This window comes from Cavia porcellus, unplaced genomic scaffold (genome assembly GCF_034190915.1).
Source record: "Cavia porcellus strain 051 isolate PalLab524CR breed Dunkin Hartley unplaced genomic scaffold, mCavPor4.1 scaffold_1, whole genome shotgun sequence".
Lineage (NCBI taxonomy): Eukaryota > Metazoa > Chordata > Mammalia > Rodentia > Caviidae > Cavia > Cavia porcellus.
The window spans coordinates 130,416,210-130,560,388 of NW_026947484.1; the positions used below are offsets into that span (position 1 = coordinate 130,416,210).

At 40.9% G+C, this 144,179-nt stretch overlaps 4 protein-coding genes across 7 annotated transcripts; 2 read left to right on the plus strand and 2 right to left on the minus strand.

The window, feature by feature from the left end:
* The first annotated feature begins 30,359 nt into the window (after nt 1-30,359).
* Rbm15 (RNA binding motif protein 15) lies at nt 30,360-77,357 on the plus strand. 2 transcript variants are annotated; one of them, XR_010049535.1, is made up of 3 exons: nt 30,360-30,700; nt 37,924-39,497; nt 46,574-77,357. XR_010049535.1 is itself a non-coding variant. In XM_013143069.3 (2 exons), exons 1-2 carry the CDS (start codon nt 31,274-31,276, stop codon nt 37,944-37,946), a joined length of 2,886 nt encoding a protein of 961 aa, XP_012998523.2. In that variant the 5' UTR covers nt 30,717-31,273; the 3' UTR covers nt 37,947-38,292. The 2 variants fall into 2 exon arrangements, 1 of the variants encoding a protein (XP_012998523.2); XM_013143069.3 differs by lacking the exons at nt 30,360-30,700; nt 46,574-77,357 and adding an exon at nt 30,717-34,136 and having other exon boundaries at nt 37,924-38,292.
* On the minus strand, nt 51,072-77,028 carry Slc16a4 (solute carrier family 16 member 4). 2 transcript variants are annotated; one of them, XR_010049536.1, is made up of 10 exons: nt 73,141-77,028; nt 72,203-72,321; nt 68,086-68,218; nt 67,164-67,307; nt 66,850-67,011; nt 64,831-65,340; nt 62,370-62,581; nt 61,248-61,341; nt 52,417-52,534; nt 51,279-51,448 (listed from the first exon to the last, which is right to left on the minus strand). XR_010049536.1 is itself a non-coding variant. In XM_003478994.5 (9 exons), the coding sequence occupies exons 2-9, from the start codon at nt 72,287-72,289 to the stop codon at nt 51,288-51,290; spliced, it is 1,503 nt and encodes a 500-aa protein (XP_003479042.1). In that variant the 5' UTR covers nt 72,290-72,321; nt 73,141-77,028; the 3' UTR covers nt 51,072-51,287. The 2 variants fall into 2 exon arrangements, 1 of the variants encoding a protein (XP_003479042.1); XM_003478994.5 differs by lacking the exon at nt 52,417-52,534 and having other exon boundaries at nt 51,072-51,448.
* On the minus strand, nt 77,201-81,916 carry Lamtor5 (late endosomal/lysosomal adaptor, MAPK and MTOR activator 5). Of its 2 annotated transcripts, none has more exons than XM_003478995.5 (4): nt 81,663-81,916; nt 80,463-80,524; nt 78,215-78,332; nt 77,201-77,521 (listed from the first exon to the last, which is right to left on the minus strand). In XM_003478995.5, the coding sequence occupies exons 1-4, from the start codon at nt 81,908-81,910 to the stop codon at nt 77,461-77,463; spliced, it is 489 nt and encodes a 162-aa protein (XP_003479043.1). In that variant the 5' UTR covers nt 81,911-81,916; the 3' UTR covers nt 77,201-77,460. The 2 variants fall into 2 exon arrangements, with proteins under 2 accessions (XP_003479043.1, XP_012998621.1); XM_013143167.3 differs by having other exon boundaries at nt 81,569-81,714.
* Nucleotides 81,917-113,903: 31,987 nt separating this feature from the next.
* Prok1 (prokineticin 1) lies at nt 113,904-121,920 on the plus strand. The gene is made up of 4 exons (XM_003479221.4): nt 113,904-114,763; nt 116,205-116,492; nt 118,917-119,042; nt 120,479-121,920. The coding sequence occupies exons 2-4, from the start codon at nt 116,421-116,423 to the stop codon at nt 120,596-120,598; spliced, it is 318 nt and encodes a 105-aa protein (XP_003479269.1). The 5' UTR covers nt 113,904-114,763; nt 116,205-116,420; the 3' UTR covers nt 120,599-121,920.
* Nucleotides 121,921-144,179: the final 22,259 nt, after the last annotated feature.

Here is a 144,179-nt window from a genome sequence, read left to right on the forward strand (position 1 = left end):
AGAAGGCTTATTCATGAATAAGACGGGGAGGTTGTGGGAAGTGGGTCCCAAGAGAGTAGTACAGGGATGAGGGAGAGTGTGCTGGTCCCAGTTTTGGAAGCTCTAACTCCAGATTCAGTAAGGCGCAGCAGGAGGGGAGAAAAAGCTACTTATACCAGTTTTCCTGGACACTATCCTTCGTGCTGCTCTGTAGACAAAAAAACAACAAAGAATAGAATAATAATGACACAACTTACGCTGGAATTCAGCGTAAGTATGTTTACCACCCAATAATTAGGTATAGCGTTCTTGGTCAGTGAAAGAGGCTGTGCCAGTTGCTCCTGAGTCTCTGCTTTTCTGGTGGAGGACGCTAGGAGTAGAGATCAGATGCGGGAAACAACAGCTTTCAATAGCAGACAGTTTGTGAAGAATGAAACTATACTGGGTAGATCCTGTGCTCATCTCTCTTCTGGCTTGAGGTGAGAAGTCTCCCGGGCTCCATTGCATTCCACTTCCTGGTCAGAAAGAACACAATCGGGTGCTGGGTGTGTGGGACAGATGCAGGAACAGATGAGAAAACTAAAATGACAAAACCTCGTACAGGTGCTTTGACAGAACTAAAAAGATCTGGTCAAATACTTCTGTCTGGCGTTAGGGAGACAAGGGATATAATACAGAGGTGGCATCCCTGAGTAGATGAGAGAGGTGACACAGAATAAAGGCCCAGGGCCATTATGCTTCACATGTGAAGAAGGGGAAAGGTGAACACACTGCTTGGTTAGAGAATGGGAAGAGGAAGAGGAATGGATGGTGACAGACTTCTAAGCCATGCTGAGGCATCTGGCTGCTACTTAAGAGTTGGTGAGGGTCCATTTGGAGGACAACGCAGAGAGCAGGATACCATTAGTGCTGTGTGCCCTTAGAAAGAGCCTTCCTGCACCCATTCTAAGAAGGTCTAGGAGGCCTGGTGAGGCAGGGGCTTGGGTAAAGTTTGAGCTAGGTCTTGAGGAAGGCTGCAGTTCAGGAACCAGAGGGTACAGTGTAGCTTTCAAGACTGAAAGCTGAGCCTAGACTTGGGGAAAGGCTATCCCTGGGGGACAGATACCATGAGCAGGCCAGATGTCCTCTGAACTAGGGTCCCTGGGCCTGCTGATCACACTGTATTCATGTCTTTACTGTTAAATCCCTCTTATCTCCTACAAATACTATTTGGAAATATCATGCCCTGTCTCCTGCTGAGAATTGAAAATCAGCTTTTCCCAGAGGGGAGGGTAACAAAGAAAAAAAAAAATCGAGTGACTCAAGAGAAGCCAGGAAGGAATCAACATGTTCCTGTCCCTGCAGCTTGATGTCCAGGCCAAGAGGTAGGTAAGGAGAAGTCTTGAGGGTAAATTCCAGGGACTCTTGTGTTGGCTCTGTAACAGTAGCAAGGCAGCCCCAGGCCTAGGGGCCTCTCTGTGACATAGGAATGGGTAGCCATGTCTGTTGACTTCAGTGGACTTTGAAGTAGAGCTCACTCAGCTGATCTAACTAGGTAATACAGTGTTCTAGATTCAAGATGAAACTGGGGAACGGAATATGAAGTTAGCAACCATCAAACCACTTACCATTTACACTCTGATCATGGAACAGACAAGTGGCATTAGATAGTCTAGGAATGAAGCAAATGAGTCACATTAGACTGGGCACAGAGTAGGTGAATAAGAGCAGTTACATTTCTTGTCCTTGAGATGCAATACTTTTTCTGAGCATCTTGCAGAATGCTACCATGTGATCCAGCCTTCAGTGCGTCAGACCATCCTGACACAGGAGCAACGACCAAAGCACAATGCCTTAAAACCAAGCTCAGACAACTCAGGATCTAAAACTCCTTGGAGTTCTAGAACTAGGCTAGTGAAGTTCCAGTAACCTTTCCTGTCTGTTCAGCACTGTAACCAATCTCTCTTCATGTCATGCTGATCAGCCTCAGAGATTCACAAAGATACAAAAGAATCTCAGACATAAAAACTTGCCAGTAGAACTAGACTTCCATCTACCAGGACTTACCTGAAGAACAAGGCTAGAATGGAACTGAGGGCCAAGGTATTAACAGCCAGAGGATGAGGAGACTCAGCTGAAACTTCTAACAACCCACTACCCTCCTTACACAGGGCTGACACTGCCTATGACATCCAATACACTTAGCCAATAGTCTCAGACAGTGAATTCTATTTCATTAATTAAAACTGAATGTAAGTTAAAAGTCAGTTCCTAAGGTCATACTAGCCACACATGAAATGCTCAAACCACAGATGGCTAGAGGTTTCCATATTAGACAGTGTAACAGAGAACATTACCATCATTACAGAGAGTGTTAGTGGATAGGTCTGACATTCCAGAGAAGCATCAACACTAAAATCAAGCCATACCTCTTACAGCACAAAAAGAATGGGATTTCTTAGCTCTGTTTCCCTTTTCTCCTTAGAGGCTTCCTCCCCTCTTGAGGATCCTCCTAAGATGTGTGGGGCTTCCCATTCTAACACTGGGTCAGAATTTTCCAGGAGTGACGTTCCTTGCCTGCTGGCCTCTCATTTGCCTCTTCCTCTTAAACCCTAGCTCTCCAGCTCCCTCCTACAAAGATGGATCATAGAGGAACTAGACATGGGTACTACAGTATGAAGTGTGTGTTCTGTGTTCCTGCTGTTATACTATCCTGGTGACCTGTGCTATACCTCAGTTTCCCTGAGCCTGCCTCAGATGACCCTCAAGCTGAGTGATGGGGCCTTCACTCTCTCTTTAGAGTATTCTCCAGGCCTCCACAGCACTCTTGGAGACAAGAAAGTAAGTGCCACTAAACCACTCCATTGTGGGCTGGTGTTCTAAGCCATCTTTGTCTTTCAATCTGTTTAGTCCTTGTTGTTATGTCTAAATGTTCCCCCAAAGCCTCATACAGTCATGGGGTTTTTTCAGAGGTGGTTGGATCTAGAGTGTGGGATGCTGGGATTAAGAGTGTGTGATTACTAAATCAGTCTACTGATTCATTTGGCATCTGCTCTGAGCCCAAAGGACTAGAAAAAACATAAAAAGGGCAGAAAGAAACTGCTAAGGTCATTTGGACTTGCTGCCTTCTCACCTGCATACTTGCTGCGGACTATCACTCCTCTGTGATGCCCCTCTACCATACTGCCCTGACTTGGAGCCAGCAAACTATGAGCCAAATAAATCATTCCTCCTTTAACTTTAGGTTTCAGGTATTTTGTTTCAGCAATAAGTAACTGAAAGGGTTTTGTCCCAGACAGGACTCTGTAGCCAGGAAAGCCTCAACCGGAACCAGGAAGCTCCTACCTTCCCTGCCCCTAGGAATTTACCTGTGACGCCATCTTCCCGCCCCTGAGAATTTACCTATGGAGCGAAACCTAGGACCAATGGGCTACCCGTGCATCCCTGATGCCCCCTTAGGTTCCACCCCAAACCGAGGCTACTTACATACCCGCCACACCACGTGTCCACTGGAGAGATTGCCGGCCACCAGTGGTGGGGGGTGCCGGTCATCTCTCTCCGTGTTCTCAGAATAAAGGCCACTTTTTGTTTTATATTTCTCATCTTTTGGAAATATTTTTCATCTTTTGGAAATAATCCTATCAGTAACTAAGACTGTTCTCCAGTTCCTCTTTCCAACCCCCACCACCTCCAAAAGGCCTGTGTATTTTCAGGCATGTGGCACAGATTGCTTACTGACCATCGAGTCTATTTCATCTTCTTCCAAACCTCATCACTGGATTCACTTCTCAGCCTTCCTTGCAGTTACGCTGGGTTCTTGAGAAGAGTTCTGGCGAATATTACCTGAGGTAATACACACCATTTCTAGACCTAACTGTAAAAAACTCCCAGGTATAGCCTCCGTGCTCTTTTCCTACCAGTTGTATGTCAAATTCCATGACATGATTGGAGATGGCAAAACCATGGGTCTCTGCATCCCTGAATGACTGAGTAGAGCAGCATCCTTCCCCACCAACCTGGACCTGCACTGAAGTGAGCAGGTGAGGAGACAGGATGTGTTCACACATGCACACATCTGTGTGTGCTCTCACTACATCTGGAAAGAGGTACTCCTTTGAATTCCTGTTACTATTTCTAGTTATTGAGGCAGGGCACGTCTGCCTCAATGCTCTGTGGGTAAAGGAACTTTTGTTTCTCTAGCTACTTCCTTGCTTGTGTCACCTTTCAGGTTAGTCTGCAAATTGCTCTGGACAATTTCACTTGAATTCCATGCCAAAAAGATCATTCTGGCCCTGCAGGCTGCCTAATGACTTGGGTCCTACTGCTTGACAAGCTTCTTCTTCTCTTGCTGTGGTAAAGGGAGCTGAGTGATGGTCAGAGAAGGAGCCAGGGCTCTAGATGAGACCAGACCCCTGTTTCTAAATTATCAAAAGGGTTACTGATCTTGCCCATCTCACTCCCACCTCTTCCAGGTAGAAATTCTTGTGCCAGCAAATGTTCACTCAACTTGTAGAAATTAAACTTGAAGCTCAGAAAAGACCCTTCTTGATTTTTCAAAGAGACCCCAGGTTACCACCAACAGAAGCCCTCTCTAGACTGTCTGACAAAGAGGCTTAGTCAAGTGCTTATCAAGCCATAAATGAACAGCTGCCTCCTGCCTTGAGCCTGATGCCTGGATTATTCATCCTTTTTGGCTTTCAGATCCTCTTTTTGCATCCAGACAGATACTGCTCCTTCTGCAGCCACCTTGGTTTGTAATGTCACCCTCTCAGCCACCCCCTTCCCATTCGTGGCCTTTCTCTTTTCGTGGTCGGCAGGGCTCTTCTCTGGCCCCTTTTTTTCATCCTGCACAAAATCCCCAGTGTGCTGCTCCAGGCTTCTTTTGCTTCTAGTCAGCCCTTTCCCTCTTGTCCCAGCAGTCTTATGCTCATTTTGTTGGCTCTTCTCCATGCTACTAAACTTTCCTTAAAATATCTCCTTCTCTTTTATCTATCTTTGTTTCATCATTCCCTAAGACATAAGCAAGTCTGGTCCTTAGTGTCCTTGTTTCTCCAAGTCTCCCAGGGTTACCTCTTTCTTTCCTCATCATGGCCATCTGCCTTGTCCAGTCTCCACCTACGAGTGCTAGAACATACACCACGGATGAGTGTGTAGTGTGTGCCAGAAACCGTGTAAATGCAGCTCCTGCATTTTCTCATATCATTTCCTTACAACAACCCCATCATGGTAGAGACTATCATCCCACTTTAAAATGAAAAGAGTGAACTAGAGGAGTTGAGTAACTTGCCTCAGCACCAGAGTGGGGACAGAGATTCCAACTTAGTGTCTTACGCTCTGCTAACTCTATTTAACACACACCTTAGTTCAACAGGGATTATCAGAAGCCTACTGCATGCAGAGCCTTGGGGTAATAGTTATATGGAAAGGAAACAAAGAAAAATAGAACAAAATTCCATCCATAGTCTCAAAAAAGTATCTGTCTACTATAGGAGCAGACATACTTATGTGTATAACACATGGAAAGCACAAGGGATTAAAAAAAAATCACAGTACTCTGAGAGCTTAAGAGAGGGAGTAATTATTAGCATGAGGGATACAAAACTCCCTGAAGGAGGCTGTTGCTTATTTGGACAAAAATCTGAAAATGAAATAAGAACTCATTTCAGGGTTGTCGCAGAGCATCTCAGAGGTTTAGCACTTGAGCTCTGTCACTTTGATCTTGACTGGTAACCTGACATTTCAGAGCTTTAGTTTATTTTCAAAATAGTGGATACATACTAACTGCCTCATAGGAGTGTTACTAGGACTGAGATAATACATTTCAAGTAAAGGACTGATTAAAACTAGTGTATTTTAAATGCTGTATTATCATCCACCCCATAATTTTTTTCTAGCCATGAAGTTCCTCATATGAAAAAGAAAACATCTATCAAATACTTTCTTATAGTTCAGTAGATTTGAATATGTTAACTCATTCAACTCTCAAAGCAAAGCTGTAAATTTTATTTGACCTGATTGATTGTTACTGTTTTTTTAAAAAAGTGGTAGGGGGGAGCCTAGTTCTAAAAGTTCAGAAATTTGCTCAAGGTCATATAATTATACAGAGTGGCCTTCACGAGGATTCCAGCAGATCTGCCTGCTGGTTTTTGTCTCTGCATGAATCACCAAGAAGTCCTGGAATGGAGTCACCAAGTCGAAATGGAGGCATCAAGATGAGGGGACCTTAGAGCTCATGAAGTCCCAAACTGAAGTATTTTGGGAGGGGTGAACCTATAGACTACTATAAGGACACTGGGTAATTTACCTGTCGACCTTGTAAACACTGATCATTTTTCCTGCTTCCAATGGAGTCAGACAACCAGAAAATCTAATGTTCTCTCAAAATGCCTGCACTTTTGTGAAAAATCTGTCCATTCTGTATGTAGCATATGTGTGGCAGAGTTCATCCTTGCTATGAGGCAATAGAAAGACACTAGTAGTTGGCATTTTGTTGGAATGGATACAAGATTAAATAACAATTGGACATGAATTCAAATCTCAGGAGCCTGAGTGACCCTGGGTGGCCACTGGTTTTGTTTCTACACAAGGATGACCACAATCACACCAGCTTTCCCTGACCACAGACAGAGGTCATTAGGTTCAATGAGTCAATGCATGGTAGTATGCTTCACAGAGGTAATAATAATACAACATTAGAAGGTTGTCAGAAGAAAGCCTACCGATTTCCTGGCTGACAGCAGAGAACAGCTAGCTCCGGAACACCTCCTGGGGTCCCTTGCAGCTTTCAGGAATTGAGATCTTTCTCCAACCTGCTGCCCTTCCATGTTTATATCTACACCACATCTAACCTTTATGGCCAAGCCTTCTAAGCTGGCACTGATTGACCTCTGATGACATTCCCACAGCTGTTTACCTGGGACCACACCCAGCACAGATGCTGACTCACGGCTTGTTGACTGAATCAGCGGTGGGTGCCTGTTCCAGTTCCTGTTTGCTTTCCCTTTCAGAGCCTTTTTCTACCAATACTTCTCCCAACACATGGGATCCATTTTTTCACCTGGGCCTTTTCAAATGAGAAACCTCCCTTGGCCCCCGACCATTGCTTTCTTTCTGGTCTCCAATCCTAGGTGGTTGAGATTGCAAATTTCTTTTTCTTTTTTTTTTGGTACCGAGGATCGAACTCATGACTGTACACTTGCAAAGCAAGCACTTATGTCGCTAAGCTAAATCCCTGGCCCTAAGGTTGCAAATTTCAAAGTAAGGCCATACAAACCATTCTGGGCTGTTTTTGCTTTTTCTGCCACTCATACTGGCACTCTCATCCTTCCTTGAAAAGTTTTGTCTACAATCAGATGCCTGGTCTTTCACAGTGTCCAGACCAGCAAACCAGGGGCTTCCCTAGGACTAAGTGACCTCCTCTGGGAAGTGGGCCAGAGCCCTAGAGATCTGTCTCTTCAACTGCTGTGGTAGTGTGAGGTCTGGGTTGCATCCCAAAGAGTGAAGGCTCAGCTCTGCCATGAGAGTCTCAGCAGGTGCTAGCTGCTGAGGTCAGCAGGCTCAACCCTACGTTGACCAGGAGGACACTAAGATCCAAGGGGGCTCAGAAATTAGAATAAAGTCATATGGCAATTTGGGAGCAGAGATTTAATAGGCCACAGACTTGTTTCCAGTCTTGGGTTATTTCCACCTCTGAAAAACTCTCAGTGTTTGAACTGGAAGATTCCATAGTCTGGTTTTCAACTTTCCTTTTAGGGTCCTGCTGTTTGGCTTTCCTAAGAAAAGAAGACTGTTTGGTTTATACTTGTTTTCAAGTTCATACTAAAAGGAACAGGAAAGAATAGTGCTATTAGCTAAATACTCTTCTTGTAACCATTTTATATATGAGGACATTGAGACATAATATTAATATTATATTTTATTTTATTAATATTTAAGATAATATTATTAATATTATCTTAAATATTAAATATCTTGCCTTAGCTCTCACAACTAATACATGGTAGTGTTGCTATTTCTACTCAGGCAGTCGTTGGCCACACTTGCTGCCCAATACCACATCCCTAAATGTAGTATTGCTCTACCTCAGAGCACTTGCTCTCCTTGCACCCCAGGAATCAGGCTGGGAATGTTTTGTCTGTCTGCCCTGTGAGAGTGGTTGACATAAACAATGGCCAGAGGCCGGTAGAGGATGTGGACAAAGAGCCCCAGGGAGATACCTGGATTTGCGCAGCTCACTATGGAGATCCAGGTACTTTGTCCAAACACTCTAGATAGAGATTCTAGCAGTAATGGAAGAGGATTGAAACTTTTCTTTCCGTGGTCCCACTGTCTGCTGAGCTTCAGTTTTATTTATTCTTTTTTTTAGGTACTGGGGATCAAACTCACAACCTTACATTTAGCCAGGCAGGCACTTGTGCCACGAGCTAAATCTCCAGCCCCCAGTTTTATTTATTCTTTAATCAGTAACCCTAGGAACTCAAATTAGTTCTTTAAGATTCCTTCCTCATTACAACCAACAAGCACTAAGCACTGTGCTGTGCCTCTATATAGAAGCGTCAGCGCTTGCCATCTTTTTGTTGCTGAGGAAGGGGCAGCACAGTTCCTGCTTCATAGTTTTCATGAAGAAAACACAGTGTTAGAAGAGTGCATACACTGGTCTTTGAGGGAATTTTTTATTTTAATTGACTTAAAACAATTGTGCATACTTATGGAGCACATAGTGTGATACTGATACTGTAATACATATTTGAATGTGTAATGATCCAGTCAGGGTTATTAACGTATCCATCACCTCAAATGTTTATCATTTCTTTGGGTTGGGAACATTCAAAATCCTTTTTCTAGCTATATTGAAGTATACAATAAATTATGATACATTATAGTCATCCTACTGTGGTACAGAACATTAGAATTTATTTCTACTATATAACAGAATTTTTGTGCCCATTAACCAACCCTTCCTATCCTCTTCCCCCTATGATTCCCTATGATTCCCTATGAATAACCACTATTCTATTCTCAGTTTCTATGAGATCAGCTTTTTCAGCTTCTACAAATGAGTGAGAACAGTATTTGTCTTTCTGCACCTTGATAGTTCACTTAACACAATGTCCTCCAGACGCCTCCATTATAAACTGGTCCTTGACTGTGGGTTCAAGTGGCCCTTATCACCATGAGGAGAATTGGAGCTTCAGCAGTCGTCCTTCTCCAAGTCCCCTCCCATTCCAGACTGTTCAGAGTCCCTGATTTCTCAACGCTGAAGGGCCTCAAGCGGCCACTAGTTGAAGTGGGCAGAGGCAGGCTTGCACCAAACCCCCACATCTCTCTGAAGAAGTGGGGTGCTGTAGGATCAGGAAGGAAGAAGTTTGGAGAGGTGGCCTTATTCGCTTTACCCAGACCAGCATTCTAGTAGAATGCATTCACTCTGCACAGACACATGGAACAGTGGACGTCCCCTCCTTACAAATGCTTCTGCAGATGTTGTCCCTGCACAAGCTGCCAGATCAGCAAGGTCTGGAGGAAAACAACAAGGCTGGCATACTTGACCCCTCTTCTGTTTCACCTTCAAAACAGCTTCATCAGTTTATAGAAAGAAAAATAAGTTCTGCAAATGACTGGCCCAAGGTCCTATGAAACGAAGGCGGCAAAACCAGGCTAAAAAGCAAGCATGACTCCAGACCTACCTCTTTGCCACTAAGCCATGAAATCTAGCATTCAACTCCTCCCCCACCTGCAGAATGAGGTTTTATCCCAGCCTGCAGAGAGCCCCCACTCTTCTTGGTGAGTCACAGAGTCTTTGAAGCAAGCCGCCCCACCCATCCTTGTCCCGAAGGATCTGGCCTCCCATCTTTTCTAAAAGCTGGCCAGACAGGCGAGGAGGGGGTGCCCAGTCACTTGAAATTCTTGCAGTAAATAGATTCAGCCTGTTCCCTCAGCGCTGAGCCATCCCATGTTATCAATTTCATTCTTCATTTAGCAGGCAGGGATGACTGCTGCCAACCTAAGCGGCCTAAGGCTCCGGCAACCCTTCAGGTGCCACATGGGGCCTCACAGCCCTTGGTGGAGAAGCCCAGTGTGCACACTCCCCTAGTAATGTTTGCTGCTTGGCAGGTCTAAGTGACCCAGTTTCCCCTGCGGGGAAGCTCTGCCAGCCGGCTGCTCCGGGTTTGGTATTTGCACATCTCTCCTGCCCTCTGCCGGTGGCCATGCAGGAGGCTCGCGGGTGCAGACAATCCCGTGCGGGGCTGTGGGGAGAATTGACTCTGAGGCCTGTAAATGTTTGCTGAAGTAACTGGATGAGGAATTGTGTACAGTCCTAGGCTCTGGGGCCTGAAATGGCCAGAGATACAGGGACTGTCCTCACCGAAATTGTGAATTCAAGAGAACTAAGCCTGGGCGTCCAGCCACCTGCTCCCATGCAGTTCTTCATGCAGCCTTCCTTTCCTGCCCCCTCAGCCTGCAGCGCACCTCCAGGGACTATCAGTTTCTTCTAACACATTCCCATGGATTGGTGCTTGATTGCCTTCAGTGACAGGGTATTCACTTTCCATCAGAGTAGCCTTTTCCATTTTCTGAGAGCTATATTCAAAAGTATGCTCTTCCTTTCTTCTTGACACTGAATCTGTCCCTTGACACTTAACACTCAGATAGCTCCCCCCGCCCCGCCTCCGTACTAGGGATTGAACTCAAGGCCTTCCCATTGAGCTACATCCCTGGCCCCTACCCCTTCTAAAATTTCATTTTGAGGTAGTAGCTCACTGACTTGCTTAGTTATTCAGGGTGGGCTTGAATTTGTGATGCTCCTACCTCAGTTTCCTTCAGTGCTGGGATAACAGGCATGTGTCTGGAGACCAGGCTGTTGTTTCCGTTTCCTGTAATACTAGAACTGTAGCAGGCTGAGGCAAGAGGACTGCAAGTGTGAATCTCAATTGGGCAACTCAGTGAGACCCTGTCTCAAAACTACATTTTTTTTTTTAAAGGGCTGAAGGTGTGTCTCAATGGTTGCAGCTCCCCTGGGTCCAGTCTCCGGTAAAGAAAAAAATATCTGACCTTTCAGCTCTCTGAAGACAGCAGTCACATCCCTGAGAGTTCTCTACTCCCAGATAGTCCGAGCTTTCTCCTTCCTGAGAGATTTATCTTCACAGTAAGGTCTTAGAAACCAAAATGTCTGAAAGACTCAGAGAATGAGTCTTCAGTGGTAAATTCTACAGGATCAAGGTCTGTTAGTCCAAACACCTTTCCAAAGACCACCATGTGCATATTCTTGAATAACAGTGGGAAAGTTCTTTAATCACTATTATAAAATTTATAAAGCTTTTTCACAGGGATTATCTTGGTGAGTAAAATTATTTTCATCCTAATTTTAAAGACGAGAAAAAGGAGGCCTCAGAAAGAAAAATACTTTTAATTATACAGAAGGCAAAATGAAGTTGGCATGACCCCTGACCCTCTAACTCCAAGCCTCCCATTCTTACTGTAAAGAAACTGATGCTTCTGTACCACAAGAATATTTTTAAAAATAGAAACAAAAACATTCAGAGAGAAAGTACTGAATTCTATCTATTAGCTAGGAACTGTTCTAGGGGATGACTGTGTTTTAATTTAAGTGTTCAAAACAACCTGGTAAGGTATATTGTATAGTTATTCTTTCCATTTTACTTTCTGGGGTTAGTAAATCAAAACTCTACACACCATACCGCAGCTCCTCCATGCTGCCTGAGCTATATAAATGTTTGTTGGTCTCTCTCCTTATCTCTCGTTTATCTGACCTATAACACTGTAGAGGAAACTAATGGAGTGGGAGTAGACCATCTCCCTCAAGGCAGCCTGACATAACATCAAGGACCCAAGGCTGCTATGAATCCTGATGCTGCCATTCTGTAGCTGAGTGAACATGGACAAATTATTCATTGTATCTTCCTCCTCAGTTTCATCACCGTAAATGGAAGTGGCCCTTTCATCTATTTCATTGGATTGCCATGAGTTATGAGCTGACACTTGTGAACTTAGAGAAGTGAATATTCATTGTTAAACTAGACCCCTGGTTGTTTGAGGTGAGCCACGCAAACTCTAGAGGTTGGGTTAAGGTAGAAGGCAGCTGTGGGGCATGTCAGGAAACAGCTATGGTGCCCAGACAGAGAAGGACATAGAACCGGGCTGGAGGGAATCCGATGGAAGGTTTGAATGATTTTCTGTGAGACCTGAATTTTTTGTGGAGTCACAGTTAGAATGAGAAGGATCTTCTTGAGGCATTTAATGCAACCAGGCAGCTAAGCAAGCAGACATCTCTACCACAGAGGCTTCAGAAGACCCTGATTTTCAATACCAGGGTCACATACACTCCATAAAAATGAATGACTCTCAAGATAGGGTGGGAGAAGTTCTCTTTGTTCTCTTGAGCAAACTTGACAGCGGGGATTTAGGGGCCCAGATGGAGCCTTTGCACCTGGCCTCCATTTGGCTTAATATTCTATTCTTTGGAACAAAACAAATCTGTTGCAGAACCGTCTGAGTCTTTGCTAAGAGCACGCTGATAATCGTGGCCAACCTGTATGAAGGAGTCTCATGCTCCAGACATAGTTCTGAACACTCAGGTTAACTTGTTCAATTTTCATCATTGTTTTTACATCAGTGTTAGCCCTCTTTACCCAGGAAGAAATGGATGCAACAGGATTAAAGATTAAATGGATGCAGAGAATGATCCAAGCCAGAGGCTAAGAACCAGGCCCTGTAACTCCAAGAACAGTATTCATAACCACAATGGAAACCCAGTCCCTGCCCTTATTTAAAAAATGATTGAAATAATATGCTGGAAATCTTTTTTTTTTTTTTGAGACATTAGGAGGCTGCAAAAAAACCTGGGATGCTCTGAGTTTGTGTAACTGAGCTCCTCTTTTTAGTATTTATTTATTTAGTTGTGGTACTGGGGATCGAACTCATGACCTGGCACCTGCTGGGCAGGCACTTACGCCCCTGAGCTAAATCTCCAACCTGAAAAATCTTTATTTGTCTGAAAATTTGACTAGATCTTTTAAAAGCAGGTTTCTCTCATAGCATTTTCTCAGGCTGCAATGGCACCATCTATATCATCGTTCATTACTCTAGCAGGTATCTGATGCTTGTTCCATGCTATGCATTGTATGAGGCATAGAGTGTCACAGACTCACATGCTGCCTCAGTGGAGTTTTATAACTTGAGGAGGCAGAGAAACACTGGGCAAATAGTAACACAAACACATAATCCCCACAGTGCAATCAGTGCCAGCAAGGAAAAGTCCAGAATGCTCAGAGAGTATACGATAGACCGGTGAGGAAGGTAGGAGGTGTGTGAGGAACATTTTTTCCCATAGGTTTGTAGATGAAATTTTTTCACCTGAAAAAACATCTTTCTCTAAGGTTATTTCTAAGTAGATGTAAATAACGGACATGATCTCAAATTTCACTCAGGTTCAATACTTATTTTTTACTTCCTGGAAGAAGCTCAGAGGTTTAGAAAGGGAAGCTTCACTGAGAAACTTCAGAAACTGCGTAGTCCCTGGGTTTAGGGAGTGAATGATGTTCCTTCAGCATCCAGAGTGAACTAGTATGAGGGTGTCCTCATTGATCCCAGGACCCTTCAGTGCCCAGATCTTCTTTATAGAAATGGCAGTTACTGCATATTGCAGCACACTCAAACTTTTAAGAGACATCATCGTTAGGAGCCGTAACGTTCTAAAGTTAGACTGACATTTGGAGTAAGTTTCTTAACTCTCAGAAGCCTTCATATTTCTACTCTATAAAATGGGCCAAAAATAGTATCTACTTCCAAGGTTAAGGTGAAACATAAGTGAGATAATGCTTATGAAGCACCTGAGAACCATTCTGAATATGTAGCAAATGTTCACTTGATGTTAACTACAAGAGGCTACTAACAAAAGGGTTAGGATACTGAGATGAATCTGTATTTATCTCAAGATATAATGTAGAGGACTGGGCTCGTGACTCAGTGGCAGAGAATTTGCCCAGCATTTGAGAGGTCCTGGGCTCAATTCCTAGCACTTGTGTTGTGTGTGTAATTGTTCCTAGGTATGAGCATCATCGTCTGAGTCATGTACTTTCATTTCTTTCTATAAACCATTGTTTGTTGTTTCTTTTTCTTCTATATCTTTTTTCCCTTCATTTCCTATATACTATTTACATTATCTAATTCTATAAACCTTCAGAGAGGAAGGTCACATGATATAAAATTTCTTGATATTTTTACATGAAAAGGGAAACAGAATCAATATGAAAATTGAATTCTGTTCAGCATTTCCAATTGTTATTTATAAAATTTGCCCAGAGGGAGAAATAGAACTCTAAATATAAAAACCACGTAAAATTTTCCACTTAGGGAGCCCCAAAGTGCTTTACTTCTAATGTACTGTTAAATTTGAGACACTATAGGGTCACAGAAATACAAGTGAGTACCCTGAGGCCCAGGGAAGGAGAGGTGCTCATGGTTGGTCTTCAGAGCCCAAGCCACCCACCAAAGCTGCCCTGTGGTAGCTTGTGGCAGTGTACTTGGGGATGCCTTTTTTTTTTCTCTCCAGAACAGGAATGAATTTATAAAGAGAAAGATATGCCTGTGGGGGATCCTGCCTAGGGGTGCCCCGGTGTGTGAGAAGTATATCCAGAGTCCTGACCCTCAGAGGGCAGGAGAAGACTGCCTGCCCCCGCAGTTCCCAGAGAACACACTATCATTTATCATTCCTTTCCTGCACAATGGCTGGCAGCCTGCCTCTCCAAAAATAAGTATTCACCATAATCGCGCTTGATGTTTGGGCAGTACTCTATACCCAGTAATTTGTGAAATATACACAGCACCTTATGAAACTAAGATCCCAGCTAGGCTTTGTGAGGGAGAAGAGGGTTACAGCCTCAAGTGTGGCTCAAGTGAGCAGGCACAGCTTCCAAATCTGGTTCCAGCCCTGGCCCCAGTGCAGGAAGCCCTGGGCAGGAAGTAAGAAATTTGGTTCTCTTCTCTCTTAGAAAATGAGGTAGAGCTTTCCTAAACCATACTTGTTGCTATGGTAACAGAAATAAACATTATTCTCTACATTACATATGAATGTATGTCTTCCTATGCTGACCATCAGGGAGAAGAGCTCCATTCTCTCCCTCTGCGGATATATACTCTAGCTAGTGGCAATGGGACAACATCACGTCCATTAAATCATCAGAGCAAAGAAAGGACCTGTGGCCCCAGCTCCTGGGAAGGCTGTGAGTGGTCAGGATGCCTGTTGTCAGTTGCTCATGGATTTTCTCAGCTTCAGAGCTGCAGTGTACTAGCTCATGCTCTTTCTCACAGTAGCATAGCTCAGGACTGATTAATGCAGAAACACACAGCTGTCTCAGCCCTTCCTGGGACAGCTCCGAAGCTTCTAACCCCAGTGCTCCCATGGTGTCAGCTGAGGCAACCATACTATTTCCTGTTCCCAATTCTAGTTCCTTTCCACAGGTGTTTACCTCAGAATCACTCCTTAAGAAACCCCCTATGTGCTAACCTCTATCTCAGAGTTCACCTCCCAGGGAACCTGACATTAGAAAATTAGAGAAATGGTCTTCCATTGGGGCCCACTTCATGGTGCTGTGGTTTATATATCTAGTTGTTCCCTTAAAGCCTCATGTGATCATAGATGGGACTTTTGAAATGTGATTGGATTGGCGGGATTTAGAGCTGACTTACTGTTAGCAGATGGGGTCTAGTCCAGATGACTGGGGGAGTCACCTGGGTTTATCTCTTTCCTTGTTTCCTCCCTTCACTCTCTGCTTCCTGTCTCCCATGCCATGAGCAGCTTTTCTCTGCCACGCATCCTGCCTTGTAGCCAGCCAACTATGACTAAAATGTTAGTCAAAATAAACCTCTCTTCCCTTAAGTTTCAAGTGTCAGATATTGTATTTCAGCAGCCAGAACAAGAAAGTGACTGAGACACAGAAGTAGGAGAGTGGGGTGTGGAGTTGGAAAAGACTAGTCAGATTGGGATCTGTAAAATGGGTAGGAGCAAAGAGGAGGAGGAGGAGGCGGTCAGATCAGCGAGGAGGGGAAGAGGTGGGGAGAAAGACAAAGGTAGTGGTAGCAGATGAAAAGAATCCGTAAGCAAAAATAAAGAAAAAAGTAAGATAGAGATTGTAGCAGATTATTTTGAAGAAGAGAAAAGTCAAACATAAGGTTTTTGTCTATTTTTTCAAGTTATCAGTTTAACAAAATAATAAAATTACTGAGATGGGAGAATTGTTGTGATAAATTGTTTTAGATTTGAAAGCTGGCAAAAAGATGTCCAAGCAGTACAACTGTCTAGGAGGCAATTATATCAAGATGGTAACTGTAAGGGGCTGGGAATTTAGCTCAGTGGCATAAGCACCTGCCTTGCAAGCAGGCGGTCATGAGTTCGATCCCCGGTACTGATAAAAAGAAAAAAGAAAAAAAAAGATGGTAACTATTGTTTTGGTATTTTTGTCACATATTTTCCAAAGATGGCCCAACAATATCTCTCATCCCACATGCTGTTCTATATTGTGAAATGACTACGCTTTCATCAAGCAGTGAAATCTAGTTGGATTTAGACAAGCTTGTGACTTCTTTCCACCAGAGTGCAGTAGAAATGATGTGTGACTTCTGAGACTAGTTCATATGAGACTACGCGACTTCAGCCTGGTTCTCATGGAATGAAGCCAGAAGCTGTGTAAGAAATTGCACTATCCTTGGAATAGCTACTGGAGAGGCTATATGTAGGAGGTGACAGCTGAGATCAGCTTACAACTATGTGAGTGCACCATGTTAGACATTCAGCCTAGACAAGATGACTAAAGCTTCAGTTCAGCTCTAATTTTTTTTCTGTTCATTTTCTTTTGTGCAGTGCTAGAGATCAAATCCAGGGCTTTGGGTATGCTTGACAAACACTGTATCACTGAGCTACATCTACAGTAGCCTTGGCCAACATCTAATTGCAAGAGCATAGGGAATTCAAGTGTGAATTATCTACCAGAGCCCTTTGAAACTCCTGTTCCACAGTAGTTTTAAGCAATAAACACTGAAATAACTTGTTCTATAGCAGCAATAGGGGAACAGGGTCATTAGCAGAGAAAAGAATAGAAAATCATTATTGTGACCTGCATCATCATCTCTATCCTTCAGTTTTGTTCTCATCTACCCTACTCGCTTTCATTTTACCTTATCCCATCACTATCTTGCATCTGCCTACCACTTAGCTGCCAGGCATCATTCCTTATAAATTTGTTTGGTTTTGGTGCTGGGTATTAAAAACCAGTCCTTCATGTATGGTAGGTGGATGCTTCACCACTGAACTACATTCCTAGCCCCAGGATTTGTTAGGTGGTTTTTAGATAATATGATCGAATCATTCCTTTCTTGAAAACCTTCCATAGCTGTAAATGCCAGGCATATTATGTGGTGGTTAATTTTATGTGTCAACTTGATTAAGTTATACAGTGACCAGACATTTGGTTGAACATTATTCTGAGCTGGGAAAAGAGAGGAACACTTGTAATACTAGCACTCTGAGAGGCTGAAGCAGAAGAACTGGCACATTTAAACTCAGCCTGTGCACCTTTTCAAGACCCTTTCTCATCAGTAAATAATAAAAAAAGAGGGCTCAGGCTGTAGCTCAGTGTGAAGGTCATGGGTTCAGTCCCCCATATGAGGCAGGGGTAGGGGATGACTGATGGGTGCTGTGAGGGTATTTGTGGATGACAGAAATATTTGAATCTATAGATTGACTACAGCAGATTATGGTCCTCCAATCAGTTAAAGATCCAGGAAAACAAAAAGGTTGAGTAAGAGGAAAATCCTCTTATTTACCTGCTTGTACTGAACACAAGGCTTTTCTTGCCTTTCGACTCAGCCTAAAATACCAGTGCTTCCTGGGTCATAAGCCTGCAAGTTTTCAAAGTGAAAATAACAACAATGATTTTCCTAGGTCTCAAGTTTGTAGACTACAGGTCTAGGGATCTTTCAGCCTCTGTGACAGCATGATATGATAGAGTAAATCATATACATATATATGTGACAGGGGTGGGGATACAGCTCAGCAGCAACAAGCATCTGCTTGGCAAGCACAAGGTTGTGAGTTCAATTCCCAGAACAACAACAACAACAAAAAAAACCCAAACAAACAAACAAACAAACAAAAACACACACACACACACACACACACATACATGTGACATATTGGTTGTTTTCTCTTAAAAACCCTAATGCAGGTTGGGCCCAGAAACTTGCTCTTTAAAACCAGATAACTCAGGTGATTCTCATTTTGATTCTGATGCTGATTGCCAAACCCTGACCTATAGGATTCATTCATTAACAACACTTTTTGTTAAACACAAAAAACTCACCACCACTCTCAAAAGGACAATGGCTTTGTTTCAGAACTTCTGCAGCATTTATTTATCTGCATTTCCCTAGCTTGATCTGTATTAGGAAAAAATTATATTCTCATTCTTAATACATTAATGTAGAAATTAGATCTATAAATATTTTAATATTTAATGCAGAAGTTAGATCTATAAATATTTTAAATAATGTGATTTTAAATATGCACGTATATAAAATTTGTAAGTTAAGCAGTAACAATAGGAGATAAATATCACAACCCTCTTCCATGCTCATGGAAACTCTAATATTCTCCATAGTTGCCCTACTATGTTGAATCACATTACTTTAGGCAGCAAGGTCTCCCTGAAGATCCAATTTGTCTATTCTACCTGTTTGGAAGGTCTTTTGTTCCTTTGATAAATGTTTATTGAAGATTTAGCATATGCCAGGTACTGTGCTTTCCAATATATCCTACCCCTTGCAGAGGAGTAATAACATAGAGACCACCATAGAGACTTAAGGACAAACTCCTGGACCCTTAATTCATTAAAAGTATGATTTGTGTTTCCTTCTAAGACAATTAGTGACTTTAACATGTTTTTGTTAAAACCCATGACTCTTTGCTCAGACCCATGAATGCCCAAAAATAACTGTTACGGCTTGTGTCTAAATGTCCCCAAAGCTACATGCAGTCACAGGGGGTGCTTTTCAGAGGTGGCTGGATCTAGATTGTGTGGTGCTGGGATCAAGGATGTATCGTTACTAAATCAGTCTACTGACTGGTTTGGCCTAATTCTGGCTAGGATTAAGGATGAGTGCTACACTCACCCTAGGATGCGTAGCTTGCATAAAATGTAAGGCACAGAAAGAGGGCTAATGTGCTCCTGCCTCTTCGATTGCCATAGACCATATCTCCTCTGTGATGTCCCTTTGCCATGCCACCCTGCCTTGGAGCCAGGTGACTATGGACTGAAACTTCTACAAACTGTGATCTAGAATCAACTTTTCCTCTTTGAATTTCAGGTATTGGCTGTTTTGTCTGAGCAATGAGAAAACTAAGACAAAAACTAAAAGTAGAGAAAAGCTTGACCTTCATTTTAAAACACTCTGGGTTAAATTCTTCTCACCTGTGCATAAAGGCATGTTTATCATTTAGGGAGTGTCTATCTAAAAGTTGGCCAAACAAAGTGTATTAGCCCTAAATTTACCTCATCTATCTTATCCTCCTTGAAGATGCACCAAGTGAAGAGTAACTAATTTTCAAGATTCACAGGTACATTGGATAACTAGTTTTTGTTTTATTTTGGTACCGGGGACTGAACTCACAATCTCACGCTTGCTAGGCAGGTGCTTATACCACTGAGCTAAATCCCCAGCCCCTGGATAACTAGTTTAATTAGCTCCAGTTTCAGGCCCTTCCCCCTTAGAGTGATGCCTAAAAGTCTCCAGCCATAGGGGACTGGGATTTAGCTCAGCAGCATAAGCACCTTCCTTGCAAGCGGGTGGTCGTGAGTTCAATCCCCGGTACCAATAAAAAGAAAAAAAAAAAAAAAAAAAAAACTGTGAAAGTCTCCAGCCATTGTGCTGAACTGGTAGTTACCTGGGTCCCCAGAAGCAGAGCTTCACATAACTAAACTCTTCACAAAAACAATCATTTCATGGGAAAGGAACTGCCCCCAAGACAAGGATTTCTCCATAGTTGCAAAATCAGGACTGAGATAAAAATCACCCGGCCTGTCCCAGCACCCTATTCAACTGGTTCATGGCCACTTGGTCCTCTTCAGCAGTGTGGCTCTTCCAGCCACTATTTTTTTTTTCTGACTTTTAAAAAATTTTTTATCAGTACCAGGGATCAAACTCATGACCGCCTGCTTGCAAGGCAGGTGCTTATGCCGCTAAGCTAAATCCCCAGGCCCCTCCAGCCACTATTTAAGCTGAAGTACTTTCCCTATCTTCCTTTCCAATTAAAGTTTATGCTTGTAAACTCATATTTTTGCTTTAGCTTTAATTTCCAGTTTTACTAAAACAAGGACCTACATTGGCCAGTGACAGTAACTGCTTCTTTCTCTGAGGGCCACAAGGCCTGAGCTCCTCTTCCATCATCACCTTATCACTCCATGATTTGATTAGCTGTCTCCTTCTCTGGGCTGTGCAGCTTTCCAGGTCAGGGGCTAGAGTTTATTCATCTTTGTTTCTCAGCTACTGGCACAGTGCCAGAGCCAGTAAGAACTCAATTCATGTTGATGAATGAGTTACTAAACAAACGATGATAGCCCAGTGTCTGGCACATCACAGATGACCAATAAATACTAGTTGAAATGAAATTAAATTGAAAGTACAGATCACACAAACAAAAGCAGAGAGAATTTCAAAAAGGGGTTATTGAACAAAGTAAAAAAACCAGATGTAGTGGCACACACCTGTAATTCCAGTGCTCTTTGTGGCTGACACAGGAGAATTCCAAATTCAAACCAGCCTGAGTCCCTTAGTGAGACCATCTCGAAATAAAAATAAAAAGGACTCAAGTAAAAGCCCTGGGTTAATCTAATTTCCAGTTCAGAGGCCTGTACATTCAGGTTCCCTTTGCTCACTGCTGACCAAATCACAGGAGGCAATTTATTCTGGCACAAAGGAAAAAGGATTTACAGATAGTCCTTATTTAACGACTGGCTTCTGTTCCTGGGACAATGAAGTGGTCACTAAATGAGGGGTTGTATGTAGTACAGTATGGATGTTACAATATTCAGAACAAAGAAATGGTCAAAGAAACTCCAGTTTGATGACTTTGCTTTTGTTTGCATAACTCTTATATCCAGTACTGTAATATGTAACAGAACATAGAACTACAGTCCTATATTATACAGTACAATCAGAAAAATTTACAGTACTGTATAAACAGGGTATGCTGTGCAAAAAAAGACACCGAGGCTCTATAAACAAGACGTACATAACTTTACAAAAAAAAAAAAAGATGGGCCTGAAGTCTGAGTAGCAGGTTTTAAGTCAAACAGCAGACCTTGATTCTAAGTATGGAAATCGATTGAACAGATAGGTTGTTAAACTAGGAATATTTATATTCAAAGCTTGCCTCAAATTATCATGTCACCATGTACAGGTGAGTTAAGGTTCTAACTTTTAAAGTTCCACTTTGGTGTGCCAGTTACAGTAGGGTAGGCCACGCCACACTTGGCCTTGTATGCCATGCTTGGGATTTCTGTCATTGCCTGAGGAGCAATGGAAGCCATTAGATTTGTGTTTTCAAAAGATCACTCTAACTGCTGAGCAGAGAACTGATGGAGGGAGAGCCAGGGAGTAATACATTTAGAAGTCTGCTGAAGTAATTCAGGATGGTCAGGTGGCCCATGATAATGGTAGTGTAACAAATTCTCTCTCCCGCTTTGGGCTGTTGTCCTGTCGACAATGAAGTATAAAATTCATGCACACAGCAGTGGGGAATGAATCAAGTTTAAGTTTATTAGAACAAAGAAGTGCTATCACTAGCCAAGAGAGACTCCAAAGGAGGATTCAGAGTTTATATGCACTTTGTTAGGCTGTTTTGTGGGGTTATGGAAACAAGGCAATGAAACAGTATGGCTGCCACTTTTAGCTCAGCCTATGACATTAGGGGAGCAGACTTCCCCTGCCCTCTAGCTTTCTGGGGCAGAATTCAGTGAACTTCTTTCCCATTGTGTTCCAACTTTCCCAGGGCTTATCTAGGTTTATGCAAGTCCCTATCCTGTCTATTGTTTCTCTATCTCCTGGTCTTATTAGTGGAATGCAGGCTGAGAACAATTCATCCTCATGTATCTAGACCAAGTCTCTCTCTACAAAGCAGGAGATCCCACACACAGCTGCCTTTTTAATACCTCATTGATACCCACTGACTTCACCAGAGATCTCCCTCTCTACCTGAAATATTGGGCTGGGGAAGGAGGTGGTCTGCTCTCATCTGAATTCATTCAAAGCACTGTTGTTCCAGTTACTCCTGTCCACATCTTCCACTGCGATCCAAAGAGAACCTCAGTACTTTTCAGCCTCGCACTCGCCAGTAACTATGACCTATGGAGCTGGTCTTTTACTCTGTATGACTGTTCTTGATTCCTGGATCTGGGAATTTCAATTCTATACAAGAAATTCTTCTATGTGGGGCTGGGGATTTAGCTCAGCGGCATAAGCGCCTGCCTTGCAAGCAGGCAGTCGTGAGTTGGATTCCCGGTACCAATAAAAAGGAAAAAGAGAAAAAAAAAAAAAAAAGAAAAGAAATTCTTCTATGTATAAGAAAACATCAAATAAGAGTCAACTTACTGAATCCCCAAATACACTAATTATTAAGAGCTAAGATACTACTCTTTCATCCTGTCCTTGAGCCTTTGGTGCAGTGATGGTGCATCTTTTAGTGCTTTCTACACCTCAACAGAACACTTGCCATAGGTTTGCCACACTGCTCTGGGGATTTTTAACACCATCTCACAACTCAGCTCTCACAACCCCTCATGTTCTTCCTGACTACATATAATCCTATTTTCTCACAAAAGCTTCAGTTTATAGAGAGGTTATACGTCAGGATCAAGGTTATTACAGTAAGTAAATTTAAGGCCTAGCCCTTTTACAAAATATTACTTGGAACTGATTCAGAATTCTATACTGTGCACTCTATGTTTACTGAAGTATTATAAAGAACACATATAATTCCTGATTGCCTTGTGTGTGCTGGTTTCCTTTCACTAAACTTTTACATGTGATATAACATTTAATTTTTATATTTTAATTACTAAGATTAAATATACCTGGATTTTGCCCTCATCGAAGCAAACTGAATAATTTGATTTTTTCTACATTTTTGCTGTACTATAGAATACTTAATACAGAAATACTTTAATAAATTCATTGATCAATTAAAAGAATACTTCATTTTACACCGAGTATGGTGGTGTGTGCTTATAATTCCAGCACCTGTAAGGCTAAGAAGACAGGAGTATCACCACAAATTTGAGACCAGCCCGTGCTACATAGTAAGTTCGAGGCCAGTGTGAACTACATAGTAAGATCCTGATACCAAAAAAAAAAAAAAGTCACCATTTTAAAATGTCACCAAAATATTGTTTATACTCATGTTATATAAACAAAGGCATTTGCAGAAATCCACTTTTTTTCCCTTAGATGATTTGCAGTCATTTTGATAGACTAGGTTTCCTCAAAGTGGTGTCTCCTGACTATCAAAGCACTAGAAGGTTTAAGAAGACAAATGCAAATTTGTGATACCACCTTTATGAGGTAAACACGAGAAAAATCTAAATCTACCACTTTGTTCAACTGAAACATAGTTGTGATAGACACATTCATATTTTAACAATTTAGAACCATACTAGCTTTCACACGTGATAGGGATTTCAGATGTGACAGGTAGGAATGTTTTTGGGTAATTCCTTTAGAAATGGCTTGCCAATTAAACATATTCCAAATTATTCTTGCCGCAAATTGGATGAGATAAGCCAAAAACAGTGCCAAAAGTTTATTTAAAAAGTGAGGGGTGGGAGGGTAAAGGAAAAACTAGCTTTGCAGTGTAAACTTGGGCCAAATAAAAGAAAGGACAGAAGCAAAAACAAAAAAAAGAAGTACACCATGGTCTAGAGGACACAGCAGGCTACAGTGAAGAGTACTGTGCCATTTCATCTCTTTTATGTCATTCACATCTTGTGGGAGCCCAAAAAAGCTCTACATACGGAATCCCAGGAATCATTTGCTACTGTTCTGGGATTTTGTAATGAACGTGTACTGCTTATTTCCCCAGCCAGGTTTGCCATATCCTTCCTCCTAAATTAGGAAAATTATATAGTATATACTATCTGGAGTTCTTTAAATTGGAATCTCCACCAGACACTGGGCATAGCAGGAATATTTTGCCTAATACTCAAAAGGGAGCTGCACAAAAAGCTTTTACTGCCTGTGACTTGAGAACCTTTTTCAATAACTGACCATCCTATCTCTTTTCCAAGATACCTCATATTTTTACCTCTAAACTCCCTATAATCAAATAAAATTTTCTTTTAATAAAGCTAAATTCACCAACTGATTAAAGCAACTCAATGAAATACCCAGATTAAAGTGCCATTTTTGCCTGGCATGATGGCACATGCTTGTAATCCCAGCACTCAGAAGGCTGAAGCAGAAGGATTACTATGAGTTTGAGGTCAGCCTCAATTACATAGTGAGACCTCATTTAAAAAAAAAAAAAGACAGACAGACAGGCTGGGGTCAACCCCCAGTTCTACAAAAGCAAAAGCAAAAACAAAAACAAAGAACCATCCTTAAAATGGTAATACTAACATAGTTACTATGTATTTCTCCATCACAATCTATGGAGTTGTTGTCCATATCATTTGTTATCAAATTTTCCCTGTTTACAACAAAGGAAAGAGTGGCTATTGGTTAGGTGACCAGCAGTATTACTCATAATACGTAAGAATGAGAAAAAATGCTTTATAGAGAGGGGGAAAGCCTCCAGGATACATATAATTATCCTTAAATATTTGTAAAATATATTGGATCTCTAAGCCCAGTTTCTTCATATAGAAATCAAGAGAGGGTATTATATAAGTCTGTCTGTCTCCTGAGACGGTTGTGAGGATGAAGCAAGCTAATGTGGGGAAAATTTGAGTGCCAAGCAGATAGTACCTCCTCAATAAAGGCTGAATTTGATTTCATTATTATTTCTTTACTTGCAAAGAAATTCAAAATATCTTTTTATGATTAAAAATTTTCCAGTAGTTCCACTAGGAAGTTCTACTAGGAAGGTTGAGGCAGGCGATCACTTAAATCAATGAATATGAGACCTGCCTGGGAAACAAAAAGAAATCCTATTTTCAAAAAAGAAAAGACATTTCTAGTAAAGAAGGAACAAATTGAATTTCCTTAAATGATGAAAAACAAAACATGTATAATGAACATCATCTTAAATGGAAAAACATTAGAAGCAGTCTCTCTAAAACGAGGGAAAATATAGGTGTACTCACTATCACTCTATTTAACACTGTATCAGAGATTCTAGTTATTAAGACCATAAAATCAAATAATGAGGATTAAAAAGGAAAAAATATTCTTATTATTTGTAGATTATATGGTTGCTTACACAGAAAACTCAGCATGATGGTAGAATCCCTACTATAGGGAAGGGTGCAACAGGAAAATCGTAAGTTTCAAGATCAAAAGTACCAAGCCAGTTGTAGTGGCACATACTTGTAAACCCTGAACTCCAGAGGCTGAAACAGAAGGACTACCACAAGTTCAAGTCCAGCCTGGGCTACATAATGAGTTCAAGACCAGTCTAGACTATATAGTAAGACTGTCTCATAAAACAAAAAACAAAAACAAGATATAGTAAAATGTACTAACTATAAAAGGTTGATAAAATCAATGATTTAAATTACAAGCTTCTATTTATCAAATATCAGCTTAAATTAAGTGAAAAGGTAAGCCACAAATGGAAGATATCTGCCACATATATGCCCCACAAAAGATGAGAAACAAGAGTATATGAAGACCCTATATGAATAATATACAACTCAATAAAGGAACCAAAGACACAATAGATATTTCATAGATGAAGAAATACGTATATGGCCTGTAAAAAATGAAGAGATAAGCAATTTTACTAGCAGTAAAGGAAACAAAACTGAAACCACAGGGAAACATTGTTTTTGGTTTAAAAAAAAGAAATGCCAATGATATAGATCAATAAGATCTCACTGATTGTTGGTGAGACAATAAATTACTAAACATTACTTTCAAAAACAATTTGACAGCTGGATATAGTGGCACCCACCTCTAACCCCAGGACTCTAGGAGATTGAGGCAGGAGTAAAAATGCTCAAACCCAGTAGAAGGAATTTAGAGACACAGTGAAATCCTGTTTCAAAATAAAAAATAAAAAAAAGGAGTGCGGTTGTAGCTCAGAGGTAATGACCTAGATTAGATCCCCAGTACTGTTAATAAATAAATAAGATTCTATGTTATGTGGAATGATATTCAGTAAACCCTTTAATCCAGTGATTCTATTCCTAGGTATTCACCACTCTTATTTCTCCAGCCTACCCACAAATGCTTTTTGCACCTGTGCTAGGAGATAAGAATAAGAATCTTCACAGCATTGCTGTTTATAAAAGTATAAATCCTGTAAATTGTCTATATGCCCATCAAATAAAGAGTGGATATATACATGGTGGTATATTCAATATTACAAAAAATTTTACAGCAGTGGAAATAGACTATAGCCTTGTGTACTATGCAGAAAATTGTAGTAATGTAATGAATGAAAAACACAATTCTTGGACCATAGATTGCATGTTGAAATATGTTTGTTTAAAGTATAAGCAAACCTAAAAGCATATACTTTTAAGATTCACAGGTATGTACATGTGTGCAAATATACACATTAACTCTTTAAAGTATCTGTAAAAACTCTGGGGCTGGGGATTTAGCTCAGCGGCATAAGCGCCTGCCTTGTAAGCAGGCAGTCATGAGTTCGATCCCTAGTACCGATAAAAACGAAAAAGACAAAAAAAAAAAAAAAACCCAAAAACTCTTTAAAGATTTTTTTTTTAAAGAAGCAGAGTCTTCTAAATACTAGATTCAGGATGACTATGAGCATAAGCAACAGATAGTATGAAAAGGGACCCTTAGGTAGATGTAAATTGTTGGTAATTTTCTATTTCTTTGAGTGCTACATTGTTATGTTCTTGGTAATGAGACATAGTAAAGGTTTATGGATGAACCATAAATGATTTTATGCTATGAACTAAGGACTAGGATTAATCCAACTCTAGATGTCTAGGTTCAAGGAGAAAACACATTAGTATTAGCAAATATTTCCATGGTGCCTACCATGTTTCAGGCACTGTTTCTAAGGTCTTAAGATATTTTAACCCATTTAGTCCTCTAAGTGAGGGGATTCTACTATTATTCTCATTTTATAGATTGAAAAAAACAACGCTCAGAGAGGTTAACAGTAACTCTTCTTAGGCCCACAGCAGGGCCAGGATCTAATTCAGGCTAGATGCTTCTAGAGTCTGAGCTTGTGTTTTTAATCATAAGATGTCTAAATAAGTGAAAGTTAATTATATTAGGTCTTAGTCATGAAGAAATTATAACACAATGCTTACTATAATGTTAACAGAGGAGTCACATATACAACACTAAATTGTACAATTTAAATGAGTGAAATTTGTGGTATATAAGTCATATTCACCAATAAAGGTGTTTTATAAACTACAAGTAAGTCACTCTGTAATGTAAGTTGGGTCCATTAATATTGTTAATTGTTTATTTGAGAAAGTATCTTGGTATAGTTCAGGCTAGTCTTGAACTCACTATGTAGCCCAGGCCAAGAGCCTCCTGAGTCAGCTGGGACTACAAGTCTGTGCCACCACATCCAGCTATTTTATGTATTTATTTTGCAAATTGGGCTCCTAAATGATCGTGTGCTACTTTAGGAATTTAATATATGCTTTTCAGTAAAATACACTTTTCCTGCAAGCCAAATGAAACAAACCTCACTGTCAAGAGATGGCTCACTTTATGAAGGGAGATAAAACAGAAAATTTTAATCTACTATTATGAATGGGAAAAATGTTCAATTCCCAGCTTTAGCCTTTCTGAATTTGCCAGGAAATGAAATGGTTTCCAGGTCCCAAGATACATTTCACATTGCAATCATAATTGTCTGTGTATTGAGGATACACGAACAATAAAATTTAGGAAAAATGAGGGTGAAAAAAGAGCATTTGATTGAAAACACACTGATATTTAAAAACTGCAATTTTCATCTATGAACACAACTTTGCTTTAAATATATAATTGATTTTAAATGAGATGGAAAAAGTACTTTATAGACAAAGTTACTTATGACAATTGGGCTGTGTCCTTTGGCCTGCAAGTTGTACAGCTCCAAGGGACCAATACTGATGCCAAAATGGGCCATAGCAGCTTCTCCTCAACACTATTTCTTGTTTTTTTTTCGGTGGGGCACAAAAAGGAGAGACTAAGCAATATACAGTATGATGTTCAGGGAATCTTTTGATGGTTTCTCTCTGTTTTCATAACCACTGAAAGATTCTCCTCACCTAGGTCAGCTGTCCTCACAAATCTGGCTGTTGATCACAAGGAGACAAAAGAAAACTTGCATTGTACCTCAGGGACTTCATCACCACCTTAAAAGAAAATACACCTGATCCTCTAAATAAGTGGCAAATGTATGGCACATATGCCACAACAGGCTGTTTGTCATCATTGAAAAGCTCTGAAAGGTTGGCATCATTACTCTAACCCACAGGTCACTTTTACCCCCTCCCAGGACTCTCCAGAGTGCATAAACAGACAGGTTGCTCAAGCAGTATCATGGACACAAGAAGCACAAAGTACAGAAAGGAAATGAAAACAGGCAAATCACTTATTTTAACTAGATAGATCCAACACTTTATGTCATTACTCTGTTCTAGCATTGACATACAAACACACATCACAGGCTACATTCAATTTTGCTCCTGGGTAATGACCTTTTCTGTCTACCATGTTAAATTTACCAGTTCTTTTGGCCCCAGGGAGGCTACCAGTGCCTTTAGGCAAGACTTCTGGTTGTGAGCAGTAATTCCTATGACACTTCCAGGTACTCCCAAGTGTCAGCCAGGAAGCCCAGCATACCTCAAGTCCTGCCTGTTTAGCTCCCTGAATTCTCTTTTATGTTCTCTCAAACGACTGTCATGAGGTTTGAGAAACTATACTCACAGGTCCTTATCTTTCTTTTGATCAACGAGTCATCTATACAGGTCAATTTATGCCCAAAATAGTCACTTTGCAGTCTTTATCCAAATTGGCTATAGACTGAATAAAATAATCAGATAAAGGATTAACCCTACTTATATAACTTTGAAAAAGATTAGAACCTTTCTGTAAAGCTTTTTCTTTTATTTTATAGTTTTACAATTGTGCTTTATCTCCTAAGGTCCAGATTTTTATCTTTCAATACCATTTCCCACTAACAAGAAACCAGAACTCTTTGGAAGAATGGCAGATTCCATGCCTGAGGCAAGTAATAGATCAGATAAGCCTGAAACAAAATAACAGAGCAGGGGAGAGTGGTAAATGGTATGCAGATTGAAACACCATTGACATAATCTGATAATTGTTGAAACTGGGTGTTTGGTACGTGGGTAAAGTACTGTACTTCTGTATTTAAAACTTTTTTCCCATGAAAATAGTTACGAAGGCTAAAAACCAATTGCTTTTTTCCCCTCAAAGAGTAATAGCATGAGGAGGGTAAAAGGGTTCTTTCAGTATGTACACTTACTCCAGATCCTTAGGTTCCCTCCAGAAGGCAATTCTAGTAACCTACCATTTCTATGTGGTTAAGTAAAATTTCCCTGAAAATATAAAAAGCAAATGTGTATATATATTTATATGATCTATACAATATTTAAAGACAATTGTATAATATTGAACACATTATGCTAAGACTTAAACCAAGTTTTATTTTAGTAGTCTGGGCGCGGGGTGGGGGTGGGGCACAGGGGATTGAACCCATCCGAACGAGCTCCAATCTCAGCCCTTAAAAAAACTTTTTGAGACAGGGTGTTTTTAAATCGTTGTTTCCCAGGCTGAGCTTAACTCTGCAATCCTCGTTACTCAGCTTCCCAGAGTACTAGGATTAATGCTTGGGAGAAGCATCACATAATAAAAGCGAATTTATCTGATTGCATTCGATGTAATTTTATAGAATATAAAATCCACAGACTCGCAACATAAAACAGGACGCCAGACCCGTCAGCAGTGCTTTTCAGTTCAGGTTTCACGGTTGGTCGCAGGTAGAAGCTTCGCTCACCCCGTTACTTTGGGGACTTGAGCTGGAACCAGCAGCAACCCTCCGCGCGGAGCTGCTTCCTAGCTCTGGAGGCTCGCGTCGCAGTAGCACTCCAGGTGTCCCCGTGACCTGGGGCCGTGAACCCCCGAGCTCCCGCCCCCGTCCTCCGGATCTCAAGCCAGGGGCGGTGCCTTCGGGGCGGGGGCGGGGGTGGGGCTTTTCAGGCCGCTGGCACGGCGGCTGGAGGGACTAAAATGGTGTTGGCCTCCGGCCCGAAGACAACTTCCTAAGGGAATGTAGGGCCGCGACAGCCAGAGGGACTACCCTGTCCCTCTTGCGCCGGCACCGGCAGGAAGGTGGGGGAAGCTCGGAAGTTTCAAGATCCCAAGGCCCCAGCACAACTAAGCACGCCACAGGACGGAACAGACATTTGAGAGAACGCTGAAAGCGCGGGGAGGCGGGTTCGCCTCAGTATCTATCTCGCGACACTTGAAGTGACGTCGCACAACAAGCGTGCGTTCTAGGTTTTCACCTTCGGTAAGTCTGTGCCTACCCCTTTAAGCAAGTGATGGACAGTTATTTCAGCCTATCACTTCATTGTCAACTTCCAATCAGATTTAAACTTCTTTCAGCCGCCGAAGAAGTTGGAAGAAAGGGGTCAAAAGAGGGGGAAAGCGCGCGTGCAAAGGCTGTCTGTCTCTCGCAAGTCAGTGTGAGCTAAGCTCGCAAGAAAAAAAACGCCAGAACGGATGGATGATACAACTTCCCAAATAGTGGGTTAGAGGACGGGGTCGCAAACCAATGAAAAGGATGAGGAGGTGGGATCATTGCCTCCTCCGTGCAAGAAGTACCGTTACAGGGCAGACTTTTTGTCCAATCAACACCTCCAGACTTTGGGTCAGGTGGCCATAAACTGTGAGGGGTGGAGCTACAGCCTGGCGCGAGGAACCGTTAAGATAGACAACGAATATAACCAATGAGGTGTTCTGACTCGGGCGTTGGGAACCCAATAAAAGTGGAGGGGCGTGCGCCTGCCCCGAGCGCGGGGAGATGTAAAGACAGACAAATACTTTTCCCAATGAGACTGTGGAAGAGCGAGCCAATTGACCAATGAGGTCTGCTGGGCGGGATCCTTTACCGCGGCGGAGTCCAAGATGGCGGCGTGCGGTTCCGCTGTGTGAAACGAGCGCGGGGCAGCGGGTTAGTCAGCTCCGCGGAGAGGATCTCCGACGACCCGCGACAATGAAAGGAAAAGAGCGCTCGCCAGTTAAACCCAAACGCTCCCGTGGTGGTGAGGACTCGACTTCCCGCGGGGAGCGGAGCAAGAAGTTAGGAGGCTCTGGCGGCAGCAATGGGAGCAGTAGCGGGAAGACGGACAGCGGCGGTGGGTCGCGGCGGAGCCTTCACCTGGACAAGACCAGCAGCCGAGGTGGCAGCCGCGAGTATGACACTGGTGGGGGCAGCTCCAGTAGCCGCTTGCACAGTTACAGCTCTCCAAGCACCAAAAATTCCTCGGGCGGGGGCGAGTCGCGCAGCAGCTCCCGGGGTGGAGGCGGGGAGTCACGGTCTTCGGGGGCCGCCTCCTCTGCTCCTGGCGGGGAAGGCGGGGAATACAAGACTCTGAAAATAAGCGAGTTGGGGTCCCAGCTGAGTGACGAAGCGGTGGAGGACGGATTGTTTCATGAGTTCAAACGCTTCGGTGATGTAAGTGTCAAAATCAGTCATCTCTCAGGTTCTGGCAGCGGGGATGAACGGGTAGCCTTTGTGAACTTCCGGCGGCCAGAGGACGCGCGGGCGGCCAAGCATGCCAGAGGCCGCCTGGTGCTCTATGACCGGCCCTTGAAGATAGAAGCTGTGTATGTGAGCCGGCGCCGCAGCCGCTCCCCTTTAGACAAAGATACTTACCCTCCTTCAGCCAGTGTGGTCGGGGCCTCAGTAGGTGGTCACCGGCACCCCGCTGGAGGAGGCGGTGGAGGCCAGAGATCACTTTCCCCTGGCGGTGCTGCGTTGGGATACAGAGACTACCGGTTGCAGCAGCTGGCTCTTGGCCGCCTGCCCCCTCCACCTCCGCCACCATTGCCCCGAGAGCTGGAGCGAGAACGTGATTACCCGTTCTATGAGAGAGTGCGCCCAGCATATAGTCTTGAGCCACGGGTGGGAGCTGGAGCGAGTGCTGCTCCTTTCCGAGACGTGGATGAGATTTCACCCGAGGATGATCAGCGGGCTAATCGGACGCTTTTCTTGGGCAACCTAGACATTACTGTGACAGAGAATGATCTAAGAAGGGCTTTTGATCGCTTTGGAGTCATTACAGAAGTAGACATCAAGAGGCCTTCTCGTGGACAGACCAGTACCTATGGCTTTCTCAAATTTGAGAACCTAGACATGTCTCACCGGGCCAAACTAGCTATGTCTGGCAAGATTATAATTCGGAATCCTATCAAAATCGGTTATGGTAAGGCTACACCCACCACCCGCCTTTGGGTTGGTGGCCTGGGACCCTGGGTTCCTCTTGCTGCCCTGGCACGTGAATTTGACCGATTTGGCACCATACGCACAATAGACTACCGGAAAGGTGATAGTTGGGCATATATCCAGTACGAAAGCTTGGATGCAGCTCATGCTGCCTGGACCCATATGAGAGGATTCCCTCTTGGTGGCCCAGATCGTCGTCTTAGAGTAGACTTTGCAGACACAGAGCATCGTTACCAGCAGCAGTATCTGCAGCCTCTGCCCTTGACTCATTATGAACTGGTGACAGATGCTTTTGGACATCGGGCACCTGATCCTTTGAGGGGTGCTCGGGATAGAACACCACCTCTACTTTACAGAGATCGTGACAGGGACCTTTATCCTGATTCTGACTGGGTGCCACCCCCTCCCCCAGTCCGAGAGCGTAGCACTCGGACTGCTGCTACTGCTGTGACTGCTTATGAGTCACTGGATAGCTTGGATAGAAGGCGGGATGGCTGGTCCTTGGACCGTGATAGAGGTGATCGAGATCTGCCCAGCAGCAGAGACCAGCCTAGGAAGCGGCGGTTGCCTGAGGAGAGTGGCATACGGCATTTGGATAGGTCTCCTGAGAGTGAGCGGCCACGAAAACGTCACTGTGCACCTTCTCCTGACCGTAGTCCAGAACTGAGCAGTAGCAGGGATCGTTACAATAGTGACAATGATCGATCTTCCCGTGTTCTTCTCTTGGAAAGACCCTCACCAATCAGAGACAGGCGAGGTAGCTTGGAGAAGAGCCAGGGTGACAAGAGAGACCGGAAAAACTCCGCATCAGTTGAACGGGATAGGAAGCACCGGACAGCTGCTCCCACTGAGGGAAAAAGCCCTCTGAAAAAAGAAGACCGCTCTGATGGTAGTGTACCCAGTGCCAGTACTGCTTCCTCGAAGCTGAAATCTCCTTCCCAGAAACAGGATGGGGGGTCAGCCCCTGCTGCAACAGCTTCTCCCAAACTATGTTTGGCCTGGCAGGGCATGCTTCTACTGAAGAACAGCAACTTTCCTTCCAACATGCATCTGTTGCAGGGTGATCTCCAAGTGGCTAGCAGTCTTCTCGTTGAAGGTTCAACTGGAGGCAAAGTAGCCCAGCTCAAGATCACACAGCGTCTTCGTTTGGACCAACCCAAATTGGATGAAGTAACCCGGCGCATCAAAGTGGCAGGGCCCAATGGTTATGCCATTCTTCTGGCTGTACCTGGAAGTTCTGACAGCAGATCCTCTTCATCAGCCACATCAGACACTGCCACCTCTACTCAGAGGCCACTTAGGAACCTTGTGTCCTATTTAAAGCAAAAGCAGGCAGCTGGGGTGATTAGCCTCCCTGTTGGAGGCAACAAAGACAAGGAAAACACCGGGGTCCTTCATGCCTTCCCACCTTGTGAGTTCTCCCAGCAATTCCTGGATTCCCCTGCCAAGGCACTGGCCAAATCTGAAGAAGATTACCTGGTCATGATCATTGTCCGTGGTGCGTCCTAAAATCCATGTGTAATTTGTATTTACTACTTTGACATGGTTTCTGTTTTGTGATGTGTAATGGGATACAGCATCAGATGAAATTTTAATTGTTTAGTTGTAGCTTTTTTCTTTTTATATTTTTATAAACCTCGTTAAAACAAATTAGAACAGTTTAGCAGTTAAGTGAAAGGGAAGTCTTTAAGGTTGCAGGAAGATGGATTTGCTTTAAGAGTTCCTATATTGAGTAATGTTTTCTTTCTTTTTTTTTTTTTCTTCTAATCTTGAGCTTAAAAAAGCCTCAAAGTTACAAAGCCAGAAGTTTGAAAAAATCAGAATTTGAACAAAAGAGGCTTCTAACCATATAAAGAGATGTCAATATGGATTCATTGATATGTAAATAATGCTTGAAATTTGATCAGGGATCTCAGAAATATACACAGTTAAATTGTTTAGCAGCCTAATTATTTTAATCAGGCATTTGATTATTTCTCTTAAAATACAGATTGTTCCAGGAAAGTTGGCTTTACATGCATTTTTATCATTAGCTCTTGAGTTTTGTATCCCATATGTGCACTTTTGGTTTGTAGCTGTAACTGTTCGGTAAAAATTGAGGACTGTGTTACAAGCCATTTATGTCTTATGCTTAGACTAGTATGCAAGAAAGTGAGTAGGTGCTTATAAAATCAGAATTTTTAGTCAGTTATAGGTGTGTGGTGGTGTTTTACTGACTTTCAGAGGCACAGCAGGTACAGTTCACATTTAATTGTGCATATTTTGAAACAAATATTCTGCATCAAAATGATTGTTTTTTGTATCCATTCAAATCTCTGCTTTCAGTAATAGAAAAGTTGGCTTCAGGCTTTTGTTTCAGTGGGCATTAATCAGCCATATCTGGATTGCAGAATTTTTTTAAAAAGTCTGTGTAAAATGCCTTTAATACAGTTTTTTAAAAAACTTGCTGGTATTTTTATTTTCATATTTAAACAACAGTGGTGACATTACATTATTGGAAATGTTTTGAATAGTTTTGAAATTTCATGCTTAATATTTTCACTGTCATTCAGCCATTGAGATTTGAAATGTCAGTGTAGTAAAATTCTTTTTTATTGTTTGCCCAGATACCTGTAATAATTATAATTTAGCCCACCCACAGTTTATTGTTTCGTTTTAGTTTTGAATTTTTGAGTTTTGTTGTTGTTTTTAGTTTTTTGGGTGTTTGTTTTTTGTTCTCTGTGCTGAGAATGATATAACTTTTGGTTCTTAGCAAGGGCTTATACTGTTTCACAGTAATGGATGGTTTTTGTTTTATTTTTGTTTTTGTTTTTACCTACTCTCTGCCACCACCCCTGATTCCTCAGGTCACTAGTAAGTATATTTTTCTCCGTTGATTTAAGTGGTGAGGACTTTAGGCCCTTGATATTTAGGTATGATTAGGAATTTTGGAACCTTCTGGATTATGGTCAGGTTTTTCTGTGAAAGTGACTTATTCAAAGCCTGGCAGAACTCAGTAACTGTTTTCTTTCTGTTATCAAAGTTGGTGGTTTTGAAATAGCACCAATAATAACCCAGGGAAGTGTCATATAATTTTTATTTCCATTATGACAGGTGTCTCATGCATGTTTGCATGAAAATCTCATCACTACTGTGTCATCCTTTCAGAATTTGATTTTGCATTTGGACATTTTTTAAAAATTTGTTTTTTCATTTTTAAACTGGAAAAACTAGCCATTTTGAGAGAAAGAGAATACTAGACTATGAGCACAAAGCTGCTTACTATGCCTACAGCTAAGACTTTGGGTGCCTTTTGTTTCCCAAAAGCAGTACTTCATATAGAGCAGAAACCATTTAGAAACTAATGCAGGTATGGAATCTGTATCCATTGGGTCAAAGTACAGTTGTAGCTAGATACATTTTTCCAGTTTAAATAATTTCACTAACCATTAACTTTTGAATATCTTTTGATAAGACAAATGATTTTACTCTTTTAGAGAGTGAAGTCCATGGCATCTGATTTTACTATAAACCAAAATGTGTGTGGGGTTTCCCTTTTTAATTTTTTTTTTTTTTTAACTTAAGTTGGTGTGATAGTTTATTAAAGAGCACTGTGGCTTTTACTCCATGTTTGTTTGAATCCTTATCTGATATTGCTGATTTTGTTAGACCTGGGCAATTCTGCGCTTGAATGTTTTTGAAACAGTGGCTTGATACCATTTTTAAATGTATGTATTATAAAAAATTAATGATGTTTAATTTGGTACTTAACCTACAGAGTACCATTGTCCAGATGAATCTCTTGTGTTACCTAATCTTGTTCAGGTTCAAAATATTTGTAAATTATCTACTTAAACCTTCAGAAATTGAATTGAAAGCAAAAGTCTAAAAGTGGTTCCTAATACTCAGAATTTCATAACTCAGCACTGGATGATTTTGTAGCATCCAAATGTTTTTTCTTGAATTTCTTTAGTGTAACTGATTTTTTTAGGAACTCGGTTAAAATGAAGAGAGAGAAAATTTCTTCAGTGTTTCATTAAATTATTAAGTATTACTGGTAAAAACAATGTAATTAAGACTTTAAGACCACAACATCAAAGTTTATGGAAGATTAAGCATGCAATTCCTAGCAAATAATTCTACTTAAATGTTTTGGTAATATTTTGTTAATTGTAATTGAGATTCCTGTAAAGAATTTTTTCATATGGAAACTTACATTTCGGGTTTAGGATGACTGTGAACTAGAGTAGATTTTTCCTTTAGGATTACATCTCGAAAATGTCCATCCTCTGGCTGGCATAAAAACTATTTTATGAGCAAATGTTCACTGATTATACTTTTTTTTTCTGGAAATTTAAGCCCATTTTCAGTCTTAAGATAATGAAATTGCTCACTTTGCAGTCACAGCTTGAACTGTTTAGTTTGGGCCCATATAGGAACCATTCACCAAAATCTCATAAGAGGATATCCTCTTAAGACCTTAATGACCTTTTATGAGAAAACAGTTTTTGGAGTGAATTTCTGGACTTTTCAGTCTGTATCACAGTGTCTAATTTTGAGATGGGAGTTAAGTATGAAAGCAAGAAGAGAAGTGCAACTGACGCTATTAATATTCTGGTTATAGTGATGTCCTTTACAAGGGAAAGTGATTTCAGGTACCTATGGTATGTGAAACTTAATGAAGTGTTTATGTATGCAATTTAAACAGTTGAAAAATGAGAGTCCTGAAGTGTTCTTTATACTGCTCAGCAACTGTGTAACTTTTCTTAACAGAAAATAACATCTACTGTTTTTGGTAACATAGATGAAGGTGGATTTTTAAATGACTTTGTATCTTGGCCCTTTCCTACAATAATGGAGTAGTAGCCTATTACTCCATATACATTACAGAATGAATGTAGAGAGGGTAAAAGTTTAAATTCCACCTTTTTATGTTTTCATTTTTTAAGTTATATTTAAGAGATACTGGTTGATTGTAAACTTTTTTTTTTCTGAAAATTTTTGCCATGTTTTACTCAGTTGTATGAGGATGAGGGATATTTTCAGTCCTAAAATACTCAATTGCAATCATTAAAAAGAAAAACTCACCCTGTTAGTTCACTTGTTAGCTGTCTATCCATACAGTAAATTCATTTCAAGGTTTGTGCCAGTGGGTATTATTGGTGCTTTTTTGAAGTCAAGGTGGACTATCCAGAAAGGTCTTGTTAATATTATGTTCATCTATAATGCATAGGGGAAATATATATATATATTTTTAATATTGTAAACATTTGTACTGAATAACCTTTTTTTCCCCCCCCTGCAAGCAAAACTGGTGAACAGCGGATGAAGATACGGAATTCAGAGCTCTAATGGACCTTTTTGAAGAGAAGTTGTAGCTTATGTGGAGTTTACATGGGCCTCTGATGGAAGAAAGCTAATCTGTTTAGTATTTGTGCATTTTACTAAAATGGCAGCTTAACGTTGTGTATCTGCTATTGTGATGCCAATGCCGGTGTTTTAAGTGGAAAAAAAATGACCTCTTTGCTTTGTGCTGTGTACACAAGATTTCTGGAAAAGTAAAGAAAAACCCTTTTTATGGCTCACACAGCTTAAAAGTAGCTGTCACTCAAACATGCGCTCACAGTTGAGCTGCTTTTGTTTTATTCTAAATAAATTGTTTCTTTTGAGGAAAATGTTTTTCTGCCTGGAAGTGAATTGACGGCAAACCTTGACCCCTTTGTTTGCAGCCGAGGGGGTACTTGCTGCTGCTCAGATCTTGTATGTCTTGAGCAAGAAGCAGGGAGACCATCAATTTCATGTTGACTATCACGGTGTGTCAATTCTGAAGGATCACTAGTGTTACCGTGGCCCCCTTTGTTTGCAGTGAAGGGGATCCTTTGCTTCTCGGTCCTCAACGTGATGAGGAAATGGTGCTGTTGGCTGGCACACAAGAAGCCGGGGGCAAGCACCCTAAGCCTCACCACAGTGCACGAGTCGGGGGCTTTGCTGGTTTGAAGAGCTGGAGTTGCTGAATTTAAGTTTTGATTTATTTTGTTCACCCATCACGTTTGGCCTTAGTTTCATTTTTAATTTGAAGAGAAGTTTGAAATTGCTTTATCTTGCACTTTTAACATTTGCACCAAATTGCCAAAAGAAGGAGAAATACTCCGTTTGCTTTTTAAATGTTAATGATGATGTTAATAAAGCCTTTCCTGACACATTTGAGGAGCTCTTCCGTCTCCAGGGGCTTCTTACCAGAGTTATGCAGTGATGGGTTTAGTTCTGAATGGATGAAGAGTTCCTGAGAGCTAGCGTTTGTAATTAGAACCGTTACTTGGTATCTGTACCTTATTTGACCTGTGTTTCCACATGCCTTGGATGTGCATGCACCGTGACGGTTTCATAGGTACGAACGCACACCCAGGCCCAGTCACTTCGGTTGGTAGTACAGATTGTGAGGAAAAAAAAATGGAGGCATCATTAAGGAGGAGAAAGTGTTTGCCTTTAGTTCCTGCATTATCCTGTACAGGGGCTCTTGAGCTTTGGAAGCCTGTTCCCAGTACAGGAGAACAACTCCCCTGTTGGCAGCAGACTTCGGTGCACAGTGACAACGCTGGAGTTCAAGAGGAAGCCAGCAGTGCTGCACCAGTGGCTTCAGACACCATGGTTGTTGTTTGCCAGTTTTAAACTAAACTAGTTGCAGACGAAGACCACCTTGAAATGCAGGCTTGTTGGGCTTGTTTTGAATTTTAACCTCGGATGGAAGACCCTAGTGCTGTCTGTCTCCATGTGGGAATGATGATTGCTAGGCAACAGGTGATTATCAACCAAGGATGCCACGGTTATACTCTGCAAGGTGGTGTTCCAGTGGCAAACAGCTGTATAAACTTGTAAACAGGTAAGAGGGTTTTTAGAGATCAAAAATGCATAATAATTAATAGGGTGAGGGCTTTTATTGTTTCAAATGTGTTTCTCTGGTTGGAAGTCTGGGCATTCTGTTGCCATTACTAGTTTCCTTCTGTCTGAGGTATCATATTTGCAAAATTCTAGGCCAGAACTTTTATTTTACTTTATTTTATTTTCATTCTTTATTTTTGTGTTTAAAAAAAAATCATTTAATGGGAAGCCAAAATTTTAAAATTTTAACTAAGAATTTGGGAACTAGGGCTTTGATGCCCTTTAAAATGTTTGATATTTTTCATTAATCTTAGTCTTTGCCTTTTGTTGTGATTTAATGGTGCAGGAGGGCTTACTGCTATCAACATGTTCGTTTGTAAACATTCTAAATTTGAAAGTTAAGAATATTACAGTATATAGCAATCACAAAGAAAGAGTGCCACTCTTTTCTGATTGAGAGTGATAGATATTAGCCACAATGCTTTTTTCTTACAAAGAGACCAATCATAATGTCAGTAAATTGCAACTTTAAATGAATGAAAAGGCAGTTTGAAAAAAGTCTGACTTTTGTCTGCTCTTAGCATTTTTATTCTCTAGTTAGTCCTACCAACCTTCTGAGCCTCCTCCCACATTAATCAAGTATGAGACTTTGATAGCTTATCACAATATAATTTCTGTGGTATGTAATATAGCTCAGATTTCCTTGGTTTGTATGAAATGGGGTAAAATTTTTTTAATAGGGTATTTTTCATCTCTTCCAGAAGACTTACAGAATCTGGTAACTAGTAGCTGATCTGTACAAGCTACTTTTTCCATAGGTTTGGTTGAACCCTTTGAATTGTTGAACTGGACATCTCACATAGCCAGACTTTCAGAGAGTAAAAGGGGTAAAACAGACATTAAGAATTTTAATGGTCTCAGTGTGTCCTTTTCAGGTGTATTTTTTAAAAAGTTTTGAGGTGGTTCCATCAAAGGCTTTGCTAAATGATTTTTTCTTATGTTTCTTTAAAACATTTAATCTGCAAGATTTTGAATGCATTTTCTTTCTCTTGCTAGTCCAGATAGTTTTTCCAATTAGTAAGCAGTTACTTTAAATCATCATTGAGGCTTAGCAAATCACATTGTACTTTCTATATGACTCTGTGTGTTTGGTATCTTCTTATGATCTCAGGCTTCATCTCTCAAAAATGATGCAAATGTGTTTCAAACAGGGCATTTGTTTGGCTATAGACATGCAATGGGAAAGCTACACTATGAAGGAAAAACTAGCTTAAGTGTTAGATCTAGAGTTCTGATTTTATATATTGGAAACTGCCCTTTTGAAGTATTGGTGTGGTTTTCCAGTATCTTTTATCTGATATAAATTTAGCTTTATGTAAAGGAAATAGTTCTAGGAACACTGTTGAATTGACTTGGGCTCATTTTGAAATCTTGGCTGTGGTATTAAAATTGAAAATAAGAATTACCCTGACTATAGTCAACAACCCAGATTTTATAAAGTGCCACTTTTTTTGAAGTCCTATCATTGGTTATAGTTTCTTTATCTGAGGCAGTAAGTTTAGTGCTTATGGTTTATGCAGCATTCTTTTTTTTTTCCTTTTTAGCAATATCATATCTGATTATGGCCTCTTTGCTTACCACTTTCATCTGCCTCTCCAGTTTACTCTCTTGGTGCTCTCCTGTTTAAAAGATACTTTTCACTTGATAACTTGGATCTAGTTTTAAGTTCTTAGCAGACAAACTTACGGAATAACAATTTCTTTAAACCTTAACAAAAATTACTTAACTTGCTGCAACTGAAATGAATGTAATATTCAGCTTCTAGTTGAAGTTTCTGTGGTCATTTGAATACTGGCTATATATAGGAGCTGAAGTGATGGAAGTAGGAAATAAAAGGAAAGATCAGATAGCTCTAGAGCTATTAGTAACATTGTAATTGGGGAAAGTAGGTATAAATGAATACTAAATACAGTTTAAAATAATTATAGGGAGGAAATCACAGGTCAGTATCAAATTAATTGCTAATGAATTTTTGCAAGAGATACGGGTATATTAGGTTACTTAAAGATGGGATGGTCAAGAAAGGTTTTATAAAAAAATTTGTTAGAAAAGGACATGAAATGGTGGAAGGAGGTTGGGGTTTATATGTCAGGCAGACAAACACAAGTAAGAATATAGCATCTTGTTCATTGTGGGTGTTTTGGGAAAATAAGCTGAAGACTGAAGCCTGGAAAACTAGTAAGATGATTGGGTCAGCAAAAATGGGAAATCTTGGAGGGGAAGCCAGGTTGAAGATGGGAGTGGGGACAGATGATCAGTTGAGATAGTCTGACAGCAATTATTTATTGACTGCTACTCCAGGCCAAATACTCTTGTCAAATACTGTATACACATTGTTTCATTTAAGTCTGACCATATTCTGTAATGTGACAACTATTAAGTGATAGAACCAGGGTTTTAACCAGGCTTTATCTCAACTAGAGCTCTTTTGGTCATTATACTGTTGTGCCTCATGACCTTTATTTTGGAGTCTAGGGATAGGATTAAAGCTACAAACTTGAGAAAATGGCCAGGGAATTTCAGACTACAGTGAATCAACATTTGTGAAACTCAGGAAACAAGCAGGCTATTCGCTGTTTTGAGATTTGTTAGGATCAACATGGACCAAGAGTCTCTTTTATAAGCTCCTCAATTAATTCAGCACCTTCTGTGGTCAGTGGGCCCATAGTGTGGAGTATGAGGTATGGAATAAGTATTTGAAAATGATAAAAGACTATGGCACTAAAAAAGTCTAGCTCAGAAAGCAAGAATAGTGTTCTGTCTCAGAAACTGAGAGGAAGAGCTTCCAGAAGATGAAACTCTTACAGCAAGCAGGGAAATGGAAACAAAATGCCATGAATTTATCACTTAAAATTGTCGCTTAAGTAACAGTTTTATATTCATGTAATTATTTAATGTCTCAATATCACAAAGAAAAAACACTGTTTGTGAAATGCTAAAGGGACACCAGAAGAGTTTTGTGACATGAATAAGGAATATACAAGTAGGAACTGATTGAGATATCCTTGAATTTTCAGATGTTAATCTAAAAATAAGGCGACTGTCATCTATCTTAAAATGAAAATCATTCTGGGATTGAGCATGTATATGTACCCATGAAAGGTGTTTCTATTAATGAAGCATTATCTATACTACTAAACTAGGTCACTAATAGGACTGAGACAGAAAAAGTTCTAGGTTGAGCATCCCTAATTTGAAACCCAAAGTGCTCCAAAATCTGAAATCTATCAATTATATTAACACTCAAGCTTCAGATTTAGGAATACTTCAGATTTTCCACTTAGGAATGCTGAACCAGTAAAGTCTATGCAAATATTCCAAAACCTAAAAAACTCCAGAATCTGAAATACTTCTGATCCCAAGTATTTTAGATAAGAGATACTCAACCTGCATAAGTAGAGATATCTTTGTCTTGTAAATCATTGAAAGAATTCTGATTTTTAATTACCTACGCTTTGTTATATTCTATATGTACAGTTAATTCTTCAATTATTTAGGTAGCTCTTATATACTAGGCATTATTCTGTATCTTGGAAGTATATTGAAGAAAACAGATAAACTTCTCTTTTCTTTTGTAGTTCATATTCTGATGGAAGAAGTGAGGTAGTAAGCTATAAAGTCAGAGCCTTGGGGCCTGGAACAAAAGGTTTGGTTGTATTCTAAATATTGGATACAGTGGAACCATGGGAGATTTTAAAAGGGAATGTGAGGATTTGCTCAAGATTTGACTACCTGAGACTAGGTAAATATAGCTCAGTGGTACAGCACATCATTAGCATGCAAGAGGTTTAATCCATAGCAACCCCTACCCCCTCCAGGATTTGACTACTTGTTTCAGGGAGTTAATATAAATGTACTTCAAATACTGAGGAAGATTAATTCTTAGAATACTTTATAAGGCCTCAAATATCTTTTTCAGAGATCAGTAGTGTTCTTTTATCTTTTTGTTGGGGAATTGGGTACTGGGGATTGGACTCGGCGTTGTGCATGCAAAGCACACAACTCTGCCACTGAGTTCTGATTTAGTGTTCTTTAAATGATAAGAATTTTTTTTAGGCTTACTGTTGTTGAGTACCCTGAGCTTTCAAAACAGTCTTCCTTCTAGGTACAGTGGTGGTGAACCTATGGCCCATGTGTTTGTATTTTTTTTAGACAAAAGATTTAATACATGAGTTGTGTTTTTCTAAGTGAAAATCCCAATATTCGAGTTTAATTGCAGTGTTGGCACTTTGTGATAAATAAATGGGTTTGGAGTTGCAGTTTGGGTACTCATCTCTAAGAGGTAGTATGTTGTTTTTTTTTTTTTTTTTTTAGCATGCTGCGTGATATTTTGCTTTTAATAAGTTGTCATGATGTTTTTCACTATAGTAAATAGTTTGTGATAAGACACTGGCCCTGCTTTTTATATTTTATAACTTGTAGGTTTTCTAGTGGTATCAAACTAAACTTTTCCTGCTAAAAGTTTACAGGCCTTTTTGTGAAATAGCTGTCATCCTGTGTAAACCAGATATGTGTGTATGTGATTTTTAAACATTGAATTTATTATCTGACCTTTCTCAAGTAATGAATGAATTTCCTTTTTATCCAGGAAAATGACTTAATAAAAATTATTTATTTATTTATTTGATACCAGGGATTGAACTCAGGACCTTGTGCTTGCCAGGCAGGCGCTTAAGCCACTGAGCTAAATCCTGGGCCTCAAAATTTTTATTTATAAGCATATGTTATATCTTTGTCCACTGTAGAACTTTAATTTCAGGCAATTATAATACATTTTGAGATGTTAAATATGTTTTTTTATTATGCATTTTAGGGCATATTGGGAAAATTTATTTCCATAAAATGTATTTGTTTAGTTCCTGAGTATTTTATATGCTAGCTTGTGTATATTTTTTATGTAAAGAAACACTCCAGTAAACTAAACTCCTGTATTGGAATTTTTTGCATTCTTTGGCAGAGGTCTCACCCTGGCTACACATTAGAACCACTTGAGGAACTTTAATATTAGTACCTTTCTCAGAGATTGATTTAAATTGATCTAGGAAGACTGGGACTCTACAAAGCCTCATGTATTTTTTTCTTTTAAGTGTCCCAAATGAGTGTACCGTACAGTCAGGGTTGACTGTCTAGAGACACATTTGTTTGTTGGAGATAGGATCTCACTATGTAGCCCATGCTGGCCTTGAACTCGAAGCAGTCTTCTGCCTCAGCCTTCTAAGTGCTGGAACTACAGGTGTACACCATGGTTCCTGACTTTGAAACACATCTTATATTCATTCAATCTTTTGAAGGTTGTTTGAAAATGAAACCAAAGACTTTTACAGTGTATAATTTGGGTTCAGTACAGTATGTATATTGATTAGTCTTTTAGAATTCTTGCTACCAGAAGCCTGGTTCCCAGACCAACAACATTAGAATAACCCTGGAAGCATGTTAGAACTTGAAATTTCACTTCCTCATTAACTTGCTGAGTGAGGCAGAGCCCTGGGTTACTCAAACACGGGTAAAAGATTGAGAAACACTGCTTTAGATATGTAAGCACAAGTGTTCTATGTGATAAATTGATAATTAGGATCTTTCCCATATATATAATAGTCTCAGATTTGTCCATTAGTGATTTTTAATATGACATATTTTAAAAAGATGTTTTTTTCAATGAAAAGAAGAGTTCTGAGGTAGTGAACGTTAAGTGACCAGAAAATTAGTAGTGTCTGTCACCAAGATGGGGAGGGGATACTCTTGTTGCTGCTCCTGTCATTGGCTCTTTTGTGTGTGTTGCTGAGAACTGAACCTAGGGCCTTCCCATCGAGCTGTATTTAAAGAGCTCCAGCTCTTTTTAAATTTTTTTTTTTATTTTATTTTATGAGACAGGGGCTTGTTAAGTTGCCCAGGTAGGGTTTGAACTTGTGATTCTCCTGCCTCAGCCTCCCAAAGTGGTTGAAATTAAGGCATGTGCTACCATGTCTGGCTTTGGTGGTCCTTGATTATTTTATTATGTGTACATATTTTTTCTTGTCATTCTGTTTTATTTCACATTGTGAGATAGAATGTAAGTATAGGCATATTGGAGATACTGTGTTTGCTGATAGGTGCACCCACAAGACTTAGAAATTTTGGTAGAGATAAGTTTAGAACTTTTTCCCTTTATTATGGTTCTGTGGACGGAACCCATGGCCTTATGCCTGAGGGTCAGGCACTCTACCATTGAGCTATGTCCCTGGTCCTAAAACTTTCTTCGGAGGGATGGGTAGGGGGAGGAACAAAGTATGGTTCTACTAGCCTTTATTTTTCAATTGTACTATGATACTAATTTTGTAAGTCAACTTTCCTCATGTAGCAGGATGAAGAATTTAATTTATTAAAATACACAGTGACATAAAGATATCAATATGAATGTTTAGAGAATAGTCTAAATTGTATGTGTTAATTTAGATACAGTAATATTTTTAATGTATAAATTTATGTGACAAAAGATTCTAAAATACATTTGCTGAGCAACCATGTTGATATCTAGTAAAAAAATTGCTACCTGATTATTTTCACCTCTCCAAATTTTTGAATTTGTATATGTGGTTTACAGGGCTTTTCTTTCAAGGACAACAGTCTCAGCATCTCTGGAAAATGTTTTATGGATTCATTTGTAATTCATAGATTTCTTCTCCAATGAGAGATTTTAGGAAGAGTTAATTGTAAAATTTATTTCTGCTCACAAATTGCATTTGTGAAATTTACTCTCTGTGGTGTTAAAATCTTACTGAAAATTCATTCCATAACAGGAATGATTTGAACTTTTTAAAGATTTGGTGGTTCGAATTACTTTATGTGATACATTTACTGTAGTTTAAAAGTATTTTGACTATTCAAAGATACCTTTTCTATCTTTTGAGCATTTAAGCACTAGTAATCTTTAAAGATGTGGTATTGATTCTCCCCTATTTTTTAATAGCTAAGTTAAGGGAGCATTTCTAAATAGAGTAATTGGTTAAATATCTTTTTTCCTCCTGGGTTTCTTTTTAGGAACTACTGACAATCAAAAACCTATAGCCGACTTTGGGATCTGGCTTTATTATGCAGCAACTAAAAGATGAGTTCTAATTGGCAGTCTACTGGCATTTGTTCTCCTATTTCTATAGAAACTGGGTTGGAGGTCAGAGCTGCACAAAGGGAAAGGGTAAGTTTCTTTTAATTCCATATTTCTAAACCCATATCTTATTAACAGTGGCATGGTGTTAGTTTCCACATATGGATATACATCAGTGAGCTAGAACTCAAATATGAACTGATTATCACTCGAGTGGAAACTGACATCAAGTCATTAAATATAATAGGGTTTAAATATGGATTTATTTTTCTTGTGACTCTGACTTCAAATTAACTCAATATAATTCTCACTTTCAGTTATTTTTAATTTGGGGGTCATGAAATTGATTTTTATCTAGATCTTTTCTACTGTACATTTTTGGTAAGTGAAAATTAGAATATAAAATGTATGCAGAGGACATTTTAAAAGTCTGAGTGGGTTATAAGTTCCTTTGTAGCAGTGATTCTTGTTTCCATTATGAAACAGGTACTGTACTACTGCTCAGTTTTTTAGGCTCGCCTTTTTCTTAGCCAATCAGGATGAGTTCGGCTGTTGGGGTACTTACATTTTTTGTTATCCAGCCAGACATCATTATTTGTAGAACCTAAGACACTGGCCAATTGGTGAGTCTTCCTCTTGCTATGACTTCAGAGAGCTGTACTGTAGTAGCATTTAGGCTTGAAATTATTTTGTAGTAAGCAAACTGGTTTACAGGTGGTATATGTCAGCAACTCTTACTGGCTTTGAGATGTGAGAAGACAGACATTCTAGTTCTTGCTCTTTAAAAGCCACTTTTATCTTGGTCCTGACTTAAAAGGCTAAAATTCTCTTTTCCCTCCTAAAAGAACATTAGTTGATTGACACATAGCAAACAGTGGGACATCTTGGCTTTGTGTCCTCTCCAATCTGACTTGCAAAGTAGCATAAGAAGTAAAAGTTGGAAGTTTGTCAGTGGAAAAAGTGAACTCATTTTTTAAAATTTTATTTCATAAGCCTTAGTTCATAAAATAGATTCTCATTAAAAGTATCCTGTGCCTTCCTCATTAGTTTCTATTATGCTAGCCAGAGCTTTCATGAAGTAAAAGAATCAAAATTCGTGAGGCTTTTTGTTTGTTTTTCTTTTGTGCTTTCTGCTATTAAGTATCCAAACAGGTTCTCTGCTCGTGAAGAGTAAATAACCTGTTCTGGTTTTAAAACCCAAAGTCCTGGATCTCAGGAATTTCTTTATTACTGGCCAGAACCAGGTAGTTGGTCATCCTATTAGTTATTTTCTGCATCCTTGAAAAGGTTGTTATTGATCATTTTAAATTAAAGGAGATTTCACGATGTATTAGATTCTGTTGGAAAATACTAGGGATTAGGTCCTTTTTAAGAAATTAGGGGCTGGGGATTTAGCTCAGCGGCATAAGCGCCTGCCTTGCAAACAGGCAGTCGTGAGTTCGATCCGTGGTACCGATAAAAAAACGAAAAAGACAAAAACAAAACAAAACAAAACAAAAAGTAATGACTTGTCTAATTTGTTCCAGTGATCCTGGGTAATGCCAATTTATTGCTCATTGAAATAAAATAAAAGAATTTTATACTGATTTTAGAAGCTGATTCTAAGCACTCTAGTTTTCATTTATGTATATGTTAAGATTATAGATGATAAATAGGGTGATTTTATAGTTTAGGTAAGTTTTATTTACTCAGCAGCTTATTTTTTGCTACATATCACATATATTTATGTATCTAGAACATTTGAAAAATGTTACAAATTATTTCAGTCTATGTAAGTCTAATTGTTGCTTTAAATAAATTTATAGTAAGAGCATCATAATAGAAGAAAAGCCAGGGAGCATGATGTAATCAGCATCAATAATTAGATTTAATTTTTTGTGGGTTTTTTTTTTTTTTTTTGGTGTGCTGGGGATTAGAACAAAGAGCTTAAGCTATACCCCCAACTCATTAATTAGGTTTTAGAATTGGCTTTGATAAGAGCTTTGTAACCATAGGCAAATAACTTGATATTAAGTTGTTTTTGTTCCTTATGTATAAAATAGTAATCATGATACTTGTCCAAACTTCTTCACAGAATTGACATCGTAAATGAGGTTATAGATGGGAAAGAACTTTAAAAATTTGAAAGTATTATAAAGGAGAATTTTAATGAGAATTCATTTTCACCATATATAGAAAAGTTTATGATAGTGTGGCATTTTCTCAGAGCAGCAAGAAATGATATTGTAACCAATTTTAAATATAATCAAAAAGTAACTGGCCAGGGATATACCTGAGTAGCACAGCACCTGTCTGGCAAGTGTGAAGCTGAAAGTTTGATTCTGGGTAAACACACACACACACACACACACACACACACACACACAAAAGTATCTTACAAGAAAATAGATTGACATTTATGTTCAAATTGTCATAGCTTTATTAGATAATTTTTTTTAATTTTGAAGCTTATAATTTATAAACATTCCAACTATTTATTAAAAAATTACAAGTGTTTGATCAGGTTCAATGAGTATTAGAAGACCTAAGAAAACTGATTATTTAGCAAGAACATTGTTGTACCATAGCAGATATGATCTGTGGTTTTTATAGAGGAGTTGGTAGTTAGGTACTTTGTAGTATTCTTTTTATTGCAATCTAGAAATTAAAATTATAGGCAAATTTGAGTTACAAATTTATTATAATTGCTTTAAATTAGTTTCTTAATTCATTGTTACTGCTAAGAAGCCAGTGTAATGGAGGGGAAGTTCAGAGTTACATGTTAATCTGTATTTGAATTGTGACACCATTTACTGAGTATTTTTTTGACTTTATCTACTTGTAAAATGAACATCATAGTATCTTTCTGATGTTTATTTTGAAGATTAATGTTATATCTAAGGCAAGGAGAAATTGAGGAGAGTATTAGTAAAACATTGTTTTATTTTCCTTTTTGACATAGAAAACAGAAGAAAGAAAAAGCAGTAGATGCTCTACTCTGCATGTAGGATATTTTGCTTGATACAAACATATTTTTGTTGGGGCCGAGGATTTAGCTCAGCAGCATAAGCACGTGTCTGGCAAGTGTGAGGTCATGAGTTCGATCCTTGGTACCACAAAACAAACAAACCAAAAACATATTTTTGTGTAATCCTTACAGTACATCTGTGGAGTTGTTTGGTAATAATATCCTAGAGGAGGAGGAAATTGGGAATCCAAGAAGCTGAGTAGCTTTTATAAGGTCAAATGATAATGAGTGGCAGAGCTAAGATTTATCACTAATCAGCTACTTTTGCTGTTTGTATGAGGGATAGTATTTTTGTTTTTCATTCATATTTTCTTTCAAGTAAAATATGAAAAACATATTAGACATTTACACTTAAATAAGACTACCTACTGTTTTGAGATAATAGATTTTCAACCCAGCTTAGTTTGGTTTCAAAGCATGGGAAATACAAAAATGAATAAAATGTCACCTAACAAGATTATAGACAAGGACAAGGTAAAGAACAAGGTCGACATGTGAGATCAATTAGAGTCCTCTGTAAAAGTTAGATGGGTTAAAAGTTAGATGGGTTAGATGGGATTCTAGATCCTGGGGAAGGTTTGCCAAAGGAGTGAACTTTTTGAGTCAAATTATAAATGATCAAGTGAGAGTGTCTCTGATAGAAAAAGACAGTTTAGTGGGATTGCAGCAGGTGGCAAAGCTTAGACAAAGGTATACACTGCTAGAAGGAAAGGTATGGAAACTTTGAGCTAAACTGAAGCTTTCAGTTTAGGATTTTTCTTAACAGGGAATCAGTGGATTTAAAAGGCCGAAAGCAATGGAAGGATGGAATAATATGATAATAATTTAAGAAGCATTCTGAAGGAGGCTTTAAGACAGGTTGATGTTGGAGAAACTTTTTTTCTTTCTTCATAAGGATCACCCAAATAATAAAGGGCTGTTTATTCACATTTACTTGCATATTCTAAGTAATATCACAGTTATATATAAACATCTTTTAATTTAAATATATTTCCCATTAGAACCACTTATTCAACTTATGTATGAAACTTATTGTTCTTAAGAAACTTCTAGATATTTAATATAAATATTTTTGATACTCAAATGTAGTGAAAAGGTAATCTTATTTAGATAGATCAATAGCAAAATTATTTAGGAGTGCCATTAAGATGTTAAAGGTTTTGTGGGTTTTTTAAAGAAATAATTTTTATATTTTGTTTCATAGCAATACATGTTTATCATAGAACTTTAGAAACAAGGCAATAAAAAATTAGTTTTTATCAGTAAACAAAGATGAACTTTTGGGGAGGTGTATAGCATTCCAGTCACTAAGCAAAGTTAGAGTATTCATTCAGATTCCAAAATTCAAATCAGTCAATGGCTTTATTTAATATTTCTGTAAGTTAAAAAAAATTCTTCAATTTAGTGATTGAATTACCCAGGCACAATTCAGTTTGGACTAATTTATTATAGTATACTTTGCTTTTTATTTAATATCGAAGGTAGTTGTTTTAATTAATTTGCCATTACTGTAGGATGGATATTCCTCAGAATGCTAAAACAAGGAAAAACATAAAAACTATCTGGTTTACCTTCTCATTTTATAAACAAGGAATCTTCTAATCTTCTGTTTCTGAAAACTTAATAATTTAGATGTTCTTTTGTTAAACTTTCACTTGATTGTAGTCCTCTTTCCTTCTGGAAACTTCTCTTTGCCATCTCTCAACCAGTGGTACAAAGAAAAAGGAAAGCGAAGAAAGGAGATAGCATGTTCCAGAGAAGTAGAAAGAACCAGTGTATGTCTCTGTATAATCATATAACCAACCTGGAAGAGAGGAAGGATTTCTATTAGTGAAGCAAATCTTCCCATTAGTAATTTTCAACCATTAGCTCTATCTTAAAGGAAGGGGTCTCCTGTACTTATTAATGTGTATTATGACTCATTAGAAACTTAGACTTTTTACATGCCTTTGTCTTGACAAAATTAGTTTCATCTAAAACAGTTGTAAAAATTATTGTGGACTCAGAATTCATTTCATCTTGTAATGGATGTTAGAGGAAATTAGGGACACATACTTTTTCATTTAATGATGAATCTTACTAGAAAACTACAATTCTTACAAAGAAAATAACACTGAATTTTACTACTCTTGCCTGAAGGAAAAAAATAAGAGGTCAAATTACCCTTTTTCCTTTACTAAGCAAAATTCAAGTACTTACTATGTCCCTGGCAATGTGCTTTGTTAGGATAGTATTGAGCCAAAACAGGCATGATCCTTGCCTTACGGAGCTTAGTTTAACAGGGAGGTAGGTATTAACCATATAAAGTACATATATGTGGAGTGCCTTGAAGAGAATGCTTAGAGGTCATGAGATCATATGAGAAGAGATGATTTGATGAAGTGGGTTAAATAAGTTCTTCCTGAAATCTCAGCACTTTTTTTGGCAGTACTGAAGATTGAACATAGGGTCTCTCCAATGATAAGCAAGTATTGTATCACTGAGCTACATTTCCAGCTAAGTGCTTTTTAAAGGAGGAGTTAAAGAAACCTCAAAATCTTTTGGCTAATGGTACAAGTAGAACTTAACGTGAACCCTCCATACATACATAGTAGAGATTTCGTCTAGGACCTTTGCACTGAGCTACATGGATATTATATGTTGTTAAGTATAAGGCCCTGGGTTCAACCCCCAGTACTGGGGGGGAGAAATTAGTGTTGTAGGCCAGCACATTTCTAGCTTCTGAGGATATACCTATGAACAGAAGGAATTACCTGCCTTTGTGGTACTTACTTTATGCCTTTTTATTTTCCTTTTCTTTTTCCTTAGATCATAGTGACTCATTAGATACACAACTTGTTTCCTCCTGCCATCCCTTTTTGGTGTGGCTTCTTTGTTCTCTTGCTTGGTCCTGGTGCAGACATTGAACTTTTAAAAATGTTTGTTTGTGGTTTGGGGTGTTTTGTTGTTGTTGCTGTACATGTGTATTTGTTGAGGATAGAATACAAAGCCTGACACATATGAAGCACATATTTCTACCACTGAGCTACATTCCCAGCCTCTTTCTATTGTTTCACTTAAATTGCTTTATGTTTCCTGTTCTTAATGTAATAAATGAATGGAATGCTTTATAGCCTCTTAAACTGAACTAAGTTGCTTTTTGCTTATTGATTTCTGTTTGTGCATTAAATGTTTTTTGGAAAGAAGCAAGAGAGTGGAGTGAAACCAATTAGCATAAGGGTTTTATTATGTTGATTGTGTTTGACCTGTTACTCTCTAAAAAATGGAATCAGTCTGAACTTTCCCAGCAATTTCAAGAAAGGTGAGTGAGAGAGGGTGCAATTTTGTCTAAGTCCCATGAACACAATAGATTTACTGTGAATTTTAAGGTAGGGATATGAGAAATGTCAGGAAGACAAACCTGAAAATAGCTGAAGAGAAACTTCTTATAATTCTTTCGTCACACAGACACACACACACACAGACATACACACACAATCCTATTTTTTTCAAATCTATTTTATACATAGATAAAAAGAAAGAAAAAGAAAAAAACTACAAAAATTTCAGAGCACATCAATCAGGAGGCAACAGTAATACATACATTGTGCACTGTTATCCATAAATCATTCACCTGAGCATAAGACATCTGCATTGAATTGCCTGAACAATACCAGTACAAATCTTTCTCTTTAGCCAACTCAGAGAAATCAGTAGTATAACTATCTTAACTCATTTTTTAAATACATATATGTACAAAGGTACATGTTTTTCTTTCAGGTTGTCACACTAATGAAACAATATGTTTACATGTGTGTCTTACTTATTCACTAATGAATATGTTCTCAAAGTGCATCCATTTACTTATAAGTGTCCAGTTTATCATTCTTTATGGCTGGGTAGTACTCCATTGTATAAAAAATACCACATCTTTTTTATCCATTCCTCAGTCGATGGGCATTTAGGTTGTTTCCAAGATCTAGCTATTATAAATTGTGTTGCTGTAAACATGGGTGCACAGTGCTATAATGTTTTTAATTCTTTTGGGAAAATACCTGAATAGCTGGGTTGAATGGGACCTCCAATCCTAGTTTTTTGAGGAATCTCCACACTGATTTCCACAGTAGTTGCACCAATCTGCATTCCTACTAACAGTGGAGGAGGGTTCCTTTTCCCCCACATCCCCTCAGCATTTGTTATTGGTTGATTTCTTGATACTAGCTATTCTTTCTAGGGTGAGGTGAAATCTCAAGTGTCGTTTTAATTTCTATCTCTCGAATGACCAGTCTCACACACAATCTTAAAAAGAGAATGTAGATTTTGAAACATTAAATTTAAGCTGGGCATCATGCTCCCAGCTTATCTGGGCGTCTCATGCTCCCATGCCTGTAATCCTAGCACTTGGGAGGCTGGAGTAGGAGGATTTAGAGTTCAAGGACACTTGAACTAGACTATTTAGAGAACTTGTCTCAAAACAAAAATACATGTTTAATGCATATTCTTTTAGGATGGGGAATCAGTGTATTTTATAGCTATTTTCACTTTTCATATATAATTGAAACAATTGGTTTTAAATCTTGTTTCTCCCATTCATACTTGATAATTGTATCACGGAATTTTTTTGGCTTTTTTTTTCTTTTTTTTTTTTTTTGTACCAGGGATCAAACTCATGATTTTAAATTTGCCAAGCAGGTGCTTACACAACTGAGTTAAATCTCCAGCTCTGAGGCATTAGAATTTTTAAGCTTCTAATTAAGGTCCATTTGTTATTGGGTAGGAAAATAATGTGCTATTGGGTAGTTTTACAATAACAAATATGAGATGAAATGCAGAATGCAGAATGAATGTTGTTATAGATAATCTTATGGAAGTATAGGTTGAGCATCCTTAACCCAAAATCTGAAATTTTTTGAGCACTCACATGATGACATGAGTGGAAAATTCCACACTATGAAACTTCTATTTCATGCACAAGATTATTTAAAATATTATACAAAATTATCTTCAAGCTATATAGAAGGTATGCATGAAATGTAAATAAACTTCATGTTTAGACTTAGGTCTCTCCCATCCCCAAGATATCATATATATGCAAATATTTTGAGACTACCCCAATATATACCATAGAAAACTTTTATCTCAACCATTTTGAATGAGTTACTAAAGTTGTATTAGCTGTACTAATCAAGCTTAGATTTAAATGATTTGAGCTTCACTGGTCTTTAATTATCTGCTGTATTAAGTTGGACTAGTCTTCATTGGCCCCAAAAGTAAAACATGGTGTTTATTCTGATTTGATTATATCTTTGTACTACTTTTTTGTATCAGTCTAAAAAGGCTACATATGTGTAGATTTTCAACCCTTTGCAGTTGAATGTTTCTAAGGAAATATTTTAAAAAGAAATTAGAAACTCTATCCTACAGTTTTAAATAGAATTATACACATATATGGACATTCCGACTGGATTCCTGTGTAGTTCAGGAGAAGTATCACAAATGTCAGAGAATATACCAGCCACAGTTTAGGATAATATGCACGTGAGTGTTTACTCCATGCTAAGTATTACTATATGAAGACAGCATTTTGAAGAGGTGCAGATTAAAGTAAAGGCCTCTAAGCATTTCCAGTGTCTCTAGATATTACAGCATCAGATTCGTCTGAGATGCATATTAGTCCAAATTATTTCTTCATATGTATGGTCGTCACCCTTGTTTTGGGCAAGAATGTCTAACAGCGTTTCATGTGATCATTTACAACAGGATTAAGTTGAGCTCCTTTTTTGTTTTTGATGTTTTTGAGACATATGCTTGAACTTGTGATCCTCTTCCCTCCGCCTTCCACATGCTAGCCTTACAGGCATGTGCTACCATGCCCAGCTGGGTTGAGTTTCTTTAAACAGTTTCACAAACCAGATTTCTTAAAACCAACAAAAAAGTTTATAAATTTGATAGGAAATATAAGATTATAAATTCATTTTTAAAAATGTCATTATTTAAAAATCATTCTACGTTATCTTATTGAATTAAGCCATACATATATAAAAAGGAATTTAACATCTTGTTTAATAAATATTTTTACCACCAAGTAAGAACGTGGTTATGAGCTGAACTATGAATTCTTTTTATTAGGTTTACTATTGTATGTTTACTGTCATCTTTTTAAAATTTGAAATATATTTATAAGGTCTTTAAACTCCCAAGGTCCTTGATAATTCAAGTAAATGGTTGAGAATTCTGTGACTGGCTAGTTTAAGTGAGAACTTCTAGCTGTTGGGCTCTAGCATAGTGGCAAACTTTCAGCATGTGCTAGGACAATGATCTTTTGTCCCAGAGTCACTAAAACCACTTGTTGGCTAAAAACTTTGTCCTTTTACTTTGGATGTGTTGTACAAATATTTTCTAAATATACCATGATAGGAACAATCTTGGGAAACATGGTTGAGCAAATTTAAACCTCAAGGTCTTTTAAGACAGGTACTCACTAAAGGCCCACAGTAGATATGTGTAGCAAGATTTTCTGGGAGTGCTTGAAGCATTGGTTGTGACTAAGTTTTACTGAAAGGACTATAGTCTTTATATTAGCATTTGGAAACTCCTGCATTTATGAAGCGTGTTATATTTAAGAAGGGCCAACTCTCACATCCCTTTTAAACCACAACAGGGATATATTTTGAATTATTTTTGATGCTTTTGTGGATTTCATCAATCCTAGGAATTGTGAGCCATAGTTAGTGGAATTCTGTGTGTCTTTGTTTATGGGAAGAATCACCAGATGTTAAATGGTTGAAATATTTTCTTTTGTCTCTTCACTATGTATCATACTGTTCAGAATTTATGGAGGACAAAGAACTTTCTGTGCCTTCTCACCTGTCTTCCATTCCCACCCCACTCCAAAATGTGTGTGTGTGCGTGCGCGTGCACATATGTATTAAGGTTGAGTTTTGTTTCTTCAAATAAAATTTTAGGCTATACAGAAATTCTTAATTGATAAGCTAATATGATAAAATTGTAGTGGTTATGTTTGGTAAATTGTAGAGCAAGGAACAGATTGTATTTGAAATGGAGATGGAGTAGAGATACAGACTAACATTATTTCATGAAATGATAGCTTATCTCTGTTAAAGGGACTCAGACAAGCTTAGATAGATGAAGTTTTTTTATCCATTGTTTTTTCCTAGGAAAAAATGGTGCAAAATGACCAGTTTTACTGCATGTCATGCCTGATGAGATATGAGATTGGCAAGTAACAGCATGAAAGATACATACTTAGTTAAGAGGTAGTTAACTTTATTCTGGAGTGCAGCCACTGAAATATATTCAAGTTTAGGAGTAGTTCTTCTAGAGTTTGTTGTGGGGGGAAAAATCACTTTTATGAAATAATTGTTTGATTAAAACTTGTATATATTTTAAGGTTGTTTTTGTCATCTTACAGCTCCCAGTGTCTTCAATTAAAGGTAAGGAAATGGATAAACACATTATTGTGTTATTGCTTAATGAAGTTTTCAGTTAATAAAAGAATGCTGATTCCAATAGTTATTAGTTTTGAAATTTTAGACTTTTGTCCCAGTCAGTGTGTTTGTCAGACTGACAGTGCCACAACTCAGAGAGCCCTGGATGAATTTCGAGAGAGTAACTTTTTTTTCTTTTCTGTTTCATGTAACATCTTGTAGAGTGCTTTGGTAATTACTGAATGAACTGTGGAAATAATTACTTAAGGTTTCAAAGATTTGTGATTGATTTAAATACGTGTATGACAGTGTGTATGTGTATATGTAATATATACATGTTAGTTTTGAATAGGGAAGGGAAAATACATTTAACTTTATTTTATAGGCAGATAATATGGCCGTTGGTTTTATTTTTAAGTGAAACTGAGGCTTGACATTTGAGGTAAGATGTTGGCTATCTTGGATACCTGATGAGGATTTCATAGAAGTAGCTTACATCTCATTTGTGTGTTAGAAAGTATGGTTACATTCTTGCTGGACTGGAGATTTAGCTCAGTGGCACAAGTGCATGCCTTGCAAGCACACGGTCGTGAGTTTGATCCCTGGTACCAATAAAAAAAATGATTACATGCTTGCTTTTCTATTCAAGGCACTATAATATTTTTTGGTAGATACCATTTTGTTTCTGCTGTGACCAGAGACTGAAGCTCTGACTGTAGACCATGGCATGCTGCTTTGTACAATTAGAGGATTAATGAATAATTATTGGCTGAACTATCTCAAGGCACTACAGTCTTAATAAACTTTCTACAGGTTTACTTTATTCTCCCACAGTTTTGCAAGGCTTGCATCTTAGTGTATCGACTTTTTTGTTTTGTTTTTCTTTTTGAGACAGGGTCTTAATGCAATTCAGGTTGGCCTTGAACTCATTTCGTAGTCCAGCTGGCCTCAAACTTGCAGTGATCCTCCTGCCTCAGCCTCTTGAGTGCTGTAATTATAGGCATGTGCCATCCATCACACCTGACATTAGTGTATAGTTTTGAATGTTTTCTACAGGAAAACAACAGCAGTTCAGTTTGGATGGGCAATGGCATTTTTCCTAGACACAGACCTACCAACCATGTTTTGTCAGAGATTCTGAATAGCCCTGAAACTGACCTAGTCTAAATCTGGCCATAGCACTAGCTAAAATTGAATTTGTTACTAAACACTAGAAAGGTCTAAGAGTGAGTATGGGTTGGAGTGGGCAAGGGTGATATGTAATAGAGAAGTATGCGTAGGGAGGGTGAATTCTTACTTTCATCTGTTTAATCCCTGTCAGTTTCATCAAAGATGTGATTAACAAATTTTGTTTTACTGTGTTTTTTTGTCATATTCATAATTAAGAAAAGTGTATTTTTTTTTTTTTTTTGCTTATATATTCTGTTTTTGTAGTTTTTAAAAATAAAAATAAGTACCCAGACGGCTAAGGCAGGGGGATCACAAGAGGACTGAAAAAAAAAAGAAACAAAAAAGGTTACTCCTGTTGCTACCTACCTGCAATTCTAGGACTTGGAGGCTGAGGCAGCGGGATCATAAATTCAGCCTAAATTCACTAATTTAGCAACTTAGTGACACCCTGTCTCAAACTACAAAAAAAAAAAAAAAGACTGGGGATATAGCTAAGTATGAGCACTCTGAGCTCAGTCTGTGCTGCAGTTTGGGGGAGCTGTGATTTCTATGCTTTTTTCTTGAATTCTTAAAACAATGTTATATAGAACTAATTTCTTTTTTTTTCCCCATACAGGAAGGAGAAAAATACTATTCATGTAATCAGTGTTATCATTCTTAACTAGTGTTTTGAATGAGGATTTACTGTTTATCAGATTTCTAATTTAAAATGGCTGTAATCTTTTATAGGAATTTCAACGTTTGCAAATTGGTAATAACAAATAGGTAAGTAAAATCTCATACAGTTTTGAAGAACTAAGTTGAGTTGGAAATTCAATGTTTTATCACCAGTAGGCCTTTGATTTAACAGGTAAATACAATATATAACTGCCCACATCTCTTGAGAAATGAGTTAATATGTATGTAAATCAACATTTTTAATGTTTTTTTGATAGTTGTTGCTAGAGTCAGAATTTGGAGACAAACCTAAAAAAATTTATAAATATATCATTTGCAAAGTCCTCTTTTTTTCACAGTAAAATGACTTGTAAGGGTGGACTCTAAAATTTTTCTCTTCAACAAGATGCTTAGTGACTTAACTTTATAGTGAGAGATTCCAGAATAAAGAGGGAAATGCAACTGAATTATGTATTATTTGAATCTTGTTTGAGATACTATGAGCAACACCCAGACTAGGAAATCTATAGATAAACCTTCAGAACTTTTAGAACTTGTGATTTTCAGAAAGAGTAGATATAAATATTAATCATGAACTGTTTTCTAGACTTTAGATAATGAAAGACTTAGAAACATTTTTCCTGACAGAAAATGTTTTATATTACATAGGTATGTATATGCATGAAATAAAAGTTGCATAATAAAGTGATATACTACTGTGGCTTTCTTTTTTAAATATATATACTGTTGTGTTTTCTAATCTTTGTTGTAGTCCATCCATTAAAAAAAAAATAAAAAAAGATTATGGCCCAACAAATTGGTTTTAAGATCCACATATACACCTCTAGCTATTTCTTTTCAGTTAGCCATCCTCCCAAAACTTGACTTATCGCCTGATATAATGAACTCTTTTAACATTTTTACATGTGTGCAACAGCATATATGACACTAGACATTCTGTAATTTTGTTACTTGCTTTTGAATAAGATGTTTTGTGCCTTAGTATTTGTTATGTCACTGTACTTTTGACTTAATGGGTATTCACAGTTCCAAGGCACCACTGGGACAACCAGTTAAGTTTCCGTAGCATCAACCAAAAAAAAAAAAAAAAAAAAAGATTAAGATTGAAAAAAACATATGTACATATTGCATAACTATTTGAGTTGTTTTTGGTATCTTACTGACTGAGAGATCCCAGACAACGCTTAAAGGCAATTCTGGTATGTATCTTCCCTTTACCAATCACTAAACAACAATTTTGGACTTGATTTTTAAAATGCTAGCCTGTTGTATAGGTGCAAAGAGTAAGCTGAGAGACAACATGGGGAAGGGTGTGTTCACACAGATGCCCATAAGGTAGTCAGTTGTGTATTTGTGTAATTTTCTCCCTAGAATATATTTTAACTGAATCTCAAATCCTAGTGAATATTTTTCTCCTGGTAATACATCTTTGTATCCTAAGTTTATATTCTTTTCAATATTTGTCTTTTCTAAATCTTAAAAGGTATAAATTTAACATCATGATGAAATTTACTTTTTAAAAAATGATAGTGGGGCAAGATCAGATCCCTTTTGTATCTCATGCCAGAGCTGAAAACAGCAAAAGTGAATTGTAGGCTAAAGTCCTTTTTGTGAATGATTACAAATGTTGTAATAATTTGTACATTCAAATATATTGAAAACCTTTGGTTCATAAGAAACTAACATCTAAGCCTGAAATATCTAGATGAGTAGTCAGGTTTTTAGTAGTCTTAAGACTCAATGTATAGCAAGCACAAAATAATCAGTTAGGTAAAAGACAAATCTAAAACTGTACTTCAGTCTTCAGGTTAAATAATCAGAATTCCACGAAGAGTTACTGTACATACATACATACATACATAACTTCTCCATAGAGATTCTCCCTTTAGGCCAAGTGGTCCACGCTTGGTATAGTTAGAATATGAAGGTTCCCCCTCACTCTGAAAAGAAAAGATCCTGGATAGCCCTGGACAGGCTCTGGCACATCAGAGAACAAAAGTATCAGGCTGGTGGCCTTGAAGCTCAGTAAAAGTGACTCATATTTAGATAAAATACACTAGTGGTGGTTCTTTTTTTTAAGCATCATATGGTCCTTTGAGACTGATGAAACTGGATTATCTCCCCAAATAAGTAGATATGTTTTTGGTCCTGTCAGATTCCCTAGAGAAAGTAGGAATCTTCTTAGGGTACATCTTTTGAATTAAACTATAGATTTTCCTGTATTGATGATAAAGAAGAGCACACAGGAAAGCTAGAAATACGTTACTGTTAACCCTGGGTCAGTTTTATTACTATTGAAATTTGCTCAGAGTGTGGCTCAGTTGTTACCTGCTATAGGAGGTCCAGAAAGCACAGCCATCCCAGCAAAGAAACCAGCAAGTCCCAAAAACCTGTGTACTCCACAATTCTTAGACAGATCTACCTGTAGGGATTTAAATTCAATGTTAGCCATTTTAAGACTGAAGTTCTATAAATGTCTATGACTATAAAGGAACAAATACTGTTACATCATCTCAAACTGACCACCTGACTTCAGAGAGAATTTGGATGCCCCTTTGCTCCCAGAGTTATGAAACAGCAGAGGTCAAATAGGGAACAATAACTTGGCTGCGCAAGGCAGTGTTTTCAGGTATATTAGTGGTAGAAGAACACTGGTTTTTGGTTTTAGTTTAAAAAACCTTTTTATGTGGTTTAGGAATGTTCCCCCACCCTGAATTTCACTGATTTTCTCAATTAGGAAATATTATTTTACATTCTCAATCTGAGTGGACAGTGATTCTCCTGCATCTACCTGTGGTCAATTACCTACCATGCGTTTGTAAGAACTCATATAGCATAAAGTTGATTTTGGCTTTAGGAAGCTGGTTTTGCCTAAGTGTTCGGTAGTGTCCTGGTCAGTAACAGGCTAGAAATGTCCAAGGGATTTTGTTCTAACACATTGAGTTCCTAGTTCTGCAAGCCCAAGGGAGTCCAAGAACACAGAAGTGTTTTCATAAATATTTCAATTTATTTTAGGTTAACTGAGGATAAAAATGAAGAGATTAAAAACAAACACTAATGTCCCTATTAAAGTACATAGGCCTACTGTTAATAACCTCAACAATAAAGAAGCTATACTGGTTTACTGTTTTTTTCAAAATTGGGTCTTGGAGCCAAAGAGTTCTGGAGAGAGTGAGCATAAGCTTAATGTTTTAGGGAACTGATAGGCAAAATGGAATCCTGCTGATCCCTGTTAGAATTTAATTCCTTTCTGTGCCATGTGGCTGGCTCTCTCATCCTTCTCCTTAAGGTAAGATGAATAATTGGATAGATTACAACTAGCTATAGGATTTCTGAGACCTTTGGTATATTTTTGTAAAATTTTAAAAGTAATATAAAGTAAGTATTCTCTTTTGGGGAGATGGTTACTAACAGTAAATGGTTTAACAGTATTAATGAATGTCTACTTACCAGTACAGGAAGTATCAATGCCAGGTAACCACCAGCAAAAACAGCAAAGAAGATGGTATAGGTCATAAGTAGTGAAAATGTAGTAGCTAAGGGAGCAAGCAAGTTAGTGATGCCACAGAAGATGAGGTAAGACTTGTGGTACTGATGCTTCCTGATCCAGTTTTGATCAGCAACCCATCCAGAAATAAGCTGACTGACTGTCTCAACGATACCTGAAATAATATAGAAAAAATTTCAGGAAATCCTGATTCCATTTTCCTAACCTCTTTTAAAAAGTGAGACTTCATAGACATCTTTCCCCAAGTAATATGACTTCATTCTGAGGTGAAGATATGAGAGGGGGAAAAAAATGTTTTCATTTGTGTACTAAAATAGCACTCAGCATTTACTTACTGTAGTACATTCAGTAAAGTAACCAAAAAGGCAAGGCTTCTCCAGAATTAAGTGAGAAACAATCCACTCAGAGAGAGAGAGAGTGAGAGAGTGTTTGGAAAGCTAATAACTAACACTCCACAGAGAATTCCTGATTACAGGGTCCCCTAGGCTTAGGAGGCCTTGCTGACCTTTATACTTTCAGATAGATTTCTAAAGGACTAGTAGACTCTTGGAGACATTGTTCTCAGGAAGTCAAATGCTGGAAGATTGGAGAATAATAAAAATCTTAAAAAAGAATTGGAATTCTTTTTGTTTTGCTGTTTGAGACAGGGTCTCACTATAGTTCAGGCTGACTATGAACTCACTGTGTAGTCCAAGCTGGCCTGAAACTCTTGGCAGTCCTACTGCTTCAGCCTGCAGAGTAGTGGGATCAGAGGTATGCCCCACCATGCCCAAGTGGAACTATTAACTGCTTATGACGCTGGGAATTAAGGCCTCCAAAGGTCATTATGGTTAATTTGAAAACAGGAAGTCTAGACATAGGAGATCATACTGAAACATTGGAGCTATGGTACAATGAATGAAAGTTAAGAACCACATTATTATTTTTCCTTTTTTTAGGTTTCACGATAAGAGCCTTGTTAACCCATTATCCTGTTATAACCTGACATAGCAGTTAAACATGGAGACATTTTCACCAGGAATAGCATGAGCTCCAGTTTTGTACTTCATATTCTTCCTGGAGTTCAAACATAAACTGTGTCATTAAAAGAAGAAATGGAAAAAGGATACTATCATTTTTACTTTCACAGTTATTTTCTAGGATATACAGTATATTAGGAATGTATGGATTTTTTGGCCCCATTATATAGTCTGTTCTAAATTGATTCACATAATGCATTGAAAAAATAGTACTTGGGCACGTATTTTTCCCTTAAGATACATACCATTATTTGACTGAACTAGAGGATCTTTTTGTTGTTAAAGGGAGAAAGGTTTATTTACTCACAATAGAGCATCTTCTTAATTGGAATGTTGCATTCAATTTGGTAAAGACTTGGTAAATTAACTTTTCTCCAAGAAATATTAAGGGGAAAATTACTGTTGAACTCTTGAGAATTTCTGGATAATTAGAACAAGCCCGTTTCATCTTGTTTCTTTTTCATTCTTTTGGGGGTGGGGACAGTCTCCCTGTGTAATTTGGGCTGGTCTTGAACTCACAGCAGTTCTCTTACCTCAGCCTCTGAGGCTCTTTTATTCCTGTTTTGTCATCTGAAAGAATCTTGAACTTCTTGATAAAGTATTTAAGCATTTTTATGAATATATTCAACTAAAATGGCTTTCATTTTTAATTCACATTTTGAGTTATTTTAAATACTAGCTAATATGATTAGCCTTGAGTCATACTTGTTTTACTGTTATTTCAAGGGGAAATATACTTAACTACAAATACTACTCTAAACTACATGTATTATAGTTTTCATCCTGACCCTTACAAGGATAGGTACTGTTATATGTATATCACAGATGAGGACATTGAGGCACAGTGAAAGCAAAAGACTTTCCCAAGTTCACATAGCTAGGAAAAATAGCAACCTGAATCTGGGAAGACAAGCTCCAAGTACTAATCCTTTCAACTTTTGTACTACACTGTCCAGCTGGGACTTTTTATTTTTTGAGTAGCTGCTGCCACTGAGTACCAGCTTTTTAAAATTCAGTATCAACAATACTGATGTCTACTGTGTTGAGTGCATGACAATGAGTGCTTCGTTGAGGATCCCTTCTCTAGTGGAATTGGTGTGCAAAGTATAATGGCAGATCTGTGCAGAGCCCTGGTGCTCCATCTAGTGTCCCAAAATGTTGCTTTCCCTAGCCTTCCCACAACTTTTTTTTCCCCTTCCCACAACTTTACCTCACTCCCCAACCCCCTTCGGTATTAAGGATCTAACAACCTCACACTTACCAAGCACAGACTCACCAGCCCTCCCTCCCTCAATTCTTGTTGCTGCTTTTCAACTTAACATTTAGTAAACTTTTATAAAATTAAATTCATTTCCTTCTAGGTAGGATGTTGTAGGTTTCTTACCAGCCACAGAAACAAGGTAGGAGGCATCCATGATGTCAATACGCAGTGTTTTGGCTCTGGCAACGAGGTGAAAAGTAGGAATGAAATACGCCAACTGACTTAGGAGAAAAGACCAGGTAAATATCCAGAAGAAAGGATTCCTTAAGAGAGAAAGGTCAAAGAGTTTTTGTTTGCAGCTCCATGAAATAGCCTTTTGCTTACAATTTTCTTCATTACTCAATAACAGTCTGTTCCTGTGAGGCCCATTGTTGAACTCTTCACTTTGATTTTGTGAAACTGTAAAAGTTTTATCAGGTTGTCCAGCTTTCTGCATAATACCATCCTTGATGAAAAACTCTTGTGTCTCATTACAGGATGATGTTTCTGTCCCACACAGTGCCTCTGGGCCACTTGCAGACAAACTGCTAACTTTAATATCAAAATTGTTCTCATTTTTGACATGGATAGGTCTTAAGAGCATACTGGAAGGCACCAAATTCAATGCAATAGCTCCAAATAGTATAAGGGCACCTAAATAGGAGAGAAATTAGGAAATTATAAAGAACCTTTCCATTCATAATACCTTGCCCTCATAGTCTTAGAAGAGACCGCGTTACATGTAGCAATAATTCTTGAAAACACTATTTTGCCTCCCATTTAAAGTAAAAACATTTAAGTCTTGTCACTGCTATATTCATGTCCTTTGAAGACAGAAAACCACAAAGCTATGCCAATAGATGAGAGAGAAGGAGAGGTGTTTATTTTTGCTGAATGAAACAAATACAATAGATATTTCTTGAGGAGTGGATAGTTTTTAAACAAGAACTTTAAATATTCCAAAGTGACGGTTTAGGTTTATATATAGTTTAATGACTCGAATTATTTAGAAACAACCTTAGAAAAAGGAACAGTTTCATACTATGACATTTAAAACTTTTTCTTTGAAGGAATATAGATGCTAGTCTTGCTGTTGAGTTGCTTAATTTCAGTACATCTTACCAAAGCTTACCAAAGCTGTTACTTGTTTATGGTGCTTATAAAAAAATGAATGTTAGGTTCCATTGTAGTTTGTTGGTCCCATTCAGCTTGAGACTACTGGATAGATTTACTTGGGAAAGAATATTTGGGAGGACCAGGGGTTTAGCTCAGTGGCACAAGCACCTGCATGGCAAACATGAAGTTGTGAGTTTGATCCTCAATACAAAAAAGAAAAAAAATGCTGTGGATAGAAATAGGCATATGACTGGGAATATAGCTCAGTGGCATATCGCCTGCCTTGCAAGGGCAAGGTCTTGAATTTGAGTCTCAATACAAACAATATGCATATGACTACACATACATATATTTACATATGTGTGGTTTTCATTAATTTGAAGATTATGTAAACTTGTTTTCAGATACAAAGATTATGGCATGAGTGACTTGTGAAAATTCATAATTGATATTAATAGAACCCTTTCTACCTAAGTTTTTTTGGTGATTTCATCTTTTTTTTGGTGGGAGAAGGGTTTTTTAAAATGCAGATAATTTTTAAAAAACATGAACAGTGAGCCAGAAATGTAATCCATGCTCTTGGCAGGATGAGGCAGGAAGATGCCTACAAGTTTGAGGCCAACCTGAGTTACATAGTTCTGAACTACATAGCGAGACCCTGTCTGAATAAAAACCAGAAAACATTAAAAGTGAATTTCTCGGTGAGAAGGAGGAGAGGCTTCTTTCTCCAGGGGTTAACACCACAGCAAGGATGTTTATATAAACACAGTGGTCTCCATCTCACTCTGATGAACTCTTGAGTTCCTAGTGTGAACTGGTAAATCCTGTATGTCCTTCAGGATTTCTCTTGTGATGTAATTTCCAAGGAAAAGGAACATATTTAGATAGCATGCTCATTTCCTAACACAATACCTTTTAAGTTTTTATTTTGCCATTGCAATATCTTTTGAAACTGATTGCTCTGAAAATCTTCATTTCTAGTCAATAAGGGAGAGCTGCATGTTAAGTCTTGAAGAGCTGGTAGTTTACAAATTTAGATGAACTCACCTGTCCAGTCATAAACATCTATCAGGAATTTTGTAAATGGGGCCAATAGAAATGTCAGTCCCATCCCAGTACGGGCAATAGCAGTTGCAAGAGCCAATCGTTTTTTGAAGTATTTGGTAGTTACCACAGCAGCTACTTGGTATAAGAACGCAGAACCCAAACCTAAAAGAAAAACAATAGTTTTGGATTATTTTTACATTAAATGGTTTGGTAACAGATGAGATACTCTGTATCTGAGATAACTAGGCCTTTTGGACCCACAGGCAGTTGAAAGTTCTGTTTCATCTTTCATACTCTATTTATAAAGTACTTACCAGGTAAAAGTCCCATAGTCACACAAAGAAAGGGAATGCTTGTGGCCCAGCTGCTGATCAGATAGCCCCCTGCAACAAGTAATGTCCCAAGAATGGAGGTAGCTTTCTCTCCAAGCATTTCACAAATAACAGCAGCCAGGGGACCTGAGGGAGAAGAAAGAAAGGCAGCTGCAAGGTAGGTGTCCTTTGGCATCCTTTAATCTCTGATGTGTGATTTAAATAAATGACTAAAGGAAAATAAGAGGACTTCACTGTGTATGTGTATCTTTCAAAAACGTGTTTTTACTGGGTTTCTTGTTATTGGACACAATATTTTGCTTTTTTAGAGAGTTAAAAACATCAAAAGGTCATAAGATGGTTTGGAGGGAAATACTGAAAATATAGAAACTAAAAAATGAGATTGTACTAGTGCTTTTGATTAGTACAAAGTCAGATTACTAATCACTACCATACCATAGTGTCAACTAAAACTAGTAGAAGGAAAATTGGTTTTGTTCTGTTTTGAATGTGATTCAATGATTAGAACTTTCAGTGGTCTGACTTCCAGGTAGATGGTCTGGCTTGTTGGACTTGTAGTAAGGCATTACCAGACAAGTAAACTATGAGCTGGGGATGGTGCACACGTGTAAACCCAACACTCAAGAGTTCAAAGCTGAGGTGGGTCACCTTAAATTCAAGGTCAGCTTGAATACTTAGATGCTGCTTTAAAAAAAAGAAAATTTGAATCATGAAATTAGCTAAGTACCTAAGCTTCCCTTGAATCCTTATTTTCCCAATTTAGATACCAAGTCAAACAGAAGATGAGCATTGTAATTCCTTACTTTCTTGTCATTATATGTTAGTGCATATTCAGAAATAAACCTATTAACAGTGTCCTTTGTGGACCTTCTCCATGGACAGCAAGTTTATTGCCAACTTTTACCTGCAGAAAAACGAAGCGATGACATGATGGATCCAATCCAACCAATTTGCTCAGAGGTACCTCCAAACTCTTCTTGAAATACCACAAAAAAAATGGCAAAAGTCTTGGTCATCCCCATCACAAACACATTTACCTAAATCAAAGTAGACCAAAGAGTCCAATCAGATGCTGAGCAAGTCTAGTACACAAGAGGCTACAGCTGCTAGAGGTTGTGTTGCTCCAGCTCACTACTATATACCAATTTGCTTTATTGATGGTTCCTCATTTGGTGGTGGTGGCAGGATATCCTTTTTGGAGTTGCTAAGCATATTACATGAAAGTGACTCATTCTCATTTCGATGGTTTAGAATAGATGGGTCAGTACTAAGTATTGTGTGAGAGAACAGACGAAGTTTGGAAAGAAAGTATTGTTTAAGATAGGCTGAGACTTGTATGCACATGGATTGACTTAAAATAGCCCATGGCTCCACTGGCTTGTTATTGTAGCATTTGTTAAGGTCAGCCCTTCCAGTTACCTATATGGGAGAAAGCCTTTGTCTTAAAAAGGAGAAATTGTTATCAGTTCTTTTTTTTTTTTTTTTTTTTCCTTTTTCCTTTTTCCTTTTTATCGGTACCGGGGATGGAACTCACGACTGCCTGCTTGCAAGGCAGGCGCTTATGCCGCTGAGCTAAATCCCCAGCCCCTGTTATAAGTTCTTAGACTAGCTTTAATTTAACTGCTCTTGAAAGCAGATTAGTGACCATGTAATTTGTCATCCAAATTGGGAGGCTCTTGAGAACATAAGAGAATGCTTAGTTTTGCCAAAACAGCCAGGGTTAACCAGATGTTTGGTAATGTAGGTCCTATGTTTCATCCTTTTCTTCACTCTTTGTACTACTTAACCCTTGTTGCCTGCCTCTTGCACTCCTTTCCATTTGAAGAATTGTTCCTTTTCAGTTCAGTTTTCATTCTGTGTAATCTTAACTTCTATTTCTCAGGATTCTAATAAGCCTGGCTAATCCTCTTTTATTTGACAGACACTTCCCTACAAGATTGGGAGTGCGGAAGATAAGGGAAGTCAGGACTCAAAGGGTAACATGGCACTCTCAATATGCAGCCAACTTGTGTGCACTCTGTCTCCAGGTGTTCACCCTTTTTCTTGTTTTATTAGCCTTGGCTTTTCAAGGCCACCTTCCCTACTTTTAACAGAGAATGGCTAGGCATTAAGTACCATAAGACCCTGTGTTGCCTTTTACTGATAGCCCCTGATCTTCCCACATGGTATTTTCCCCTGTGGTTCTGTTCTCATTTCACTTAATGCTGTATAGGCTTTGTGGAGAGCTGTTTTACTCCTAAGGTTTTAATTATCCCCCAAATACTCATTGATGGCATTCTTTCAAATATAGATCTACTGTCAGCCAGACTTGGCTTGGTTTGCAACCTGGCTCAGCTTACCACTGTGTGACTTGGATACCTTGAGCAAACTACTTCATAGAAGTTCATCTTTCTCTTTTGTGAAGTGAGGCTAATGAAAATGTTAACTAGCAAATAGGTACTTGTAGATTAATATAGAAATTTCTGGGAAAGTATGTAATACTTGCCACTTAACTAATTAAATATGATTTTATTGTGGTTTTGTTCCTCTCCAAGAGCTTGAACTCATAATTGTCTACCTTATCTTTCTAGCCCTGACCAACTTATCCAAACTTGAACTCATCTTTGTCTTATTCTATATGTTCTTTTTTCAGGTTTTTTGGGGGGTGAGGGGGGTGAGGTAGGGTAGGAGAATTGGTTATCCATCACAGTCAGAAACATTTCCTCTTAAGATACCTCCTCTCAGCTCCTGTTTTCTAAATAATCAGCCAGGTCTTCCCCTTTTTTATCACCATCACTAGACTTATTCCACACTAATATTATTTCTTATGTGTAGGCGAGGGACTAAGAATCAGTGGTGGTGCTTAGAGGTTGCAAAAGTTGAAACAGGGAGAAAGGAAATCTCTTAAATATATTTTTTTAATCTGATTTTTAAAAAGTACAAAACTTTGCTTATTTAGAAAGAACATTGTTGTGGGCACCAGGACTTACATAGTCAAAACTGAAAAAGATACTTTATCAAGCCCCCCCATTCAGGTAATTTATGGCCAACTTTCCTCTAAAACCTATCAAGAAATGAAGCTAGAAAATATACACAAATCTCAAATGACCTAGACCTGTCTGTCAGTTTAAAATAGACAAGTCTGTTGTTACTGCCTTAATTAAGGGCCTTACTGTTGTCTCACATGGATTATTACAGCATTCCTCCAAAGGATCTCCCTGCTTCAAGACATAACCCTCACTAATTCCTTATCCACCAATCAGCCAGAACACTCTCTGAAATGCAAATCAGGTCCTGTCACTTATTCTCAACACATCATCTCAAGATGTCTTAGATGTTCTTAGCATGTCACACAAGGCCCTTGATTTTCCCCGTCTTATTTATTCATAAATATGCCTATCATTTTGTCCATCCACTAACAAGTAGTTACTGAGTGCCTGTGTTCCAGGCTGAACGTTGGGGCTGGGAGTGATCAGGTAGCAATGCACATGTGGTCCTTGCCTTAAGGAATGTTCAGTGCAACGAGGCATACTAAACCCAGAAAAATTATGTAAATACATAGCAATAAGTGGGATAAGTTAGAAGTGTAACCCCACCTTCTTAAGTAGGAAGCCCCAAAACACCTTTAGTTATTTCTCATTTACTTTTTCAGAAGCTGAGGTATTGAAAAAATATTCATGACTTACACAGAAATAGAAGCATAGTTCTCTGTGAGGAACATTACCACTATAAGAATTTGTCCCTAAATTCAGTGTTAAAATTTTTTTTTTTTGTCTTTTTCCTTTTTATCGGTACTGGGGATTGAACTCGCCTGCTTGCAAGGCAGGCGCTTATGCCGCTGAGCTAAATCCCCAGCCCCCCAGTGTTAAAATCTTGAAATTGTTTTGTATGGTTTAATAAAGGGGCATCACACTCCAAAAATGGACATTATTAATCTAATCACTAGAGAGTTTTTCTTAGCAACTAAAGTGATCAATAAGTTCTTATTCACAGATAGGAAAAGACTGATTCCTAGGGAGACAGGAGAACAAGAGACCCTTGCTGATAACTTTAGCTCTGCAAAGCATTTATGGGAGGTGGCCCAGGGAGGAAGGGCCCCCAGGCTTCAGGCATCCTTATTTCCCTAAGAGTAACATTTCTTAGGGGAGTGGTGGATAAGGAAGGGGAGGGTTATGAATTTACTGATAATAAGCTAATGTTTAGCAAATAGTGCTGTATTACATAAATCTTGGCTGAGTTCTTCACCTGTCTTCTCCTTGTCTGTCTCTAGGGAGGAGGAAACTTATTTTCCCACCTTTGAATTTAGAGCTGTACAATGTCAGTGGTGATCAGGACCTATATCTTATCATTGTGGGCTACTTACCTCAGGGCTGAGCAAGGAAAGAGCATCAGAGGGAAAAGGCTGTTTTTCTAAGTGCATCTCAAAGTTAAAAGAACACATTGGAACCACTTAAAAACTTTGGAGCTACTACCACTTGGCACATGGTTGTTTGGGGACACAGCAGTGATAGCAGTATTCTGGAATGGGCTTGTGAATGATGTACATTACCACTATCTCACACGTCATCCCCAAGAGTCCAGAAGGATGACGGAAGTTACAAAACAGGGAAAATGGGCATGGAAACACATGCCTGTAATCCCAGTACTCAGAGGCTGAAGGAGGAGGATCTCTTTAGTCTAGCTAGAGAGTGAACTTCCCATACCATGGTTAGATAGATGTAGATGACTGAGTTAGACACGTTTTAGCACTAGTTAAAAGTATGATTATTCCTAAATTCTAATTGCCATGCAGCCAGGACAGAGCTACTGATCCTGACTAAGAGCATTTTCCAGGTTTAAGAGAGTTTGAAGAAAAGTAAAGTACTGCATTGGAGCTTTTTTGTTTACAATCAAAGGGGACATTTCAGCTTTCTCCTGGGCTCAACATGGGCCTCTCCTGGCCCCTGCTCACTCAAATATCAGGATTTCCCAAGTGATGTTGCTAGGCTGCTGAACCTTTCTTTCTCTGTAGAGCTCAGGCAGTTGGAAGGGGAAGTACTTACCAGGAAAAAGTGAAACACAATCATCCATCCCCATCCTCCATCTGGAGCTTGATTATAAGGTTGGGTCTTCCCTGCTGTCTTTGGCATGATGTTTTGTGTTCTAATCACACAGAAGATCCCTGTGGTGGATTCAAGACATAGCTGAATCTGTTGTCAAGGAATTGATCTAAACTTTAAAACTTCCTTTTTCTCTGTGTTGTAAACCCACTTATAATTTTTCCCTACACCCCTAATTATATTGATGTCTCCCTGAAGCAACTAAAAAATGAACTGCAGAGCATGTTTGTGAAATGGCCACAACACTAACATTTAGGATTCTGTCCTCAAATCCCCAGAGCTTCAAGCCAGTTCTAGGGGAAAATGTGTCTCAGCAAACTCTAGAGTGTAGAGAAATAAAGGAGAAAAGCCTTGGGTTTAGCCTTTTACAAAGTTCTTGCTAAACTGTAGCTATTCTAAAGAGCTGAATAGATAACATGCAGTACCTGTTCCTTAAGTGGGTTCCAGATTAGAAAAGATGGGAATGACAGTTGGGGAAACCCCGAATATCAACTATAAGTGTGTGCTGTACTGAGATTACGTGTCTTGAGTAGAATGGTGTGGTCTTATGGTTATTAAGAAACTTCTTGTTTAGAAATGCTGAGGTATTCAGCAGTGAAGTGTCAGAAGTATCTGCTACCTTCTCACTGTTAAGTAAAGTTATCTACATATTCATATATATATATACATATATATGAAATTGTAAATGTTCTGAAAAAGGGGTGCAGCATTCACTGTTTGCCACTGTCAGCTTGAAGGCAGGCAGTTTCTTTCTGGAAAGGAGAGTTATCAGCCAGAAGTGAGGTGCAATGGCTGTCCTCAAAGCAGGCTGGAAGCAGAGATGCGGGTCGTTCCAGGCCTCAGAGAAAACAAACCCAACACATCATCCCTTTCTACCTTACCTTTGATGTGGTTTTCAGCAAAGGATCCTCAGGTACAGTCAGGGCAATTTAAAAGCAAAAATAAGTGATATTATTTGTTAGAATGTTATTCTTTTTCTAAGGCATTTCGTTCTGCTGCCCTGTGAAAACAAGTGAGCACTGTAGAGCCGCGGGCTGAGCTAGTTAGGTTAGGCCCTCCCGCTGCGGACTTTACTTCCCGAGGGAAAGAGGAAAGGCTGAAACTCGAGAACATTTCAGGCCCGCCCCCACCACTCTTCCTAAAAAGGTACTTTTTTTTTTTTTTTTTTAAACCATAGGGTCAAAAGTAATTGTTAAGTAAGCCATGAGGAAAATCCTTTCTGTGTGTGTGATCAAGACTGGGGGGATGGGACCAGAATTCCAATACACGTATCTCAAGTTCCTCAGGATACTCTTAAGGCTTGCTTATTTGTAAAACAGTTGCACTTTTCCGAAGCCCCACAAGTAATGGAGCATAGCTCAGTGGTAGACACGTGGCTTGCCTGTGTTCCGCCCTAGGTTTGATTCACTATGATAGGCACACACAGGCGGCAATTTTCTCTAAACTTGTGTGCTTTTTTCATTGAAGATTGTGTTTACTAATGTGAAGCTTCTTTGCTTTATTCATACCTGCTTACCTTCATGTCAAACACCTCCCACAAGAGTTGTATATATTTATCAGTAATTCTTGATAAAACTTTTTCTTAATGGTTTTTGGAAATGACTTAAGTTTGAGACTCAGACAATTACCGGGATAATTCAACTTTTCTATTCTCATTTCCTCCTTCTGCCTCACCCTCCACATACCAAAAAAATAAATGAACATAAAGTCAACATGAAATTGTCTTTCATCTCCCCATACCGACATTCCAGATCTTAAACCAAAGTGTATTTTAGGTCAAAGTGTTTTTCTTATTTTATCTGGAAAATCTTCACGTTTATGAATGTTCCCTTTTAAAATCAAGGGGTGTTTCAGCCTCTTAAAGCCAAATTCTGTAATCTTTAATCAATTTTTTTTATTAAAGTGCTTGCAGAAGGACAGTTTAATCATTTAGGAGGATGGTCTGTAAAGGTAAGCAAGAGAAGTAGTGCTGGTGTTAGAAATCAAACATTCAACAGAAGGGCAAAACTCAGAGGAAGAAAGAAATGTTTTCTAGACAGCTCTTTTGAGGTTTTTGGCTTTTTTTTTCAATCAGTACCAGGGAATCAAACTCACAACCTCAGTCTTGCAAGGCAGGTGTTTATGCCACTCAGTTAAATCCCCAGCCCCTTTAAGCTCACTTTGTAGTCCAGGCTAGCCTCAAACTTGCAACAATCCTCCTGCCTCAGCCTCCTGAGTGCTGGGATTACAGGCATGAGCCACCACACTGGCAGTTTTTGGCTTTTGAGTTTTTGAGACAGGGTCTAGCTACGCAGCTAGAGTTGGCCTGAAACTTACCATGTAGCCCAGGGAGGACTTGAACTCTGGTCTGCCTGCCTGTGCCTCTGGAGTGCTGGGATTACAGATGTGCACTGTCATACCTTCTCAGATAGCCCTTTGTTAATTACATTTTTTTTTTTTTGATACCAAGGATCACTCATGACCTTGTGCTTGCCAGGCAGACACTTATGCTGCTGAGCTAAATCCCCAGCTCTGATTACACATTTTAAAATTAAACATCTATGGGATTTTTGTAACTTTTTGGTGGCACACTTACTGTTGTTTTTTGAGTTAGGGTCTTGCTATGTGGCCTAGGCCTAGCCCCTGGCTTGTTACTCTTTCTAAAAGTAGGGCTGTCTAATCATAATGTAAAGCTGGATGTGGTGTGCATACCTGTAACCCTAGATCTAAGGAGGCTGAGAGAGTATCATGCTAAGTACAAGTCCAGGCTTGGTTGCTACAAAGTGAATTCAAGGCCAGCCTGAACTACATAGCAAGATCCTATCTCAAAACAACAAAAAACATAAATGAACAAACAAAAACATGACATGAGGGTAGGTTTTATATACTGATAGATTTGATGCCCAGAACTGGGGCTACATTTGCAAAGTGGTAGAACAGAAAAGCATGCAAGGTTTAAGAGGGCTGCAAAATCTTTAAAGCTGAGTCTCTTCAAATACTATCTTCCAAATAATTAAACAGGGAACCTCAAGGTGTAGTGGAAAAATGCAGATCTGGTTAGAATTGTGCAATTTTTAAAGCTTGGAGACCCTTGTCAAACTACCTTGTCTGAGTCTGTTTCTGAAACTAAAATATGGCTAATTCTATTTTGCAAGGTTTCAAGGATAACAATACATTGTAAGATAACTCCATATTTATAGTTCTGTTGGTACATTCATTAAAAATTGTTAATGAGATGGGCCGTAATAGCAAGAGCAAAAAATTTTTAAACCATTTTGGGAATACTAGTTAACATTTCAGCATCTGGACCCAATTGAATTAATAAGCTTATTGGGCCTTTACACATAATTCCCTCAGTCTCTCACCTTCTAACTCTGGGCCCTAAAGCTATTTGATAATATAGTTATGATTTCCTAAGTCACCACTATTTAGCCTCAGCAAAGTCAAATGAATAATTTTTGAGACTTAATTACAAATGTCTCAGATTTTTTTTAACGGGGATCAAACTCATGACTTCATGCTTGCCAAGCAGGTGCTTGTGCTGCTGAGCTCAACACCTGACCCAAAGACCTTTTTTTTTTTTTTTTTTTTTTTTGGCTTTTTTTCATTCAGTCCTTGCGCAGAAATTAACATAGCTAATCAAGACTCCTATCCTTTGAAACCCCTGGTTACAAGATTGGCCTCTCGTTGGCAGTTCATAGCTCAGGAGGATCCCCCATCCTTCCCTAGATGATGAGTGGGTCACTGTGCCTAAATGTGTGCAAATCCTTTACTTTGTACAGAACCCCTGCCTTTTTCCCCAGAGTTGAAGTGAAAGTCAGGAAGTGCTTATGTGACTAGCCCCGCTTTGGCAATACTTGGCATTTCACAAGTATTGTTACAGTTCACTGCTGAGGGGATACAGTACACACCGTACAGTTCCACTGAGAGAAGAACTTGGAAGATTGGGCCTGATTCCTCGACTTTGCCCAATCCACCTTTTCCTTCTGTTGATGCCCTATATGAGTACAAGAAAACACTAGTCCTTTTGAGTCCTAGTAACTCTTCAAACCTCAGGGACTATTATTTGTCTGAGTTTTCTGGATCTGTATTTGTCAGTCTGAACTAACTAGTGGTGGTGGGGGTGAGGATATTAAAACTGATTTACTATAAGGAATTGCCTCACATTCTATAGACTAAAAAAGTCCCAATCAACAAAGACAGTTGAGTCTAACCATTGTGCCAACTCGAAGTTAAACAAAAATTCTGTTTTTAATTATTATTATTTTTGTCTTTTTCTTTTTTATTGGTACCAGGGATCAAACTCACGACTGCCTGCTTACAAGGCAGGTGCTTATGCCGCTGAGCTAAATCCCCAGCCCCTATTATTTGTTTTGAGACTGGGTTTTGCTATGTTGGCCAGGCTAGCCTTGAACTTAAAGCAATTTTTTTTAATGTAAAATGTTAAATTACTAATGAGCAACAGGTACTGTATTCAGATTTAAGAGACTGAGGTCCTTTGTGCCTGCCTGTGTACCATTCGTTTGTTGAAACCTGAAAACACTAAAGAGGAGGCAACACTAATGTGTATTTGCAAATGGTAAAACGACTTTTTTCTGGCTGAACATGCTTATTTCTTTGATGGTTTAAGTATTAAAAGAGTACAGGCCCTGAATGGGGGTCCTGAGTCCAAATAATGATCTTAATCTCTTAACCTTAGTTTTACATACATATTACATGGCAAATAAGAGTACCAACTGTACTATGAGAGGCAAGTTTCTCCTATATAATACAGTGATACTAGCTTTTATAGAAGTAGAAAAATATGTTTGATTTAAATATCCATGGACACTTCTGTGACACTACAGGCATTTCAGGAAGCTTCTGAAAGAGCAAGTAGTTTGGAACAGGCATCTCTTTGAAAACAATTATGTGATAACTGTGAAGAAAAATTTGAAGTTTATAAAGAATCCAGAAAAGATGTAAGCTTTCCTCTACACAGATTTATTGAAAGTAAAATTCTATATACAAAGTAACTTGGACCTGCTGCCTCAAAACATGATCTTTTTCTACTAATATCCTGATAGGTTGGTTAAAAAGCCACTTACTCTAAAATAAACAGAAAAATGCCCAGTGCACATCAGAGGAAGAGCCTAACCAATTTAACTGTAATAGTTTTACAAGATCACTAACAGGCAGGACTGAGTCTCAATGAAGGGGTGCTGAAGAACTGACAGGAGACATTAAGAGGCCATTTTGTGCACCGCCACTGTGATGCTATCATGTTTCTGGATCATAATGTTCCTGAAAGACAAAAATATTCAGTAAAATGTTAACCAGTGGGCTTTCAGTATAACATTAAAAGATCCCAGGTTAAGACAATTAAAACTAACATATTTCTATGTGTAGAAGCAATATAGGAGCATGATGAAACATTTGGAAAACACTGGTAAATCAAATTATAAAACACAAGAGTGAAATTAACCCTTAATCCTACTACTCACAAACACTGTTGTTATTTTCCTGGTTCATTTTTTCTTTTGCAGTGGGTGATCCAACCTGGGGCCTTGCACATGCTATTTCCCGGTTCTTTTTTTTTTTTACATTTATATATTTTCTCTTCTTATAAAACTGTGATCATATTGTACATAGTTTTGTAGTTTGAGTTTTTCACTTAGTATTGTTCTGAAGACTTGAATATCATTTCTATTATTTTAGAAGTTTCTATTCTTTGATTAGTCTGCTTTTATGCTATGTATTAATGTTTTTTTCTTAGTATACTGAATTCATGACAGTAATTATTCTTCATTACATGTCACTGTAGTCTGAAAGTACATTTTAGCTTTAGAGGTAACCTTATCTTCTGTGGTCCAAAGGGTGAAACTCTCTGCCAACTTTGACAAAGGAATTAATTATGAATGTAGCCCAGACCCCAGTCAAGGTTCCCAGGGATTTCTCCGAACAAAAGTTAAAGGAAGGGATCTGACATCTATTTACCCATTATCTGATTCTAGACACACCACAGGAATATCAGTGGGGTCAGAGGTCAGTTTAGCTGCTTGCTGAGCCAGAACAGATATCACCCCAGCATGCTCATCTGACAGAGTCCCACGGCCTGGAAAAGAGATGAAGTCATTTGATTATCCCTGAATAAATAGAGAACTATAAAATACTCTCCCACTGAATTATTCACAAAAAGGTAGTTGGCTCAAAGTCTCTTGGGTTAGGCATTGACAAGAAACAATTTTTCCATGACACTGAGCTGGTTACATCAATAAGAAAGTCAGGCAACAGTTCTCAATTAATAAAGTCATAAATGACACTCAATTTTCAAAGTCATTCCTATCATCATCCCTAAACATCTTTTCAAACATTATAAGGAAGCTATCATTCAAGTCAATTGGAAAGTCATAAATTCACTTTATAGGACTTTTACTGAAGCTAAGAAATTTAGAGGTGAGGCAGAAACAGCAGTCAATAAGGGCAAGAGACTTATTGACCCTAATTAAATACTTATGGGAAATCTGATTTCCTTATACTGAGCTCCACATCAAAGGATATAAAAGTTTATTTAGGGGCCATGGATTTAGATCAGTGGTACAGTGCCTGCCTGGCAAGCATGAGATCCTGAGTTTGATTCCTGGTAGCCCCCCTCACTCCCCAAAAAACTATACTTAGGAGTTCAACTATAAAAGTCCTTGACAGTATATGTGAATATTCTGTAAGCAATTATTTATACTACAAGAAGTAGCCTATTTTCAAATGTCAACAAAATGTATTTTTATTAAAATTTGTTTTAATCTATAAATTCTTAAACTAAATTTTGAGCCACCCCAGGTATAAAAAGTAATCACTAAGTTTATAGCAGAGTCTGTAAATAGAGGCAACAAGAGGCTAAAACTAAGTTAAATAAGACATTTCACTATAGCCAAGCCTAAGGATTCACCTTGTTACATAAAACATTCACCGGCCAGACATAGTTTCTTGTTTTTTTTATCAGTACCGGGGATCGAACTCACAACCGCCTGCTTGCAAGGCAGGTGCTTATGCCGCTGAGCTAAATCCCCAGCCCCTGGACATACTTTCTTAAGAAACCTACTCAGTTTTAGATTTCCATATGTGAATTTTAGTCTGTCTACTAGTGAGCCCAGCAAAGGCTCAAAAAATTAAGCCTTTTTTTCTGTAAATGACTGACTTATATGTAAAACAGCTCAGTTACAGATTACCTTTCCAGCAATTCAGAGCTTTAAAAATTCCTACATCAGGAGTAAGAAGTTCTAGATTTACTAGTTCTGACTTGAACAGAATGCTTCAGTTACTTACCTTTCTGGACTTACTTCCTCATCTGCAGTCACATTGTTTATTGAACATTATGATCTGGGTTCTTTGCTGAGTGTTTTATAGTAGGGTGGTTTAGATGCATTGCATTTTCAGATACAAATTATGGCTTGATCATTTATTAGCATATGAGGTTGGGCAAGTTAAGTACTGTGTCTCAATTCTTTTTACTGTACAGGGCTGTTCTGAGGGATAATGTAAAGCACTTTTAATGACTGGCATAAGAGTTTGATAAATGTAATTCTGTAATTATTACTGTTATTTTTTTGTTTTTGTTTTTCTTTTTTTTTTTTGTCTTTTTCCTTTTTATCGGTACCGGGCTTGAACTCACGACCGCCTGCTTGCAAGGCAGGCGCTTATGCCGCTGAGCTAAATCCCCAGCCCCCAATTATTACCATTATTAAGCCAAGGCAGAAACTAAGGCCCCTTAGAGTTTCTTTAGGGTATGAGTTCACTTTACTAGCAAATGAAGAACAGGGGACTAAATTCAGATGTATCCAACTCTAAAATCCATTTGTACTGCCTATTTTACTGTTAAGTGTAGAACTAACAAGTAGCGCTACTCAATTTGCAGAGTTATTAAGCAAATTAAAGACAAGGTATATGGAACCTAGCAGTCCCAGATATGGAATTCAGTCAATAAAATGGTAACTGGTATCATTATCTTAAGTCCTTTGTAGACCCAATTTAAAATGATTCAGCATTTTAGTGGAGGCAGCTGTTTTATACTCGACCTACAAGAAACTTCTTCTAAATGCCAACAAAAAGTTTCAATTTTCTACTCTTGGAGACAATTTCTACTCACAAAAGTACTCAGAAAGTGGCAAGGAAACAGAAAATAAAAGTTAGAGAACAGTAGCGCAACAGGCTCCGAGTTGATTTCTGATGGAGGTTGTGAGACACTTACAGCCCAGATTAAGTCCTTGTGAATCAGTACACAGGACCCCAACAATGGACGGATTCTTCATTCTAATTTGAGAACAGAAAAAAAGAGGTATAACATGATATAAAGAATATGTAAATAACTACAGCACATACAGGCTTTCTGTGTACCAAGCATTGTTTAAATGCTTTATAAAATCAGTGTTTTCCAACTTTTTTTTAAAAAGGCAAAGTCTCACTATGTAGTGCTGTCCTTGAACTCGCACATGCAGCCCAGGCTTGCCTCAAACTGACAGTGAGCCTCCTATCTCAGCCTCCTGAGTGCTGGGATTACAAGCCTGCACCACCACGCCCAGTCCAACTGTTTTTTCATTATCACTCCCAAGAAAAAAATTGTAACTAAATAATTCAATCGTTTTCTCTCTGATGAAGGAAAAGATTTTAAAATACTTTAGAGGGCTTCAAACATAAGATGCAGTGTTTTTATCACTCTTGTTTTTTTGACACATGCTTTACTATACAAAGTTTAAAAGCAACTGTTGGAAAAACGGAGCTGGATTAGTGGTGTACAACTGTAATTGCAGTACTCTAGGGGCTGAAACAGTAGAATTGCAGGTTCAAGCCCAGCCTGGGCAACTGAGCTACACTGTCTCAAAATGAAAAACAAAAGGGTTGGGGCTGTATGTAGTTCAGTGTGAAGACCCTTCGTTCAACCTCGGAGTGAAAACAGAACAGAAACAGAGTACTCTTCCAGAGTGGGAGTGAGAAGCTGAGGGACCAGTGGGAGGGTGGTGTCTTCCTGTAAACTATGCTTTTCTAATTTTGAATTTTCATAGATCTTTGAAAATATAAGGGATACATTTACTTCTTAAACAAGTAGCTGAAAAGATGACGCACGGGAAGAGATAAGTGTTGTTTACACTGCGGAAGTTGTCTTTGCACACTTGATACATACTTCCCAAAAGTCAATCTGTTTCCCAAACTTTTGGAAGAACTACCCTGACTGTACAGATGATTTCAACAGACGCTCTGGGCCTGAGGAAATGAGAGCAGCCCTGCAAGACATTAATTCTGGTCCCCCCCCCCCCGACCCCGCCTTCACAATCCCAAGCAGAGTTTACCCGCCCTCACCTCATCACAAATACTCGTAACATGCACTATTTGTCCCGCTCAAGTCTCTCACGCTGCGACCTCACGACAAGTCCAAGCAACTCATACTACTCACGTGTCCTCCAAGTGCTGCTCTAAAGTCGCTTCCATCCTACCGGCAGCCCACCCTAACCAGGCCCCCACAGCCTGTCGCGTTTTTACGCAGGCCTCGGTCACGTGACGTGAATGAACAAGGCGTCCGGACGGCGCCTCCAGAGGGACTAAATTAATCGCGGTGCAGCATCCGCCTTTTTTTTTTTTTTTTCCCCTTTCTCTAACCCGGTAAACATTACTGTGCCGCGGACGCGCGGAGCATAGTAGCATACGGTTTTGGTACCTGATGTTGACTGGAGGGTTTATTTGCGCCTGACTCCTACGCGGAATCAGGACACTCAGGTTAATTCCCACCGGGAAGCACGTTACGCACTGGAGCTTCGGAGCCAGAATTCCAGACCCTGTACTTTTAGCTTGACGTGTTTTAACCTTTGGATTTCGATTCAGACGACTTAGAGCTCTGGGAAGGGCCGGATTTTAGGTTTTACAGTAATCAGGCAGGATCTAATCCGAGAGGCAAAGCAGGTACAGACAAGACCCAAGACCACTGGGAAGCAATACACAAAAGGTCCTGAGGGACAAGATGGCATAAAGTTAAAACCCCAAGCTGGGTGCTGGAAAGTGTCAGAATTTTAACAAAGACATTGGTACTACATACGGCAAAGGCTTAGAAAATTTGTGGGAAGAATGTGGCACTTAAGACCTAACTCGTAAAGACTGGGTAGGACTTCTTAAAAATGACGTTAAATATTTTAAAATAAGGAAATGAAACCACCTATATAGCCTCACTGTCGGGAGATGATTGTTAATCCCTTGGACATTATCTTTTTCAAATGGCTGTCTTTGCAAATGTACACTTTTACTGTTTTTTTTTCCCCAGAATATAGAATAAATGCTTTTCCATGACAGTAAACACTCCCTCTTTGCTATGTAAAAACTATACTTCAATTGATTTAACTGACTTTTCATTAATGTCTGCTTAGGTTCCTTGTGGTATTTTGTCTTCTTTTTGTATGTTTGTCTTGTCTATTGCAATGTTGAGTGAATATACTTATAGCAGATATTTGTGCAGTTTAAATTTTATGATGTTACTAGAAATGGATATGTGATATTTAAAAAAAATTTATTAGTACATGTTTGCAGCACATAATGAATGCATTCATCAGGGGGAGTTGGTACATGTATATAACATCTCTTAATTTTTTTTTATGCTTTCTTCTATGTGGTCATTTAAAAGACTTTTGATATATACTTACAAATTGTCCCCAGAAAGATGACGGGCCAGTTTTCACTCAGATCTGGAGCATTTTGCTCAAAATAGGAATGTAGCCATAGGCTCTCTCATCCCCCAGCACTTCAAACCACCCCTATACAGTCCTTTTGGCTTTAGGTCTCCTTCAGCACTCCATTTTGTGTGTACTTAGATTTCTAATCAGGGATCTGGCTCCAAGGATTTTCGAAGATTGAATTCAAGAGTCCCTCTTTATTACCAAGCTGTCATACTGAAACTTGCAGAATTTTCATTTCCTTAAAATTGTAGTTGTAATTCAGGCATTTTGGACTCCAGCTCTGGAGAAATTATGTTAAATACATATGGACCATGCAGATTTTTTTTTTTTTTGTCTTTTTCCTTTTTATCGGTACCAGGGATCAAACTCATGACTGCCTGCTTGCAAGGCAGGTGCTTATGCCGCTGAGCTAAATCCCTAGCTCCAACCATGCAGATTTTAGAAAAACAGTTTAAAACTACTCTTAAAAGATAGCATTAGGAGCTGAATTTGTTAAATCATGCCCCAGAACTCTGGGAGGCTGAGGCAGGAGGATCACGAGTGCAAGACCAGCCTGGACAGCACAGTGAGGCCGTGTCTCCAAAACAAAAACAAACAAACTTTAAGTACTGACTACTTAAGGCAAAGTTTGTGACAGTTGTCTGGATTCGACCTGCTTCCGGCCAAAGTCATGCCGCCCCCTTGTGGTCCCATGGGGTAAGCATTTCAGGGCCTGGACTCTTCTGCTGTGATTTTCTTAAACATACACAAGCATTATCCAAACAGAAATACAATATGAGACACATTTGTAATTTTAAACATTATTAAATTTTAGTAAAATTTTATTCATAAAGATATATGTAAAATATTTCAATGAATAGACATTCTCATATGAAGAAACAGAAACGTCAAAGAAATACTTGAAAAAGTGTTCAGCATCACTGGTCATTTAAGAGACACAAATTAAAACAACCGAGATTCCTTCTCACTCTAGAAAGAATAGTTATCATCAAGAAATCAACCAGTAACAACAGCTGATGGGATTGTGGGGGAAAAGGAACCCTTTCCCACTGTTGGTGGGAGTGTAGTCTGTTGCAACCACTGTGGACATTCTTCAAAAACTAAAACTAGAAGCTCCACTCGACTCAGTTATTTCCCTTCTTGGTACCTTCCTGAAAGAATTAAAAACATCTTATATTGATGTATGCACACCCTTGTTTATAGTGACCAAGTTTATAGTAACTACATCTTGGAAACAGCCCAAATGGTCATGAACCAATGAACAGATAAAGATATGTTTTTTCTGTAATGTTGATGGTATCAAGTTGAGTATAGACAACTATACTGAAAATGACAATGATTCACTATGATACCCATTCTGATTTGATTACTACCTGTTTTTGTAGCTCTACATTATCTACAAAGTTGTATTTCTGTTAATCCTGTTATATACTGATATGTTCAACTATACTTTATTTGATGATATAGCCAATTCTGTTGATGATAACAAGAAACAGCACAGTGACCATGGTAGATCTCCTTATACAGCAGATTTATATGTCTTTTTAGTTTTATATGTCTGTAGGAAAAAGTTTAGTTCGGTCCTGCTTTATTCTGTTTCTCCCTCTAATATAGAAAGGATACAAATACATGTTAGGACTCATGCTTATGTAAAACTTATAAACAGTTTATGAGAACTGATCTGATGACACATGATGAAATGAACAAAAACTTAAAGGAAAGAAAGGGGCACTGCAGTACCCTGTGCCGATTCCGGAGTGATAGGATGATGTGAAATCCAGCAATATTATTAATCTTTGTTCAGAAGGATTTTAATCTGATAACTTGTGTTAGGTCTCAACATAAATGAAGATATGGATAAATGCATACATGTCTAAGTGTATAGGATTGATAGCCATAATAGTTAGTTTTTGTTGGATAGTTTAACAGAACTGTTTACAGTCTCCCTGGTTGAATTCCCATTTATGTGTTCCACTTGTGTACCTTGAACAACTATTTATGGGGGGACAATATGTATACATCAGCTAGTGATTTATTACTGTTTATTTCTTTTCTTTGAAAGTATGTACTATTTCTGTCCGTTTTTTGTTTTGTCTTTCTTTAAATAAAAAATAAAAATAAAAAGATGTGTTTTTAATACAGTAAACTTGAGACATTTCTAAGTAAATGGATACATTTTGAGGTCATGCTCTTAAGTGAAATAAATTGGACATACACGTTTAAATACCATCTGTCTCTGGTGTGAGAAACTGAAAGTGTAAACAAAGACTAAAATACTTAATAGATGTTGTAAAATAGGAAAGAAATGTTCAAATGGGAAAGGGAAATAGGGAGAGGAGAAGGAGAAAAGAAAGGAAAAATAAAGAATAGAGAGGAAAATGGAAATAGTGCTTTTGTAAATAAGGAAGGCAAGAGGGGTTGAGAGAGGCAGGAAAGGGATAAAAGAACAAAGCTATATCGTGAAAGCATACACATTCTATATGATGAATGTTGTTGTTATGTATATCTAAAATGTACCAATAAACGTAATTTAAAAATGTAATTTTGACATGTAATCAATAAAACATTTTAAGACATTTTACATTTTTTCTTCCTTACTAAGTCTCTAAAATCCAAGGTATTGGCACCATGGGAGGCACTCAAGAGGATCGTGAGCTCCAGGCCAGCCTGGGTAATTTAGTGATTTAGAAAAGGGTTTAAAAAAGAGAGAATGGATGGAAAATAATGGAAATAAAGCTATAAGCAGAGGAAGGAGGATATAAAGGGAGGGAAGGGGAATGGAAAAAAGAATTAAGATATATTATCCACAGGGACAAATTCTCTATGATGAATGTGAGCCCTAAGTATGGTAAATATGCATTAGTAAAGTTTTTAAAAAACATTTAAGGACTGGGGATTTAGCTCAGTGGCTGGTAAGTACAAGGTTATGAGTTCAATCCTCAGTACCAAAAAAATTTAAGAGCTGGAGATGTAGCTCAAAGCAAAAGCCTTGGGTTCAGTACCAGTACTGAAAAAGACAGACAGACAGACAGACAGACAGACAGAGTCCTCAATATATATTTTACACTTACATCATTTCAGCTCAAACTAGCCACAGTTTAAGTGCTGAACAATGATAGTGGCTGGTGTCTACCATATTATCCAGTTTAGCTTCAGAGTGTCTGAGATTATCACAAAGAAAAATCAGTGATTAAAGGATTCTCAGAAAGTCTGATTACTTTCCAAACTGTAAGGAAGGTCTTTGAAGGGAAAATTTAGGAAGAAGATTGCAACTAACCCAGAGACTCTTGGCATATCAGAAGTGAAGTGAAAGGGCAGGCTATTTGATCCTACCTCCTTCTTTGTTGGCTGTCCTTTGCCCTTGGGCAGATAGGTAGGAAGGAGCTGTGCTGGCGGCTGGGTTGCTTGTTGCAGGAGGAATCTGATTCCTATTGTTTTCTGCTTTCTTTAGCTTACAGTATATTGAACCCAGGGCCGGTCTTTTCTTTCTTTCTTTCTTTCTTTCTTTCTTTCTTTCTTTCTTTCTTTCTTTCTTTCTTTCTTTCTTTCTTTCTCTCTCTCTCTCTCCCTCTCTCTCTCTCTCTTTCTCTTTCTTCCTTTCCTTTCCTTCTTTCTTTTCTTTTCTTTCTTTTGAGGAGGCAAGAGACAGGACCTTGCTAAATTTCTCAGGTTAGACTCAAACATTTGATCCTCCTGCCTTAGCCTCCAAGGGTGCCACAATTACAGATTTGTACCACTAGCCCTTGAAATTCTTTATTTTTTTGAGCAGGGTCTTGCTATATAGTTCAAGCTGGTCTTGAACTCATACTGATTCCCCTGTCTCAGCCTCCCAAGTTCCCAAGTACTAGAATTACAAGCACGTGCCACCATGCTTAGCCATTTTTAGTTTTGAATTCTGGTAACCATTTCTGGGATGATAGGAAAAAGTCTACATCACCCACATTAGAGTTTGCCTTATTGCACTGAAATTTGTATGTGTTCACTTTTCAGACAGAAAGTAGGCCTACTTTGTCTCTGTATTCCAAGTGCACAGGGCAAACAGGATTTCAGTACTCAGTAAATACTCAGTGAAGAATCTGGATGGTATCTTTTTGGAATAGGATGTAACTCCATTTCTTTGATCTTTGCAGTATCCTCCTGAGACATCCATTTAAAAAGTGCAGTGCTGATAGTGGGTGCTACCTACTCTCTTGAGTGCAAGGAGTTTGCTACTCCAGGTCCATCCACACTGAGGCTGTCTTTCAAACACCAAGGGCCACAAGTCTTAGGTGGAATGAGCCCTTATGAGCCACCAGAGGGCACCAAGGCCTCAGAAAACACTGCTCAGGTGCAGGGGCTCAGAAGGTGGAGAAAGGTGAGCACATCATTATGCCTAGGGACCGGTCTTATCACTGATACAGGTTTGGACCTATGTCATCTCTGAGCCTCAGGAGGTGCATTTGTAAAGTGGTTCGTTAACAATATAGGAATCCAAGCAGCCAAAGTGATAAATTTGGAATTTTATTAGCTGAGCTCGGTGATCACTCTGTTTCAGAGTCCAAACGAGTGACACTGAACTGGAAGAAACAGAGTTTTTAAAACAGAAAACCACAAAAAGACATCCTGTTGGCAATAATTTAGCTAGAATCTTACATTACTTTTTAGTTGACACCTGTATCCTGCTTCTTTGTTGAGCAGGTTAATTTTTCTCTTGTGGGAGCAGCTCATTCTGCTTTTCTATTTTTCACTTTTCTGGATCAGATACAGGGCACAAGATGGCATTAGTTATGCCAAGCTACAACAATCAGGTATAAAGAGACACTATGTAAGAAGGATTGGTGCATTGTGGATGTAAAGTTGAGTAAGAAAATCTGTTTGTTTCCTTACATTGCTTGTTTAGGTGTGGGTGGGTATGGAAAAATAATAGTTCAACTGGGCACGATGCCACACTCTGTAATCTCAGCTACTCTTGGGGCTGAGGTAGGAGGATCACAAGTTTGAGCCCACCCTAGGCAATTTAATAATTTAGCAAGACACTGTCTCAAAATAAAAAACTGAAAGGACCTGGGATGTAGCTCAGTGTAAAAGCTCTAGGTTTGACAGCAGCACTTCAAGAAAACAAAACAAAACAAACCAACTCAATGACAGCAAGATCCAAATGATAGCTGTAGAGATGTCAAGTAGTCTAGTGTTTATGGAGGAGGCTAGGTTTACCTAGTTTCTCTACAAAACGATATTAAATGAAATAATTACATATTATTAGATTTTCTTTTTGTCTTTTTGAGACAGGATTTCACTCTGAAGTTCAGGCTGGCTTTAAACTCACTTTGTAGCTCAGGCTTGCCTTAAATTTGCAGTGATCCTCCTGCCTCAACCTCCCAAGTGCTAGGATTACAAGCATGTGCCATCACACCTGGCCTTAGAGTTTTCTATAGTATAAGTATAATAAAATACAAGTCCACTGAGAAAAACATCACCTGAAATTCTAGCCCTAACTCAAATGACCTGCCTGTGCAGGACCTAAGCAGAATGGGTAGGATTTGGATAAGGTAGACAGGGGAAAAGTCACATCACACAGATCACAAGAGTCTTGCCAGCTAAAGCATTCACTCCATTTGAGCTATAGCACAGGATCCTGGTGGGGAGTAGGTAAGGTGGGGTCCCATCTTGATGGACACCACTAGACTTGCATCCTAGATCCCAAAGTTGACTCCTACTGAGAGTAGCTCATATGCATAAAGTGACAACTGTTTGTCCCCATAACATTCCTGAAGAGTCTCCATTTTATGATCAAAACTCCAAGACTCAGAGGGTCAGCATTTGCTCAAGGTCACCCTGATTGTAAGAGGTGGAGCCAAACCAGTAACCTCCCTATTGTACTGCCTTGCTCTGACATTTCTCCAGTACACAATCCTATAACTCTGGTACTAGGGGGGGATATTAGAAGCCAACTCCAGATGTCTTACTCTTCAGAGAAGGAATCTGAGGTTCAGAAATGGTAAATGGCTAACTTAGAGCTATAACTTCTGATTCGTGTGTTCCAACTAGGCTGTGTTGATTGATACTACTTCAGAGGGAAAATTTGGACACAAAGCCATGTATAGGACAAATATAATATAAAGAGATCTAGGGAGCAGACATCTACTTATAAGCCGAGGAAAAAGACCTAGGACATTTCCTCTTACCATAGCTCTAAAAGGAAACAACCTTGCAAATACCTTAATTTTGAATTTCTACCCTCCGAACCTGTAGGACAATACATTTTTATTGGTTAAACCACTGTTTGTGGTAGTTTAATATGGCAGCCTTAGAAAACCACTATGTTCATATATCCATAAAGTCTGTAAGTCAAAAATACCATAGATGCATGGTAGCCCTTCATTAGTAAAAGGGTTGATTGGGAAGATCACCCTCCCAGAGGCAAAAGGAGAGAGAAGATGATCTTTCTACCTTGTCTCCAACCTTATTATTTGGCTATTTTTCTTTCAATGGACATTGATCAAATGAATGCCATCATTTCCACCTGAATTTGACCTTCTCTGAGTTTTATATCTCCAAGCCTAACCTATAGAAGATGCTCGATACATATGTGTAGGCTCCTGGCCACACTACTCCAATCCTCTCCAGGCAATAGATTGGACAGAGGAATTAAGACACAAGTGTCAGTGGATGGAGACTGAAGCTAGGCCTCTATAAAGTTTAGAGCTGAGCCCATATTGTGTAAGACACTGCAAAATGTATTTTAGATGATTCAGAGTGCACTACAAAAGTTCCAGTACAGGAAGCTATTTTCTTGCTGCTTTATTAATTTTGCTACTGAGGATAAATGAGATACAGACTTCTATATTCAAGTCTTCATTAGATACCTGGTTAATGCAACCATGATAAATGGGAATGAAGCCCTTATGAATAAAAAAAAAAAGATCAACCCAGTATAAAAACATCACAGACCAGAGAAAAGGAAATTTAGAGGAACTGATAAAATATCCTACCCTTAATTAGACTGTCTGCATCACACATCAAATCAGCCTTAATGCCAGGATTTATTGACTTTGAGGTTGGGTAAATGAAATAAGTGTTGGAAAATAAATGGAAAAGAAATTACCTATATTAAAATGTATTTGCACTCTAAGCCTGCACACTGGGGCACTTGTCAGATGCAGGCTTGCAGCTGCCTTGGCTATACATCACTCTCCCCAGCATGCTTCCCTGAACTCCAGGGGGGTTTTAGAGACCCCGATTCCAGGTAATAATAGATTCCACTGTCAACTATCCCTGTTATTAACCTAGAAAATTCTTCTTGGAGAGTAAAATATCTTTGTTTTTATTTTACTACCCATACATTTACTGAGGTGCTAACTGGCTCTTACCTCAGAGAAGACAATTTGTTGATGAAATGATATACTCAATTCTGCCCAGCTCACTGGAAAGCTGGGCATAAAACTTTTTTTTTTTAACAGCTATTTTTTTTTATTTAAGGAGAAAAGAAAAGAAAAAAAAAACAGTGAAGGGGTACAAGTTATACAGATTTACAGAAGAAAAAAATGTGCAGTAGGAGGTCACTAGTTAATGGATTACATATTGCCATCTTAGAAATAATTGTTCAAGTCATAAAATTAAAGCTTGTAGAGTGGACATTCCAACAATGATACTGCAAACAGTTCTGTTCACTGATCCAATAAAACTCTGTGATATCATTTTCTATCTCATACATTTAAATATACATGCAGTTATATAGTTTAGAGCACTTTCTTTTCCTCTCTTTTGTACTGTGACTATTACACATTTTGGGTTTCATTGCTCCCACAGTTCTTATTGCTTTTTTGGAAGAGAGTAAAACCAAATGTGATATAACAGAACCGAATCGGTCAAGTCAAAAGGGTGGATATAATAGATAACATAAAAACAATACAAGGTGTTCAACAATGGTTACCATAATGCCTCCCGCTATTTCTAATAGAATTGCCTATATCATTAGTTGTAATACAATTGAACAAAACAGTATAGAATAAAACCGACAAACCAAAACATTGGAGATATTGTAGGTCTTCAAAAGTAGATAAACGTCAACGAGAATGGGCGTTATAATGAATCTCATTATCTTCTCAGCTGATGCCTAAACTTTCGAACCTGATACTATCCAGCAAAACAGAATAGAGGAACCTGAGTCAAAAACAAGATGGTGAGAGTAATACAGGGCTTCAAATCGAGATAATAGAAAGTCATAGTGGGTTACTATATTATATCCTGCTATTTTTTCCCTTTAATTAAACGGATAAAAATAAAAAAGTAAATAATGGAGTGGAGATTGAGAAAAAAAAGAGGGCATAACAGCAAAACAGGGCAGATCAAAACATAACCATTTAAGCAGAATAGTGTTTCACCACCAGATATTTCCGACCCAAAAGTAGTTACCATATTGACTCTTTCCTTGAAGTCCTTGAGTACAACTTCGTATACTGTAGCATTAAGTATATCAAAACAATGTAAAACCATTTAAGAGAATGACAGCATTATAGAGTATTTAGAATCGACTAACAGAAAATGAACAATGGTTTCTGTATAGTCTCCTTGTCTTTACAAGGTTTTTGCTTATACTATCGTACATAATAAAATCCAATAAGATACAACCTGTTTAGACCATTGGAGACAGAAGAACAAAAGCTAGATGAGACTTCAAAACAAGATGGTACTAAATCAGTATTACCTATTAAGATGTCATTTTCTCCAATGGGCATAAAACTTTTGCCACAGTCCACCACAGGATCCATGTTTAGCCCCAAGAGCTTTTTTGCTCTCATAACAGGTGATTAGCTTCTTGTGAAACCATATCTCAGTTTTCTCACAGTAAACAAAGACAAGAATAATACCATTTTATAGGGGAGTAAAATTTTCCACAACACTATACATGAAGCCCCTCACACAGTCCAATGGATCATGGCAACTGCTGGATACATGAATGCTGTGTTTGTTCCTAGGATCTCAAGAAATGATGGCTGAAATAAATTTGAGTTGGGCTGTTACTCACAGTTCATATTTGCAGACAATAGGAGCTGAACTTGGCTTACTGACTAGAGAAGGAAGTTATTAGAATGGCATTAGGAAGCTAGTATGGAGGGTTGGGGAGCTCAGTCTAAGCTTCTGGTGAGGAGGCTGCAAACCACACATGATGGGGAATGCCCCTGCTACCCCTGCCCTGGCGTGGCTGTTCCCACACCTGTTGGTAGCACCAGGGTCACTTCCGCAGCAGGAGCATAACCAACACTCACCGCTGCCCTTGTCGCCAGCACAATAGAATTTTCCCAGAGATGTCTGAACTTAAGTCTTGTATAAGTAAACTTGAGTGTGGAGCCTGGATCACATGCTTGGTTTTTTATCACCAAGGAGGCTGTTCTACTCTTGGTAACTGACTTGAAAGTGCCCCCAACATAGGGATGCCACTCACATGTAACTGAGCACCAAGAAAATATTCTGTCTTTGAGTGATTCTTGCTTTTCTGTAGGTAGAATTCAGAATACACAACTCTCCCAAAGCCAGAAAACAAGTTTATTGGTCAACATTGCATGCCCTGGTGAAGGGGAGGGGATGCTTTCTACCCTTTCTTTTGCATGAGCTAAGCTTATCTTACAGGAAATTCGAGGGTGTTGACCATTTTGCTTGGTGCATCCAAAGATAAGGGTAATAAAAATGTATTCCAGTGCCGTGTTTCAGCCAACCTTGGCCTATGGCCTCATTGTAGATCCCAAGTTCAATTTTTTTTATTGATCCTTTGCCTCTAGTTTGCCACATACTGTGCCAGAGGCAACAGTAAAGCAGGTAGGGCTTCCTCACTCAAGCAGCTTGTGTCCTACACAGTGAATAAGCTAGAGAGAATAAAAACAAAATCCCAACCCAAAAGCTTCCTGTTTCTAGTACCAGATTTTTAAAATTTGTACCTGGGATCGAACTCACCTCGCACTTGGCAGGCAGGCGCTTATGCCACTGAGCTAAATCCTCAGCCTTCCAGTACCAGGTTCTAAGGAGAGGTTTTGGGTGACACATCTGTCCTTTGTCCATGCCTTTTAGAGACAGAACTACTTTTGGGAGGGAGAAAAGTATACAAGGAAGAAAGTGGAAATACGAAACTTTCAGAATCAAGTCCTTTTGAAAATGTTTTGTCTTTACACTCCTTGGTGCCTCGACAAGTGTGTAGCTCACAGATGTCCAATAGCTGTCTGATCTGTTAGTGAAAGACTCCTTTCTGGGAATTGCATGGGATTTGACATTCTCCAAACTATCATCTGTATCTTATTCCAGCCACTAAGCAAGCAGTAGAAATGGCAGCAGCCACAAATGTCACCAACAGTGAAGGTGGTAGATACTCTTTCTAAAATTCTGGACTACTGCATATCTCAGCTTGAAAGACCTCAGTTCTTAAATCTGTATGCTGGGACCTTTTGAAAGCACATCCTTGACACACATTATTTCATTTTAATCCCAGAGTTACCTTCTAAGAGGTCTCTATCTCCATGTTGTGGATAAAGTGAGATGCGGAGAGATCAACTGACTTGCCCAGTCACACAAGTTGGAAGTGCCCAAGGCCTTGGGACTGGGTCAACTACTTCTTAAAGTGTTGTTCCCATATGAGTTGGTCCCTAGGCAACTCTTTTTAAACCAGTGTAGATAACATGCAACCCTGAGTCAGTCCTATAAGGCTACCTTCTCCTTGATTCCCCTTTCAGCAACCAGAGGACTTGTTTTGCCTTCGGACACCACACAGTAAATCAACTGCTACATTAATCCTGGGCCATCTGCATTTTCCCCCAGGTGAAAGTCATAAGCAACAAGACTGATGTCTCACAGGTATTTTAAATTGCCAGAGGGAAAGAGAAGCATATAATCCTTCCATCAAGGAAGAGAAGGGCTAATCTGAAAACAGCACAGATAACTAAGGAAAGTAGTTTACTGCTCTCTGGACAAGATGATATGGAATGAGGACCAGCTTCTTCTATGAATTGGTAAAAGGATCTTGCAGCAGAAGCAATGTCTAGGAACATGAACAGCAAGTTCTCCAGCCCCATTTCCACTTGCCTGTTCCCAAGATAGACATTATATTTTTATGTACACATGCCATGCAAACAGACCAAATTCATAACCTTCCCCTCGATAAACACTTATCTTCTGTTAAGGATTGATTTTTGCCAGAGACTTTACTGTTTTATACAGTGATGAACTTAACAAGGAGAAGGGGATACTGACAGCTCCATCATTAGACAGTTTGTCTTAGAAACATCATAGAGTAGATGTGTGTACACCCAGAGAAGCAAAATTGTGCAAGATATGTTACTCTCCAAACAGCACTTCTTCATTTCTCCAACATGATAATTCAAGATGGCCATGTGGAAAGAGAAGCTGGGTCATTCCTCACTTCTTATTCCTCATCTCATACACTGACACTGAGTGCCTGAAGACCCTGGGGCTTTCACTGTGCCAGAACACAATGTTTTCAATTTGTGCCCTGCAACATTGCCCCCAAGCAAGACTGATTCTGTCCTTAGAAGTCTTGAAGCCAGCACTGACTTAACCTCCTTATGGAGAGTCTTTGAGGCACCCATTTCCAGGAAAAGAAGGCTTCATTTATATTGAAAATTTACCCGAGCAACTAATTTTCCTGTACACTCAGTTTATCCAGAATTCCCCACTATTCTGCAGCTGCCTTCACATCACAGACTCATCCCTTGCTCTTATATTTTGTAATGAATGATAATCCTGAATCACTTAAGCCACCCAGAACAAACAGTAAATTCAGCATCATAGTAAGGTTTAGCCTTTTCTTTCACCATCAAGAACACTGATTTGTTTTCTGTATGACCATCATGGCACCAAAAGGGGCAGGCCTCTATGTCCGGTCTTTGGTTCAGGTCATTAAGTTTCTTCATATCAGATGCAGGCTTTTAACAAACTTGTGTTAGTCCCACTGCCTTCAGTGCAGCATATCCTTTAATGGCTCTGCTCCCATTCTTTTGGACTATAGCTAAGATGCAATGGGACAAGCTTGATGGGAGAGAAATAATCATCACTGAGTTTTCACCCTTGTCCTTAATCACTCTTAACTTCATTTCCATGTAAATCATGGCAAGGCCTATTTCTGGCCACATTAGCAGTAGATTTTGTGTGTTTAGAGCCATGCTGAACAAAGCATTGTGAGATTAAATCAAGAGCAAGCAAAAGTGATTCAATCAAGAGTCAAACAAACACCAGTGACTGCTGCTATGGTCGGTCACTCAGCACACAGCTTTACAATAAACATTTTCTTTATAAATAGAAGGAACACACTCTAAAACAATGGTAGAAAGTATAGTATAGGAAAATCGTAAACCAGTAACACTCATTTATAATCACATCACATCTTATGTATTATACATGTATATTGCTAGGTCTTTTTTTCTTTCTTCTTTCTTTCTTTCTTTCTTTCTTTCTTTCTTTCTTTCTTTCTTTCACCTTTCTTTCTCTTACTTTGAAGTCCTAGGGTTGAACCCAGGGCCTCTGCACTGAGCTGTATCCCTAGTCCTGTTTTGTTTGTTTGCTTTTTATTTTGAGACTGCTCTCATGAAGTTGCAAAGTGGCCAAAGCTTGGCTTGAACTTGTGGTCTTCTTGCTTCAGCTTCCCAGAATGCTGAAATTACAGGTGTTTGCCACCATAGTCAGATGTATTATGCTTTTATACAACTCACAGCATAGTAGATTTGTTTAACTAGAATCATCGCAACCATGTGAGTAATGCTTTGCGCTAAGATATTAAGATGCTACAATGTCACTAGGTGACAGGAATTTTTGAGCTCTATTATAAGCATATGGAAACATCATCCTATATGAAGCCAGTCATTGATGAAATGTTGTTATACAGCACATGGCCATATTTGTAATTTAGAAGCCTGGAAGGTTAAGTAAGGTGTTGTTATTCTGTGTTATACAGATTTGAGAAACTGAAGACTATATCGGTTCATATACCAGAAGTTACCCAGAAATCAGGTGCAAGTCAGCTGACCCCATCCTCCCCTTTACCAAATACGACACGTGCAAATGATAGCCCCCAAAGTGACCCAGAAATCCCTCCTTAGAGACCAACTGTGTTCTCTCTACCCTACTCACATGTCCTCAACGAGGCCTTAGGGAATCTTGTTGCTGTGCCCCTTATTAGTTGAAGAGGCTGAAGGACTGGGGCTCCTGGACAGTACTCAGGCAGTATGGACAGCTGAGGTTCATGAAAGGCTGGCAGGGTCGGCAAGGTAAAGGCCGAGGGTCTCGTCAGCATATAGGGTTCCTTGAAGTTGAGGTGCCTTCTGATTGCTTCTGTGTATAAACTGGCAGTGAGACCATAGACAGTCTCTTGCTAAGTTACAAACTAGGACATTCACTGCACCCAGTATGGTGCAGACTGCTATTGCCAGTGGGAATCTCAGAAAATACTGGGCCATGGATTAGGAAGGCCTGGGGAACATGATGGTGTAACTGCAAAAAGCTAAGAAAAATATGCACATGTAAGATACTTAGAATGCGTAAATCTCAGGATTACTATCTAATCTTCTGCACAGCTAAAGCCAGAAGCACCATCTAGAGTACAGAGCCCTGGCTAGGGCCAAGGTTAAGGTCTGTAAGTCTCTTACATTGTGGCAAGGAGCAGGTTTAATACCACTTAAAATCTGACAGAGATGGCTGCTATGTGATTGGCTTGTTTATCCTGATTGATGCTGGTAGCGATTAGAGTCTCTTGGGAGATATTTTACAGATGTCCCTGGTGGGTGGACAGTCAGGAAATGTGATTCCCTGGTTAAGGCAGAATCCCACTGAGTGTTGATGGAAAAGCTCAGACCCTGTTCAAACTCTTGTGGGCAGGCAAGGGGCTGGCTGATCAGGTCTGGAACCGGGATCACTCATAAAGGGCTACGAAGAGAACAATATGAGAGGAGTCAAGAGGCTTTTGCTGGGCTTTTTCGTGCTTTTATGGAATTAGGCCTGTGTTGGGTAATGCTGCTGGGTAAGACACAAAAAAGGAAGCACATGGAAGAGCCAATAAATTCGTAGAGACAGAACACAGAATGTGGTTGCCATGGGTGGAGGGGAGGGAGGAAAGGAATGGGGATTTATTGTTCCATGAATATAGTGTTTTGGTTTTAAAAGTTAAAAAAATTTAGGAGATGGATGGTGATGATGATTGCACAACAATGTGAATGTGTTTAATATCATCGAACTGCCGGCTGAAAAATGATGGTAACTTTTATGTTATGTGTATCTTACTACAATTAAAAAGAAAACAAAACCATGGCATTTAAAAAATGATAATCTTTGGTGTTATCTATTGGATGGACATTTTTTATGTCTTCACTAGACAAGATCTACATGTTAACATGTAACTTCAAAAGAATCTGAGCCCCTAATAGTAAATAATCAAATCACAGAGAGATACATTTCCTGAGATAATTAAGCAGTGGTCGGGCAAGCCTCTGAAATCATGCCTGAAATGAGTTTGGCAGAACACACGTACTCTTTTAGCTTTGTTTCCAAGGTTTGGATTATTAGTATTATTTTTTAACACCACAGTCATTTATGTATTTATTTTTCCCACTAGCCTTGATAATAGGGACTATGTCTTATTCATCTTCACCTCCTCACTAAGTGCTCTGCTTTGTTGACTAAAACTGGAGAATAAGTAACATGGCAGAGTGGGTTGGGAGCAGCAAACTGTGTTGTCATTGTTGCTGTGACCTTGACTGGTCCTGGGATTTTCCAGAGCTGTTATATTCTCACCTGTTCTCAGTGAGGTCGCACCTCATCCTAGAGTGTTGTCTAATCTCTGGGCTTCCTTCCAGCTCCACAGGGTTTGTATTCTAGTTTGATGTCATCATCGCCACAAGATCAGAATTATTCTATGCAAACAGACAGTGAATAAACAAACAGCGTCTTTTTTTTTTTTGAGGGGGGAACAGGCAACATGAGAGGCATTTTTTCTTGTTTGTTAAAGGAGTTTTGGAATAGGTACCTTAGATGTTTTATGAAGTCTGTGGCCCTGGCTTCTGGCTGCGAGGTGGACAAAAACGTGTGGTTTTGAAGCTTTGCTAGAGAGAACAGCTGTTTGCTGATGGCAGAACCATTTCCTCCCAGAAGCCAAGGCCCCTTTTCAGCGGGCTCCAAAACAGAAGAAGGTGCACGTCCAAGCCTTCCCTGAAGAAGGAATCAATTACTGTGTTATGAATTCATGAGACTCCCACTGCTGTTTTCAATTAATTTCTTGACAAATTCTCTCTCTCTCTTTTCTTGTTTTCCTTAGGTTAGGAGGCATCTGGGCGAGTTAGTTGGGAGCTCTGGGGAGCTCTTGCTGAAATTAATTTGAGTGCTTTAGAGCAACATTTACATAGAGTGGAGCTGGTTTGGGGCTGCTCCTTTTGGCAGGCTCTGCTGGGCCACTGTGGATGTTGTCACCTCTTTTCCCAGAATGTGCAATGTCCTCAAAGGCCTTTGGAACTGTGCCTTGCTCCATTCTGGCACCTGCCTGTGTTCCTTGTGCTGCTGTCATGGAGGTCCAGCTATTTCATTTGGCCAGGGGTCTTACCAGCCTGCAGTCAAATTGACCTCTTAGCCTCCTCCCAGACCATCTTGGCCCTCACTTGTAAGCACTTGCAGTGTTTGAAGAAAGTAGACCTACTGTCTGCCCTTGAAGGTGAGTCCCAGTCTCCTGTGCTTCATTTCACATTAACTGTTGCCACAGTTGGGGCTGAGGTCATGCTGACTGGATCCAGGGGTTTCTGTATTTGTTCTATACTCCCCATACCTGGGTTGGAGGATGGCGAGGGGGTTCTTTCCTCAAGTGGAGAATTTCCTTGGTTCCCTGAGGCTGCTTCACTTACTTTTCAGACCCTCAGTCTCCACAGAAAAAACGAAGACTATTTTCCTTGAACTGTGTATTAGTTGGCTTTTCCCTCACTGGGACAGTTTACAGGGAGAAAGGTTTGTGGGGAACCTCTCAATCTGCTTCAAAGCTCAGAGTCTAAGGAACCCTGAGGGCGTGACCCTGCTCATCTCACATAGACACACAGTGGGATACAGTTATGTAGCCAAGACTTAGCCCAGGTAAATATACATGCCCTGGTTATTAGAATATGTAAGACTGTAATATGAGATAAACATCTGCATAAGAATTACACAATAAAGGCACACATGGCTCTTGTGATTTTGCACTCTTGCACTCTCCTCTGCTCCATGGTGCCTACACATGGGTTTTTTAACCTTGAGACCTCACTCATGAAAATCTCCCTTGGGCTCCTCAAGTCAGCTGACAAGGTTTATTTAGCTTATGGTTTTGGTGGATTCAGTACATCTCCAAGGCAAGAACATCATGGCAGAAAGGCATGGCAAAGAAAAGATGCTTAGTTTGTGGTGGCTAGGAAGCACAAGAGGGGAACAGTACCATAGAGGAACTGATAAGTGACCATATGCAGCATCCAAGGTCATACCCAGTGGTGTGCCTTAGTAATAGTTCTTAATAGAGTGAAGTTGACATATCACAATTAATGGTCACATACCGTCTTTTGCTGGATGCTGAGCACTGTTGATCTGAAACAATTACTACCATTAAAGCTACAGTCTGCCTTCTTTATTCTAAGCATATACTATTTATGTAACTTAAGGGAAGGAATCCAACTACTTAAGAACTATACTTCTCTAGGAGACAAATAAATCAGTCAGCATTAGATTAAGGAATGAAACCCTTTGCCATTCCTGAACTAGTTTCTAATCTTAGGCAGAAATTGTACAGTAGGTTCTCATTGGATAGGGAATAGTTAGAAATCCTATGGAGGTGCATAGAGGAATTTGTGTTGAAGAAAGCCAAATACTCTTTTGCCTTGCCAATGAGATAGGAGTTCTAATAGGATTCTATTAGACAATGAGGATTATGGCTCCAAAATGGAGTTGGGAAGTCCAAAATGGAGTCTTCTGAGTCACTATCCTCCTAAGATCTTACAAAAACACCTACCAGATATCTGAGTCTGTCAGGGACCTCTGCAGAGTGTGATCAGGTAGGCCACTGGCTCAAGGGCTGTCTTAGTTCCTTTTTCTGTCATTGCTGAGATAAAATATCCAATGCTCAAAGTAAAAAGGAAGAAAGGTTTGCTTAGCTTGCACTTTGTAGTGGTTTCATAATAGGCTAGTTTCAAGGCAGGGTGGCTTAGCAGAGAACAGTTTATGGTGGGCAGACTTTAATAAATCAACAAGGGTGCGAGAGACTGGGTAAGCCTCTTTCTGTTCTTTATATTGTATACTGTACCCACCCTAGGGCAGGTACAGCACTCACACCCTTAATCCCAGTATTGGACCATGAATCAATCACAAACTCTAGAATCAGCCACCTCTGAAAATCCTACCCGTATACCTGCATGAGGTATGAGGGAGATATCTAGACACATAACAGGCACATAGGCCTCACATGATTGAGTATGGCATAGATTGAACCCTGAAAATTATGTAATCTCCTATAGAGCAGAGATCATATTGCTTTCACAATGGCCCAAGTTCCCTTATAAAACTTTAAAAGTCCCTAGACAAAGCCTCCATAGGTATCCTGCTTAGGCTCTCTCCAGGTTCTACTTCTTTGCCTTTATATTTTTTACTTCCTTGCTTTATATCTTTTAAATAAATCTGCTTGCACCCCATCTCTTCATTTTTCATAATTTTGGTACATAGCTTTGGAGTTCTCATATCACTATTTTCTTTCTTTTTTTAAAATTCCCTTGCTTTTTTTCTTTTTGTGTTGTGGTCAGTAATTGAACTGAGGGCCTCATGCTCTCTGAGCACATGTCTATCACTCTGAGCCTCCATTTTCCACCTGCAGATAAGAAGAGCCTCTGTGTTTCCCCAGCAGTCTCCTCTCCTGCCCACTCAGAGTTCAACCCCTCAAATCTTTTGTCCTCTAGCCAGGGAAGCTTGAGGCAAGGCTGGAGTACCCTCATTTCTGAGGGAAGGTTAGGGACAAAGTTCTGTCTCTCGCTCCACACAGTGGATTCATGCTCTCAGATCACGCAATAAACACAGGCCTTGTGGAGAAACTCGCTGATCTCACTTTTCAAGAAAATGTGCTCAGACATTAAGTCTAATGTGGGAAACAAACGAGGAAAGTAACAATGTTCCTGTGCCCAAGGTCTTTAAATTGCCACCAAAGGGACTGTTTTAATTTAATTGTTTTTATTTATTTTAATGAATTATTTCAAGTGCATAAAAGAGCATATAAGTTTGGATTAGAGAATGATATTAAAACAATAACCCAGTACTCTCTGTGCAGCCTAAGAAATTGAAGGATTATTCTTTAATGAGAAGAAGAGACTGTTATATCTTCTAACTGGGCCAGGGACTCTGGGGGCTCTCCAGGAGTATGTGGCCGGATTACTGTAGTGGAAAATTGGCCAGCACCGATTTATCACCAAGCATAAAGCTTCAATTCTCAGAATTCCCTTAGCAGCTTCCATTTATTACTGTGTTCAGTCAATACTGGGTGGAGGTAATATCCTCTTTCAGGATAAGACCCTTGTTCCAAGTCTGAAGGCACTGGGTGGACAGGCTGCTGTCTACTCTGACACTCATCCATGTCATGATCAGACATACTGAGCTTTACCCCCAAATGATCACATGACTCAGCCTTTGAGGAATTATGGAACTCAGTGTCTCTGTGGCTCTTTTCCAAGGTTTGGCAAATGACCACTTGCTTCTTCATGGCAACTGTCAGATCATGAGCTTCAGGAAGAACATAGAAGTTTGTAAGAGGTTCTGGCATGCATTAAGTTTTTCAGATGGACAGGTCCTCAAAGGAGAAGGCCCATCTGCTGTGTGCTGTAGAGTGGATTAGGGCTCAGCTTACACTTCAGAGGTTTAGCATGCTGAGTGATTCATACCTTCATCAGAGACCCAGATCAGTGACTTTACTTGGTTATCTGAGACTTTGTTCCCACTGGTGAGTATAAAAGTTGTACTTGAAGAGGCTTTGTAACAATAATTATTATTATAATAACCATCCAGGTGCTGCATTCCAACTATCTCTTAGCAGTAGTTCACCTACACAGCCCATATCATTATGCAGTTCTATTCCTCACAATCCTTTAAGGGTTCCCACAGCTAGAGCAGTGGTGGCGAACCTTCCTGATGGTGTCCTTCTTGGTCTTGCTCTGTGTTCTAGGAGGCTGACCTGGCTTCCAGTTGTGTTTGGTCAGTGGAACTCTTGCAGGAGTGGAAGAATGGGAGAACATGAAACTGGGCTTTTCTTCCTCTGGTATCCTTACAGGGATAAGGTTCCCAGGGTTGGTGATCCTTAGGCTGAAGGGTTACATATCCTTTCAAGGCAGTTTTTCTACAAGATTACATTGTCTAAGAACTGTTCTCTCCCTTGTCTTTGGGCTAGAAGATGGTAGAATGTACCAAGTTGTTCCTAGACTTAGGTTCCTGCATTAACCTTTGGATTTAGCCTATACCACACTCACATCTTTGTGAAAATCCTTCCACTCATGATCCTTGTTTTACCAGGCTTCCTGCTAAGACAATTAGTGACCTATTTTCCTTCTCTTGGCTTTTGAAACAGCAAATAATAACTGCATAGTTGTCCTTTCCCAAACTTTAATCATCTTCCATTCTGTTCCCCTCGCCCTGTAGCATCTGAATGCTGCTATCATACATCATGTTGGCCCCATACAACGTCACTGTCTTTGGGCTCTCCTCACTTTCACCCCATCTGTTAAAACAACTACTAGCTGGCCTGGCATTCTTATGTTTACATCATTGTAATCAAATAAGGAAAATGGTAGTTTGGAGTACTTGGGGGCAGATAGGAAGAATCATTTCTTTTCATCTAGCAGGAGTTTGGTCACTAAAAATTTGATACCTCTCCTGATAACCAGGGATCCTTATCAAAGGTCTCTTCATGTAACAAGATGATTCTTTCAAATAGTTTTTTTTTGAATCAGTACTGTGTGCTTGCAAGGCAGGCACTTATGCACTGAGCTAAATCCCAAACCCCTCAAATAGTTCTTTATTATGCACAAGATGCAGTCTAAACTGATCAGCATGGTGCGCAAGGCTCTGCCCTCACTTGTGATGTTCTTGTTTCTAATCTATGTTTCTGCTGTTCCGCCTGTACCCTGAGGTCTGCCTCTTTTTCTGCCATTATCAACACTGTTGGTTTGGGGTGGGACAGCCCCTATGTGGCCACCAGCACTTCACTCATCTTTCAGTTCAAGCAAGCTTTCCCATGAAATCTTTTCTATTGATCACCACAGGAGCTGGTTACTGGGTGACACATGGCCTGTATTTACTGAATGGAATCATATGCACTTTTCCCACTGATGTATAGCACAGCAAGAACTGAATCAAGAACTTATTTTAAAGCTGATGTTCTTGCTGCTACCTGGAACCTGCTCTCCACATTTCATAGGGTTGTTGGGAGGATCACATAAAACAATGCCTGGGCAGTGACTTGCATACAGCAATGCTCAAGAAATACAGAATGAATGAGCGAGTAGACTGGGATCCTGACCTCATCTCCTGCTTCTCATGTGTCTCCTGATCCTTCTGGGCTGTACCCAAGCCTGGAGCAAGTTTCTAAGGTCATTTATCCTTGAGGCTCCAGCTGAGGTGAAATTCTCTCTGCAAAGTCAGGATAGTCGTCCAGCTGTCAGGAAGTCCAGTTTGTCATGTCAGCAGATGAAAATGTTACCAATGAGAGCACCTCTTTTGGGTGTGTGACTCTGTCCCCATGCTGAGGAGGCACCATCCATCAGGGACAGGAAGGCTGTTCTTGCCATTGCAGCAGTTTTTCTCAGCCACATTTAGCCACACCGCCACACCCATGGGCAGAAATCCCCCATATATCCTTCTCAGACCAGAAAAAGTGCTTTTGGGGTTCTTAAACAGGGATCTAAACTCTATGACTACCTGACTAGCCTTGAGAAATCTTTTTTTAAAATTTTATTTAAGGAGAAAAAAAAGCAGAGAGAGGGTACAAGTTATACAGATTTACAGAAAAAAAATAAACAGTAGGAAATCACTAGTTAATGGATTACATATTGTCATCTTAGAAATAATTGTTCAAGTTACAAAATTAAAGCTTGTAAGGTGGGTATTCCAACAGTGAGACTGCAAACAGTTCTGTTCAATGATCCAACAAAACTCAGTGATATCATTATCTATCTTATACACTTAAATATACATGCAGTTATATCATTTAGAGCACTTTCTTTTCCTCTCTTTTGTACAATGACAATTACACATTTTGGATTTTGTTGCTCCCACAGTTCTTATTACTTTTTTGGAAGGGAGTAGAACCAAATGTGACATAACAGAACAGAGTCAATCAAATCAAAAGGGTGGACATAATAGATAATGTAAAAGCATAATACAAGGTGATCAACAATGGTTACCATAATGCCTCCCGCTATCTCTAATAGAATTGTCTATATCATCAGTTATAATAAAATTGAACAAAATAGTAAAGAACAAAACCGACAAAACCAAAACATTGGAGATATTGTAGGTCTTCAAAAGTAGATAAACGTCAACGAGAATGGGCGTTATAATGAATCTCACTATCTTCACAGCTGTTGCCTAAACTTTCGAACCTGGTACTAACAAGCAAAATAGAATAGGGGGACATCAGTCAAAAACAAGATGGTGAGAGTAATACAGGGCTTTAAATCAAGATAATGGAAAGTCAAAGTGGGTTACTATAATATATCCTGCTATTTTTTATTTATTTTTCCCTTAATTAAAAGGATAAAAATAAAAAAGTAAATAATGAAGTGGAGATTGAGATAAAAGAGGGCATAACAGCAAAACAGCGCAGATCAAAACATAACCATTTAAGCAGAATAGTGTTTCACCACAAGATAATCCTGACATAAAAGTAGTTACCATATTGTCTCTTTCCTTGAATCTTTGAGTATAACTTCATATACTGTAGCATCAAATATATCAAAACAATGTAAAACCATTTAAGAGAATGACAGCATTACAGGGTATTTAGAATCAACTAACAGAAAATGAACAATAGCTTCTGTATAATCTCCTTGTCTTTAAAAGTTTTTGCTTATACTATCATACATAATAAAATCCAATAAGATACAACCTGTTTAGACCGATGGAGACAGAAGAACAAAAGCTTGATGAGACTTCAAAACAAGATGATACTAAATCAGTATTACCCATTAAGACGTCATTTTCTCAAAAATAGCTGTTCCTATCATCCAATCTTCTCTGCCTCATTTCTGTTGACTCTTTTTCTGTCATTAGTTGTCAGTTTGTCTTCTTCATTTTGTTTTCTGCTCCATTCATTGTGGCCTCTCTGCCACTATTTCTGGATTCTTTGTATTTTACTTTTTTAGAATATCCTGCAGTATTCTCTGTAGAGTTGAATTGGTGGTTGCATATTCCCCTAGTTCCTCTTTATCCTGGAAACACCTTGTTTTTCCATCAATTTCCAGGGATAGTTGTGCAGGATATATCAATCTTGGCTGGAGGTTATTATCTTTCAAAGCTTGAATTATTTCCCCCCATGCTGTTTGTGATTTGATGGTTTGTGCTGAGAAGTCTGCTGTAATTCTGATGGGTGTTCCCTTGTAAGTGATCTGTTTCTTGTCTCTGACGGCTTTTAATATTCTGTTCTTGTATTGAATTTCTGGAATTTTAATTATTATATGCCTAGGTGTTGCTCTGTTTGGGTTGTAGGTGGCTGGGGTCCTGTTGCTTCATACATCTTTACCTTTTGCTAAATTAGGAAAATTCTCCTGGATTATTTCTGTGAGTACCTTTTGTAGTTCATTTGTTTGTGTCCCTACTTCTTCTTTTATGTTCTTAATTCTTAAGTTATGGATCCTCTTATCATCTTCTAGTCTTTTGTATTATTGCTGTTTATTTCTTTGTTACTTTTAAGAAGTTTTTCATTTTATTCTCCCATATTACAAATCTGCCCTCCAGTTCAGATAGTCTGTCCTTAGTTTCTTTCAGGCTGTTATGCCAGTTTTCAATAGAGTTTTTAGTTTCCTGGTGGTCTCTTTGAACCTGCTTCACGTATTCTATGCTTTCTCTATTTTCTCCATCAAACAATTCTCCCCTCTTTTTCTGTTCTTCCATTACACCATCTGTTTTTTCTTGGGTGGTGCTTAGCATTTCTCTAACTATTCTGCTTATTTCTAGCTTCAGGTCATTAATAACTTCATTCCTGAACTGATCTATGAGGCTCTGGAGATGGTGCTTTATGTCTATTGGTGTGGTGTTCGCTATTGCCTGTTTCTCAGGATTGGGGGCCGAAGGGCCTTTCTTGTTGCTCCCTCTTCCCATATTCTTTGTTCCTTATATATGCAAGCGTATATAGGAGGCCCAGCTTCCTTCCCTGTCAGCTACAGTCTGATTGAATTGCGCCGGCTAGGTGTTCCCGCCCACCGCAGCACACCACGAAGTTGCAGACCAGGCAGCCTATGCGGGGCCTGCCCCTCCAGGTCACCCTCAGGCGCTGGGATCTGGGTTGTGCTAGCCTACTGGGTCTCAGCCAGCAGCGTCACATAGGCTAGGCACTTCTCACCAATCCCGCTTGAGAGGGGGATACGTGGCTGAAGTCACTGCAGTGCCCTGTTCCCGCAAGTCTGCCCGGTCCCAGAATGTCCTCTGTTGGAGTCTCCTAAACTGTGGAAGAGTCTCAGTTTCTCTCACTCACCTCACCACAAGTCAATGCACAGCTCCCTGCCTGTCCTGCTTTCAACTCTGTTCACTGATTCCTGTTCTCTGAGCTTCCGCGCATCTCTCTCCCTGCTGAGCCGATGTAGATGCAGCTGCCACGCAGCGGGAAACCCAAATCGCGGCTTCCAATGCCGCGGGCTCCAGCTTCCACACTGAGGCTTTTCTGTTCCTGTTATAGCACCAGGATTGCATTCCAAGTTGGTTTCTCTCAGCCCAGTTCGTTCTTGGGTCAGCAGGGCTTATCTCCACTTGCTTATGATTCCTTACTCCGCACCATTCCTGAATTCTAAGCTGGGTCTTTCAGAGAGCCTCCATAGCTGCTGCTATCTGTCCACCATGTTCTCCCGGAAGTGCATTGAGAAATCTTAGCCACTTAAAAAAATTTATTTATTTCCTATATACTTTGCAAAATTTCCTTTTTACAAAAGCTTCACTGTACTACAAGGTCCTGAAGGACTATGGTAGGGTAGGATTTCATTATTAGGTTAACTCTGCAAGTCAGTCTGTCAAAGCAGAAGGAAAGGACAGAGGTTCTCATATGGAAGCATCTGCCATCATGGGGTTCTTTCCCTGAACCCAGTGAGATATAACTGATAAAGAGGGTGACATTTATGAACTCCATCCTCTCTCATAGCACTCAGATACCAAGGACAGAAAGAAGCTACTTCTTGAGGTCAGACCCACACCAGACAGCCATCTACTTACAGAACCAGGCTGTCTTGTGCTAACATCTCCCAGGCTTGGCTGGCCCCTGCTAGGAGAAATGTGAGAAGACAGGGCCTCCCATCCTCCTTCCTTAGATTCCTCACAGAATCATCATCTGAGTGAAACCGAGGCTGTCCCTGCCTCTGGGACTTATCCTTGTCCCTGAGGTGCCTCCTCCTGGCTCTAGCCAGGGGCATACAAGGTACCCTTGGAACCATCAAAGTTCAAGGTCCTTGGTGAACTTGAGATTTTTCTCAATTAGCTTTTTCCTCTCTGCCCCTTTATAGACCTATCATGGCATCTGGTAGAGTAATTGCCCAGTAAAGGGCTTGTAATCTCAGTCTAGAGAAGAACTGGCTGGGGAGGCTGGGGAGCTGGAGAAAGCTGCACCTTCTTCTTTCTTGATCCTGGCAGCTTTAAGGAGAGTACTCGTATTTGATCCTTTTAGGCCACAGGGGAGGGTCAGCTTGTCGATTTCCCATCTGGATGAAGACTCCTTTCTTTCTTTCTTTCTTTCTTTCTTTCTTTCTTTCTTTCTTTCTTTCTTTCTTTCTTTTTCTTTCTTTCTGTACCAAGGATTGAACTCATGACTTCACACTTGCCAGGAAGGTGCTTATGCCACTGAGCTATATCTCTGACCCCGGGATGAAGAGTTTCTATCTTAATAGTCACTCATTTGATAAATATGAATTTCCTACTGAGTCGGCCTTCCTTCAATTGAAGTCTAATAGGAGGCTTGCAAATAAAAAAATTGAAGTATCGTCCTAATTTCAGGAAATGCCAGCTTTCTGTTAGCTTTCTTATGTGTGTCAGGAGAATTGTACTCAAGACTAAAACACCTTGAAGGCTGCTGGCTTGTGAGGCTTGGCACTCCAGAGTGGGCAGGGGGACAGTGAGCAGATGAAGGTTGGAGATAATGTGCTGTTTCCTCAGAAGTTGGTTGACAGAGAATCAGGGTTCTATCTGTGGGCAGGGTCCCAGCCCCAATGCCACTGCGTTGGTGGGCATTGGCCACAATAAATAAAGAGCCCGACTGTCACAGGTTTAATATGTGGTCAAGTCAAAGGTGTAATTCTTTTCATTTCCTGCTTTGTCAGCCTCAGCACTGTTCTTTCTTATGACAGGCCACCCAGGTGTTCCGACCCTCCAACCCCACATGGTACTGGGGCAAATAGGGGCTCCATCCTTTACCCTGTCCTGAGCATGAATTTTCCAGCCCTCTCTTCAGGCTAACAGAGCAGTTCGCTCACATGAGCACCTTCGACTAATAGCAGTTGCCAGGTGAATGACATGGTAGACTGACTCTGAGTCAGATCCAACACTGGAGCTGAGAATATGGTGTCAGCTTCCTTTGGGTCTCAGTCAGTTGCTCCTTGGGGAAATGTCCTGCATTGAGCAAAGGGGTGGTCTCCCATAGCAGTGTTTTTAAAATGATGGGTTGAGATCCATCAGAGGCCATGAAACCAGTTTCAGTTGTGGCTCAATGGACAAATTGAGTCCACTGCCTGTTTTTGTAAATAAGGTTTTATTGGGACACAGCCACTTCTGTTTGTTTTCTACCATTTTCCGGCTGCAAAGGGAGAATTGGTTAAGCTATGATGGAATGGATATTCTAGCACTTCAAAAGTCTAAAATGTTTATTATCTGGCCCTTTACAGAAAAAAATTTGTCGATGTTTGGTTTAGAGGGTTATAATCAGCATTAAAAGATGAAATAGACTTGGATATGATGGTGTACACTTGTAATCCCAGCACTCTGGGAAGCTGAGGCAGGAGGATCACAAGTTCAAGCCCAGCCTGGGCAATGTAGCAATTTTGAGAACTTGTCTCAAAACAAAACAAAAAATTTTAAAAGGTTGATTTGGCCACATATGAAGCCAGTGACAGTTAGGCTCTGTAATTTTTCTTAGCTCAGTGCGAATGTCCTGGGTTCAATCCTTGGTACTTAAAGAAAGAAATAAACAAAGAAAGAAAGGGGAAAAAAACAAAGAAAGAAAAAAGGAAGAAAAGAAAGAAAAAAGTTAGATTATAATACAAAAGACCAGACTGCATTTTCTTGAAGTTTTATATAGACATACATTCATACTTGTGGGTGCTGGTTATAATTTACTGATCTCAATGGATCATGGTCAAAACAGTTGCACGACTGTTCTAGAGCACCATTCACTTTTGCCTTGGAAATGACTTTTTGTTTTTCAGAGAGGGTCTTCCTATGTAGTTCAAGCTGGCCCAGAACAAACAGCAACCCTTCTGCCAGAGTCTCCCAAGTGCCTGACTAGGAGATAGGTTCTTTCAGAGGCCTATTTGTGATAGTGCTGACTCTTGGGTTGAATGGGATCTATGCACTTGAGAGAGGGCATGGAATCATTTTTTTGGGTTGTGGGCTGACTGGGAATACAAGGAAAATATTGGATGGAGGACCAGCAGGAACCTGGCCACGAGAAAGCTGGGCAGGCCAGGTTAGAGTCAAGAAGCTCTCTATTAGGAGAGCAGAGGCTGGCTAGTCAAGTCAGAGCGCTGCAGACTGCTTCAGAAAGCCCCAAGCGGAGAGACTCCAGGCCTCGGGTCAAGCTGAGAAGAGTGTGCTGACAGATTCCAAGCCTGTTCCCTGGGTGCTGTGGATGGAAAACCAAGGGCCCGAGGAGACCACACACAGACTCCAGGGGCAGCCTCGGGAGTCTCAGGCCTTTGACGTCTTTCCACCCCTACATTCATTGTCTTAAACTCCAGCAGTGCCTGGAAAGAAACTGGATGGGAACTGCCTGGGAGCACTGACTACTGGCTTCTCCTTTTCCAGCCGGCAGAGAAAGGGAGAAGTCTTCCCACTGTATCAGGACAGGGAGTCTTGCTCTCTACAATTTTCCTTGTTTCAGAGTCTCTGACCTTTAGTAATTGTCCTCCTTGTGCCTCAACACTGGGCATCTTTCTGTTAGGCTGGAAATCATTAGTGTTAGGAGGTTGAAGTCGTCAGATGGTGTCTGAGATCTCCCTGTTATTGATGAGGTAATATTGGGCTCTTTATGGCTGCTGCCACTTCAGAGACACTCCTAAGTCCACAGAGAGAATGGCTTGGAGATTTATAGTGGGACCAAAGAGATAATGAATCATTTTCCTAGTTCCTGGAGGATCCTCTTACAAGAAGATCTGCCAGATAGAAATGTCCAGAAATTTATTGGTAATATCCAGCCAAGGACACATACTAACACTGCTTCATTTTCATGATGCCTCATGACCAGACAGGCAAAGAGCCCTGAGAATGTCCTTGGAGAGCGGGCCACAATCACGGGGTCTCAAATGAGGGCTGTACCTTAGCAGGAATGGGTTGGGAGGTTCGTCCTTTCTTTGGAGACTACTATCAGAATCTGCAGGGAGCATTCAAGATCTGCTTACCCAGTGGTTTTCCAACATATTAGAACAGAAGTTCTCTGAGAAAGTGAACTCACACTCGGAAAATGAACCCCAGTGTGGAAAATAACTGGAAGAGGAGCTGCTCCCAAGACCAAGGTGGGGAGCTTGTAGAAGAACTTCACTTGCCAACAGAGATCCCCCTTTTCTCCTGGTGCCACTTCGAGGCACAAGTTCTTATTTTGCAGAGAAGAAAAGTTGGGTCCTAAAACACTGAGGAACTGCTTGGGTTCTCCAGAAAGCTGATCCAGAGGCAAAGGCAGCCTCTCAACATTTTCCATGCAAAAAGCAGTGCAGTCTTGTGGTCAGTCCTTTACAACTCTACAGCTAGCGGATGAGGGCAGTTTTGGTGCCAGGAGCTGTCTTATTTCTAGGAAAGCTGTTGCATTTCATTAAATATGTTAGTTGGCCCTCTCTCTTTTGGTTTTCTCAAAGATGCATGAGGTGAGATAGATGCTGAAGACATGGGCTTAAAGAAGAAGGGAATCCTAGGAGCCAAGATTCAAAGCCAGGCTTCTTGATGGGCACAGTGGTACATGCTGTAATCCCAGCTACTGAAGGCTGAGGAAGGAGGATACAAGTTCAACACCAGCCTGGGAAACTCAGCAAGAGTATGATTCAAAAAACAAACAAACGAAAACAAAATCAATCTTCTTCATTCCCTGTCTCATTTTCTAGTTGGGTGGAGTCTGGGCTCTGCCACAGTCTAGCTGGGTGACTTCCACCTTTTTGAGCAGGAAGGGAGTAATGATGGGGTAGGGACACATCAGGTTGCCTTGGGACTAAACCTTGGGGTAAAAGGCAAATGTTAGCATCAGCTGGTGTCAGAGAGCTGTGGAAAGGAAGCCTTTTCCTGCCATGGCCTCCTGGGGCAGCTGTCTTCCAGCATCCCTGGGCTGGCCCAGGCAGGTCTCAGCTCTGAGCAGTGAATGTCTATCTTCAGGATGCCTTTAACTCTAAGTCCTTATGTAGACTACTTAGGGATTGTGATGGGAAACAGATTGAGAGACAGGCAGACAACCAACACTCACACACAGCATGTCTTCAAGAAGAAGCCAAGAAATATGAGAATTAATATTTTGTGCTTCCCTGAGCAGTGAAGCTGGGGGCCAGAAACCAGCAGCCAATTATGGTCTCTTGGGTTTACTCACTCTGGAACGCGGGAGAAGCCAGCTCCCTTCCCGGGTGAGGGAGGACACTGTCTTTATTGAAGTTTGTGTTTCAGAGAGGCTTTCTTTGTCATGACTCTTTATAAAGAAAATGGGCTTTACTGTAGTGGTAGCTGGCTAGGGCCTGGTTTCCTTGAGCTTCACCGAATCAGCACCCCTGATGCAAGAGAGAAGTAAGGAAAGAGAAGGACAGACAGCCTCGGAGGAACTGTGCTGATTTCCTATGGTTGCCATAATAAATCACTGCAAACAGTGGCTTAAAGAAATAGAAAGTTACTTTCTCTCAGGTTTAGAGACTAAAAGTCTGAGGTCTAGGTAGCAGTAGGAACACATTCCCCCTAAGGTCTCTAGGGACAAATCTTTCTTTGCCTGTTTCCGCTCCAGGTGACTGCTGGGGCTCTTTGGTGTGTGGCAGCATGACTCCAATCTCTGATTCTGTCTCCACATGGCTTTCTCCTTTTATCTGCTTATAAGCACACTTGTCATTGTATTTAGGATCCATACCAGTAACCCTGGGTGAGCTCATGTCAAAATCCTTGATTTAATTACACCCAAAAAGACCATTTAAAAAAAAATGATCATACTTATAGGTTGGAATGATAGAGACATTCTTTTTTAGGGCCATCATTCAATCTACGGTGTCTAAACACTTTTTCTACTATAGTTTCTAAATAAATTTTCTACGACAGTGTCTTAAAACTTTGCAGAGTGATGTTGTATATGTCTCCTAATATAGTGATGAAGGTATTATTTTCATTTTCCAGAAGAGAAAGCTAAAGTTTAGAGGGAAGAGATAACTTGTTCAGGTTTACACCATCACTAAGTGGCTGGGCTAGATTGGAAACTTAGAGCTACATCATCAGACATGGAGGAAGGGGAATAGCATGTGAAAAGGTAAGGAGGGTGCAAGATTGGCCCAGTGAGGAGGATCTGAGAGCAGTTTCGTCTTGCTAGAAAAATCTGTGTGTGTGTGTGTGTGTGTGTGTGTGTGTGTGTGTGTGTGTGTGTGTGTGACAGGAGATAAAGCTGAAAAGAGTGTTAGGCAGGCTGGGTCTTATTATGGAGGTGGAGGGGGGTCATCCAGGGAGATGGATGCACAGCCAAGGCAAAGACAGAAAGGGAAGGAGAATCTGGAGTCCAAAGGAAGGCCAAGCGATGGGTCAGGTGATCGATGAGTGCAGGGAAATTAGGAATCTAGAGAATTTCCAGATTTGGCCATTGAGGGTGTTGTGAGGCTGTCAATTGTGTAGGGAGGACATAGCAGTGGGGATTCATGATCTGTAGCTGCTGGAGACTTCTATGAAAGCAGCAGAGTCTATCCTTGCAGGGGAGGATAGATGTGAGACCTCCACCATCAGACAGTCCACATGAACCTTTCTTAGAAGGGGAGGACTTAAAGAAAGAGGTTCCAGGGGCTGTTGGCAGAAGTTCTGGCTCTGTGGGGTGCTTTCCTCATTAGGCAATTCTGTGCTGTGGTTCTGGGCACTGCTGTAGACACTGAGCTTCGTCCTGTTTCTCAGGACACCCAGCAACTCAATGAGCTACTTAATAGCTTCATTAAATTCCCTCTGCTTTAGCCAGACAGACTGGATCCTGTTATTTACAACTAAGAGCCCTGAATTATATAAGTGGGTTTGGGGGTTGAATGTGAAAAAGTGTCAGGGGACAAGGGCATGGTGAATGTGAGGTGTCAATGTAGTGACACTCAGGGCCACGTGGGTCAGGGGTGCAGATCGGAGACTACTGGCACTTAGGTGGCTGTGAGGGGCATGCAGGAGGGGTGTGTCATTCCAAGCTCTCTAGAGGCTGTGGCAGGAGGATTGCTGCAAGTTTGAGGCCAACCTGGTCTACATTGTGAGTTCAAGTTCAGACTGAACTAAACATAATGAGACTCTGTCTCAAAAAACCAAAACCAAACCAACATGAACTTTACCTCCAAATCTGCCAAAAAATCTCTTTTATTATTATTTTTGAATCCAACTGATCACTGCAAAGTTTTCTGCTTGCACAATAACAAGGATGGCAAGAAGATCTGGAGGAAGGCATGTATTTTTGCAGGCATGTGATATTGTACTTGTGTTATTCTGTATTTTGAAATTTACCAAATCCTCTCCCCAAATTATTACATTCTGATCATCATATACATTTCTGTTACATTAGGATTACAGACAAGTTCTGTTCTGAAATAATTCTAAGAAAAGTTTTTGTATTTTATTTTCACATTGAAAAGCAGACTTCCTTCAGCCTCCAAGAGTGTGTTCATGTAAAATTAAATGAATGCTAGCAGCAAAGCTTTGTTTTTCTAAATGAGAAACGAAAAGAGTAGTCACCTGTTCCAGGAAGTAAGCAAGAAGAATAGGGAAAATGCTTTGCTTTTGGCATTCAGAAGGCTGAGGCTGACCGATAAAGCTGAGCTGCTGATGTGATGGGAACTGGAGAGGGTCTGGTGGGAATGAGGAGAGAATGGGAGAAGAACAGAGCAAGGGTAGCCTAACCTGGAACCTGAGGAAGGAATGAAAGGAAAGCTGTGAGCTGAGGAGAGAAGCCTAGTTTGCTCACAGTCTCGGGGGAGGAGCTGTGGCGATCTGAGACCATGGTGTGGACTGAACTAGGTAACTAGAGTCCCATGTAGTCAGGTTGTTTAGTCCTAGGTGAATGATACTTGCCGATGTTATTGTAATCATGTCCCTGCCTTGTGTCTGCTAGGCGAGAGCTCTACCACTACGCTACTAACCCAACCTTTGCTTTTTTTATTTTGAGACAGTGTCTTGCCAAGCTACCTAGGCTGGCCTTGATCCTCCTGTTCAGCCTCCTGAGCAGCTGAAATTACAGGTACTCCTCATTGCCCTGGTGCATCTCCTCTTTTACATCTAATCGCTGAGTAAAAAACTCTTTCAATCATTGAAACCCAGCCAGTCAGATGGGATCAAAATAACTTGGGTAGGGACTCAAGCTTGAAATCCACAGAGTTCTGAAGTCGAAGTTGTAAACTGTACCTGGGTCAGGGACCTGGGATGGAGTTTACTTTACCTTCCCCCAGGTTGGGAGTTAATTTTTCTGTTATCACTTAATCTGGGTATTGCTCTCTAGTGTGGTCTGAATATTTGTGTTCCCTCAAAACTCATGTGTTGAAACTTAATCCCTAGTATAAGAGTATTTATGGAACTGGTTTTTGTTAGGAGGACAGAGTCTTAATCTCCTTATGAAAGAGGCCAAAAGAAGCGTGTTTGCCTCATTCAGTCAGGTGTAGATACAATGAAGTGTCATCTATCAAGCAGAATGAGCCCTCACATGATACCCAATCTACCTGAAGCTTGATCCTAAACTTCCTAGCCTCCATGACTATAAGCAACGCATTTCTGATGTTTATAAATTGCTTGGTCTAAGGCACTTTGCTCTAGCAGCTTGAACAGACTAAAACACTCCCTTACTCTGATGCTTGTGATTTGGACTGGTTCCAGAAGAATGCACTCTCTTTCAGTTTCCTGAAACACAGGAGCTCTCTCCTGGCTCTCTCCTTTGGAGAAGAGAAGGCTAGGACCAGAGGCTTCCTCCCTAGCAAGAGGTGCTATGCCCAAAGTCACTTTCCTGCCAGATTGGCATCAGAGTGCCCATGCTTGTTTGATCGCAGAGAAGGCTACTTTTACGCTCACTCCATGCACTGGGAGGCCAGCAGTGTGGCTCCTAGTGTCTTTTACCTGAAGCCCAATCCAAGCATGCTTCTCTATAGGATACTGAGAACATACCTGTATTGCTGATTGGTCCTTGGTGCTCATACCAAGTGATACTTGCTGGTATTCATCCCGTGTCTGTCAAAGATCCTTATGTGTGCCACTCTTGTGAGCATCAACGGCACAAGCCTGTACTTATTTTCTCACTGTCTAATGTCTCCTTAACTAGAATTTTTGCCTTTTGTGGGGCCAGGGACACCACCTTAACCAAGCATAGCTGAAAAGCTACCTCTGTGCTGAGCCCTTGGTAAATGCCCACATAATCCTGTTAGCTTGTGTGCAAGAAAATCAGTAAGCCTCTATATCACACTGTTTGGTGCAGGGAAGGATAAACGGCAATGTTGCATGCAGATCCTTTAATTCATTACCAAAGCGCTCCTTTACCCTGAGCATCGTAGAAAGATGCTCAGAGGCAGACATGAATATCGAGTGGGGCATACATAGTTGTCTGAAGCGCAGTGTTCCCGGAAGAGTTAGAGCACCTGTCAAAGCCCTCGACATATCCATTTTTATTAGTCTTGATGGTGATTTGATGTTGTTAGGGATTCAGGTCTCATCTTTGCCTCTGAGATCATCTGAGTAACGTTGGTGATGGGGAAGGGAAAGTAGAGATGAGGCATCCACAGGCATCCTGCATCTGATCATATAAATCTGGGAGGAGGAGAGAGGCACCTGCCTTCCAAGCTTGTTGAGCACAAGACTGAGCCACAAGTGAGAGACATCGGAGAGAACAACCTTCACCTTCACCCCAAGTGACCATGAGAGGTGCCATGAAAGTCTCAGTCATGCTTCTCCTGGTAACTGTGTCCGACTCTGCAGTGATCACGGGGGTAAGTCCAGTGTGCTCTGTGCCTGGGTTTTCAGACCATGTCAGCTTCTGCACAGTATATGAGCTCTTGAACTGCCTGGCACATCAGAAATAAAGGGGAGCGGGGAGGCAACCATCAACAGCGTCCCTGGAGAGGGGCAGCATGTAATTTTCAAATAGTTACACTTTGTTCTCGTAATCAGGTTTGGCTTTTGAGAAGCTGTGTGTGAACCAAATCTTGTTTTAAATCCATTAAGAGAACATGAGAAATTTAAATTTTGTTTTTTTCTAAAGCGAAGATTGTATAATAGGGAGTCCCTTTACAAAGTGGGTTAGCACCCCGTAATTTATCTTTTGTGGGAGAGGCCCACATGGCAATTGGAACATAGCATATTGGCTTCATTAAAGAGTTTATTAGCTGCTCTTTCGTCCGTGTCGCCTCCTCTGTGTCTGCTTTTCAGAAAGGTTGTTTTAAAATCCCTTCTTCTGCTCTGCACCCATTTAGCGCTCAGTGAAATAAAGGTGACACCAATATTGGGCTGATTACACCCTCAACCAGTAGAAATAGAGCCTGGCAGCAGAGTAGCCAAGGGAGCTGTGCATTTCAGAGTTGAAATGTCACCAGCTATGGCGTCCTCTCAGATGTTTGGTCCACCTTGAACCATTCTCGCCTGGGCATGTGGTGAGTGAGGGTGGAAGGAACATTCTTATTAAAACCAAAAGCAATGCTTCTCTGAGAGCTTTCTGGGTAAAAGTCACCAGAAAAAAGAAGGGAAATTAATTTTATTTCAACATTTTACACAGAGAAGGGAAATACAGAGTAATGCCAAACAATTCCTGGAATCAGAGTAGTTAATAATGTTCAGAGAAAGGATAACTTCATTCTCCTCTTTAAAGGACAAAATCTGAGTTCAAAAGAAGAACAAATGCTAAGGGCAAACCAATGCCTTGGAGACATCAAACAGAAACAAGATTGTAAGGCAGAAAGCATCCTGGCCTCCTGTGGTGTGTGCTAGGGTCTGGGTGGGAGTAAGAAGGAAGGAAGGAAGGAAGGAAGGAAGGAAGGGGGAGGAAAGGAAGGAAGGTGAGAAAACATGGGTGCCCCACAGCGAGGGAGGAAACACATGGGACCTGGAAGCCCAGCTACATTTCACTGGGCTGGCACCAGAGCCTGGGCCAGAGCAGCAGCGGGGTAAACATGTGGGAAGGTGAAAAGCACAAGAGAAAATGAGGGTCAGGGAAGTGTGTGAATGGCAAGCTGAAGAATTAAGATAGGTTGAAGGGAGGCCAAGAGCCCTCGGCCACCATCATTTCTCCATGTCCTACTGGCGTCCTACATCTGACTCTCCATGCTCCCGTGATCCCTGGGCCGTGACTGCTCCTAAGTCCAAGTTGCATGGCCCTTTATCTCACAGCAGGGCAGCAAGGTCCCAGCACCGCAGGAGAAAAGTTGAGTGAAATCTGCTTCTCTACCGTCAGCTTTCAGGAGACTGGCTGGAGACAGGCAGCCAGTGATGCCATGAGCACCTCTTCTGGGTGAAAAGGGACTTGATATCCCCTTTCCCTCCCAGAGCTGAGAGGGTTGAAAGCTGCTAGTTTGGACCAGTCTCACACAAGCACTAGCTGGTCTCTGAGGCCTTCTGCTAAGGTAGAGCACATCAAAACCCAGCTTCAGACTGCAACTCAGCAATGACAGAGAGCTTCTCTAAAGTGGCCAGTTCAGGGTCCTCTCTGTCAAGTCCTGCCTGAAACCTGGAGCACTTCAGAATCCTGTTCTGCTGACCTGGCTTTTATATAAAGTGGCCTTGTGTTGCCTTCTTTACAATGGCAAGGCCTTGAAGCCTCTTCTGGGAGCCTACCTCAGCAGAGAGGTATGGGCAGAGGTATGTGTTCACAGCCTGAGAGCCAGCGCCAGCATGTGGAGGAGGCACCAGCTGCAGGTGCTGGGGAAGGGGAGAATACTGGTCAGAGGCAGCTCAGTACTGATCACCAGGGGTCTGGGACCCACCACCCACTCCTGGAATTCTAATTTACCCAATTTTATCAGCATCCACCTTGCATCTGCCGGTACAAGAAAAGCTCTACCTGCAAAGCCTCCTAACTTCCAGACTTGCCAGAGAAGGAGGACTGCCTCCCGACAATGGCCTCCGAGGACTGGAGAGGTTCCTCAGATCCAGGTCTGATGGCCTTTGGACCCCTAAGCATCCTGCCTGTGCAGGGAGCAGTGACAGTAACCACAGCCCCAGATGTCCCTTTAGGCAGAGGCTGGGACAATGCTCAGCCTCTTCTTCTGCACTTTTTGCTTTTTGTGTTGGAGATTGAACTCACGCTTGCCAGGCAGGTACTTATGCCACTGAGCTAAATCCTAGGCCTTCTTCTGGATTCTGATGGAGCATCTGGTTTCTCTCGGTGGCACTAATGGGTTGCCCCTTTCTCTACCCTGCAGGCCTGTGAGTGGGATGTCCAGTGTGGGGCAGGTACCTGCTGTGCCATCAGCCTGTGGCTTCGGGGGCTGCGGATGTGCACCCCGCGGGGACGTCAAGGAGAGGAGTGTCACCCGAGCAGCCACAAGGTATCCCGCTGACATGGGGCCCTTGTGCAAGGACTGAGTTGACAGAGAGGTCCTGGGCCTGGCTCCCCTGGGGCTCCTGAGGACAAGCAGGGAAGGGCAGCCTTCTCCTTCAAGGTGGCTCGAGCCCCAGCCTGCAGGAGGGCAAGCAGGTAGCTATGGAAGCACTGCTGGCGGTCCTTCTGCCTCACCTTTCTTAGAGCCCCGCAGATGATGTTTGTGCAGTGTACAGGGCCTGACATGGACCATCTACCACCTAGACATGCTGGAGAATCACGGATGTATTGCTCCCCACAGCAAACTCTGAGCCACAGTGATGAAACTGAGGGACAGCAAGGTCCAGTGATTTGCTCAAGGCACATGGCCAGAGAGACACAGGCACTGGAACTTAAGCTTCCAGTTGTATCTCACAGCTGCTGGGCACTGTCTCCTCTTTTGGGGTACAGTGGTGGTCCCAATCACATGGGCTCTTACCTCTTCATTTGCTGCCTGGTCTGAGGCAGTTAGCTTAACTGCTCTGAGCCCCATGTACACTCTCATGAAGAGAGTGAACTAATTACCCCGAAAGTCCCTTATGAATCTCAGAAATTCAGCTTTTGAAAGTGTCTCAAGTCCCTTTGCTGCTTGGGAACCTCCCTATAATAACATGAAGTTAGACCAGAAGTGGGCCTCTTAGAACCTCTGGGACATCAGTGGGGATGTGTATTCAGTGGGAAATAGAAACTAATGCTAAGTGATTTTGACCTGCCATTCTTCATACCAGACTTTTTGTAAATGTGTAATTTAATGTCAGAAGAACTATTAACTCATTTTATTTTATTTTTGGTCTTTTTCGTTTTTATCGGTACCAGGGATCGAACTCACGACTGCCTGCTTGCAAGGCAGGCGCTTATGCCGCTGAGCTAAATCCCCAGCCCCTATTAACTCATTTTAAACATAGTACAGTTGAGGCACAGAGAGGCTAAATAAATGGCTGGTTCCCATATAGCTGGAACGTGTCAGGCCTGGATTTGAACCTGGGTAGCTGACACTGAACCTATTTTCTTAGCTACTCCTACTCAACCACCTCGAGGCTCAGGACTCCTTTTGGATGTGAGTCAGAGGGCAAGTCTGTCCCTGCACAGCTGCTCCCGGGCACCCAGCATGGAGTTCAGCCCATAAAAGATGAGCAGTGGTGTTCAGCTAACAGATGTGTGCGCGTGCAGGCACTTGTGCTCTGGTCTGTGGAGCCATGCTGCCTGGGTCCCAAGCCTGGCTCCTCTGCTAACTAGCTGTGGTGTTTTGCTCAGTTACTTGTGCCTACATCTCCCCATATACAATCACTAATTATGCTAGGTGGTGGGAGGTGGGGTGAGTCATCTGCCAGGGCTGGGGAGGCTGCATTTGCTAATGCAGGAGGCTACTTTCTATGGGAAGCTCTCACTCTCTTCTTTTCCCAGGTCCCTTTCTTCCGGAAACGCCAGTACCACACCTGTCCTTGTTTGCCCAACCTGCTGTGCTCCCGGTTTCTGGATGGCAGGTACCGCTGCTCCATGGACTTGAAGAACATCAACTTTTAAGAGCTTGTCTGCTCTCAGAACCGGACTACCCCTGAACTGCCAGACAGGCCCTGAATGTGGCTTCTTTTGGACTATGTGATCAGCTTTCTCTAACTCCCTCAGTCCTACAGCACATCCAATCCCTCCTGCCCTGCACACATTGCACCAGGTGTGCAACCTCTGGCCATAAGAGCGGTCAGCCTGGTTGTCTTGACTGCTCAGGCTGCCTGAGAAACTGAATGTGGAAAGGTCATCACGGTCCTATGCAGGCAGCTCGCTCTCCTCCCTGGGCCCTGCCCCTCACTTGCATGAGCCCTGCCCCTGAACCAGGCATTCCTGAGCACAGGTTTTTGGTTGCATTTCTTCATCACATGGAGTCTGGGAAGACCAAACTGAAAGTTGCCCATCTTCCTTTAGCTGATAGCTCCTTATGTTTGTATCTCAGGCCTGAGGGACCTGCTCCCAGAGGGCAGAGAGCAGTCACTCTGAACTGGTGTGGGGAGCTGGAACCATCAGGCAGCCTCCTGACAGCTCCAGTTGCAGCCAGCTTGTGGCCTAAAGCACCTCCTAAAGCACCTCCCTGACACCCTTTGCCAATTTACCAGAGAAGCCCCCCATCCTCAGTGACTCCATTAAAACACAAATGCTGGAGTTCAATCTAATCTGATGTTGATTGGTTAGAAGGCAATTAGGCAGTTATCTCAAGCAGCCCCTGGAAAGCAGAACTTGAGCAGGGCCCTCCCTGTCTGACTAGGAAAAAGTGAGCAGAAGCAGGAAGAAAGGGAGGGAGAAGAAGAGCAGCACCTATGTACTTCATCTTGGGATAAAAGGAGGACAAAACCCAGGTGTGTAAGCATGGTTCTCCGGCCTCTGCTTCAGCCAGGGTCCACACCTGTGTGGGGCCACGCTGTGTCCAGGTGGGGGAAGGATGAAGCTGGTGTCCTTCTCCCAGCCAGCAATAGTTTTGGAATAGGTGGATTTCAGGGTCTTTTTAAAATGAGGGTTGAAAGGCAGCTCAAGGACTCTGCTAAGGGACTTTGAGCAGTTTAAGGCAGGAAGGGGGCTATGAGCTGGTGGACTGGGAAACTGCTTAGCTGACTGTGATGGTTAATGCGGCACCGAGGAGCTTAGTAAAGCACACTTCCTGGTGTGTCTGATAGGTCAGGGTAGCATGAATTTGGGGATTATGCCTGGCCCCTACTCTTTTTCCTCTGGCTTTTCCTGCCCCGTGCTTGTTAACAGCAGCTTTCTTCTGCCATGTTCTACCATTGATGTTCCGTGTTGGAGCCAGCCTACCATGGACTGAAACCTCTGAAACTATAAATAAACTTTTCTTCATTTAAGCTGTGCGTGTCAAGGATTTTGTCCCAGCAATGAAAAGGTATAGTTGTAACTCTGATTTCTGCAATTTGGTCTTTGTTTGCCTTTGTCATATACTTAACCCCAGGCTGCCAATAACCTGGAGCCAGGCAGGCCATGTCAGCGAGAGAGCTGGTAAGGCCCTGAGCCTGTGTCCGAGCCCAGGGCTGGGACTCTCCCTACATGTGAGTCTTATGGACTCTTCCACACCTTGGTCTTTGTACAAATGTATAACACAAGTGTATCGGAACCCATTCGATTTCGCAGGAGCCTCAGAAGGACTAGAGTTTCTAAGCCCAATGTTCTTGCTCTCCTTGAGAGCTTAATCTGCCCATATCCTCCATCCCTTCTGAATCTCTCTTGCCAGATAGTCATTTCTCCAGGATCCACACGGGCCAGCTAGGGTCCACTCAGCACCTTTCTTGCCGTGGCCTCCTTTGGCAGGCATTGTCATCCGCCCTCCTGACTTGTCCTGACTTTCCTTCAGGCCACACATCACTCTTCCTCTTCTTCTCTGGCTCATGTTCCAGTTGTAATGTTTTTGAGTTTGGGATTCCAATTTTTCCACCTTTGTCCTTTCTGTCTCCAGGGACTGCTGATTGCTACCAGGCCGTGATTTCTTGGAGCCCTTTCCAAATCACACTTTTCCAGGGAGAACATCCATCCTGAGTGAGCAGCAGGCAGTGCCCAGGGCTGCAGAAAGCAGGCACTAGCATGCCCCTGGTTGTTCTGGAAAGCCCCCCTCACCCCCACTCTGCCCTGCTCTCTTGGCCTACAAACAGGCCAGCTGCAGACACATCAGTGGCAGAACCACATTTTAGCTTATTGAACCCAGTCACATGTTTTATGATGGAGTTTTGAGAAATGTACAACTTGTACCTCAGTTCCCTCCTGCTGTTGTTGAAGACGGGAGGGCAGACAGAGGTTGATGGGGAGGCTAAGACAAATGTATCCATGAATATTCTTCCATATTTAGAAATACCTCCTTTGTATATATATATGCATGTAAAGAATCTACTTATAAGAATGATATATCTATAAAGCAAGTGTATTCTAGAAGATAAGACTAGGTGAGGTTGATATTCCTTCTAGATCTACTTAAATGTTTACCTCCAATTTGACTGCAAATCTTTCATCAGAAATGGTGGTGTTTGGCGTCATCTAGTGGTAGAAATGGGGATAACAGATAGAATTGAGGCGGAAGAGGCCATCTTCTGAAAGCATGTGAAACCTTTCCCCAGACAAAACAGTTAGACTGTGTTCCCAGCTTCGGGAGAGATCTGTCACCATAGGGACTACAGGAGATACGCTTAACTGCCACTTGAGGTCATGCCTCATCCTAAAGACTGCTTTTGTTGTCTTCCTGCTGTGAGTTTAGGACAGGTGCTGAGCACATTGTCAGTTTTTCCAGGAAAGTGGATGTGAGTAAGGGTCAGAACAACAGGAGCGATTGTCCTGCACTCCTAGGTTTGCTTGAGTGGATAAAGCTGCCTCCCTGAGGCTTCTTCATCATTCAACCCCTCCTCAAGTCTGCATTTTCTCTGCCATTCATTGAGGTCAACACCTCCACCATTTATTTCCCTGGTATCCCAAGGAAGGTGGCCCTGTGCCTAGAGCCCTCCCCAGAGACGATGAGATGCCAGACACAGACTGCGAGGAGGGCAGAAGCCAGAGCAGAGAATGTGCCAAGAAGTCTGCAAGAGCAGACTATGAGAAGATTTAGTGAAAACTGGCCGCTAAACCTCCTGTGCCTGAATGCTCATCAATGAGCATGTTGTGACATTGTCGTCTTCAGAGTCCCAAAGACTGAGCAAGCACAAGGTGGACACTCTGTGTTGATTACTATTTGCTTCACCATTGGGGTCCAGAAGGCAGGGACCAGTGGTGAGGCCCCAGGAAGAGCAGGGGGGTCCCAAAGCCAAAGAGGAAGGTCACCTTGGCAAGGGTTGCAGGGTTGGGACACCGGCCTCAGAGCCAAGTTTGCTGGCAGATGACTGCTGTTGTACAGACTGTGTTTTCCTGGGGTGGCTTTGCTCAGGAAGGGGCCCATAGGGCAACAGTTGGGTTCTTATTCTTTCATACTCTGACAATCTCAGGGCTCCAGAAATTGCTGTTTGAAAATTTCTCAGCTCTCAGATCAGCCTAAGTCAACCTTGAGGAGTTGCCTGGCATACACCAACGACTCAGATCCTGCCAAGAGAGAAGGGGAAGCCCGTGGTGGCAAGATGTACACTCTTGTTTGAATGTCCTCGGGGCCACTTTTTCTGATCAGGCACTATCTGTAAAGAGCTGCTCCCTATCCCTGAAGCCAAGAAAAATGTGTTGTCCAAGCAATGAGTTTTATTTAGCCTTGAGAAGGAATGAGATATTGATACATACTACCTATGCTAAGTAAAGGAAGCCAGCCACAGAAGACCATGTCACATATGATTCCATTTATGTAAAATGTCCAGAATAGACAAATCCATAGACAGAAAGCAGATAGTGGTTGGCTGAGATTGGGGGTGGGGTGGAGGCAGAAAAATGGGAAATCACTGTTCTTGCATTCTGAATTTATTTTGGGAGCAACAAGAATGTTCTAAAATTAGATTGGAAGGATGGTTGTATAGCTTTGTGAATATTCTAAAAGCTAACCAAATTCTACATTCTAAAGGATAAGTATTATGATATGTGAATTGTATCACAGAAAAGCTACTAAATATATACAAATCTTTACAAGGTAAAAAGGATTAGCCTTCCTGCATCAGTTCAGAGATGGAAAGGCTGACACCAGAAGGGCCAGGCTTGGCCTCCAGGGCCTGGGCTTCCAGGGAGCTGGGGAACCCCCAGGATCTGGGAACCTCCAGCACTGGGGAGGGTGGGCATTGCATGCTGGGAAATGACTTGGTGTACCTTCAAATGGGTGATTTTTGTTTTCTTGTGGTACTGCTCCCTGCTCTCTTTAAATTAAATTAAATTAAATTTTATTTTAAGAATCTTGCTAAGTCACTAAGTTGTTCAGGCTCAGCTCTGACTTGTGATCCTCATGCCTCAGCCTCCAATAGTTCTGGGATTATAGGCAAATAGCTATTTTTAAACTGATCTTTTAAATATTTATTTTGTGATAGTAGGAAGATGAATGTCATGTAAGTCAAACTGTATATAATCCACCCTTTATACCCTTCAATGACATACTAAGGTAGTTACAATCTAGATAAAATCCAAGTGACAAACAATCCCTCATTAGCAGTTAGAAAGTACTAACACTGTGTACCTGTGTCTTAAAATGAACAGAAGGAACATTTATCTTTCCTCCATTTCTCTCCTTTGTGGGCACAGAGATGCCCATATGTAGTGTTGCATTAACAGGCATAGGCACTTGGAACAGCCCTCTCTGTATTCCAGGAACACGTGCCCCCCTTTTAGAGCTGCTCCCCGGAGGGCTGACCCTTGGTGGGAATAAAGCTCGCTCCACCCTGCTTGGGATCGTCCTGGCTGCAAAGCTGAAAGCCACAGAATTGCTTCCGAGAACAGTCTTCAGCTCAGCACTTGTAAAGAAAGGGCCACAGTGCGCCCTGGGAACTGCCACCTGCTCATGACTGTCTTCCTTCCTGCTTGCCTAGGGGACACAGTGATTGACTCTTGGGCACACCACTTTGCCCAGGTGGCAGAAGGAGCATAATTCATGGCTTTCCTACCCAGAAGCTTCTTTATACCTCTGCTCCCAGCCTGTTTGTCTCTGTTTCCCACAAGCCACAGAAATATAAGTTCCCTGCCATGTGGAAAAAATCAGGGGTGTGGTTCTCTGAAGGGCTCAGACCTCCAGTAAGGCTTTGATTTGTGTGAGCAGGAGAAGATTGCAGGCTGAGGAGGGGGGCCCTTTCCTTGGGGGGCTGGAGGTTGGTGAGCAGGGATAACTGGGTATTGCTAGAGAGAACAGTGATGAGCAAGAAACCAGGGACTTGTTTCTGACAGAGACAAGTCAGAGAGGAATTCTCACATTTCTGTCACAAAACTAAGCAAACAAAGATTAAGCAAACAAATATGTTGAAGGGCAGTCTGACATTTTTTTTTGGCAGTTTATTTTGCGATGCTTGGTATTTCTCATTGAATTAGTGGCAGTTACCTTTTGTATGTACCCTGAGAGATGGAGGAATGCAATGATTGGCAACACTGCCTGCTCTGATTCAGCTAATTGCCTCTCAGGGACTTTGGTCAGGTTACTAAACTCTCTGTGCCTCAGTTTTCCACCTGTAAATGCCAATAGTAATAATACCTCTTAGGGTTGTTGTGAAGGTTAAATGTCAGTGCATGCAAAACCCTTAAGGCAAGGCCTGTCATATAGAGACACTATGGGAAAGGAGCATTTTTGGCTTCTTCATGAGGAAATCTCAGTCAGTCCTGGGTCACTGGCCCAGTGTCTTGGCCTTCTGTTGCCAAGTCACTCAGCTAGGGTTACCAGGAAGCCTCTCCTTCCTTAGCGGGGTAAACAGATCGAATGGACAGGAAGGAATTCAGACTTCTGAATGTGCTTCAGTCCCCAGAATGCAACAGGGGTGGGAAGAAGTCAAGTCACCGTTCTGCTATTATTGTGAAGGGCAGAAGCACAGGTTTATGTAGGCAGCGTTTGATAACAATTTTTCTGGGCACAAAGATACGCAAATCTTATCTAAGTGCTTTTTAATAGCTTGTTTAAACATATGAGTCACTGTTTCGAAGTAAGATGGAATGTTTACTCAATATGGGTTCTGATCTTAATACTGTGCTATTCATTTTTGTCTCTAGAAAAAACATAAGGAGAGTGGGCTTTGACTTCTGTTCTGGATTTTCCCAGATTGTGTTCAAATCAAACCTTCCAAAGGGCATGTGTTCCCTGAGACAAACGTCATCATTGCTGGTGGCTGAACCCATGCGTGGGCAGTGCTGGGAAATGTCATTCAGCCCATAGACTGGCAGTTCTCAGCTCTCATGTGCTTAGGAGGACGAGAACGAGATGTCACAGTGAAGCGGCTGGGTGATGGTGGGGACTGATTCACGGGAATGTTTCACGAGCTATGACTGACACCACGGCCCTTGCCTTTCCACCCCCACAGAAACATGGCCCCAGCAAATCAGTCATCCCAACCATTGGAGGGAATTGGCTAAACAAATGGTGAAAATTCTACTTTGCTTTCCAACAAGCAGAAGACTAATCCTCTTATGGAAAAGCTCCATTTCAGGCAGGGCGTGTTGTTCACATTAAACAAGAGCCAACAAGTCAGAGGGGAAGCAGGAGGGATGGGGTATGTGTGCCCAGATGTGCCCATCTAAACGAGGCTTCGTAGGCTACTTGTGCAAACCTCAGTGGCTACAATAACACAGGGAAAAAGAACACAAAGAGGAGGGCAGTTGCAAAAGAGAAGGAGGAGACCCCTTGCAGGGCAGTCATTTCTGTTTGCTCAGAGGTCTAAAACTCCTCCTAGCTCCTGGATGCTGGAAAGCACTGCAGGGGCAGAGGGCAAGCTTGCTGTTCCACCTGGAGGAACGCATATGTCCGCACACACTCCCCAGTCCCTCTGGGACCCAGCTGAGGAGAGGTGAGATGGGGGCTTTTCTCATCGCTGAGACGAAATACCTAACCCCTAAAGTTAAAGGGAAAATGTTTATCTCACAGTTTTCAGACTAGTCTGTAATCTGCTGGCTCCAAGGCAGGATGTCCTGGCAGAGGGTCATCACAGAGTAGAACCACTTCATGGCAAGCAGAAGACAGTAAAGCAAGCAAGCAAGGGACCTCAGCAGCATCTTTTTGTCCCTTTTATCTTGTCCAGGCTACTCAGGGCGGGTAACACTCACATCCTTTATCCAGGGCCTTTAAACCTAGCATTGTACCACGAAATCAGTTCCAGTGTAGCGTACTTTAGATTCAGCCACCTCTGAAAAAGCCTCGCCTGTGACTGCATGAGGCTTTGGGGGACATCTAGACACAAGCCGTAATGAGGATTGCTTGGTGTGTAGAAGGGGTGTTAAAGGGTCAGGGCAGCAGAGAACAAGGTCCACGCCTGTTTCCCGGGGTCTACCTGGCTCTGGGACCCTGTTGAGATGCAACAGGAGCATCAGCTCCCGGGCTCAGGTGGCCCTCACCACAGTCCCAGAGTGAGGGCAAGGGAAGGAAACATCCCTGAAACACTGTGTTAGGCTGGCCCAGGCTACTCGCATTAGCTTACAGACAGGAACTGGAGCAGAGGCTGGGGGCAGGCCCAGGGAGGCAGGGTCAGAGGTAGGAGCCCTTGAAGGCCTCAGGGGAACTGAGCGCTTGGGAGCCTTTGGAGCCAGCGGGATGACTTTGCCTGTGAGAGAAATATGGGAGAGAGCTTCTTGGCTTAGCTCCCTGCTGGACAGGGTTAACTCCAAGGCCTTGCTGGCAAGGGCAGCTATGAAAGAGGCCTGATTCTCCATCAACATGTCTCGGGACCTCTTTTGCACCCTCTCCTTGGGGTCTGTGGGTGCCTCTGGTCTTGAGAAATGCAGCCTGTGGCCACCATACCTTAGAAAGCCCCGGCCTTCCAGGAACATAGGAGACCTGTGTGGACAGCCTGATCACAAAACTTGTGGCCTTGGAGAGCCATCAATGCGATGTTCCAGAGGTGCCCTGAGCTCATTTGGGCATGTGCTACTCCACAGCCTCCCACTCTCTTCCTCAGTATCCTCCACGAGGTGCCCTCTCTTCCTACCCTGGCTTTTCTGTTCTCCAGGACCAAAGGTTCAGATGGCATCTTAGCTTCCCAAGGGAGCAGGCAGCTGTAAGTCTGTTTACACATGTGACAAATCCTTGCCTCATGAGGCTGCCTTGAGGGTGCCCACAGTGGTACCCCAGGCTGCCTTCACTGGGGTGCTTATTGACAGAGCGCTGAACTCTATACACCCACACTGGTTCTAAATGTCCGGGGAGAGGATCTTGGGAAGTTGAAGTCTTAGCAACCTGAGAAAAGTTGGACCCAAATTACGTGTGGAGGACCCCCCCCCCCCACACTGCACTCCGCCGCTCACTCTTCTTGATGTGAATCCTGTCCCTGCCCATCATCTGCTAGCAACCTGACTTTGGGAGGTAGCTTCTCCTATCTCAGTCTCCTCTTCACTAGCATCTACCTCAGGGCCCTTTTGAGGGCCAAGTGAGACAGGGCAAGCCGAGGGGAAGCGAGGAAGTGTGAACAGAGGTTACTAGGTGAGCTCATGGGGCAAAAGTGCTTTGTGGGCCTGGCAGATAAAGTTTTTCCTTCCTTGTATACAAAGCGGCTTCTGTTGCCCTTCTGTAAGAGACAGTACCTGTATCAACCAACACCCAAAGGGCAACTTTAGAAAAGTAGTTAGGTGGCAAGTGGCAGCGTTAACACTCAACCTCAACCCCTCATGAAATAGAGCGGGTGGGAGGGAGGCTGACCTGCCGCCCAGCCTGCAAGGGGGATGCTCAGAGCCCGCTGGCTCAGGCCCCCGTGCTCTCCCACCCTACTCCAGTATCCCTTCCTTCTTTTCCTCTTCTTTCTCCCTACCCCTTTCCTCTTCCTTTTAAAACTGAAAAATAAAACATTCCCCACATAGACCCACTCAGGATTTTTTTGCATGCTGTAGCCCTGTTCCTTCTGTAAGCCACTACTTGGAGTTCGTCTGTTCAGTTCAAGGTGAAGAAGATTTTAACTCAGTCTATTTATAATTCCCTCGATAAAGCCGAGTGTTAGTTTCAAAGCAGTCACACCAGATGTTGACTTGAAAGTTGAGAGGAAGACAAGCATTATTATAAATTAATGTTGCCAGTGATTAATATTTGATATTTTTAATACACACTCATCTCTGGGGGAAAAGTCCTCTTTAATTAATGCGGCTGGGATGCGCACTCTCCTTTCACTGATGCAGGATTCCTGCCTGATAGGAGGAAATGAGCGGAACCTGAAGTCTGAGTCTCTGGGTTGGGAGGCCCGGGACTGCTGGGGGTGAGCCTCCCGCACTGAACCTCCTTGCTTGCCCTTTCTGCTCTGGCGCTCCTGCTCCAGATCTGTTCTGGTCCAGGCTGGAGGACCCAATGGATGGTGCCATCATGTCCTGCGAGGCTGAGACTTTTCCTTAGTCTGTGCTTTGCCGGTGAGGCAAGTGGCTCACAGCAGCGAGTGTGACTGAAGGGAGCTTGCTCCTGGTGTAGGGAGGAGTTGCCCTGAGACTGGACGGTTGTCCTACCTGCACAGAATAAAAAGTAAACAACTACTCTTACTTCAAAGTTATGTGTTTTCTCACAAATCTACATTTCATGAGTCCGTTGATAGATGGCAAGTCCTGCAACCCTGGGTCTGGGTTCCCTCTGTAGAAATAAGGGGTGACTTGTCTCTTAGATATGTCTGAACTTATCATTTGTTCGAGTCTCCACCATTCTGCCATCTGGTGGCTGGGCTCGGGTTAGAGTCTGACCTGCGGATGCTGTAGGCTTGCACTAATGATGCTAATGGAAAGGAAGGAATAAAGTAATGAAAGAAGGAAGAAAGGGAGGGGAGAAAAGAACTGCAAGTAAATTAAACAGTTTGTATATTTTTATTTTTTAATACTTATTTTACAATTGGATTTGTTTGTTTGTTTCTTGTGACAGAGTCTCACTTTTTAGTATAGCCTGGCCTTGAACTCACTATGTAGCCCATGTTGGCCTTGAGCTCATAGTGATCCTCCTGCCTCAGCCTCCCAAGTGCTGGGATTACAGCATGCACCACCACACCTGTGTTTAGATTTCAGAACACAATCATTTAAGGTTTATATAAAGTTACATATTTGCTCCATAGCTTAATAAAAACAGAGATAATTTGTAGACTCTGCCTGGTGATTTTCATCACACTGCCGTTGTATTCTCCTTTATTACCTGTCTGGTTTCCATGGGCATTTGAGCCCTTTCCTCCGCCAGAGTCACTGAGTCTCAGAATTCTCACCTAAGTGAGGCCCAACAAGGCTGCAATAGAAGGATTATGGGTTTTGAGGTGGCACTGGCGCTGGGCTGAAATTTGTGATCTGGGACCTGGGTGAGTGACTTGATTTCTTTTTTCGCAGTTGTAAAATATGGATAATAACAAGTATGCTGTGTGCTTTTGGTGATGGCTAGAAAAGAGGAACCTAGTAATCTAGTGAGAGCCCGCCGTCTTCCAGGTGTCGTACATGGTTTCCCCAATTATCATAAAGCCCTATAAAGTGAAGATGTTTACAAAGGTGAGGGCGAAGCTGAGAGAACTGACTGTCTCAAAGCTAGAGGGTGAGGTACACATTGGGTTCTCAGGGATTGTTGCTAAAATCTCCTCTAGTTCAGAAAACCCCACAAATCAGACCCTGTGCCTTTCCCTGTTATAATGCTATAGGCCCTCGGGGACCATGTCAGAGATGCCTCAGTTTTTCATGTGTTCAAACTACAGACATGATGCGTGAGGCTGTCCATCTTTTACATTCTAAGGGACACATTTCATTTATTATATTATGACCTACAATATTTAGTTTATAAGAATACATTTCCTTTTACTTATAAGTAAACTTTAACATTTATTGTGTTACATATAAAAGTTACTATTTTAAACCATTGTAAATGTATAATCCAGAGACACCAAGTACACTCACATTGTACTTGGTGCAAATGATCACAGTCGTCCACCTCCAACACTTATTCATCTTCTGAGTCTGAAACTTTGTACTTACTAAACAATGTATCCCTATTCTCCCCTGCCCCCAGCTCCTGGAAACCATCAATCTAGTCTCTATCTCTGAGTTTCACTACTCTAGATCCTTTATATAGGTGGCATCATGTGATATTTACAAAGGTTTTTTAATTCACGGGTATCAGATATTTTGCAAGCAAGTGGAAAGTGAGTAATACACCACTTTATGTATAAAACAATCCTCATAGTCTGAATATGGACAGGCAGTGATAATGCCTTTGTGTCGTGCAGAGGCCTTGAGCCTCCCTGTTCACCCTTCTTACCCCCTTTTTGCACTGTCTATTCTAGCTACAATATATAGGTGCAGAGTGGGGAGGTGGGGCACAGCTAGGAAGGGCCTGTTTTCTATTAAGGGCTTTCCACTCCATCTTTCCTCTCTCCTACTCCATTTTTCTCCTCTCTTCACCTCCCTACTTGAATAACAGTCTGAAATGAGATTTAGGGCCTGTGCTTGGGCTGTACTTCCTGCAACTCGAGCTGCTTTAATTGCTTGTTTCCCTCTGAGCAGCGGCCTGGGCTCTGTGTTATTTGTTCTGTCCGCATTTGGTTTCCACCTTTCCCTTCCGAATATGCTGGTGGCACGTGTCAGGTTTTTATTTGAAAATGTGTTTGGATTATCTCAATCTTTAGGATTTTTAAATTTAGCAGTAATTCTAAACGTCTAAAAAAACTACAAAGAGCCCCTACATACTCTCACTCTAACACCCTAAAGATTGACATCTTACTACATTTGCATGATCTCTGTTGCCCCAACATGTTCCCCATATTTATTTTTATTTTTATATTTAGAATACAGTACTCCTATTTGAATATTCCTCTCCAAATCAAGGACATTTTCATATTAATAGAAAACAAAAATCATTACACATATTAGCCAGGAAATTAATATCAACAATGTAATATAATGCAGTAAAATCCAATCCAATCCAACCCAACCCAGTCCAGTACAATATAATACAATATAGTACAATCCTATCTAGAGACTCTTTTTCACCAGTTGTCCCTAATAACGCTCCTTAAAGCAATAGGAACAATTATTTGGGTTTTCTCTTTTTTTGTGTGGGTTTTTGAGAAAGGAACTCACTATGTAGAGGCTGGACTTGAACTCACTATGTAGCCCAGGCTGGGCTCCCACCTCCCATAATCCTCCTGCTTCAGCCTCCTAAGTGCTGCGATTACAAGTGTGTGTCGCTATGCCCAGTTTAGGATTATTTATTGACATGCAAGAAAGGGTAGGACAGAGCTGCAGAGAGAAGCTGAGGCTGAGGAGCCTGGGGCCTGCAGATGGCATCTCAGTAGAGGATCTGCAACTGCATCTTTGTCATGAAAGCAAAGCCTGAGGTCTCCACCTACTGCTCCAGAGGCCTTCACCCTCTCCCTTCCATTCCACATTTGTTTCTACTTCTTTTTTGTGGTGTTGGGTAATGAACCCAGGGCCTTCTTATTGAGGTACATCTCAGCTCTTTTTAAAATTTTGTGGCAGGGATCCTGCCATTTTGGAACTTAAGGCGCTGGGCAACAAAGCAACCTGCTCGCCTCCCTGGTAAGCAGCCATGGCTTGAGCACGCGGCGAGCAACCCAGGGAGAGAACCAAGTAGCCAGCATCTCCTGAGATCCCACCATGTTGGAACGTAGGGTGCTGGCAACAAAGCAACCTGCTGGCCTCCCTGGTAAGCAGCCATGAGCCTATAGGAGTGCAGGCTGAGAATCAAACATCCTCCCTCCGACCCTGTTAGCGAATGGGAGCCAGAGACTTGAGCATCTCTTGAGAGGATTGCATATGCAATACAGCAAATGTGGGGGACTTCCTTCTACGATATCTTTGAAGGCAAATATTGTTATCACTGTTTTGCTTTGTTCTGTATTGCTCTATTCAGTACTCTGTTTTGATAGGTTTTATGATGTTCTGTATTTAATTTGATTTTGCTATACCTGATTGAAAGGACAATATTGTGAACCTAGCAAGATATACTATGGGACCTATTACTGTTATCCCAGTAACCTGCTGTGAAGTTCTGTACCAGTTTCACTTCATTGTCTTGATTGGCTTTGTTCTGTCTTGTTCTGTTGTATCTTACTACCTTCAAAATAATTTAAAAAAGTTTTGAAGCAGAATTTTGCTAAGTTGCCCAGGCTGGACTTGATCCCAAAGTGCTAAGGTGAGAGGGGTGCATTATCATACCTACCCAGACCTCTCTGAGAAGGACATCAGGACCCAGTGACCAAGGTTTCTCTTAGATGCATGCTCTGGAAGAAGTATTCTAGAATCACTCTCCCTGAGTTTAAATCCTGGGTCTGTCATCTACTGGCTGTGTGATCTTATGCAGCCAGTCACTTCCTAGTAGATTACTTAAATAACTAGTATCTTGGTGCCTTTAAAATGGGACAAAATAGCATCTCATTCATAGAATTGCATCTGTTATGGTTGGGAATGAATGACTGCACACATGCAAAGCATGTAGGATGGTGCCTGTTTGGTAGTAGATACTCACCAAGACTAACTATTCCATAACCAAGTTTGATGCTCTGCTGTGGGAGAGGAGGATCTCTCTTTACTGCTTCCCAAATTATCCTGTGATGCATGCAACAGGAGCACCATGTAACTAACATCTAGTTCTTGAGTTGGGAGCATTGGAGAGGGTTCAGCCTGGGGGAGGAGAACCTCACCTGTTCCATGTTGTCTTTCCCTCTATATTAAAGTCATTATCTCAATGGTTACCTTGACTGGTGGAGTACCTGTTGTCTGAGGATCTTGGCTAGGCTTGTCCAGAGATGATAATCCTGGGAGTAGCACATATTGCTATACATGTTCTAAAAAGACAGCAGCAGTAACACTGGTTGGAGTACCAAGAAGTCACCCCCTCCCCGAGCCAGAGGCAGTTGTGCAGGCTGGGTGAGGACCAGGAAACCAGGATGCCATGCCCTGCTATAAGCCAGCTGGTACATGGGGTGAAAGAGATGAAGAGCCTCTCCTACATAAGCAACTGGCTGATTCAGAGGAACACAGCCGAAGACATAGCAACTAAAGCAAAGAAACAACTTAGTATTTGTGTTGTTTGATTGATTTGCAGACATAAAGCTGGTAGTCTGAGCAACTATGTAGAGGTTAACAGTATGCAAACATAGTAGCCATTGTGGATTCCCTACTGTCTTGTTTTTGAAGTCCTACATCATTCTCATTGTTTTGTTTTGTCTCATTTTATTGTATTGTTTTATTCCCTTAAAAAAAAACCATAAAGTCATTGAAATGATTGTCAGGAAGAAAGAAGTCACAGATCTATAGAACAAGAAAGCATAGAAAGTCATGTAGGATGGCATGGGGAACTACTGGTTTGATCAGGGGCAGAAGGGGAGAGCATGACCCAGAGCCTTCCTGGGGTTTTTGCAGGGAAGAATTGGTGACACAGGGTATCTGTGCTTAAGCGTAGGATTGAACAAATAAGTTCACTGGTATTTGAGGTACAGGAGGATCCCTAGTTTTCCAGTGTCTGGTCTGATTCAGGGAAGGAGGAATATTGGCTTGGTATGTGAAAATTTGACAAAGGGCAAGGCTGAGCTGTAGGTTCTGAATTGATTGGCTCGTAGAAAAGTTATTTGCTGTTTCTGGGAATTAGCAAGTTGTGTTAGCTTTCTGTTTCTTTAAAAATAACTGAGATAATTAATTTAAAGAGAACAAGTCTATTTGTCTCATAGTTTTGGAGATTTCAGTCTTTAGCAAAACTACTCCCCTCATTGGGACGTGGAAAAAAGAGAAAAGAAAGAGATGAGCCTCCACAGTTCTTTTCAGAACATGCTTTAGTGACCTTAAGACCACCAACCAGGCTGCACCTTTGTGTTCCACTATCGCCCAATAGCACCAAGCTGAGGAACAATCCCTCAACACGGGTCTTCAGGGAATACTTCAAATCCAGACTGGATAGCTCTAGTCTTGGGAGGAGCAGTCTCTCTACAAGCAATGCCCAAGATCCAGAGCACAAGAAAATGGAAGAATAAAGAAAATCTAGTAAATACACCAGCTCATCTTTGGACAGAGTGCTCTACCCTCCTTGGAGTCGAGTGCTGGATCCTGCTTGCCCCCAGCACCCTCTCCATAAGTCAGTTGCCTTGTATCCTTCCTCCTGTCTACTTCTCTTTATCTATTCAGGAACCCAAACAAACTTCACCACTCTTCTTTCCCATATTTTCTCTTGTAGTCAAGGTGATCCTTTCTCCCAAAAGGACTGGCAATTCCAGGATGCACTGAGAAGACATTGCCAGGGTCCATGTTGCTTAATACAAACAAATTAAAGTGCAAAACGCTGAGAGCTGTTCTTAAAATATTCTGCTGAATGCAGCATACAGACAGATTTCCATACAGAGATTAATTTGGGGAGTGGGAAAGAGAGGGGGTAAGGATGTTTGATAAGATGGCTTTTCACAAACGTTCAGGCCATTTTTCAGATGTGCTGTTAGGGTTTCCAGTGTCCTGAAGAAATTTAAATGATATTTAGAACAGGAAAAGAACTACTGCTTGTACGCACTGGTGATTCAGACCAGGGACATGAACTTGCAAATCCCACATTTTACAAATAAGTAAACCAGACAGGGGAGTGTTGTGACTCATTGAAGTTCACACAACTGGAGTCATTTATGACTCATATTTGCAGAAGGCACAACATATGTCAGCATTTGATATTCTTGTCTTTGGACCTCACATAACCCTACCAGTGTCATTGTCTCTGCCCTACGGAAGAGTAAATGGGGCACACAGAAATAAGTTAATTTTCTCATGGTCACATCACCATGTAGGCGATCCAGGAATCAAGCTCATACATGTGCTTCCCAGGTCCTTCCCTTCTCACCTTTCCCTTTTCACCAGGTCCTTTGCAGTGGGTGGGGATGGGGTGAGGTAAGGACTGTGGGTTCCTTCGGATTTCCTTCTATTAGTTCAAAGCTGTCTAGTACCTGACTGTGGGCTCCATAGAATAGTGTTATGGTTTATAACTAGATGTCCCCTCAAAGACTCCTGTGACCATAAGGAGGGCTTTTGAAAGGTGATTGACTTATAGGGCTATTATAGCTAAATGCGATGTTAGGAAGGGGGGCCTGGTCCGAAGAGGCGGGTCACTGGAGATATGATCTGGAAGGGAATGTCTCAGTCCCTCACTCTTCAACTATCTTTGTTCTCTGCTTTTCTGACCACCATGAGGTGAGCAACTTTACTTCACCTAGGCCTTTGTATCACATCTTCCTGCCTTGGAGCTGGCCAACTATGGACTAAAAATGTGAGCAGAATCTATTCATTATGCATTGTAAACATGTACTAATAAAAATAAAAATCAAGAATAAAATAAAAACATGAGCCAAAATAAATGTCCTCCTTTAAGTTGGGGGTGTTGGATATTTTGACCTAAAATGAGACAAGTGACAAAGACAGATCTAGAATCAAGACCTCCTGAGGTGCTTGCTGAAGGCTAAAGGAATACAGAATGAGGAGTAGAAGAAGGTAGTTAAAAATGCCAGCTACAATGCTTCCTGTGGGCAGCCAGAATGGGTCAAGAGAAATAGCCAGACATGCTGTGCACACTTGCCACCACTGGGAAATTTTCCTCCTTTAGACAACCAGTGCATGCTGGGAGAAATAGCCAGACACACCCTTGTGTACCTGCCACCATTGGCGGAGTTCCAGTGTAGCTCACAGGCCCGGAGGAAAAGCAGCACCACCCCTGCACACCCATGGCCATCACAGAAGTCTTGGTGTAGCTGTGTGGGTCTGTAGAAGCTCACTCTGCACTCCACCACCTCCCTGGGAACCTGGGTTCCAGGAAACCCAGGTGCCTAGGCCATTTCCCTACACTGTGGAGGGGTGGCCAGTGCAGGAAGTGTCTGGGACCCCACAACTGGCTCACCTGGAAGAACTCATGAAAAGGTCAAGATGAAGGAGCAAAATCTCAGACCTCCAATCCACACAGAATAAATCTGGGAGACATAGTCATGGAAAAGATGGATGTTATATACCTGAAATTTCTGAAAGGATAGCAACTGAAGTAAAGAAACAAATTCATAAGGCTGTAAGGTAATCAGTTCAGAAATAATATCTCAGATCAAACATAATGAAAGACTTGCTAAGCACATTTAAATAAGACATATACAAAAAAGAGGAGCATAGGCAAATGATGGAAACCTTGAATGAACAATATAGGAAGGAATTACAATGCATGGAACAGATTTAAAGGGACAGCCATGGAATTGAAAGCTGGCAAAACTGCTTGAGAGATACTGAAGAAAGACTTTCAGACCTTGAAACAGGATTGCAGCTAGTAATTGTGAAAGAAAAGATCTTTTAAAAATAACAAGGAACCAGGAAATAACAATTCAACTGCTTCAAGATAACACAAACATAATTTAAGAATCATATGTATCAGCAAAAAAGCGGGGATCAACACAAATGATATAAAAAGACTATTTACAGAAGTATATCTGGAAACTTCCCAAACATGGAAAAAAGACCTGACATACAGATAAGAGAGGCATATAGTACTCAATTAGCTATAACCAAATTAAATCTACACCTAGAAATATAATAACCTAGATTCCAGAAATTCCACACAAGAACAGAATATTAAAGACTGTTTAGAGAAAAGAAACAGATAACCTAACCTATAAAGGAAAACCGATCAGAATCATGGCAGACTTCTCAACACAAGCCATCAAGTCAAAAAGAGCTTGGGGTGAAGTGTTTCAAGTCCTAAAAGAAAACAATTTCTAATCTGGATTGATGTACCCTTAAAAACTATCTTTCAAAATTAATGAAGAAATAAGATAGTTCCATGATAAAGAACAACTATAGGAATTCATGATCACCAAGCCAACCCTACAAAGATGCTGAAGGATATTCTAGAGAGAGATGAAGATGACTATAGTTTCAGAAACAGTGGCAGAGGGGGACCAGTGAGCAGGTCAGGCAATTAAGCAGAAAGAAAAAATGGGAGGGGAAATAGCAAGATGATAGCAAGGCAGAGATGATCCAATGCATGGCAGTTGTAACCATTAATGCAGATAATCTAAATTCAGCAATGTAAAGAAACACAGGGACTGTGGATCAAGAATCAAGATCCATAAATATGCTGTATACAAGGGCACATTTAACTTGAAAGGAAATTCCTAGACTGAAAGTCCAAGGAGAGAAAACAATATTCCAAGTAACAGGAAATCAGAAAACTTGCCCATCAACTGCAGAATGGACACAAAAAAATATTGTATTTTTATACAGTATAAAGCTACTCAGCTATAAAGAAGGATAATCCTGAGGCTCTTGTGGGTAAATGGATGCCACTTGAGACCACACTCATGGGTGAAACAATTTAGATTTATATGAGTGAGCATCGCGTTCCTAGCATTAAAAAAAAACAACAACAACAACAACAACAAAAAACAACTGAAGGAGTTAGTGGGATCCAAAATATAGAATAGATATTGTGAAAGTGATAGTGGAGGAAATGTCTAAAAAAGGAAGGTAGTAACCATCATTAATTTCCTATTATCTTGTTTTGAACTCCTCTATTGTTTCCATTGTTTTGTTTGGTATGGCTTTATTCTGTCTTTTTTGTTTGATTTTTTTATATATTGTGGTATTGGCAGCTATTGTGAAGCCATTGTTGATTTTATATTATCTTGTTTTGAAGTCCTGTATCACTTTCATTATTCTGTTCTGATTGGCTTTATTCTATTTTATTTTGCTTGGTTTTGTCCTCTACTATAGATTTAGATGACAGCAGCTTTTTTGCTGGGTGTACAGTACAAACACATTGAAGTTGCCCTAGAAATTGATTTGAGCTGTTTTTGATGGTGTTTATATCTACGTGGAAATCACAAGCTTGTGTCAAGGTGGAGGTATCCCTGGGTCTTGAGGTGTTTTGGCTAATTTTGTGGATCAGTACTGATCAATGGTTCTACATCTGAGTGGCGTCCCCTCCCACTTGCCGGCTTCAAGTACAACAAATATACTCAAGGAGTGTTTCTTCAAGCAGAAATGAATGGATGGCCTTGCTAATGCCCTTGAGAAGTAGCAGGAAATATCTATATGATGTTCTGCAGGTAAAGAGACGGAGCCTCAAATAATTTAGCTTGTAAGAGGACACAGCTTGAAACTGTCCGGAGAATTTTGCTAACCTGCTCATGGCATTGCAGCCCAGATCTGCTTCTAGTTCACTCCTCCCAACTTCTGATTACCATTTGAGGCAATCACACCCTGTGCAGACTGAAGTCTAGTCTGAAGGAGTTGTTTCCAACTGGTACCAAGTAACCAACAACAAAATCTTATCATGGTTTTCTAAAAAACTTTTGAAGCTGTTGGCCTGTCTCAGTGGATTAGCCCCCCCGGCACTCTATGCTCTATGGGGTGAGGTCTCTGCATGCACATTAATGCTGCTTGAATGATGTGAATTGTGTGAGCAAACACAGAGAAGCCAGAACTAAGGGATCTTTGTTTCTTGGCTCTGAGGGTCACCTTCCAGAAGGAGAGGTGGTTGCATTTGATGCCCAGGGTTGTTGTCCAGGAGAGGTTGCTATCCAGGTTATCCACACTCACCTTTACCTGCCCCAGGATGCCCCTTCTCCTACCTCGCCAGGCCTCCCTTTCCATGCAGAAGTCTTAGTAGGCAGCTGTCAGCCTATCCCATGCGCACCTGGGGTCCTGAAAGCCTTGTCTACCTTATCTTGACTTTTGTTCACCTGTCCTGATTTTCCAGTTGATAGTCCTTCTTTACATTGGGTTATGATCTCCACAAGTTTGATGCCTCAAGTTTTGGTTTCTTCTTTGTTATAACTCATTCTCCCCACAAGCTGGAGGAAACATTTTGGTTTCTTTGGCCTGGACTTTATCTACTTAGCACATCTTTCTGGTGATATGCATTTCCTGGTACCTTTGAGTGGGTTCCCCAACTCTTCCCATGTCTATCACATTCTCCTACTCTTCTTTGTATGGGGCACATCTGCCTTCTGGATCAGTTCTCTCTAGTTCTCCCACATGCCCATGTGATCTGGAATTTGTCCCTCCTCTTCTCAACACACTTTGAATATGGAACCAGGGGATCCCTGGGGTGTATGCTGCTGCATCTTATCTCAGATGTGTTCACTGAGACCTTGCAGAAGACCTGTCTGTGCTCTAAACCTTAATCCTTGCTCACTAGGATGGCAAATTGAACAAGCATCTCTCCTTCAGATGTCACTTTGGGACTAGGCTGATTCCTGCCAAGGCTGAGGCCTGAACAAGAAGATTCCCAAACAAGGCAGGTTTTTGGCTTCCAGTAAAGTCAGGTCCAGGGAGGCAGGCAGGCAGCAGCATAGGAATGGGACCACTCGTAACAGGTTTCTTGTGGAGTAGAATGCAGAGCACAAAACAACTCCTAGCAGCAGCCCCACCAAAGCTGGTCAAAGCTCCAGCCTGGAGGGAAACCACTTAGAGGGCTGGGACATGGGTTGACATTTTCCATCTTTATGATCAGGCAGCTTAGCCTTGAAATTTGAAGTCCCTGGAGTGGTAGACTTTGTGGCCTTTATCAGTGTGCATCTTAATTATTCTATGTGCTATCTCACAATGTTTGTAGAGTGGGTGCTGTCTCTAAAGTCTGGGGGTTAACCAGAGGGAACCTCAAACCTATGTAAAGTCTTCAAGGATGAACACTGCTACAACAGAGGTAGTTGTGGTCAGGATGTGTCTGCTGGTTCTCTTTGCAGTTCTTGCTCTCTTCCAGGGCAGAGGGACCATCAGGTAATGTCAGACCCTACGAGAGTATTGGATGCATCATTTCTGAGTGGCTTTGCCCCTGGTCTTCCAGCTGTCAGTCCCTCAGGAAAGTCTAGGGATAAGATGCTGCAGGTTCCAGAATGTTTTCTTTCTGTCACTCATACTTTTGCATGTTAGGACCTCGTCTTCTAAGTACATCTTTTGGGACAGGGAGTGAGATGGGCAGCCTGGGGGGATGAAGGTGTGGTTCAATGGGATGTTGACCACAGGCTGGGTGGGCCCAGCAGGGTGGGGTGATTTATGGAATACAGACCTTCCCGCATTATGAATTGTCCCACTCCCTCAGATGCCTCTGCACAGAGGGAAATTGCTGAGGTACACCCTGCAGGAGTTGGGGGGGGGGTAAGGGCTGCTGGAGGACTTTCTGAGAAAATACCAGGAGACATACAGTGTGAAGTGCAACTTTGGGGAGGTGGCCAGAGAGCCACTGACCAACTATCTGGGTGTGAGTATCTCTGTGGCCTTTCTAGAAATCAATTCTCATGCCTTTGGTTCCTGCTTCCTGAGGCTTCTCTCCTTCAGGAATCATGGTACCTGTGGGTAGTGGGGGCCATCTCCCTGACCTGATAGCTTTACTGTGGCCCAGCAGAGATAGCAAAAGCAATGTTCTAGCCTTCAGGAATCCAGTGTCTCTGCTGGAAAGGCCTGAGCTCAGATGATCTGGTCACAGAATATCTCTAAGGGATATAAGATCAGTTGCTGTGACCTGTACAGCTCCGCAGGTTCTCTAGGGAGAAGAATAGTGGAAGGATGAGAAAAATAAAGAAGAGACAAAGCTGGGGTCAGGTGGGACACTCACTCTCCTGATGGGGCAAAAAAATGCCTAACCACTGTAGCATGTTTATTTACACACTCAAAAGGATGATGTCAATTTTAACCCTACTGCCTAACAACAATTGCTGGATTGTCTTGAGGCTAGGTGTTCTCTGGGCTGAAGCAGCTTCTTCGTGTGGCTTGCCCTGGGTTCTTTTTGTTTTGGGGACAGTCATGCCCCAGCTCTGCCTGTGTGATCAGTTTCCAGCTTCAATGGCTCCCCACAATCAGTCCCCAATCCAACCTTACACTTGCTTTCCCAGCCGGAGGAGCTGTGTCTTAGGCTGGGCTTAGCAGACTAAGATGGGAGATGGAGAGAGATGGTCCTCATTTTTCAGCTGCCCATGACATGGCCATCTTCTTCTTTCTCATGCAGACCGTCATTGGGACTCTTCCATTTCTGATTCTGTAAAGCTATCAAATAGTTCCTTTGTATAAACACACACTCTCGTGTGCGCGCGTGAACACACACACATAGTATGTTAAATGTATTCCTCTAGCAAATCCTAACCAATATAGATTTAGATGTATTCAGTGTGAAGTGCTACAACTTTGGGAAGGTGGCCAGAGAGCTGTTGACCAACAACCTGGGTGTGAGTGGCTCTGTGGCCTTTCCAAAAATCAATTCTCATGCCTTTGGGCTAAATGCATACCGGATCTTCCAGGACGCAGGCAGGAGCACCCTTGTGCCCTCTTCCTTTCTGGAGCCTGTCTCTCTCTCAGTCACTCTTGGCAGTAAACAGCCAGCCTGTTTCCTCTTCTATGCTCTCCTTGCTGCATCTCGGTCATCTTTGCCTTCCCCCACCCTAGTCTCAGCTCTGAAACGAGGAGAGAGATGGCAAGGAGCAGGAGGTACAGGCGAGCCACCATCCATCTCCACATCAAGCGTGCTCTTGCCTTGGCAGGAGTTGCCCAGTCTCACTCACGGCCAGGCAGGATTTCAGCTGAGGTTCAATGTCTGTTTTGGAGCTGATGTCAGCAACTAGAGGGTGGTTGCAGGATTGATGGGAGGATCAGGTCATGCATGGCTACGAGTGTGGGCCCGACACGAGGAGCCCTCTCCAGAGTGTCCTCTTTCTGTTTCCTGCTGCTCAACCTCCTAGGTCCCTGAGCAGAAAGCGCAGGCTTACAAAACTTCCCAGCATCGATGTTTTCTTCTCTCTGCTCTGCCTCTGTCCCCAGCATGAGTGCTTTGGGAGGTTTACTTTGGGACCCCACTCCAAATATTCACTGTGCTGTTTAATATGGGCTCCTTGAACCTTGGGTACCCTCCATCTACTTCTACAGTGAAACCTGCCCAGCCCACCTCCATGTTCAGATCCACCCAGGGTGGAGTGAGTTGGGGGGCAGTAGAGTATACTTTAACATTCCCAGCCTCCCACTTGAACCCCAACTTCACACAACCTTCCCAGCTGGCCACAGACGGAAGGTTTAAAAGTCATGGGTCTATTTATAAAGCAGCAGCTGAAAATTAGGGAATTTAATTTGTTGTTGTCTCTTCTCAGAGTCAAGGTAAGCTATTATCTTTGCTGGGTCTTCTGTTTTTCTTTCTATAAAATGGGACTATGTCAGGCCTGTGAGTGCTGGAAGAATAGTGAAGATCTATGACCAACAAGGAGAAAACACTTACCATGCTCACTATTTGTTTCCCCCACAGACCTATGTGGGTGAGTGCTCTTTTTGTCTCCATTTCACAGGTTTGGAAAGGTGGGTTGCGCAGCAAAGAACATTTTGTTTTTTATGTTTCTTTTTGTGGTATTGGGGCTGAGGCCAGGGCCTTCCCACCAAAGTATATCCCCGTTCTTTCTATTTGGAGAGAGGATTTCACTAAATCACTAAGTTGCCTAGACTTGGTTTGAACTTGTGATCCTTCTGCCTCAGCCTTCTAGAGTTCTGGGATTATAGGCTTGCAATACCACATCTAGCTTTATTAGACTTCTGAGTTTCACAGGCT

Coding starts and splice junctions, on each gene's coding strand:
- Rbm15 (XM_013143069.3), top strand. CDS start 31,274: ATGAGGTCTGCTGGGCGGGATCCTTTACCGCGGCGGAGTCCAAGATGG. Junction 34,137..37,923: donor GGTCATGATCATTGTCCGTG/GTGCGTCCTAAA, acceptor CCCCCCTGCAAG/CAAAACTGGTGAACAGCGGA.
- Slc16a4 (XM_003478994.5), bottom strand. CDS start 72,289: ATGCCAAAGACAGCAGGGAAGACCCAACCTTATAATCAAGCTCCAGAT. Junction 68,219..72,202: donor TTGTGTTTCACTTTTTCCTG/GTAAGTACTTCC, acceptor ACTTTGATTTAG/GTAAATGTGTTTGTGATGGG. Junction 67,308..68,085: donor ATCGCTTCGTTTTTCTGCAG/GTAAAAGTTGGC, acceptor CTTCTCCCTCAG/GTCCCCTGGCTGCTGTTATT.
- Lamtor5 (XM_003478995.5), bottom strand. CDS start 81,910: ATGCTACTATGCTCCGCGCGTCCGCGGCACAGTAATGTTTACCGGGTT. Junction 80,525..81,662: donor GAGCAGCACTTGGAGGACAC/GTGAGTAGTATG, acceptor TTCTCAAATTAG/AATGAAGAATCCGTCCATTG. Junction 77,522..78,214: donor TGTCTAGAATCAGATAATGG/GTAAATAGATGT, acceptor TTTGTCTTTCAG/GAACATTATGATCCAGAAAC.
- Prok1 (XM_003479221.4), top strand. CDS start 116,421: ATGAGAGGTGCCATGAAAGTCTCAGTCATGCTTCTCCTGGTAACTGTG. Junction 116,493..118,916: donor ACTCTGCAGTGATCACGGGG/GTAAGTCCAGTG, acceptor TCTACCCTGCAG/GCCTGTGAGTGGGATGTCCA. Junction 119,043..120,478: donor GTCACCCGAGCAGCCACAAG/GTATCCCGCTGA, acceptor TTCTTTTCCCAG/GTCCCTTTCTTCCGGAAACG.